General features: G+C 37.2%; 6 protein-coding genes across 7 annotated transcripts in view; 4 read left to right on the forward strand and 2 right to left on the reverse strand.

Annotated features, from left to right (window-relative positions):
- The first annotated feature begins 4,285 nt into the window (after window positions 1-4,285).
- On the forward strand, window positions 4,286-25,471 carry LOC126970420 (exportin-5). The gene is made up of 8 exons (XM_050816302.1): window positions 4,286-4,353; window positions 9,978-10,137; window positions 13,016-13,241; window positions 15,316-15,464; window positions 16,204-16,365; window positions 19,691-19,894; window positions 22,295-22,468; window positions 22,677-25,471. Exons 2-8 carry the CDS (start codon window positions 10,033-10,035, stop codon window positions 22,827-22,829), a joined length of 1,173 nt encoding a protein of 390 aa, XP_050672259.1. The 5' UTR covers window positions 4,286-4,353; window positions 9,978-10,032; the 3' UTR covers window positions 22,830-25,471.
- A 534-nt stretch (window positions 25,472-26,005) lies between these two features.
- Window positions 26,006-45,154, reverse strand: LOC126970405 (leucine--tRNA ligase, cytoplasmic). The gene is made up of 13 exons (XM_050816238.1): window positions 44,985-45,154; window positions 44,629-44,835; window positions 44,023-44,391; window positions 41,878-42,122; window positions 39,556-40,454; window positions 33,546-33,804; window positions 32,478-32,842; window positions 30,583-30,727; window positions 30,034-30,157; window positions 28,542-28,796; window positions 27,487-27,696; window positions 26,769-27,003; window positions 26,006-26,275 (listed from the first exon to the last, which is right to left on the reverse strand). Exons 1-13 carry the CDS (start codon window positions 44,985-44,987, stop codon window positions 26,073-26,075), a joined length of 3,519 nt encoding a protein of 1,172 aa, XP_050672195.1. The 5' UTR covers window positions 44,988-45,154; the 3' UTR covers window positions 26,006-26,072.
- Window positions 45,155-56,854: 11,700 nt separating this feature from the next.
- Window positions 56,855-58,343, forward strand: LOC126970426 (resistance to inhibitors of cholinesterase protein 3-like). The gene is made up of 3 exons (XM_050816311.1): window positions 56,855-57,061; window positions 57,450-57,993; window positions 58,082-58,343. Exons 1-3 carry the CDS (start codon window positions 57,041-57,043, stop codon window positions 58,258-58,260), a joined length of 744 nt encoding a protein of 247 aa, XP_050672268.1. The 5' UTR covers window positions 56,855-57,040; the 3' UTR covers window positions 58,261-58,343.
- A 15,366-nt stretch (window positions 58,344-73,709) lies between these two features.
- Window positions 73,710-84,610, reverse strand: LOC126970418 (histone PARylation factor 1). 2 transcript variants are annotated; one of them, XM_050816294.1, is made up of 5 exons: window positions 83,864-84,607; window positions 82,739-82,887; window positions 78,843-79,072; window positions 78,377-78,630; window positions 73,710-73,835 (listed from the first exon to the last, which is right to left on the reverse strand). In XM_050816294.1, the coding sequence occupies exons 1-5, from the start codon at window positions 84,452-84,454 to the stop codon at window positions 73,770-73,772; spliced, it is 1,290 nt and encodes a 429-aa protein (XP_050672251.1). In that variant the 5' UTR covers window positions 84,455-84,607; the 3' UTR covers window positions 73,710-73,769. The 2 variants fall into 2 exon arrangements, with proteins under 2 accessions (XP_050672251.1, XP_050672252.1); XM_050816295.1 differs by lacking the exons at window positions 73,710-73,835; window positions 78,843-79,072 and having other exon boundaries at window positions 78,426-78,630; window positions 83,864-84,610.
- A 2,695-nt stretch (window positions 84,611-87,305) lies between these two features.
- On the forward strand, window positions 87,306-102,374 carry LOC126970424 (uncharacterized). The gene is made up of 2 exons (XM_050816308.1): window positions 87,306-87,366; window positions 98,365-102,374. Exon 2 carries the CDS (start codon window positions 98,387-98,389, stop codon window positions 99,269-99,271), a length of 885 nt encoding a protein of 294 aa, XP_050672265.1. The 5' UTR covers window positions 87,306-87,366; window positions 98,365-98,386; the 3' UTR covers window positions 99,272-102,374.
- Window positions 102,375-119,913: 17,539 nt separating this feature from the next.
- LOC126970717 (rab proteins geranylgeranyltransferase component A 1) overlaps window positions 119,914-144,179 on the forward strand; it is a 28,299-nt gene continuing 4,033 nt past the window's right edge. The window contains exons 1-5 of the mRNA XM_050816810.1: window positions 119,914-119,968; window positions 121,995-122,217; window positions 124,357-124,703; window positions 127,554-127,672; window positions 128,796-128,918. Of these exons, the coding sequence (XP_050672767.1) occupies window positions 119,914-119,968; window positions 121,995-122,217; window positions 124,357-124,703; window positions 127,554-127,672; window positions 128,796-128,918 (867 nt within the window). The remainder of the gene's footprint in view (window positions 119,969-121,994; window positions 122,218-124,356; window positions 124,704-127,553; window positions 127,673-128,795; window positions 128,919-144,179) is intronic.

A 144,179-nucleotide genomic window follows, 5' to 3' on the forward strand; every position in this document is an offset into this window, starting at 1 on the left:
TGGACACCGCCAACATGCATTGCTATGCAGACGACAGCACTGGTGATGCCGTATACACGGGCCATGCAGGTCTCTCTCGGGAAAACGTAAACTTGTGTCTTCTATCGAGTCCTCTCTCGAGAAGGTCGCGGAATGGGGTAAGTTGAACCTTGTCCAATTTAACCCCCAGAAGACTCAAGTTTGCGCGTTTACCACTAAAAAAACCCTATTTGCCGTATCACCGCTCTTCGAGAACACTTCCCTTAAAGCCTCGCCTAGTATCGGAATACTGGGTCTCGAAATCTCGAGCAATTGCCAATTCCGTGGCCATCTGGAGGGCAAAGCCAAACTGGCTTCAAAGAAACTGGGCGTCATAAATAGAGCACGGCAATAATTCAAGCCGGCCCACATTCTAGCGCTCTACAAAGCGCAGGTCCGGCCTCACATGGAGTATTGCTGTCATCTCTGGTCTGGCGCACCCCAGTATCAGCTCGATCCATTTGACCGCGTGCAACGCAGAGCAGCTCGAATTGGACCCAGTACTCTGTGAACGGCTGGATCACTTGGCGTTGCGTAGAGACGTCGCTTCATTGTGTGTCTTCTACCGCATTTATCACGGGGAGTGTTCCGAAGAGCTGTTCAACCTGATTCCTGCCGCCGAATTTTACCTTCGCACGACACGCCACAAGTTACGATATCATCCCCACCATCTGGATGTGTGGCGGTCCTCCACAGTGCGGTTTTCAAGGAGCTTTCTTCCTCGTACCACGAAGCTGTGGAATGAGCTTCCTTGTGCAGTGTTTCCGGGACGATACGACATGGGTACCTTCAAGAAAAGCGCGTACACCTTCCTTAAAGGACGGCAACGCTCTTGTGATTCCTCTGGTGTTGCAGGAGAGTGTGGGCGGCGGTGATCACTTAACACCAGGTGACCCGTACGCTCGTTTGTCCTCCTATTCCATAAAAAAAAAGGCAGTCTATGCATATTAGCATATACGGAATGCACGCCCCTGGTGATACTTATATAAAATTAGATAGAAATATCTATCTATTTAATTCTATATCACATCTAAAAAGATGAAATTATTCTAGTCAAGAAAATGTACGTAGGAAATTATTTTCTAATATTTAATTTAAACATTATTACCTTCTTTTCTAACACGTGTTGTATAAGAAAATGTCAATTGCTTGCCATTGAGATGAAGTCAATGATTAAGCTGTAGTTTCTATATTTATGACGCTAGAAACGAATGCTGCAAAATGAACTAAATTTGTTTATTTTGTAATTTATGAAAAGTAGTATTACATTAGCTTAGTTGTTAATTGTAACGCAGGTGTGGTCAAGCGCACGTGCGTGCCCGCTGACCCGGAGAAAGCCGCGCGCGGCGGCTTCGGCGCGGGCGTGACGTCTGCCGGACACCCCGTGTGGCGCAACCCGGCCGCCGAGCACGTGCTGCCGCTGTTCCCGCACGCGCTGGCTCTGGGCCGCGTGTTGCACGAGCTGCACGCGCCGTACGCCGCCGCGCTGAGGTACCACCTGACACAGGCACTACCTCTGATGATGACGTCGGCCGGGCACCCCGCGTGGTCAACCCGGCCGCCGAGCACGTGCTGCCGCTGTTCCCGCACGCGCTGGCTCTGGGCCGCGTGTTGCACGAGCTGCACGCGCCGTACGCCGCCGCGCTGAGGTACCACCTGACACAGGCACTACCTCTGATGCTGACGTCGGCCGGGCACCCCGCGTGGTCAACCCGGCCGCCGAGCACGTGCTGCCGCTGTTCCCGCACGCGCTGGCTCTGGGCCGCGTGTTGCACGAGCTGCACGCGCCGTACGCCGCCGCGCTGAGGTACCACCTGACACAGGCACTACCTCTGATGATGACGTCGGCCGGGCACCCCGCGTGGTCAACCCGGCCGCCGAGCACGTGCTGCCGCTGTTCCCGCACGCGCTGGCTCTGGGCCGCGTGTTGCACGAGCTGCACGCGCCGTACGCCGCCGCGCTGAGGTACCACCTGACACAGGCACTACCTCTGATGATGACGTCGGCCGGGCACCCCGCGTGGTCAACCCGGCCGCCGAGCACGTGCTGCCGCTGTTCCCGCACGCGCTGGCTCTGGGCCGCGTGTTGCACGAGCTGCACGCGCCGTACGCCGCCGCGCTGAGGTACCACCTGACACAGGCACTACCTCTGATGATGACGTCGGCCGGGCACCCCGCGTGGTCAACCCGGCCGCCGAGCACGTGCTGCCGCTGTTCCCGCACGCGCTGGCTCTGGGCCGCGTGTTGCACGAGCTGCACGCGCCGTACGCCGCCGCGCTGAGGTACCACCTGACACAGGCACTACCTCTGATGATGACGTCGGCCGGGCACCCCGCGTGGTCAACCCGGCCGCCGAGCACGTGCTGCCGCTGTTCCCGCACGCGCTGGCTCTGGGCCGCGTGTTGCACGAGCTGCACGCGCCGTACGCCGCCGCGCTGAGGTACCACCTGACACAGGCACTACCTCTGATGATGACGTCGGCCGGGCACCCCGCGTGGTCAACCCGGCCGCCGAGCACGTGCTGCCGCTGTTCCCGCACGCGCTGGCTCTGGGCCGCGTGTTGCACGAGCTGCACGCGCCGTACGCCGCCGCGCTGAGGTACCACCTGACACAGGCACTACCTCTGATGATGACGTCGGCCGGGCACCCCGCGTGGTCAACCCGGCCGCCGAGCACGTGCTGCCGCTGTTCCCGCACGCGCTGGCTCTGGGCCGCGTGTTGCACGAGCTGCACGCGCCGTACGCCGCCGCGCTGAGGTACCACCTGACACAGGCACTACCTCTGATGATGACGTCGGCCGGGCACCCCGCGTGGTCAACCCGGCCGCCGAGCACGTGCTGCCGCTGTTCCCGCACGCGCTGGCTCTGGGCCGCGTGTTGCACGAGCTGCACGCGCCGTACGCCGCCGCGCTGAGGTACCACCTGACACAGGCACTACCTCTGATGATGACGTCGGCCGGGCACCCCGCGTGGTCAACCCGGCCGCCGAGCACGTGCTGCCGCTGTTCCCGCACGCGCTGGCTCTGGGCCGCGTGTTGCACGAGCTGCACGCGCCGTACGCCGCCGCGCTGAGGTACCACCTGACACAGGCACTACCTCTGATGATGACGTCGGCCGGGCACCCCGCGTGGTCAACCCGGCCGCCGAGCACGTGCTGCCGCTGTTCCCGCACGCGCTGGCTCTGGGCCGCGTGTTGCACGAGCTGCACGCGCCGTACGCCGCCGCGCTGAGGTACCACCTGACACAGGCACTACCTCTGATGATGACGTCGGCCGGGCACCCCGCGTGGTCAACCCGGCCGCCGAGCACGTGCTGCCGCTGTTCCCGCACGCGCTGGCTCTGGGCCGCGTGTTGCACGAGCTGCACGCGCCGTACGCCGCCGCGCTGAGGTACCACCTGACACAGGCACTACCTCTGATGATGACGTCGGCCGGGCACCCCGCGTGGTCAACCCGGCCGCCGAGCACGTGCTGCCGCTGTTCCCGCACGCGCTGGCTCTGGGCCGCGTGTTGCACGAGCTGCACGCGCCGTACGCCGCCGCGCTGAGGTACCACCTGACACAGGCACTACCTCTGATGATGACGTCGGCCGGGCACCCCGCGTGGTCAACCCGGCCGCCGAGCACGTGCTGCCGCTGTTCCCGCACGCGCTGGCTCTGGGCCGCGTGTTGCACGAGCTGCACGCGCCGTACGCCGCCGCGCTGAGGTACCACCTGACACAGGCACTACCTCTGATGATGACGTCGGCCGGGCACCCCGCGTGGTCAACCCGGCCGCCGAGCACGTGCTGCCGCTGTTCCCGCACGCGCTGGCTCTGGGCCGCGTGTTGCACGAGCTGCACGCGCCGTACGCCGCCGCGCTGAGGTACCACCTGACACAGGCACTACCTCTGATGATGACGTCGGCCGGGCACCCCGCGTGGTCAACCCGGCCGCCGAGCACGTGCTGCCGCTGTTCCCGCACGCGCTGGCTCTGGGCCGCGTGTTGCACGAGCTGCACGCGCCGTACGCCGCCGCGCTGAGGTACCACCTGACACAGGCACTACCTCTGATGATGACGTCGGCCGGGCACCCCGCGTGGTCAACCCGGCCGCCGAGCACGTGCTGCCGCTGTTCCCGCACGCGCTGGCTCTGGGCCGCGTGTTGCACGAGCTGCACGCGCCGTACGCCGCCGCGCTGAGGTACCACCTGACACAGGCACTACCTCTGATGATGACGTCGGCCGGGCACCCCGCGTGGTCAACCCGGCCGCCGAGCACGTGCTGCCGCTGTTCCCGCACGCGCTGGCTCTGGGCCGCGTGTTGCACGAGCTGCACGCGCCGTACGCCGCCGCGCTGAGGTACCACCTGACACAGGCACTACCTCTGATGATGACGTCGGCCGGGCACCCCGCGTGGTCAACCCGGCCGCCGAGCACGATTTTATTTCATTCCGAGCATTTTCCTATTTATTCATATTTAAACCTTCTCTGGACTTTCACAAATAATTTAAGACCTAAATTAGCCAAATCGGTCCAACCGTTGTGGAGTTTTAGCGAGACTAACGAACAGCATTTCATTTTCTTTAACCGACTTCAAAATGGAGGAGGTTATCAATTCGATCGGTATTTTTTTTATGTAAGTACACCGATTACTCTGAGACTTATGATCTGATTTACGTAGTTTTATTGTTTAGTTCGATGCAGAATAGATGCCATTTGGTCCCATAAAAATTTTACATAGTTTGACCCAGTAGTTTTTATTTTATGAACATTTTTGTTTACCTCGATGATATAATTGTTTTTTTTGTACGGCTTTTTTAGGAGTTATCATTCAGGTTGATGATATATTATAATTATTAACTGAAACTAAAAAGTAAAAAATAAAAAAAATACGTTTAAAAAACCGACTTCAAAAACTGAAAAGTATCAAATAACTAAAAATTTAATTTAATACACCTTTACCTTTAATATTAATAAAATACTATTAATATTTATATTTGCTATATATTGATGGCTTTGAAGTTGGTGCCAAGCCAAATATAATAGCAAGTACCTACACTCGCCACGCGTGACTTTGATCAGGATAGCTTCGTCTAGAACATAAAAAAAAGTACGTTTAAATGTAACACATACAAATAATAGTACAGGTTGGCGCAATAGAACGTGCATATTTAAATATTGATTAAAAAATAAATACAAAAAGTATAGTTAAAATAAAACTGAGGTATTATTAAGAAGTAACTGAAGTTTATTTTTTAAAAATTACATCGTCTAAATGATGACCCTCTCTACGACGACACTCCTCTAATCGCAAACGGAAGTTATTGAAAACTTTCTTCAGTAATGCTGGTGTAATTGCTGCCATTTCACCACGGATATTCTCCTTGAGCTGATCGATGTTTTTCGGATTATTGCTGTAGACTTTGTTCTTGAGGTATCCCCACAAAAAAAAGTCAGGAGGCGTCACGTCTGGACTACGTGGGGGCCATGGGATATCACCTCTTTTCGAAATCAGTCTGCCAGGGAACATCTGTTTCACAACCGCCATGGAGTCATTTGATGTGTGACAGGTCAAACCAAGTCCTAGAATTCACTATTCTTAAATTTTCAAGCTCTGGAGCCAAAAAACCTTCCAACATCGCAACATAGCGTTCGGTATTAACAGTGACGTTTTGCCCCCGCGCATTTTCAAAGAAAAACGGTCCAATTATTCCTCTACCAGAGATTGCTGCCCATACTGTCACTTTAGGACTATGCAGTGGTTTCTGGTGCTTGAGTTTGGGATTCTCACTGTTCCAGTAACGACAATTTTGACGGTTTACGAACCCATTGATATGGAAGTGGGCCGCATCTGAGAAAAGGATATTGTCAAAATTGGAAAATCGATTAAGCATTTCATTAGCAAATGCGAGCCTTGCTCCGAAGTCAGACTCTTTCAATTCTTGTGTTAACTGCAGCTTGTAAGGATGCAGTTTAAGATCCAAGTTTAAAATTCGTTGCAAACTTCTTCTCGATAAGTGTAAGACAGACGATCTCTTGCGAGTAGACATTTGTGGATCAACTCGTATAGACTGCATAACTCTCTCAATATTGTCGTCGGTCCTAGATGTTCTTGGACGACCTTTTGCTTGTGGTTTAAACGTTGAACCAGTCTCTTCAAAACGCTGTACCCATATTTTAATTAAATTAGCACTCGGAGTTTTACTAATTTGCCGTAGTCCATATTCAGAACAATATAAAGGCCTAGTAACGATGTATGAACGAGAGTTCTCGTAAAATGCGCGACGCTTCCCGTCGAAGTGACTCATAGTGACTAAAACTCCATGAGCCCGCCTTTTTTTTTTTATGGAATAGGAGGACAAACGAGCGTACGGGTCACCTGGTGTTAAGTGATCACCGCCGCCAACACTCTCCTGCAACACCAGAGGAATCACAAGAGCGTTGCCGGCCTTTAAGGAAGGTGTACGCGCTTTTCTTGAAGGTACCCATGTCGTATCGTCCCGGAAACACCGCACAAGGAAGCTCATTCCATAGCTTCGTGGTACGAGGAAGAAAGCTCCTTGAAAACCGCACTGTGGAGGACCGCCACACATCCAGATGGTGGGGATGATATCGTAACTTGTGGCGTGTCGTGCGAAGGTGAAATTCGGCGGCAGGAATCAGGTTGAACAGCTCTTCGGAACACTCCCCGTGATAAATGCGGTAGAAGACACACAATGAAGCGACGTCTCTACGCAACGCCAAGTGATCCAGCCGTTCACAGAGTACTGGGTCCCCGACAATTCGCGCTGCTCTGCGTTGCACGCGGTCAAATGGATCGAGCTGATACTGGGGTGCGCCAGACCAGAGATGACAGCAATACTCCATGTGAGGCCGGACCTGCGCTTTGTATAGCGCTAGAATGTGGGCCGGCTTGAAGTATTGCCGTGCTCTATTTATGACGCCCAGTTTCTTTGAAGCCAGTTTGGCTTTGCCCTCCAGATGGCCACGGAATTGGCAATTGCTCGAGATTTCGAGACCCAGTATTCCGATACTAGGCGAGGCTTTAAGGGAAGTGTTCTCGAAGAGCGGTGATACGGCAAATGGGGTTTTTTTAGTGGTAAACGCGCAAACTTGAGTCTTCTGGGGGTTAAATTGGACAAGGTTCAACTTACCCCATTCCGCGACCTTCTCGAGAGAGGACTCGATAGAAGACACAAGTTTCACCCGGCACTGGTCGACGTTTTCCCGAGAGAGACCTGCATGGCCCGTGTATACGGCATCACCAGTGTTGTCGTCTGCATAGCAATGCATGTTGGCGGTGTCCAACATATCATTGATATGCAGAAGAAACAGCGTGGGAGATAGCACACAGCCTTGGGGCACTCCAGCGTTCACGGGCTTGGGATTCGAGCAATAACCGTCGATAACGACCTGTATGCTGCGCCCAGTGAGGAAGCTGGAGGTCCACTTGCATAAGCTCTCGGGAAGCCCAAATGATGGAAGTTTTGCGAGGAGCGCCTTGTGCCATACACGATCAAAGGCCTTCGCTATATCCAGACCAACTGCCAGGCCTTCCCCCTTGCTTTCAATAGCCGCCGCCCATCTGTGTGTTAGGTATACCAGAAGATCGCCAGTCGACCGACCATGGCGAAAGCCGTACTGCCGGTCGTTGATCAACTGGTGACCCTCAAGGTATACCAAGAGCTGGCGGTTAATTATGCTCTCCATAATTTTGGAGAGTAGGGAGGTAATAGCAATAGGCCTGTAGTTTGCCGGATCCGAACTGTCTCCTTTTTTTGGGATCGGATGGACAAGGGCTGACTTCCATGAATCAGGGACTACGCCTTTTGAATAAGAGTGCCGGAATAAACGCGTTAGCACCGGCGTCAACTCAGGGGCACACGTTCTAAGCACGATTGGAGAAATGCCATCCGGCCCGCTCGACTTCCTGACGTCCAACGAAAACAGAGCTCGCCTAACAGTTTTCTGTCGGAACTGTACTTCAGGCATGGAGCTCTGACACCGCGGGATGGTCGGCGGTGTTTTTCCGTTGTCGTCAAGAGTCGAGTTGGAGGAAAAAAGAGTGCACAGGAGATCGGCTTTCTCTTTTGCCGTATGGGCCAGGGTGTCATTCCTCATGTGCAACGGCGGCATGGACGGCTGGTTGAAGTTACCGAGAGCAGCTTTCGACAACGACCAGAACTTGCGTGTTCCGGTCGGGTAACTGGAAAGCTGCTCGCCAATTTTGACGACGTGCTTCGATTTCGCACGGGCGATTTGCCGCTTAAAAAATCTGGAGGCACGGTTATATTTCCTCTTCAGAACTTTGCAGTTCGGATCCTTTGAGCCCAGCGCCGCAACCCAAGTTCGATACGCCTGTTTTTTGCAGTCAGATGCTGCTTTAACTGACGCATCGAACCAGGGCTGTGATCTGCCACCGATCGGTACTACAGAGCTTGGTATAAAAATATCCATGCCCTGCAGTATCACATCGGCTACTGCAACGGCGCAGGCACTAGGATCATCTGAAAGGAAACAAACCCTGCCCCAAGGGTAGGATGCAAAAAAGGAACGCATCCTATCCCAATCTGCTGACTTGTAGTGCCAAACGCGGCGGGTCGCTGGTGGTCTGCGACGTTGGCGTCGGATAGGCACTACACTCCTGACCAGGCAATGGTCGGACGTTCCGAGAGGGGCGTCGACAGAGACCTGGTAACCATCGGGATGTGTAGTCAGCAGAAGATCTAATAAGGACGGCATGTGGCTATCCACATCCGGGAGCCGCGTCGGGGACCAACCAATTGGGACAGACCATACGCCAATGCAAAATTATGCACAGATCGCCCTGCGTAGTCTGTGGTACGTGATCCAAGCCATTCGGCATTGTGCCCATTGAAATCACCCAAGACTACGATCAGCGGAGGGGATCTGAGCAAGCACGTCATCAAATGCCGCTTGAACGCAGCCCATGAGGTGATCCGTTTCTGCGTTACCACTATGGGACCTGTAGACACACGCATAGATGCGGACGCGGTCCTCTAAATCTACGCGGAGCCAGAGAGTAGACAGGCCCCTACCCTCAAAATTGCCGAGACGGCGACAGCAGATATCCTCCCTAACGTACACACATACCCCGGCATGAGGCATGAAATTATGCTCAATTTTGTACCCGGGGTACGTTAAATATGACGTATCGCTAGGTCGAGATATCTGCGTCTCCGTAAGGAAACACAAGGCCGGCTGCGCCGTCTCAAGGTGGTGGTGGACGGCGTTTAAGTTGGAGTGAATTCCCCGGATGTTACAAAAGTCCACATTAATCGTGGAGCGGGGTGCCGTGGTGTTGCTGCCCTGTTTGTCCTGTGACATACGCGGTACTGTGCCCTCCCCAGAATACAAGGGGCAGCCCGAGCGCGAATGCTCGGGGAGGGATTCTCCGGCTCTACAAGAGCCGGTACCCTCCTGGGGTAATTTATTTTTTAGGACCGCTCTCATATTTTGTTGGGGGGGGGGGGGGGGAAGGACGGGGGGGAATGGCCTCCGGTCCTCGACACTAACCTATGCGAAACATAGCGGCACTAGGCCGCTACTTCACGCCGGTATTCTGTGCGAGTGTGGTAAGTAGCCCGGACGAGTCTGGCCCGATTGTGCTGACGTCATAAGACAGCAGCGTGACTCTCCCACTTTCAAAAAGCCCGTAGTCGCCTCTTACGACACCCTTGGACCTGGGACTACCCTATTCTTTTTACGCCCCGAGGCAGCACAGGGCAAAACCTACCCACGGCCTACCCAACGATGCAGACTCCCCCCGCCCGGGCACTTTCTACCCCGCGAAAAAAGTAGATGCAATATGCACGTTCTATTGCGCCACCCTGTATTTTATTAATATTAAAAGTAAAGGTGTATTAAATTAAATTTTTAGTTATGTGATACTTTTCAGTTTTTGATGTCGGTTTTTTAAACGTAGTTTTTTTTATATATTAAATAGTATTATGTTCCCTTAGACACCCCGCACACGCGCGCGTGCTCCTGCCGAGCGCGTGCGAGCGTCGCAACCTGATGGGTGTGCGAGATACCGACTCGCCGCTGGCTCCGCCCGCCCCGCCCGGCCCGCCCGCGCCGCAGGAGCGCATGCAGAACTTCCTGCACACGCTGCATGAAAATGTGCGTATGTCACTCAAAACCACAATCTACCCATCGTCGATAACTTTAGAAAAGCTTATTAATTAAATTTTTAACCAAAATTTATGAACGATGCGGGACTCGAACCTGAGACCGTCCGAGCGACTCTTCTAACTGAGCCAACTCCTTATCGTACTAAATAGTTTTACCAAAAAAATCATGGGAAAGCATGCACATGGTTTGGTCTTAAATTCTGTGAGGCTCAAAACTGAAACATTTTGAACTCGATATTATTTCGAGTAAAAGAAGTAAAAATCGACATAAATTCTTTTTTTAAGCGATGAAAATAATACACAATGACGATGTGCAATGTCACAAGGTTAACGTAGTCAAAAAAAAGACGCGTCAACCCTAAAAGTCGTGTCCCAAGCTACCAACTTGATGGCTTCGTTGTGTTGGTAGCATTGCTAATTATATATTATGTTTGAAACCGAAAGTGCCATTACTTACTCTATGTTCTTATTTGTTTTATTATTGGTTAGGTATATACTGCTACTATTAACTACAACTTATTCGAGCGGCAACGGCGTATGCAGGTCCGGCTCACCCCTCACACCCCCAACTGTCGAAAATCTAGACGTTTCGACGGATGACTGTTTGTTGATTTATAGACTTACCCCCTTATTCATAATAATCTGCTAACTTAAAGCATTGCTAATTCGCACTAAGTCTTCTTCTATTGACCTAAGTCAGAATGAGAAAAGACACTCCTTAGAGGCTGTTTAGAGTTAGCGAACCATTATGAATAAGGAGGTTATAGTATTACTTAGCAGTTTAGTCGTAAGTGTAGTTCCCGTTCACGGTGGTATTCGCAAAGAGCGCGCACAAAACACATATTCGAATTCAAATATTTTTATTCAAAATCACTTGCTGAACGTCAAAAACTACCACTCATTCAAAATAGCCTGTCTCAGATTCGATCGGTTCGTTATGCATCTCCTATAAACGCACGGAATTTATATTTGCTTTTCTAATTTATACATCTATTATTATGATAATATCTCCAGTTTTTATTTCGATTTGGCAACCATAATTATTTTTATTTACAATATTTGTTTTGTATGGACATATTTTGTATGAGATAATTTATTGACGCACGGTTTGACAGTTCCACTGTGAAACAACTTCATTATAACAACAGAGAGCATTTTTTACGAAATAATTCTTGATATTTTGAAAATTTTTTGGCAAATTCCTATAAAACAGTATTTTTTTATTATCTGAAGAACACCATCTCTCGGGTCAGCTAGTTTATACAGTATGGAAACAGCTTATATGAAATAAATGTAGGTACATATTAGCTGACGATATACCAAAAATTAACTAAATCCGTGCAGTGGTTTTAGTCAAAAAGTAGGCTTTTCATTTTGAACAAATTTAAACGTCCTGTAAGATTTGTGTTACTGGGTCAATGATTCAATGAACTTGAATATTTCAATATAGGCGGCGTCAAAGAGATACACGTGCCGGCGGTGTCTCTTTGACTGCGGCGCTATTCAAAGGCAAGGTCAACGTCGTCCGGCGTAGGGAAGGACATCTTCTATTGATAATTAGCTTTCTTTAAAGGGAGTTGTAATCGATAAATAATAAGCTGTTTAAGAATTTTTTAAATTGTTCTGTAATGATTATTGTAAAAATACTACACCTACACAGTATTTAAAACTACGCAGCTTCAGAATTTTTATTTTTACAAATTATGAAGTAGTTTAGAGATAATGATTGTGAATAAGGAAGAACTAAACAATAACATTTATTACTTGTTTGTAATTTGAAAGCAACCTATCAAAAATCGTACCAACTTACTTTTTTTATGAAAATAAGGGAGGAGACGAGCAGGACGCACAGCTGATGGTAATGGATACGCCACGCCCTGCCCATTACAATGCAGTGCCGCTTAGGATTCTTGAAAAACTCCAAAAATTCTGCACTATATTCGGCACTACAACTGTGTTAGTCACCTTGAGACATAAGATGTTAGGTCTCATTTTCCTAGTAATTTCACTAGCTACAACGCCCTTCAGACCGAAACACAGTAATGCTAACACATTACTGCTTCACGGCAGAAATAGGCGCCGGTGTGGTATTCATAATCTAGCCGGCATCATGTGCAAAGGAGCTCACTTGTTCGCTGCTCAGGAAATCACTAAGAAAACAGTGGTTTCGTAAGTATTGAATTTACAAAAATAAACTATGTTTTTACAAAGCTTATCCATTCATTAATGTATTAATTGTTAAAAATATTAAAACATTCGAATAACACAAAAGTACTAGTTTTTAATGCTTTGTTTTGATTGTTGGTTAGTAATTGTAAATAAAGTATCGATAAACTAGAATTGTGGGGTATGCTCTATTTACGCCTTTATTTATTTTCGCCAATTTTTATTTAAGTATTTGTAATTTGTTATTCAGTTTAACGCGAGCTTTCGGAATGTGTGTCCGATGTCTGGAGTGTCCAAGCGAGTGCTTTATGCAGCCCGCGAGTGTATCAAGTTTTTGTTGAAAAAGTTAAAGTTGTATTTATTAATTTAACTTTCTTAAAGTTTAAGTGAAATGTTTCAATCAATTTTCATTTCTTCGCTAATAATTATGTTATTGTTAAGAGCTCGTTTACGGGAAGAGAAGTAACAGCCAATTCGCCGCCGTGAGCTACGTTGTCGCTCCTCGGGGTCAAAGTACGTAGTCTAAACAGACTGTTTTCTTTTGTCTAATTCAATTTTGATACTTAGTTTCTTTGAAAATTTATTTTTTATAATTTAGGGATTTTAATTTAATTATTAATTTTACTATACTTGTGTGGAGCAGGATGACTTGTATTTTCATTTATTTTCCATACTGTATGTCCAACATCGTTCGTCCGCAGGTGTGCCAGCTGGTGGGCGCGGCGGCCGCGTCGCTCGGTCGCGAGCTGTACGGCGCGCAGGGCCTGGCGCGGGCCGTGTGCGACGCGCTGCTGGCGGCGCCGCGCCTGCCCGACCACTGGCTGCGCCGCGTGCTGCGCTCGGCGCTGCGCCCGCTGCTGCTGCACTGTCCGCCCGCGACCTACCGCGACGTGGCGCTGCCGCTGCTGCGGCACGCCGCACCGCTCAGTCAGTACCCCCAGTCGCCAGGATGCCGGCTACATTATTGCTTACTACTTGTGTCAGCATTACTGTGTTTTGGTCTGAAATTAGTACTAGGGAAATTACTTACTGGGCAAATGAGACTTAACATCTTAAGTCTCTAGGTGGCAAGCGCAGTTGTAGCGCTGCTCAGAAATTTTGGGGTTCCGAAAATCCTGAACGGCACTGCATTGTTATGGGCAGAGCCTCTCAATTAAGAGGGCCTTTCCGTTAAACAGTTAGCTGATAACTTTGCGAATGGATTTGAAAAATCAGTAAAATATAATTCCAAATTGCAAACTAAAACTTGCTGATGCAAGTACGTATCGCAAGCCCTTAAATACTACAATGTTATTCCAAAAGGTCTCCAAAGACGATGTTAGTAAAGTAATTAAAAAATTACACTCAAATAAGGCACCCGGACTAGATGGTCACAAAGTAAGTGAACTTACACTAGCTAACCAATATCTGGCCTTACCAATTGCAAATTTAATAAACTGTAACGTCGAAACAGGCGATTTTCCTAATGACCTCAAAATAGGTTGTGTAAGACCAGTATACAAAAAGAGTCATCACGAAAATTATACGAACTACAGGCCAATTACTTTACTTTCTGCAATTCACAAAATTATAGAAACAATCCTGTGTGATCAGGTTCATCAATTCTATCAAAAGAAAGAGGTAATTAGTAGCAATCAATTTGGGTTTCAAGCGGGTAAAAGTGCAACAGACCTCATATATTCTTTCACTGACGAGGTAAATGCTCACTTAAACAACAAAAAAATTGTACTGGCCCTATTTATTGACTTTTCGCGGGCATTTGAAACATTGCAGCATGAACAACTAATCCAAAATCTAGATGATTGTGGAATCAGGGGTCCGTTACTAAAGTGGTTCAAAAATTATCTCACAAATCGTACATTTACTGTTAAAGTACAAAATACATACAGTGACCCCAAAATGGTGACTGAGGGAACGGCTCAAGGATCAGTCCTGGGTCCCCTACACTTTTTATCGTATGTGAACGATTTGGGAAACTGCCTAAAATACAGCACGTGTTACCGATTTGCAGATGACACTTGCCTTATTGTGTCAAGTAAAGATATCAATAGAGCATGTGAATATCTTCAGTCTGACTTGGAGACGATAACTAAATGGTGTCATGATGCTGGTTTAGTACTAAACATTAGTGAAACTAAGCTCATGATTATCAAATCACCCTACATCAAGCACCCTACACCAAAATCTATAATTTCACACAATCATATTTGTCTGCATGGGCTAGGAACCTGTAGGTGTCCTGCAATTGATATAGTGGATACACATAAATACCTTGGTCTAATAATTGATTCAAAATTCAACTGGAGCTACCACCATTTTCATTAAAAAAATACACCAAACTCAACATAAGCGTGCACTGGTTGACCTGGCCTTACTATTTTTATATGAATCGACTAGAGATACAGCGAGACGGAGTGCGACGGTTTGCTTGCTATGCTATTATTTCAGTCGCTGCGATACGACAGGCCCCACCCGGTCCGCATTCTGTGTACGCAATGTAACGCTTCAAAATTCTTAATTTATAAGAGTGACTGAGGAATAAATATAAGGGATCTTGCACATGTCGTGCGATACACACAATATGTTTTCCGTATATAATTTTCTTCTTTGGAACGTAGAAGATTAAATTATCACAGCTGTGTTGCTTTTCAAAATAAGTGTATGCGGTACGTCACCCATCCCGCGCAAATACTCGAAAAACCGGCACGTACCGTGACGGCGCATTGACTGTGCGGCACGAAACAAGTTTTCGAAAAATATATAAATAACATATGTTGTGTTGTAGCTGTCGCGCTCCTGTTTTGAGCACAATTTCTCGCATCCACCCTGCTGATTGCGTATATTATGTGAGAGTATACGTCTATATTGTCCTAAAATGTTACGCGACCATATTGACTGGAGGCTCACAGTGGCTGCCGTCCGGCCATTTATATCTATCGCTCATACTCAAAGCTCCTTAGTGTATATAATATTTACGCTTACATTACGCTTTATTTTTCAGTGGTTGTGCACTTATCGCAGCGATGGGAGTATGTGACGTCACTTTACGAGTCCGGCAAGCTGGAGGAGGAGAGCGGCAGTGAGTCTCAGGAGGTACTTGAGGACATGTTGGTGAGGCACCTCACGCGGGAACACCTGGAGGTACTCAAGGTAATGCGAACCTCTGTACATGGTTCAGAATGTACACGGAATAAATACATCATGACAATATTGTTATATGACTTAACAGTGGACAATATGACTGCTGAGACACTAACGATATTTAAGGAGATTGCTTGGTATTCGCATCTCCCTCTAATAATGTAATAAAATTAGGTAAGTACTTACTTTATTTAAAAAAAAAAATCTCAATTATGTAAATGTATTGTTGAAACATGCACGTGACAAGCGCAAGCGCCGACGGGTCTGTGTGTCCGCCTTCCCGCTATCTTTATCCGCACGCCGCGATTAGCACACAATACAGTCTGTGCGATCTTGCGCTGAACATGCTTTGCGTAATTAATTACTTAATTTTCGGCTTTGTTTACTAAGTTGTCAAATAATCTTTATTTTAAATTTCATTTTCGCCAAATATCACGTCCTCAAGTATCTTTAGTGTCTCACCAGTTATGCTGCTTATTACATGTATAGGCGAAATACAAGACATGTACAACTGTCTGACTAAATGGGTCTTGGTCGTTAGGTGGTCCTAACGAAAACTGCGATGCGCAAGTGACTATTTAATCTATAATCTAATCTTTCAAATCAGAAGATATACGTCAATTCTGAAGTGTCAATGATTTTTAAACAAAGAGGAAGGTATATTGATAATAATGTAGGAAGTGGAGTCAATGGAAGATGTCATTTCCAAAAGTCAGTGCAAGTAGCATATGTATTATATTGCGTACAGGTGTCGCTCGTGGAAGGCACAGTGAGCACTGAATATAGCAATGTGGAGATGGAAGAGGACATATGCGGCGGCGGTGGGGGGAGTCGTGCGCCCGACCACGTGTCTGAGTTGGGCGCCATGGTGCTCGCAGACCCCGTAGCGGGCCCGGCCGTGCTACACACAGTATGTTGATACGATTAAATTAACTAATTAGTTAAAAATTATTTTTAATTAGTTGATTGCTCTAAAGGAAACATACGTCAAAAGGCATAAAAAGGCTTTTATTTTCTCAAAATTGATTCCTTAAGAATTCTTTTTGGTGTCATTTCTAACATAAACATAACGGAAACAAATGGCACTCCGATAGCGAAGAAGCGGAGCAAGAAATTCTCCCAGCATTCTGTTCTTTTTTGCGCTCTTTTAGTGAAATAAACAATATAGTACTGTCATTGCTATTGCTATAAAATAATCATAATCTAGTCCCAGGCAGTCGAGTCACTTAGATATTCTGCTGTGGAGTAGTAGGATTTACAAAAGAGCCATTTTTTAATCAAACAGTTAAATTTATTTATATATAATGACTGAACAGTGGCTGAGACTTTATTATAAAAGTGTATACCCTTAAAGCTATTATGTATCAAATGAAGCCTACTAGAATTAGTTACAAGCAATCCCATATTTCTAGTGTTATAATAATGAAAATCACTATTAAGAGCAAAAAGATGACGATTTTTGTGAACGTATATTAAATTTTTATAGATGTACTGACAATGAACAGTCATAATATTTATTTCTTTAAAGTTTTCTTTTCGTTCTTCAAATACTTTCTTGTATTATAATTCTACAAGATAACTCAATTACTAGCAGCTATCTTTCTCAGAAGCGGGCAAAGTGAGAGTATTTTACCTTTTATTATTATTTATTTAGAGGTAATTTGTGATATTCTATGGAGATGCTATGTTCAACAAGACCCTTATTATTTACATTACGGTTGTAATAATTAGCCAACTTAAAAAGCAATCGATAACGAGTAGTGTTGTGTTGTGCTTGTTATTCTTAGCGATAAGCTATACTGTTGAATATTTTTTGTATCACATAACTATATTCGTTATAACTATGGGTTTGTTTCACATTACGTAGGAACAGGAGCGTGCATTCCATATATGCCAATAGGCATAGCCTACCTACCATATATAGATTCTAAATAATATACCTACACTAGATTCCAAGGTTATTCAGATACATATAGTTCTTTTATTCTAAAACGAAACTTCTATTAAACACCCAACCAGTACGCTTTTCGCTACACGATATACTAAATACGTTCCGATAAGATAGTAGGCAGTTCCGATAATGCTTACTCAAACCTAGTAGAATACGTTCAATTTCTATAACAAAATTTATTTGTCGAGGTTATACGACCACAGCAAAAAATATACAATGACTATGTAAATCGTTCTTAAATATGACTATTGCAATTTGACTTCTTTGGCATTTCTCGGGTAGGCATGCTTATGACAGTTAGAACTGACAACTATAGCTGTCACGGATTAAACTCACGAAAGAAATTATTGTGCTCCCATAAGAGTTTCGACATCGCACATGACGTGATTCATGATTGTGAGATATAAAATATAACATTTCCGGAAATAAAAATATATTGTTTAGTAATCAACAATAACAGCGCCATTTTTGCAGTTTTTGTGTTTTCGTGTACTTTATATCACGAGCGTGAATTATTAAGCTAATTACATTAGTTATTTGGTTTGTGTTGATTTGTTTATTGTTAATTATATTTAGTGTTTGTATTGAGAAAAAAAGAAGTTTCTGTGTGTTTTGTGTGTAAAATTGGTAACAAGAAAGGAATTAAAATATAATGGAGAAATTCCAGTGTCGCGATTGTGGCGAAAATACGATTTGTTTACAGAAATTAGGTACCTACGTATCCTTTTGCACAATTTTCGTCCGTAGATAAAATAAAACTTGTTTCTCTTAATGTACCAATACCAAATATTAGTTTAACTCAACAAAAAGGTAAAACTATGAGATATTTCAATACCAAGTATTACGAAAAATACACTTTGCTATTTGGATGCCGCCATTCCAATTTATTGTTCTACTTGACCTGCTGTTTATTTTTTACAATGAAGACTGTGTGGAATGATATTGGTTACGGTGACTTGAATAATTTGACAAATCTTGTTAAAAAACACGATCAATCTGACAGAACGGCAGAAAAATGTTGGTAAGTGAACTTATATTTATCCTTATAACAGGAACTAAATTCTTAAACATTAATCGCAACTACCACTAGTTAGGCTTACAGTGCCTACCGCGCTGGAAAACCAATGAACGCCCCTACGTAGGAAAATAGTTACGAATAAGCTTCTTGCGATCTATGTATCTATTAAATACACAGCATGCGTTTGACATTGCATCTATAGTCCCACTCAGCATATAAAACCCCTATTAAATTATAGGAAGGATCAAGCAATTATTAGTCTAAAATATTTATATAGGCATTTGACAAATGTGGATTGATGTAGAGTTAAGCAATGAGTATTAAATGATTAATAATATTTCATTTGAGATTGGTTCCTTGTTATTATTAACGTATGTCATTTGATAACGTGGTAAGGGTATTTAAGTATAACCTGTATCCTCCACGCTGATGCATTTGTCTCTGTCTTTAGGCTTTTTTTTTCTCCTTCTGCTGCTAGGACATCGTCCTGTATTTTTTTTTCCGTTTGGCTCTTTTCAAATTGTCGCTTCTCTTTCTCTCTTTTTGTGTATATAGTGTAATAAATGAATATTGTATTTAACCACATAAATGTTAGAAATTTTATTCTGATCGCAATCTGTGTGAAATTATTCCCAAATTAAAAAAAGTGCAACGTTAATGTTCATGTTTTCACTTTTGACGGCATTCCCGAATTGCAACTCGTTATTTTTATTTTTTCAAAGTGATATAACAGTGAACAAGACATATCATGATTTACGAACCGTGCGTTACTCGAACATTGGCTCAGTCGGTAAGAGCGGTCGGACGAACCGGTTGCGGTTTCGAGTCTCGCATCATTCACAAATTAGTTTACAACTTTAATTAGGGTTTGCAATATTATTAATCAACAATCACTCACTGGACAGGCAATTCCATTTGTTTGACAGCAAATTTTTTGTGTCTATTTGAAGCGCCACTGGCGAGCGTCCACAGAACTAATTTGACGTATAATACAAATGGCTGGGAAGAAACGTTACAATACTCTGAAGTATTTTTGCATTTTGAATTAATCTCGTTCTTTTTCCGTATTATTTATACTTCAAGAATTAATTTTTGATTTATCGATGTTTGCTGAGGTTCAGTTTTAGTACCGCATACTCTCGCTACACGGCAAACGGCGCCAAAATGGCGAATATCAAACGGGCACAAAAGCACTTTGACAGCCGCCAGGCCAGTCGTATACAGTAGAGGTCAGGGTCAATGCGAGTACACGTTACGCTATCGCAGATACTCCGCGCGCTGACCTGGAACGACTCGACGTCGTCGCTGCGAGCGTGCGCGCTGGCGATGCCGGCGCTGCGGTCGGCGCTGGCCAGCGGCGCGGTGGGCGCGGCCGACGCCGACGGCGCGCTGGCGGCGGCGCTGCACGCGCTGCGGCTGCACGGACAGCACGACGCCAACCAGGCCGCGCTGCTGGCGCTGGCGCTGCAGGTCACACGGTGTTCTGTAGATGATAACAAAAATACTGTTTTATAGGGATTGCCGATAATATTTCAAAACATCAAGAATTAATTCCTAAAAATGTTGTTATAATGAAATTATTTCACAGTGGAACTAGCAAACCGTCCGCCGCTAAATTCTCTCATAGAAAATATGTCCATACAAAACAAATATTGAAAATATAAATAATTATGGATCCCAAATCGAAATAAAAACTATCCTATCTCTTATGTTGGGCCAAACTGCACTCCATGAAGTTATTTTCATTAAAATCCGTTCATTAGTTGAGTCCATTGCGGACAAAAACGTGACACGTAATTTATATATATACAGGGTGGACCAAAAACCCGTTTACATTTGAATCAGTTGCCACGTCTAGCAACGGCGGCGGAGGGGGGTGGAGGGGTTACGCATTGCAAGAGCGGCCAATGGGAATTTAGTACCAAGGCGTCGTTTAGCGGTAGTCAACGTGCATTTTGTGTACGCGAGTACTATCGAAACAACGATTCTGCGACCTTAGCTCAACGAAAGTTTTGCAATCATTACAAGATACGACACAAAAATCAAGCTCCATCAGGTGTGTTAATTAAATAATGGGTACTCAAGTTTGAAAAGACGGGTTCAACAATGGATTTACCTCGATCTGGCCGGCCTAGAACGTCGAGGGACCCCGAAAACGTGGAGCGAGTAAAATCGTCTGTTCGTGACCAACCTGGACTATCAACTCGAAAGCGGTTTGCTGTCCTTAACGTGCCAAGATAATGATGTATTAAACCGCATTCTCAAGAAAGATTTAAGTCTACATTCCTATAAAATCCAAATGGTGCAGGAATTAAGGCCGCAGGACCATGCAACTAGGTTGCAGTTTACGAACGAAATGGTAGAGCGATTCACCAGTTTTACAAACAATTTTTTCTCAACTAGGCACACTTCCACCTAAATGGGTATGTTAATAGACAAAATTGTCGTTATTGGAGTGACACTATGTCATGGTGATCAAAAACCCCTACGTTCCAGCTAACCAACCCAGTAACTCTTGACGAATTAAAGGATCGTATTCGCACAGACATCTAAACAGAAACATGTAAAGCTGTCATCGAAAATTTCCGCTCTAGATTGCAGCAATGCCAGAATAATGAAGAATTGCATATGGATGATGTGATTTTTAAGAAATAGATTCCCTTTTTGTTTACTATCGAAAACAATAAACAGTTTTGATCTACTGTAATTACTTTTTTTTTAATCATCATTCCAATTATAAACGGACTTTTGGTCCACCCTGTATATAATATATAAGATATAATTTGAGTCTCGGAAACGGCTCCAACGATTTTCATAAAATTTAGTATAAAGGGGATTTCGGGGGCAATAAATCGATCTAGCTAGGTTTAAATTTTTTAAAAAATTATAGTTTTATCCGTGTTTTAATGAGAAACAGCTACAATAACAATAGAATACAAAGGTAAATTACGCACAACTATATTTTTTGTTGAAGTTTTGTACATTCTGAAAAATCCGATCGGTTGCGATCGATCCAGATATTACTACGTAATGAAAGGCGGGACTACCTGAATACAAATTGAATTTTAGTTTAGTATGAAACGTGCAGTGATTTGACATAATAATAGTAAATACTTTTAATACTACTACATCGATAGTGTGGCTTGATATTCAAATTAAAACTCCTAAACAAGCTTTCTTAGAGGGCCTTTGGCTTAAAAGCTCCAACTGGAATAGGAAGGCGTCTCATAATATCTCATATAGGCAGCGAGGACGGTTTTGTAGGTGGATCATTATTAATGTTGGAATCTAAAAAAAACACTGAAAATTCGCTAATTATGAAAAGTGGTGGTCAAAGGGCATACTGCCAATGTTAAAAATTAATTCGGTATTTGATTTAATGTACCATTTACCATTCCGGAAGGTTAGAATCGAACGCAAATTATTGAAGGGCTTATTATCCAAAAATATAAATTTTGAAGAATATATGATAAAAGCTCAGTTACTAGAAATCGTAAAAAGACAAAAATAAAATTATCAAACTTTTGCTGGGGATAAGTTGGCTGCGCAAAATAAAACTTATAATAAGAGTAACCAATTCCGATAAACCGATATCAAGCTATTCAGAACCCTAATCAGAGAGCGAATATAAATATGGAAATTATTTATTTTATGTTTGGTAACCATTATCAAATAAAGACATTTGTAAATATTTTATATAAATTTATGTTTTATTTATTAGGAATAAGTATGAGTTTATAATTAAACTACCTAGAAAAATGTTGATAATCTCTGAATTGTCAATTTGACAGTGACAAGTTGATTTTTTTTGTTTACATTTTTGATCTCGAATTACATTTCCGACTATAAGTGTTCGGTTCCGATGGACAGGCGTACGAGGCGCTGCGGCCCGTGTTCCCGGGCGTGAGCTGCGTGCTGGCCGCCATCCCCGACGTGGACGCGGCCGACCTGCGGCGTCTGGACGACAAACTGGCCGCCGCCAACACACGCCCGGCCAAGCTCGACAAGAGCAAACGAGACCTCTTCAAGAAGATCACTTCTAAGGTATTCTGATTAATCTTTTCATTATTCCGTCTAACTTGAATTTCGATAAGTAAATCATGTTTTATAATAATTTGAAAACCAATTTCTATTTGCCATGGCAAAATTCATAATACTGTTTTTATTCGTGGTTTACAATTTCATATTTATTGTCAATTTTGTAATTTTGTTGTCTTGGAAATAAAGTGATGTATCAATATTATTTTTACAGTTGATCGGCAGAAACGTCGGGCAGCTTTTTAAGAAAGAAGTATTTATATTAGACTTGCCCACAATGCACGTGCCCAAAGATAAACCGCGCAACGCTGTGGATGCGCCGGAGGGGGCGGGGATTGACAATCTGTTCGCGAACGCGCCCACCTAGCGCCTGCGCGCAGTTTGTGTTTCGCGACGCGCAACCAATTAGGTGGAGCGGTTCGGTCGCATGTATTTCGAGCACCCCGATTGGTCCATCTCCTTCCGTTTCAGAGCGCGTCATTATAACGGCTAATGCGAACGTGAAATATACATATTTTTTAATTGTGAGTACGACTAATCATTGCGCCTAGGGTATTTAACATTAATTCATTACGCGACCTGTGATAATAAATAGCATTTTGTATATGATGTTTGCTTCAAGCGCTTCAATTGATTAATTATTAATATAATTCTGTAATGAAATTCGCGTTATTAAATTGGTGTTTATATTGTATATTTTTTTTTAATGATTAATTGATTTTAATTTTATGTGTCGGTCGATATTGTAGCAGATTGGATGTTCCTATGTGAGGTTGTAATGATGACAGTTGCACTTCAGAGTCAGAATAATTGAACTCGTTACAATAGTGAATAAGTTATTAATAGAGAGTCTCATTTTACTGCAATATTGTTTAGGGTCTTCATGCTGTGTGAACATTTGCATTTGTTTTGTTACGTTACGTATTATTTTATTGTCTTAACATCAAGCAAAAATGCGTAATGGAATAACCTGTTATCTATTCGCCAAATAGATCACAAAGCCCCAAACAGCACTTTGTACATATATATACTTTTACTTTGTACATACACAAACAGAAATAAGTTGTTGGGAATCAAGATTTGTAGGATGTACGAAGGTTAAATTTTGTATTGATTGTTGATATACAAATTCGCAAGTTTAATTTTTACTTTGTATATTATTATTAGAAACAAATAGTAAATTGTCTCTTGTAACGTGAGAAAAACAAAGACTGAAAAACGACCTAATGTACTAATTCGACGCAGTTCCTCCTGCTTTGTAATATTTTTCAAATTTTGTTAATTAAATAATACTTTGAAATTTTCTGAAGCTTTTCAGTTATATTGAAATCGTTTGGTGTATATTTTTATATTAGTTTAGCACCACATCATAAAGATTCATACAGTACATAGTAATAAACCCAAGATAGGGGTGTCGTTCGGGCAATTCGTGCGACATTGTTGTGTGTGTGTGTGATACTAGTTGTTTGAGTTTAAATCAGTGAACAATTGCGGGCGTTACTTTTTTTGTTAGTCTTTGCTGTTAGTTATCTTATTGTCTACTGCTTTATGTGTCTTAGTTAGCCAACTTGCACAGTGAATATTTTGTGACAAAGTAAATAAAGTCCTCGTACAATTTGTGAGTCCAATTCCGTCGCTCGATTGACGATGGAGATCAAAACTTTAATATTCGTTATCGCATGGAGATGGTATGGGTAAAAGGAATTTAAGTCGTGTGGCATGGATATATATCTATAAACAATGATATCGTGAATTCCGCAATAGTGCATATGCCCAAAAATTTAATGTTGTAATCTACGTTGAGGCAAGGAAAAAAGTATTTTCAATAATAGATAGAATAGATAAAATATATCAACCCGTTCTCTTTTATGCATCATTTTACAGGCTTAAAGCATTGATAGTATTAAACGAGCTGGCTAATTTTGCAGTAGCATTTCATAGAACACATAAAACCAGCACCAAGCCTAGATTTTATAGCACTTTAGAGCCCTAAAGTGCATAATAATCGTAATAAACTTTGGATGATAATAATTTACCTGCATGTTATAATGATAGGGTCAGGTTCGTCTATTAGCACCACTTTGTTCTCTCAATCACTCTTTGAACACTATTTTAGCAAGTTAAAACGGTTCATTGTAACGTCTGTGAAAGTGAATATTCCAATATAGGTAAATAACTTTAACTAAAAATAAAAAATGTGAGCCGTCACGGGACGCCTGGCAGATGTGAAACATCGACATTATTTTGTAAAAGTGATATGCAGAAAAGAACATATTGTGATAGGAACTAAATATGTCATAATGATAAAATAAAATATTACGATTTTTTTCCAGATAACGATGACTATTTATTGAATAAACATTTATTTTCATTAAATACAAAAATTTACGAATTTATTTCAAATCGTGACTACTTAATTCGTTTAATCAGTGACTTAGTAGTTATATTCGATGTTGATGACAAGGCGACGGGACGCCACGGCATGCGTCGCCACGCCAGAAATTTACGTGCGGCTATAGATGTTTCACATCAAAAAGCTTTAAATGACAGAGTTGCCAGTTGTCAGTCAGTTCTGTGGCTATTAAACAAAAACAACATGGCGTGTAACAGAAAATATAAAAAACAAACGTCAATAAAGGATTTTCACGCCAAAAACAACAGGTCTTTACCTAAACAAAGTCTTATTATTACTAAAAACCCGATCAAAATATGCGATTATGACATTAACTACTTCTGGACCTGGATTAAGTTAGAAGGTAGGGTTTGTATTAGTATTTTATTCTATTGTAATAATAATTGTCCTCCGATTATGTGTTCCGGGTGCTGTATGAATCTTCACTTAGCGCACAGTAGTCACATGCTCGTGAATGTAAATATTGTTCGGTGAAATCGTGTCGCGTTCGCATCGAGCCCTATACAATGTTAGCTAGCCATATCGTACTCGTACTGTAAACTGTTCGTATGTGAATTATATAATATTATTATTTAAAAAATATACTGTTAAGCAGCTATTTGAGTTTTATTTCCACCTTTTTTTTTATAATATGATATACATAATAGCTACACTCGACCGCTAATAAATTTTTTCTTGTTCAATGTATTTGATGTAACTTATGAATGAATATTTGTATAAAAATAGTTAATTAACGTGAACCAACTATATTATAAACTATATCTAATATAAACGTCACACATTGTTCGAGACTGGCTCGAGTAAGCCCTCTTGGGCTAGTATTAGTTGCCGCACTTTGTGACTACGCCTGCGGTATCTAGTTGGAGCGCAAGGAGACCATCCTTAATCTAAGTGAGCTAATGTTATTTGTGTTGCTATGACATAAAAACCAACAAATCGACATAAGACCACTTATGCTTTATAGTCCTTCTCAAGGTACGATGAGTGTTTTAAACAGTAATCGTTAAACGACAACCACATCAATAAATAATTTAGTTTGAAGCCCCCTGTAGCACTAAACACGCAGTCGATAGCGTGATTGAGAAAAAAATTATGTTATAACTATCTGGGGATACAAATACAAAAACAAATTAATAAATAAGTAATATTTTATTTATAAATAATAAAGAGATTTATTATTATTATATTACAAAATATTTATTTATAAGTGTATAGGAACTGGAGTCCGATATCCACGTTAGTTCCGGAGACGAGCAGTCCTACCCTGGCGGGATCCACGTTCACTGTAAGTACGGCACTATCGTCCAGGGCCACACACTTGGTGTCGAAGTCTCCCGCTGGGATCCGACGGGGCCCCAGCACGGGGTCTGAATACCGCCATAACTTTAACAGGCTTAAATCTGAAATTATTATTTCAGTAGGATTTTTTTTTTATTGTTCAAAATATATAAGAAACAAACTATAAAACAATTTAAGCTATCCTCATGAAACTTAAGTGTTTATGTGAGGAATAGCGAGTTCACTTATTCTAAGCTTAAAATATTTTAATATTAAATAATTATTATCCTAAAAATATCCAATTAAAGTCAAATAAAATTAGATATAATGAGATGACTGAATAACGATATGATGCGATCATTACCTGACCAATAACGACATGTTGCGATTATTACCCGACCAATTACATTATGTTGTGATCATAACCTGCACATTCATTTAGTATCCCACGTCTATTCACTTCAGTTGGCTAACTGAATCGTTTGCATTGCGAGTATTAGCGAGCATTAGGAGCCCAATGGTTTACAAGGACGGCATACAATTTCATACAATAGTATGTGACGTACACTATATTTACTCAATAGAGTAAATATTTTTTTCTGGATTGCTAATTACCTTGGATTGCTTTCACTTCTCTTGCTATTTTGGCCTTTACTTTATAAACGGTGTCCCCATTCAACACCGTGACGGCGGTGGTGAAGAGACCGCTGGAAGGTTGAGGGTTGACGAAGGACAGGAGGAGGCCAGGGTCGGAGATGAAGTTGACGTGTGGCTGTCCGGGAGCGCAGTCCTCGCGAGTCTTCTCTGGAGTTTCGGGATCGTCCGTGTACTTCACCTCGAGTGAGTCCAACTGTCAACCAATAATTTGTATGTGGATTTAAGTGAAAATACGTGACTGTGAAAAACAAATACACTTGGCATTTTGTATCCCGAGCGGCACTGCGTATTGTAATGGGCAGTGCGTATCAATTACTATCAACTTTATTTAATTTAATTAATTATATCACTGTCCTTTTGTCTTTCTTTTTTTTGTTTTCGAATAGTTTTAGGTTACCTATAGTAACTTATTATTTTATATTATGTTTAAGGCGACGTTACCAAATGGTTCAACGGAAGACTAGCAGTGGTTGTCAAACCAGCAAACATGCTGAGTTGGGACCACTTTGAGACATACAGAAAATAGTATTCCATAATTTTGTTTACGAAAGTTACAACTAAATTTTTTTTAAGTTTTTGTATTTAGTTATACTTCACAAATAAAAAATTTCTTTTTCTTACAACTGAACGTCATGCCCGTCTTGTCCCCTAATCATATAAACAAACAGATAATGACCTGCAGCGTGTCGCACAGGTAGCGCGCGTTGTCCCGCAGCAGCGCGGCCTCGTCGAAGGGCAGCGACAGCGAGAGCGCGTCAACTCCGAGCCGCTGCAGGTTGTCTCTGGCCAGTTGTACGAACGGCATCACTCGCTTGTTGTACTTCTTCAGCTCGCTCACCGCAGACAACTTCACGGAGATGCTCTTGTTGTCGGGCAATCCGTCTGCCTTCAATTATTATACTAATTATTATTAATTTCTGAAATATCAACAGCAATATACACGTATAAAATATAATAAATAAATATAATAAAATAGGTATATCATATTTTAATATAATTATACATAGAATGTCCTCTATTTGAAAGATGAAGTTCATATATACATGACTAGGTAATTTTAAATAAAACTAAAATTAAACAAACACTAGTTTTCGAGTTGCCGCTTAAATGGGCGGGAAATGTATTGTATACATAGTTATCTATGGTGTGTGGTTTATGGCAAAGGTACACCCATACAGCCAATGCGGGAATATTGAAAATTACTTAACATACCTAGCAGCATCTTGACAAATAATAATAATAATATATATTTGTTTCAGAATCAAAATCATTATTATGTCCTTAATAAATAATGCAAGTTTATAATTAAACAGACTCATGAAGCCGCATAAATGCCTTTATAATCTGCGCTAATTGGATGGCATGGAAGCCGTCCACGATGCCATCCGCGAACATTGCCGAAGCACAGAAAAAGCGGGGCATCAACCTAAAAACCCATTGTTGTACTGAACGTGCAAGGCAGTAAGTGTTCTTTGAGTATATCTGACCCACAGGCTGCTCGTATAGAAGGTTTGAAAAAAAGGCTTTGAAAAGCGTTATCTTAAACTCATTATATTAACAAGTTTTTTCTTAAGTTGACATTAAAATGTTTAGTCTAATGATTTAAACATAGCATATAGATTTAGTTGTCTGTGGCACCAAAACAACTGTCCTTTTTTGGCGACATTATAGTACAGTAAATAATGTAATGTAAACAAAAATGTGGTAAATAAACTTTATACACGAGCTCACCCCGTTCAAGTCACTGAGGGTGCTCAGTATGATGTGCTGCCAGCGAGGGTATTGCTTGGCCACCCACAGAACTGCGCGGTTCGGTCTGAGCTGCTCCGGTCTGCTCTCGCCCTTCTTGCTCTTCCTGGCGGCGCAGTGGTTCTTCAGGTAGATGCGGAACGAGTGCGCCGCCTCCATCAGATAGTCGCTGGCCTTCACGGCCGTGAGGTCCACCTCACCGGCGACAGGCCATCTAGCTCGCACTATGCTGTCTTTCTGAAACATTGATCAATATAATTTTTATACGATGTATTTGCCTCTACTGTAAGGTATTATAATAAGATATAAAATTCTAGAAGATAATATCGATACCTCAGTTCCAAAGAAAAACAATTCAAAAAGGGGTTCGAAAAGAAAATAACTCGAGATGTTACTATTTAAAACGAAAATATTCAAGACGTCTGAAGAAATGTTGGAAGTAACAACTAAACTTCATTCACTTAACGACTTATTTCTCTGTGGTTATGGTGGATTGCCGTTTAATAATAAAAAATATGAGAAACGGTTCCGTCTCAAACTTACTGAATTTCGAACTTGTTACACTTTGGAACTCAGGTATCGATATAATATATTTTCACGTATGTATGTGCTCGCAAATCTCGATAACTTCAAATGTGAATATGACATGATATAATCAAAGCCAACCTAACATGCAAACAAAGCAGTTCCTTAATCATTTTATAATTACAATGAAGACTGTGACTGAAAATATATTTTAGGAAATGTAAAAAACTCGTATAAAGATATGATACGCGGAACGTAACGTAGCACGGAGAGAGAGGAGAGATTATTATTTTTTATTATAACAAATATATTATAATAAAAACAGCGTTTATCATTACCATCAGAATAGCTTGGAATAACTTAAAAAAAGAATTTTGACAGACTGGTGGACAATGGAGTGATGTGTCACCCTTATTTCCGATTTTTTTTCTGACGTAAGGCCACCACTATTACAAAAGCAGTATTTTTTTTTATTTGATGAGGAAGAAATACAGTCTATAGTACCAGTGGGAAGCTTTTTTGCACAGGATGCCGGCTAGATTATGGGTATGAAGCATTATTGTGTTTCGGTCTGAAGGACACCGTAGCTAGTGAAGTTACTGGGCAAATGAGACTTAACATCTTATGTCTCAAGGAGACGAGCGCAATTGTAGTGCCGCTCAGAGTAATTGGGTTTTGCAAGAATCCATAGGCGGCACTGCATTGTTATGGGCAGGGCGTATCAATTACCATCAGCTGAACGTCCTGCTCGTCTCGTCCACATCTCCTACTCTGTACCGCCACTCGGATCAATCTCAGCGAGGCACACAAATTCGCGGGGACGAGTTGTGTGGAAAACGAAGGTAGATTTAAACCTTCCCTCATCTCTGCTCTAGTCTTCCCCTGGCTAACAACATGCTATGTGCACTGTTTGTCTATCCTTGCCAAATAGGTTGATTTAGTTACTTACGTGGCCCAACATCGTCCACACATGTTCTGCGACGTGGGGACAGATGGGCGACAGGAGCACCGCCTGGGTCTCTATGTATCGAGTCACAATGTCTATGTGCAAGCCGCTTTCTGAACACAGTTCCCTGTTGACAACCAAACAAACTCTTTATAGTATTACTGGATTAGAATTAGTTAAGTTAATACCAGCAGCTGAATTTCACCAGGTATTTTTCTATAGTATCTCAGTGTCATCTGTGGTTTATATATCACTTTCGAGTTGAAATTAAAGGAGATAGACAAAATGTGCCCCAAAATGTACAAAAAGAAATTAAAAGAAGTTAAGAAATTTATTTTTTCACAATAGCTAATGCTTAAAAAAATTCTTAATAAAAAAAAATTCTTAAGTTTTTTTTTAGCACAAAGAGTCATACAAATCAACGAGTGTTTGACGTAGCTTGTACCACACACTCGTAAACTAATATTCCCGGCCTATGTTTACCGGTTGTCTAACAGCAAGAGACTAAATCTAAGGTGTTGTCTATCAAACACATTATTATGAACATAATACCTGTATTTATCTCTCGCCGCTTGAAGTTCAAAGAAACCACTTTTTAGGGCTTCTTTGAACAGCACTTTGTTATAATTTTCATCTGTTTGTCGAATCTTCATGTTCATCTCACTTATGAACACCTTGTCATGGAAGTTGTAAGCACCTGAGAACACCAACATAAACATTACGTAGGTACTTATTTGGTATTTTAACTAAAAAATAATCGAAACTACAAAGGTGTCTCTTATTATAATTAAAATATTAAGAGTCTAGCTGGCTTTTGAATTGCCAAATCAGGGAAAATCTAAACCTTGTTTGGGTTTATAAAGAAATATATAAACACAAATAAAACTGAAAACAAAAGTTTATGTACGACGCGGGACTCGAACCCGGGATCTCTCGCGTTCCGTGCGAACGCTCTTTCCAACTGAGCCAACTGTTCGAGTGACGTATCGTTGATAAAATCTTATATGCCTTGTTCAACTTTCAGGTTGTGGCTTCATGTACAGGATCTACTTTACAGTTGATGACCTGTTCAGCTCCAATATTTGCATATTTGAATTTGGGTTCAAGTTCCGCATCGTTTATAAAACTTTTGATTTCAGTTTTATTTGTGTATTTAATCCCAGAAGTGAGGGTTATCACTTTAAAACATAAAAAATTGTTAAAAACTATATATTCCGGATGTAGAGTTCAATTTCATAATATTATATGCTGAACTCAAATGGTAAATAATCGAATCAATGAAAAAACATAAATAATGTATGTATTTTTATTATATTTACATTTATTGAAGTTCTATTTCTTTAGGCGCGTTATAAAAAAATGATGAGAGTGAAATTTTAAGATGCGCGCGCATCACTGTAACACAAAAGTATCAGGGTGAAGTTGGTTCCTAAAATTTTCTGACGTTTGCGACATTTAGTTTCGGTTTCTTCGTCCATTACTAGGCAAAAGGTTCTAGCCTGTACAACCGTATTCGTTATTTAATAATTAATTGTCAGCTATCGTTGCAAGATTTTTACAATATTGTTATTTCTACAAACGTAGAAAGCACAAGGAATAAATAATTTTAATTTAATAATTTTAATCTAATTTTTGCTTTGTTAGGCCAAAAAAGTATAACTTCTTGTGTGCATACATAAGTACTTTTATATAGTATTTTTATGACTATTCGGTAAAGTACACATCAAACATTATTCATACATCGTTATTATTTAGGTACACCACTGCCAAAGTTAAAATAATTATCACTTCACCTTAGAGGAATAAACTCCACAATAATAATATTAATTAACGATATTTATTTCAAAAATTCAATTAAATCAACACTTTTTTCACTTTATGTTCAAAGTGAAAGATGCGCAGAATAGGTGTCAAATGTGTGGTGTAAACCTTATTGATTTTTCTAAAAATAAAAATGACTTTTATTTTTAGAAAATTTTATGTTTGTTGCTAAAATCAAATAGTTTCTGCTATAGTGACGTCACAAAATGGTGGCCGGCGTTTTCGGTCACGTGACATACAGATAATAAACCTATGAGTTTCATTTTGAAAATATAATAATTCTCAAGTTTTTATAATAAATTAGTATTGAATTCTTATTTCTTATGGCAAAAACACTAGAAGTAACATAGGTACTTTCATAATTAAATTTTGGATAAATGAAACTGACCTATGTGAGTTCATTCAATATATCAACTAGACTCACGTGTTCTGCTAAATACAATGGTGACCACTGTTATTCTGGTTATTGATATTAGAGACAAATATGATTTGTCTTATTGTAGATATTATGTTGATGTCTAAGAGCGTGACGAAGCCTTCACCTTTCACCTCACCTACGAAAACTGTATGTGGAGTGCGCCAAAAGAAGTTTTCACTTCAAAAAACCAAAAATAAATGAGACAAACCATTGCGTAACGTAGTTCTAGTGTTGATAATTTCTTTAACCCACTCTAGAAAAGTGTAGAGCCTCAAGATGGCCGCGTCAGCCGTGCTCTCGACAAAGTTGGCATCTTCTATCGAATCCCCGGCATCAGCCAGGGTCAGCCTCATACCGTCCGCGCTGAATTTGTCCAAGGACTCAGACAGGGTTAAGAAGTTCCCTTCGGACTTGGACATCTTGGCAGAGTTCAGCATAAGATGCCCGTTGGCCCGGATACCTTTGGGCCATTTGTTCTCTTCATTCGGCCAGATTGCACAGTGATTGAATATGTAGTATGAAAGATGGTTTTGAATGAGATCCTTCCCAGAGGTCCGCATATCAACAGGGTACCTAAAATAATAATTATAATGTATATACAGCGTGCCGCTAAAATGGCGACATTAATTGGACCATCCTGTAAGTAATCTAGTAGTCGCAGCTAGCTAGCTAACGTAGGCACTGACACCTACTTATACCACGCCACATCGTCACATCACAGCCGTCAGAACTTGTAGGTGAATAGCCTATAATACAATTAACTTACAATATAATACAATTTTTGTTTTTGAAATGTATAATTTGATTGAAAATTTCAAAATATCAATTATTTTATTTAAAATTTATTTTTTGTGATTATGGATAATTAACTCTAGCTCTCAGACTTGTAAAGAGATGATAATTAACTATTTTCATAGCTCCAATTTCTGCATATAAATTTATTCTTTTATTTCCTTCTTAGATGTCTCCAGGGTGATGTTATTGTTTAAATAAAATCAATTTGTTCTTTAGGAATACCTTTGTATCGATTTTACCGTCGTGATCAGACGATATTCAGACAAAAAGTTTTTATGCTTACTAACTCTTCCATTAAATTTCCATGGCAAAAATAATTAAATCTACTCAGTGACTACTTTTAAAAGGATTAAAACGCGTGTAATAGAAGCTGTATTTTTAGATTATGTTTTTATTTGTAAAATTCATCGCCATGTATTGAATAAATAAAAGTGTATAGACATGAAATAGGCTTCAGTTGACAACATCCTCTTTAACTTACCAATAATTAAATGATTTCTTCATGAGATCCAGTGAACCTTTTGCAATTTTCGAGTCTTTAGGGAATGGTGCATCTTTGAAAAAAATATAGTCCCAGACATCTATAGTCATCTGTTCTGGCTTTATTTTGAGAGAATTCTCAACGTTTCCTCTAAACGTGTTTCCTTGCAGGAAATGAGAGACTGTGTAGTAGGCGTTGTATATTGTAGAGTCTGAGAGAGATTCAATCAACCACTGCGTGTCCCATGGAAGCCTGGTACCTGAAACGATCGTTATTTATTTAAAACTAGCTGACCCGACAGACGTTGTTCTGTATATAATAAATAAAATAATGTTTCTATATGAATTTGTCAATCCCTGTTGTCGTAATGAAATTCACAGCAGAATTGTCAAACCGTGCGTCAATAAATTGTCTCGTAGAAATTATGTATGGACACATCAAAGGAAAAAAAAATTGTTGTTTTTATTTAATTTAGCAGCATTTTCCTATTTATTCACCTTTTAAACCTCCTCTAGACTTCCACAAATAATTCAAGACCAATATAAGCCAAATCGGTCCAGCCGTTCTCGAGATTTAGCGAGACTAACGAACAGCAATTCATTTTTATATATATAGATATATGATATAATACATTATGGTACATATTAAAATGATATGTATTAACTTTTAACCATTAATATATTTTTTTAAATTTTAATTAAATTATTTGATTTAACTTATTATTGTGTATATGCAAAAGACCTTCTTAACACGCATCGAAATTGGTAGGGCAGTAGGTATTAGTTACGTATAGTATTTAAATGTCAAAAGAATTTTTTTTGGCCACTGCGAGGCTCGTTTGCACAGCATTTTTAGAAGTGGGAGAGTCACGCTGCCGTCTTTTGACGTCAGCACAATCGGGCCAGACTCGTCCGGGTTAATATGTTTCGCATAGGTTAGTGTCGAGGACCGGTGGCCATTCCCCCCCCCCCTCCACCTGAATATGACAGCGGTACTAAAAAAGATTTTACCCCAGGAGGGTACCGGCTCTACCAGAGTTGGAGAATCCCTCCCCGGGCACTCTAGCCCGGGCTGCCCTTCGTATTCTGGGGAGGGCACAGAACCGCGCATGACCAAGGACAAACGAGGCAGTATCACCACGGCACCCCGCTCCACACTCAACGTGGACTTTTGCAATATCAGGGGAATTCATTCCAATTTAAACGCCGTCCACCACCACCTTGAGACGGCGCAGCCGGCCTTGTGTATCCTTACTGAGACGCAGATATCTCGACCTAGCGATACGTCATATTTAACGTACCTTGGGTACAAAATTGAGCACAATTTTTTGCCTCATGCCGGGGTATGTGTGTACGTTAGGGAGGATATCTGCTGTCGCCGTCTCGGCAATTTTGAGGGTAGGGACCTGTCCACTCTCTGGCTCCGCGTAGATTTAGAGGACCGCGTCCGCATCTATGCGTGTGTCTACAGGTCCCATAGTGGTAACGCAGAAACCGATCATCTCATGGGCTGCGTTCAAGCGGCAATTGACGACGTACTTGCACAGATCCCCTCCGCTGAAATCGTAGTCTTGGGTGATTTCAACGGGCACAATGCCGAATGGCTTGGATCACGTACCACAGACTACGCAGGGCGATCTGTGCATAATTTTGCATTGGCGTATGGTCTGTCCCAATTGGTTGTGTCGCCAACGCGGCTCCCGGATGTGGATAGCCACATGCCGTCCTTATTCGATCTTCTGCTAACTACACATCCCGATGGTTACCAGGTCTTTGTCGACGCCCCTCTCGGAACGTCCGACCATTGCCTGGTCAGGAGTGTAGTGCCTATCCGACGCCAACGTCGCAGACCACCAGCGACCCGCCGCGTTTGGCACTACAAGTCAGCAGATTGGGATAGGATGCGTTCCTTTTTTGCATCCTACCCTTGGGGCAGGGTTTGTTTCCCTTCGGATGATCCTAGTGCCTGCGCCGTTGCAGTAGCCAATGTGATACTACAGGGTATGGATATTTTTATACCAAACTCTGTAGCACCCATCGGTGGCAGATCACAGCCCTGGTTCGATGCGTCTGTTAAAGCAGCATCTGACTGCAAAAAACAGGCGTAACGAACTTGGGTTGCGGCGCTGGGCACAAAGGATCCGAACTGCACAGTTCTTAAGAGGAAATACAACCGTGCCTCCAGATTTTTTAAGCGGCAAATCGCCCGTGCAAAGTCAAAACACGTCGTCAAAATCGGCGAGCAGCTTTCCAGTTACCCGACCGGAACACGCAAGTTCTGGTCGTTGTTGAAAGCTGCTCTTGGTAACTTCAGCCAGCCGTCCATGCCGCCGTTGCACATGAGGAATGACACCCTGGCCCATACGGCAAAAGAGAAAGCCGATCTCTAGTGCACTCTTTTCGCCTCCAACTCGACTCTTCACCACAACGGAAAAACACCGCCGACCATCCCGCGGTGTCAGAGCTCTATGCCTGAAGTACAGTTCAGACAGAAAACTGTTAGGCGAGCTCTGTTTTCGTTGGACGTCAGGAAGTCGAGCGGGCTGGATGGCATTTCTCCAATCGTGCTTAGAACGTGTGCCCCTGAGTTGACGCCGGTGCTAACGCGTTTATTCCGGCACTCTTATTCTAAAGGCGTAGTCCCTGACTCATGGAAGTCAGCCCTTGTCCATCCGATCCAAAAAAAAAGGAGACAGTTCGGATCCGGCAAACTACAGGCCTATTGCTATTACCTCCCTGCTCTCCAAAATCATGGAGAGCATAATTAGCCGTCAGCTCTTGGTATATCTAGAGGGTCACCAGTTGATCAACGACCGACAATACGGGTTTCGCCATGGTCGGTCGGCAGGTGATCTTCTGGTATACCTAGCACATAGATGGGCAGCGGCTATTGAAAGCAAGGGGGAAGGCCTGACAGTTAGCCTGGATATAGCGAAGGCCTTTGATCGTGAATGGCACAAGGCGCTCCTCTCCAAACTTCCATCATTTGGGCTTCCCGAGAGCTTGTGCAAGTGGACCTCCAGCTTCCTCACTTGGCGTAGCATACAGGTCGTTGTCGACGGATATTGCTCGAACCCGAAGCCCGTGAATGCTGGAGTGCCCCAAGGCTGTGTGCTGTCTCCCACGCTGTTTCTTCTGCATATCAATGATATGTTGGACACCTCCAACATTCATTGCTATGCGATAGCACTGGTGATGCCGTATACACTGGCCATGCAGGTCTCTCTCGGGAAATCGTCGACCAATGCCGGGAGAAACTTGTGTCTTCTATCGAGTCTTCTCTTGAGAAGGTCGCGGAATGGGGAAAATTGAACCTTGTCCAATTTAACCCCCAGAAGACTCAAGTTTGTGCGTTTACCACAAAAAAAACCCCATTTGTCGTATCACCGCTCTTCGAGAACACTTCTCTTAAAGCCGCGCCTAGTATCGGAATACTGGGTCTCGAAATCTCGAGCGGTTGCCAATTTCGTGGTCATCTGGAAGGCAAAGCCAAATTGGCTTCAAAGAAACTGGGCGTCATTAATAGAGCACGGCAATACTTAAAGCCGGCCCACATACTAGCGCTCTACAAAGCGCAGGTCCGGCCACACATGGAGTATTGCTGTCATCTATGGTCTGGCGCACCCCAGTATCAGTTCGATCCATTTGACGGCGTGCAACGCAGAGCAGCTCGAATTGTTGGGGACCCAGTGCTCTGTGAACGGCTGGATCACTTGGCGTTGCGTAGAGACGTCGCTTCATTGTGTGTCTTCTACCGCATTTATCACGGGGAGTGTTCCGAAGAGCTGTTTAACCTGATTCCTGCCGCCGAATTCCACCTTCGCACGACACGCCACAAGTTAGGATATCATCCTCACCATCTGGATGTGTGGCGGTCCTCCACAGTGCGGTTTTCTAGGAGCTTTCTTCCACGTACTACAAAGCTGTGGAATGAGCTTCCTTGTGCGGTGTTTCAGGGACGATACGACATGGGTACCTTCAAAAAAAGAGCGTACACCTTCCTTAAAGGCCGGCAACGCTCCTGTGATTCCTCTGGTGTTGCAAGAGATTGTGGGCGGCGGTGATCACTTAACAACAGGTGACCCGTACGCTAGTTTGTCCTCCTATTCCATAAAAAAAAAATGTTGGCTAGATTATGGGTATCACAACGGCGCTTATTTCTGCCGTGAAGCAGTAATGTTTAAGCCATCAGCTGAACTTACTGCTCGTCTCGTCCCTTACTGTCATAAAAACAATTCTATAACATTGTCATCAGAGTAGGACAGCTGGGCGCCACGTTCTGACCGATTATAACTACAAAAAAAATAACCTAATCACTATATGTACCTCTAAAAAGAAATCGTTAAAACAAGTAGCAGCAGAACTGTCTGTGTAGTGTTCATCCGAGGAAGAACTTCTAAGCACAGTAATTTTTGCCGCAAAACATCGTTAAGCCTCACAACTTTACTATAGTGTTACGATTTGAAAAATGCTATGGGCAACTACGTGAGCAATTTCATTACAGTATGACGAACGTAAAGCGATGTAATCAGTTGTGTAAAGTACGACTCAAGTTAAATGCTTACTGCGGCAAATATAATAAATAAGGCCATCATCTCATTAATTCAGTTATTTTTATAACCATTTAAATGTTACTGGGCCTTAAGTTGAGCCAGTAATAATTTGTTGAACAGCTGTACAAATATACTCGATTTAAAAACTGAGCAAATAATTGAACAAAAGCAAATAATATATATTTTACAATTGACTAACAAAGGAGTGTCTTCTCCTTAGACGAAAAAAACCACTCAAGTAGAACTGTGTGCAACATTTATTACACTTTTGCGCACACAATAGGCAGGGAGAGCATCACAAGCAGTGAAGGTAAATGCTGATGACAAACAATGAATTCAAGCTGTAAAGGTTAATGTATCTAATATACGATAATTTATATTTATACATTACTCTTTTCATACATGCTCGCCGGTTGCGGGTGCTTCGGACCTCTCCTTTTCTCAAAACGTCCCCAATTTGGTCGACGAATGTTCTACGAGGTCTCCCGAGACCGACTTGCCACACACACTTGCCATATATATATATTTGATGCGTCATTCTTTCTTCACTCATTCGCTCCACGTGTCCAAACCATTTCAGCATTCCCCACACAGCACATCTAATTTTCTTTCATTCATTAACTCGTAAACTACAACCAGTTTCTCATTCATTCCTCCTCTAACATTCTAAAGATGTTATTTCAAACATGAAAAGAGTAATGAATGTAGAGGAAGCGCGTGAGGTTTGTAAGGATAGAAGCAAATGGCATTCTATTGTCTCTGCCTACTCCGACGGGAACAAGGCGTGAGTGTGTTTGTATATTTATACAGTTTACTAGTTATAACTTTTTATTAAATAATTTATATTAATTAAACACTATTCATATATCTGATGCAGCACCTTACAAACTAATTTGTTTTGTATATTACAGCCATTTTTAAAGTATTCTATTTGATTGAAAAGTGTGGCTGTTGAGTTTCTTGTATTCTTCTCACAAGCTCAACTTTTTCCGAACATATGGTAAATTCAGTTATTTAAAAGAAATATTTCTATTGAGGCTTCAAAAGCGATACTTGTAGTCTAATTGAATAAAGTTCATTTGATATTGACTTTGATGGAGGGGTGGGGAACTATTTTACAAATATAGAAAACATAAACTAACCCCCAAGTCATAAGTCTAAGGGTGTGGTTGGTTGCCGTGCCAAGTAAGCCTACTTGATAGAGTTGACTCCACCAACACTCAAATCTATGGAATGCCAAGAAATTTGTCTCCCCGCTCTCGATTAAATTTTCTCTTAATGTGCATATTTTACAGTTATATCATTAAAGCTTACTGAATCATTTCTTTCTGTTCATTATTACCTACTAATTAAGGGATACAGGAACACAATATTTGATCATAGAAAAGTTTTGAATGTGGGATTATTATTAAGTCTGAAAATTACTGCAAACTTATAAAAATTATTGAATTAACTCACCAAGCCCATATGTCCTGGAGCATGCATACTCATGCAGCCACTTAATAGTCCCAGAGAGATTCTTTCGCACCTCATCATGGAATGTATTCATTGCAGCTAATGCTTTCTCTGCCTGGACTTTCCATTCTGCATTACCATAATCGATATACCATTGGTTACAAAGTGCAACTACACACTCATCACCAGATCTTGAAATAATAGTCTTTTCAGGCTCATAGTAGATTACAGCACAATTTTCTGCCACCAACTGATTTTGAATATTTTTCTTAACATCCTGAATTTTTTTTCCTTTATAATCTCCCACCAATAATACTCCATCATAAAAACCTTTCAAATAAACCATATCTTTGGCTTGGTTCAACTTTTCTCTATCATTTTGACTCTGGATTTTTAATTTCTCATAAACATGAACGGCTGACATGTTACCATACTCGGGAATCTCTAGAACTGGAATAGGTTTAAATGGGAGAACCATTTCATCCTTAATTCCATACTTTTCTCTGAAAGGAGCCTTCTTTTGCAGGTCTACCAGAGCTGCATAATCATCAGGCGAATCAGATGGAACACTTGATACTATACCAGTACCTTTATCTTCTTTTATAGTAAGCATTGGAAGAGCATAAATTTTTGAATAGCTCGTAAATGGTGCTTTTAAAGCAACACCTAACAAGTCTTGCCCTACTATTTCTTTGAGGATTTTAAATTCACCATCATTTTCAGTAAATCCCTGGTAGGACATATTTCTTGCTGCTCTCTTTGTACATATAAATATACCATTTTTGAGAGTTTCAAAAGCAATGTATTTGATATCTGGGTGGACCCAACAGTTGGTTTGGCCATACATTGTCTCTGGCCGTAGAGTTGCAGTTACATAGCTGACTTTCTTTGTGCTAAAACATCTGTAATGAATAACAGTATTTTATGAAACAGTTGTATAATGAGGGTCAAAAACACGAGTGGCGTGGGTACTACAACTACAATAAATATGCTTAAATTTTGAAATAAGAAACTTCAAATATTATTAAGTATGTCTTTTATTCATTTTGTTTAACGATTTGTGTGGCAAATTGAATATTATTTGTATCATGAGTTTAACAATGTCAATAAGAAAGTTATGGACTACGATTGGGCTGTAACGAGGGTAAGTCGCAAAAGCGGCGCGGCCTTACGTGGAGAATGTTTCCACTATGGGCGGGCGCTCCCCAGTACAAGCTCTTTCCATTTGAAAGCATAAAACGTAGAATGGCTTAAATCATTAACGATCAAGTTTGAACTAAAAAAAATATGCTGTTATCCCTGAGGTAATTTTTTCTTATAATCATAAATTATGGATCATAATTTCATTCCGAGCGGCTTACCACTTGTTTTGGAAAAAGTTTGGGAATAACGTCCCCGCACACCGCCACCGACTATTTAGCGACTTTACACGTGGAATTATGATGGCGGGTGATTCTACCCGCCGTATAACCCCAACCTCGCACCTCGCGATTTTTATTTATTCCCAAAATAAAGGATATGGACGCCGAGGCACCAGTGGCTGCATTGACGTGAATGGACACGGATTTCAAAAGATATAATAAAACTAGTAGCTTGCTAGTTTAGTTAGTCAGTATAATTCCAAAGAACTTTCAGTTTGACAGCCCTAGTATTTTAAAGTTTTTTTTAATGAAAATAAGGGACGAGACAAGCAGGACGTTCAGCTGATGCTAATTGATGCGCCCTGCCCATTACAATGAGGTGCCGCTCAGGATTCTTGAAAGACCCAAAAATTCCAAGCAGCACTACAACTGCGCTCCTCATCTTGAGACATAAGATGTTAAGTCTCATTTGCCCAGTAATTTCACTAGCTACGGCGCCCTTCAGACCGAAATACAGTAATGCTTACACATTACTGCTTCACGGCAGAAATAGGCGCCGTTGTGGTTTCCAAAATCTAGCCGGCATTCTGTGCCTCCCACTGGAAAAATTTGTAGGCATGTCTATGTTCATGAAAAAGCTATATGTAATTGAAAAAGACAGCTTGCATGAATGGATTGGTGAAAGTAAAAGAGGTCAGAACAGTTCAATGGATTTTTTTTTTTATACTTTGAGTTCAAAATATATTACAATAAACTATCAGGAATATAAAAATAACTTTTAACATATAAATTTCATAAATTGAACTAAGACAGCATTAAGGATTACAGTCACATAATTTTTAAAAGTAAATTGTGACAAGCCATTATTGCATCAAAATTGATTGAATATTTTAATTAATAAAAAAAAATAATAACGTTTGAAATGGGTTTTCTACCTGACTGAACAATAAACCTCCCAACTTACTTAAGTGGTTCTGGTAGGGGTTCCAAAACTTGCATCATAATAAGTGTGTACTCTTGAGGTCCAGCCCCTTCACCGCTGCTTCTGTCATGGTCCATGCATGGCTGTTTATCTAATGGAGAGTAGATAGTGTAGCGTTTGCCATACATAATTTTATTACGATTCTTGAGATGATTAAATTGCCATCTTACAAATGAATCGTAGAACGGATTGACATCTGTTGTAATGAATTTTCGTCTCCAGTCCACCTGTGAATTATCAATAAATCATAATAGTTTTTTTATTTTTTATTTATGGAGTAGGAGGACAAACGAGCGTACGGGTCACCTGTTGTTAAATGATTACCGCCGCCCACAATCTCTTGCAACACCAGAGGAATCACAGGAGCGTTGCCGGCCTTTAAGGAAGGTGTACGCGCTTTTTTTGAAGGTACCCATGTCGTATCCCGGAAACACCGCACAAGGAGGCTCATTCCACAGCTTTTAGTACATGGAAGAAAGCTACTTGAAAACCGCACTGTGGAGGACCACCGTAACACATCAAGATGGTGAGGATGATATCCTAACTTGTGGCGTGTCGTGTGAAGGTGGAATTCGTTGTTGTTTGTTGTTCATTTGTTGACAATATGTTCAGCTTTGCCATAATTTGAGTGCAGTGGAGCAATCAATGTTATGTTACAATGTGGCAATCAGATATTAGACCATCCATAGGGTCTGCAACTCAATCTTAAGACCCGGTATAGGTATGAACTTTTCTTATGTGTATAAGTAAGAATTTAATTACTAATAAATTCTACCCCCAATACAATATCAATTCTATTTACCATTACTATTTTAACAAACAAAACTAGTTATAAAATGAATATTCGTAGCTTTGCTAATGTATGTTGCATGTTTAACTAGGGCTTAAAAATTCCAATGTTTTTATTATAAATCTAAGATAATGTAGATAGAACCTCTTGCTGCTAGACAACCGAAGAAATAGGCCAGGATCTAACACTCGCAATTTGTAGGTCACTTTATGTTTGGTGTGTGTGCATTGCTCAAAATAGAGGTTAACTGTCAATACATATATACAGACATATGAATGACATAAAAAAAACATCATCAAAAAGTAATGATTGTTGAACTTATTACAAAAAATTGATAAATCAAATAAGTGCTATGTTAACATAAAAAATTTGTCAATAAACACAATCACTTCTGAAAATATAAATTTTATAACTCAATCTATTTTTTAATATCTTCATTAATTATGTTGGAAGCTATGGCGTGTAAAAAAAATTGTTAATTTTTGTTTTGTTTAGTTATAATTAATTTTATTTTGGCTGGGACATACCAAAAACTTCCGTCTCTTCTTATTTTATTTGTAAATCTTCATCGTCTTCGTTTTATTTTATTTGTAAATAGACCTTAAAGACAACTATACTATCTACTATCATACTATGCTAAATTGGGCCTGGTAACCACCGGTCAGTAACCACTGGCCGTAGGCCTGTATTCCCTATTGTTTCTTTTGATAATTAACTTCAATTGCATGAGATTGTTAAATTAATATACAAATAAATAATATTTGTGGATTTTTAAAAATAAATTATGAATAGTTCGTTTTTTATAATTTCTGTTTGCATGTTTTTTTTTTTCAATGAATAGAACAGTTGGGAGGGTTATATTAGTATATTAGTACAAATAAAACTTATAAAGTATGCTATGGTAGCATGACACTTGAAAGTTTCTTTGTCGTTCTTGTAACAAAATTAAAACTTTACAAAAAAATTTTACAAGTATTATATGGTGATGTGTTCACATTAGCAATTTTTATTATTAATAATTTTCTAAATATGAGTACATGCAGTCATTTGACCCACCAACTTCGTATGTAGTTAAATTTTGCCATCTTTCTAGTTTTAAAGCATGCACATTTGGATTTACCCAATCTTTATTATTTAAAGAATGAATGTTTTCTGCATTCAAGATTATCTGTAAGCATTTATCTCGATAAAAAGTTACTTTCAATATAAATTAAATATACAATTTTTACAATTTTATTTTTTATTTTCCGTTTACATTCATAATATTCTACACTAATCTTAGTCATAACAGAAATGAAGAAGTAATATATTATTAATAATAATGAATGAATACATACATGAATTCCCATCCTCTTTAAGTCGGCAACAGCTCTAGGTGGAAAGTAGTCAAGCCAGTACACTTCATCTGCAAACTTCTTTATTTCATCTTCTGGGATGCCAAGAGCTTGCATGATTTGCCATTGATACTTTGCAGTGCCAGTCTTAGCTACAGCTTTGCTTTTTTTTCCCTTGCTCTTATCTTTGGGGACTGTATCTTCCTCTTTAACGAACTCTTCCTCATGATCAGGAAAGACAGGGGGACATCCATACAAAGCCATTTCTCTTTTTAATTTATCTGCACATGCTTTTATTGGCATGCCAGTGCAATGGAAACCAAATGGAAAGAGTACTGCTTTGCCTTTTAAGCGGTTGTACCTTGCAGCAAACTGTTGTAATATTAAACATTCAGATTAAATATCTAATAGATTTGATATTTTGTGTATTTTCTGATCAGGCAAAACAATTACTTAAGGAATATTTTATGCAAACTAATATATATTTATAAGAAACAGAAAAATATCCCTTCACTGGAATGGACATTTTTCCAAGAAGTAATGTTTTATTTTTAGCATCATATTATGTACTTTTTTGTGAGTTACTAAAAATGAAGACAAATATTATACCTCACATTTGGACAGCGAGAATGTATGCCCAAGATGTAGTCGTCCATTCATGTATGGATATGGGAATGTACATAGAAATTTTTCTTGATTTACATCATCGGGTATATCTGCTTCAAATATATTTTCTTTTTCCCATCGCTCCTGGACTTTTTTCTCAATTTCTTGTAAATATTCCACCTTAAACGTGCCCTTCCGGTCTAACGTCGTCTAAAATGTTCAACCTAATTAATTAATATGCCTTGCTTGCTTTAATTAGAGAAAAAAATGCTACCTACTGGCCAGATATTATTTATATTATTTTATTAATAATTAAATTATATTATAACCTATAAACAAAACCTTTCTCCGGATCTTACCATATTTATGAGGACTTTTAATTAAAATAAATTGTGATTGTGAATCCAGTTACTAAACTTTAATTATATATGTTTAATGTTAAATAGATACCATTGAACATTCATAAATATACAAGTCTATACTAAGTACTGTGACTCCACGCTTTACTTTGCGTTTGCAAAATACAATTGTTGCTGATCGCAATTCGCAGCTGATGGTGAGCTGTCAGCTGATCACAGAACACTATAACTGATGTCAATTGTCAAATTCAAAAGACAAAAATACCGTGGACTGATTATTAATAGACAACTGACTGCCGTGCCGCATGTGAGATAGCATGATTTTTTTTAATTTATTTAGTGGCACGGGATGCAAGTCCATAGGCCAAACTTATTACTAAGATAACAAAGTTAAATTTTTCCTATAGTATTTACAATAAATTTGTACAATGGCTTGTATAACGATAAATTACACAAAATGTCTTCTAAAGTGGAAGGTGTCGTTTGCATTTTCTTCTTATCATCCAATGTTATATTTTGAATGTCTGCTGCTAAAATTAAACGATGAAAGTTATACTGTTGACAATTCATGACCATATGTTCTAAATCAGCTGTGTTATCTGTTGTACAGTGTTTACATTTATTCTCTGATTCTGGTATTATCTTCAGTTTTGCTAGGTGTGCCGGGGTTCTACAATGACCAAATCTCAATCGGTTTATAGTGGTAATAAAATTTCTATTATTGACATCCTTGTGTTTGTGATACCATGCTAAAAGCGGCGGGGTCTCTTGTATTTTAGTGTACCATTTTCCTTTTTCTCTGCTAATAAGTGTCCAATAACTGTGCCACAACTCTCTCAACTTTGTTTGTAATGTTACATGGTAGTCTGTATAAGGAACTCTTAATACTTTGCTGTGATCTTCATCGAATTCACCTCGGGTTGCTTTATCCACCACTTCATTACCAGAAATACCACTGTGGGAAGGTACCCACTTAAATGTAACAGATTTGCCACTATTCTTTAACTCTAATATAATTTTAGTAATATCAAATAAAATATAATTACAACATTGCTTACTTGACATATTGTCCAGAGCTGTAATACAGCTTAAGCTATCAGAAACAATTAAAAAGTTTCTACTATATACATCCTTTATGTACAATAAAGCTTTATAAATTGCATAGCACTCAGCCGTAAATATGCTGCATGTGGGATCAATCTTATAACATTTTGTTTTATTTATTTGAGAGTCATAATAAGCTGAGCTGACATTTCCTGCAACCTTTGAACCATCTGTATATAATTTGTAAAAAAGTTGTTGTCTATTTACAAAGCTTAAGAGTTCTGACTGATTTCTAACTATTTCAGTGTCTATTTCAAAAAGATCATTACTCATACATCTAAAATCAATATTAAACAAAGGTTTCATGTTACATGAATATACATTTATACATAAAGATTTTAAATTTAATATTAAGTTCATTATGTCTGGGATATGATCAGATATCAATTGAGTAGCATTAATGGAAAGATTAGACAGCAAACTCTGAGGAAAATCCTCTTTGGGTAGAATTCTATCTAAAACAAATTTATTGTTATTAGCTAATAACTTAAGGCCAAACTTATTGGCAATTTGTAACCTTCTCAATTTTAGAGGAAAAATGCCAGATTCTGCCTCCATTGCATTTATTGGAGTGGAGCACATAGCTCCTGTTATAATCCTGAGAGCCTTATTCTGGATAGAATCTAACTTCCTGAGGTAAGTAATATTCGTATTCATGTATGCTAAGGTACTGTAGTCAAAGTGGCTTCTAACAATGCTTTTGTACAGCATGGACAATATTTTAGGGTCAGAACCCCAGTGTACACCTGCCAAAGAACGCATAATGTTAAGCCCTTTAGAAGATTTTTTAATGATATTATTAATATGAGACTCAAACTTCAGTTTGGTATCCAACCATATTCCCAAAAACTTCTTTTCATTCAACCAAACCAATGGATTACCATTAAAATATATTAGAGGAGTATCTTGTATATTACCCATTTTTTTACTGAAAACCATTGCACCACTTTTATTTACATTAATATCTAGTTTTAAGTCACTATAAAATCTATGGATTTGGTCAAGTGAATTATTCAAGCATTGTACCGCACTATTTACATTCTTACTAACACTATACACAACTATGTCATCAGCAAACAAGAGACACTTAGCAGATGAATTTGTTAAATATCTGTTAATTTGAGATGTATACAAGTTGTACAATAAGGGTGAGATAGTAGATCCCTGCATTATTCCTTTATAAATAAGCCTAGGTCCATGTAAAACATTATTGAATTTAATGAACATTGTACGCTCATACAGAAATCTGAATAACCATTTACAAACTTTGCCAGGTATTCCAATGGCTGTGAGAATCTCAATTAACACTAAAGGGTTAACATTATCAAATGCTCCATTAACATCAAGAAAGGCGCAAACTGTATGGGAATGGTTATGAAATGAGTTTTTGATGTCTGAAATTAAGGATGTAAAGCTTTCTGTGGCACTTCTACCTCTACGAAAAGCAAACTGCTCTTTAGGTATGATGTTATTTCTTTCACTATAATGTTCTAGTCTAAACTTTAACATGCATTCAAATAATTTTCCTATACATGACGATAATGAAATAGGCCTGTATGAGTTGCAATCATTTGCTGGTTTATCAGGTTTAATTATAGGGATAACACACTGTGTTTTCCATGAATCGGGGATAATTTCTGACAGCCATAAGTGGTTATATATTTTTAATAAGATAGTTAAAGTGTTAGGGTGAAGGTTCTTTATTAATTTGTATGTTATGCCATCAAGACCTGGTGTGGTGTCTTTCCTAGATTTGAGAGCAGTTTTTTCAGTAAGAAAGTAGCTATGAAGGTTACCAGTTGATTGAAACAGTTGATTGAACTTTTCTGTGTTTATATCTTTTTCAGGTGGAGAGATAGGTGCTAGCTTATCTAAAAAAGAAGGTATCCACTCATCATTTATTGGAGCTTTCCTGTGTGAGATTCTTTTAAACCTCCGAATGTAATTCCAAATCTTGCTAACTGGTGTATACCTATTAAATGAGTCACATAATGAAGTCCAGCCTGCCTTCTTTTTCTCGGATATTAACCTTTTTTTTTTGTGCATCAGCTTTTTTGTATTCAATATAATTATCTATTGTTGGAAAATGTCTATAAAAGGCTAATGCATTTTTACTTTTAAATACTGCCTCAGAACACTCATTATCCCACCATGGAACCGGTTTTCTAATTTTATAAGATTTATATATATATAATTTCGTTTTTTAAGTTGAGGAATACAGTCTTGTTTAATGTTGTTTAAAATGTCACAAAATTTATTGTAAAGATAAATTGAATCTTGTGATTCTAAGTTTATTTTATTGAATGCTTTTTCACTTAAAGTGTGATATTTGCACCAATCTGCCTTACTATCAATTGATGTTTGAATATCTGTTATTGTAGGATAATGGTAGCTACCCATTGGGTCATTATGTACTTTCCATTCACATAAAGGGGCTATATCAGGACTTACACATGTTATATCTATTGCAGATGGATTAAGACTTATGGTACCTACTGTGGTTGGAGAACCTGTGTTAAGAATACAAAGATTGGACTCATCTAATAAATTGAAAATATCATTTCCCCTGGAGTTTGAAGAATTACAACCAAAGGCAACATGATGTCCATTAAGATCACCTGATAACATTAAGGGTTTGGGCAAGTTATCTATAATTTGCTTTAATTTCTTGCATTTAAAACGACCCCCTCTTGGAGGACTATATGCACACAGCATGGATATTTGGCCAATGTTGAGTTTTCAAATAATTGCAACTGTTTGTAAATGGTCATAGTATGGTGTTTGAATAACTTTATATTTATATGAACTCTTTATCAAAATAGCTACACCTCCATGACCATTAGGTCCGTTTTGAAGTATTATATTATAGTCTGGTATATTAAAGCAACTGTTTTCTTTCAACCATGTTTCATTTAACATACAAATGTCTATATCCTGTTCAAAAAGGAATTGTAGTAATAAAGGTTTTTTGTTTTTAACAGTTTGAATATTAAACTGTGCTACTGTAATGTAATTCTTTATATTTTGATTATTTTTATTAGAGCTATGATCCATATTACAATAAATTTTTCAAGAAAATATCTCTTATTCTATTTGTTGTGAGAGCTTCATTACTAGGGGAGTTGGCTAAAGAAACTAATGATTTCACAATGGCATTGAGAATAATTTCATTGTTTGCTATTTTTTCTAATTCTGTTTTATTATTTACTGCTATAGTCTCTTTTATTTGATGAGTTAGTATTTACAATAGACTTAGGGTTATTTACATTTTTTTCAATGGATTTAGATTTAAGTGCTGGAAAATTCTTATCATCTAAAGTATTGCTACTTATAATAGATGCAAATGTACGGTTCTGGTTTAATATAAGTGTACGTTTTTCTTCTAATTTCTTTAATTTTATTGGACAGTCCCTTGAAATTGCTAGGTGAGCCCCTCCGCAGTTGATGCAACACATGGTATCCATTGTACATTCTTTGTATAAATGACTGCCCGCACAAGAGGAGCACATTTGTGTGCCTCGGCACACTTTGGCTGAATAAACTTAAAACACTTGAAGCATTGAATTATTGGTGGAATATATGTAAAAACTTGGTATCGAAATAGATTTAAAAATACATATTTTGGCAAAGTTGTTGAGGAAAAAGTTATAGCTATTGTGGTCATTGGTGTTAACTTTTTATTGTCATCTTTCTTCATGAATCTTTTAACTGATATTATGTCTGCATCTGAAGTGATATTTTGATATATATATTCATTGGACATATCAGTTGGCACAAATTTGATTAAACCCACCTTCTCAACCAGGTGGGCAGGTATGAAGGCTCTATATTTATATTTTGTTAGAAAACTGACGTATTTTAAAAAGCTGTTTGCTGCAGCAGCTTTTTGAAATGTTACAGCAATTTTATGTGAATTTATTCTGAATACGCTCGTTATGCCTTTCACATTTTCTGTAAAGAGTTGGGTAAGTTTTATAGGGTTTTTATTACCCAACTTTTCATCGTCCGTTGATGTAACATACACGGTATAGTCACTGTATGTGACATTTTCTAGAAATAATCTAGTATAATTTCTTTTAAAATAAATTTTATACTTATCGTTATTTCTCTCATCTCTCTCCGAAATCCGCGCGTATTTTCTTTTTTTGTCCGAAGACTCCCCATCGCCATCTCCATCACTTTGAGACCCCATTCGTAGATTGGGATAATTAATTTACCAAGAAATATGAATTTTATTTATTAAGAAATTTTAAAATGACCGCCTTGTTTGACTTCCCGCCAAAAAGTCAGATAGCATGTTTTTTTTTTTAATTTATTTAGTGGCACGGCAGATAGCATGATAGGTGGGTGGTGTTGCCATATCAAAGCTTCAACCTGATTTTTATCAATTCCGCATTGGCTGGAAGTCCAATAATCTGTAACTAACTAGAAGCTCTGCGAGGTTACATTCGTTTGCTTGGAATCAAATATATATAATAATATGGCGTGATGTGACTATTTTCATATATGCGCATTAAGAATTTATGAAAAAATAAAACAACATTTCAAGCTAAGCGGCATTTTTTAAAACAGTAACATACTAATGCTTATACTAACATATATCAAATACTTAATACATAGCGGCCAACTTGACATATTTCGGATGTAATTTCATGCCTTTGCTAGTCCGTGAAAATGCGTTGTAACAAAGTTTTTATACATAATCTGAACAAATTTGTATACTTTTAACAAAAACTCAAAACTTTCGACTGGCCGATTTTGATAATTATTTTTTTATTTGAAAGCTGGTGTTTCCCATGTGGTCAATCTTCCCATTGCATTTTGGTCCAGATCTGACAGTGGGATCCATGAGAAACTATAAATGTCTTGAATTTGCTATAAGTATATGCGCGACTAATTAACAAATAACTCTATATCGCGCCAACTGATTTCGAAAGTTCTTTTTTTATTGGATAGGATATACTTCAAAAGTAGTTTGGTTAGGTTCTGACTATGGGATCCATGACAAAGTAACGGAACTCTTCAATTCTTAGAAGCAAATTAACGATACTCGGCCGAACCTTTTTTATGCTATCCGGACATTTGAGTCACCTATCGTATGGTCGCCGTTATGGTCAAGTTATTGACGTAGTCAAATATGATGATCAATGCAACTCCTTAACGACTTACAGTAATGGCACGATCTGTGCCAGAATTTGTAATCAAATTGCATGAGCATTAAGTGTCAGTAGAGAAAGCTATAGCCCTTTCATTATTTTCCCTTAAATAGTACGAATTTAGTGTCAATATTTCTGATTTTATCTTATATACGGATTTCCAAATAGCGAGCCAAAACGGCTTTCATCAACAAGATTCGGTGATTACCAATTAGTGGCTGCCTATTAAAATGATCCTCAGTGAATAAAGATTGGCGACTTTTCTAAGTCGATGATGTACGTCGTGGTATTATATTATTTTCTCCAAGGAATGATGTCCCTCTATGCATTTTTTTTAAATATTCTTTTTGCCAGCGTACAAATTTTTGGCACGTCTCGAGAGGGATAAATTATGCCCACTTTATCTTCCTGTAATATAAGCCCTGCGTGCTTTTCACTAACCAGAGGCAAAAGAAAACCTTGCATTTTAGTGATTTATTTAATCTTCTCACCACAAACCCACCAATATATGGAATTATTTTCTCAGTATATACTGGCAACCTAGAAGGGTCTGGCAAATAATCGTGATCACTGTCAATTATAAGGTTAACATCTTCTAGATCATTATTTTAGATTTCAGTTGTGCCATTGGTTTAAGCGTTAAGTGTTTTTCGTAGCGTACTTCAGTATGCGTAAGAATTTTAATCTCTTCTAAAGGGATACAATTGCCAAAATTTATACTTTTTATTTCTCCATGTACTACAAAGTTTTTATATGCGCTTCGAAACTGGAATGCTGTAGGGTTATTATTAAAACCACCTTTGATTTTATGGAACTAAAAATCATTCACGGTCCTGGCTAAGCTTATAAAACGATAGGAATTTCAGTTTCCCAGTTAAAATGGTCTGTGAAGTGCTTCAAGACATAAAGAAGTTATACCACGTATGATATAATAACAATTAAATATTTTGTATATATAATTGAATTCACTCTTGGTACAAGTAAAAGAAAAATATTATTTTAATGAGGCAAAAATAATGTGCTTTGGGGAAAAATAATTTCAAAAGCACAAATTATAAATATATTGACTAGTTGAATTTAACTTTTTTTTGCATAAAACGAACAAAGTTCAATTCTTAGTTGGTTTGTATATTGTGATTGAGTAAAAAAGAATAATTTTGAAGCTACTTACAATCCAAAATACTATACTTAAGTGTGAAAAGACAAATCGGAATGCTTTCGTTCACTGTCACTCTTGCAACCTATTACACTACATCGACCCATTGTTTCAATGAATTTCGGATAGAAAAATTATTATTCGTAGCTAAGAAGTAATTCAATGTGTATGTCCGTGCTTACAACGGATATTAATTTTATATTTTCGACACAAAGCGTTGCAACTATAACGAGCTGTCAATGTTTATTTCGCGCAGTGCTGCGCTGACCTTGAAAAACCCGGCACGCTATATGAAACAGAAAATAATATGATGTTATCTCATTTCCTTACATGACTAATGTATATGCTGTTCTCTTTCTTGTGTGATTGAGATGCAAGCTATCTAGTAGTCTATTGTATACTCAGTCTACGAAAAATACACATTTCAACTTTTTCTTGGTTTATTGGCTTCGACTTCCGAGCGCTGAGCGTGAGCCTTGGCAATTTTTTTAACGAGGTAGCGTACTTACAGAAATCAAAATTTTGAAGATATCGCAATTTTGGTTGGAACTAGGAAAGGAATGGAAATTGTAGTATATATACTACATATTTACAGCATATGCCATAGGATAAATGAGGAGATCTTGAGCAGTCTATGCAGTTATTTATAAAAATTATAAATTGTGTTCAACTAATTAATGATATTAAAGTCAAGACCATTAGTTAATAAATTGAAAACAACCTTTTACGGCGCTTCGGACATTAAGTTTCTGGTGCAGTGTGAACAACGTGGTAAGTTGTGGTAACTTACCACCCACTCCACCTATGCTAAACAAGTTTTGTTGAACGGTGAGTAAACTACGACTAGAAACATGGACAACAAAGATGTACAGTAGTCAACTATCACAAAACTCCAAACTCGAAACAAACGTGAGCTTCCGGACAGTATTAAACCTGAACTCTCTGAGCATGGTACGCAAACATGAGGCTAATAAATTCAAAAGTGAGAGAGGGGTAAAGCAAGAAGAACCCATGTCCCCAAACTGTTCAACTTATATAATTAACGCTTGATAATAAATGAGAAATCCTAGGTATAAAGATCAATAGCTAAGAAATTTAAGGTTTGTAGACGATGTGGTACAATTTCCAAATACAATCCAGAACATATAAGCAATGATTCAGGATTTGCAGCAAGAAATAAAAAAAATGTGTGTGTCAGCTCCGACGCATCAATGGAGTTTACTCCTCAAGAACGATTTTCTTTGAACAGGTACTAAAAAAATATAGATTTTAAAACTTACAACAACTTTTAACAAAATTTTTAACGTCCGTGGTAATGGTGGGTGCTAAAAGTTATAACAATTAATATAAACTGTTAACCAGAAAATAACATTAACAATGCTATTAATAAATGCTCTAAATAATATATTTAACTTCATAGTTAATAGTGATTTTTCTCATGGTCAGGTACCTAATTATTAAAATCTGTGATCAGCGTCATCTATCGAAAACGGACGTTGTAAGTAATTTAGTAATTTAGCTGAAAGCTTCCTTCCGGAGACCCGGTGCGGGTTCAGACCTAAAAGAGGTACGGTAGGAGCAAAACGAAAAATAGACTCTGTTTCAGTAATGGATGTTCTGTATGCCGTCGATGTCTGTCCTTATGGCTGACAGTTTGGACGACCTACATAGATTTTTGTACAAATTAGATGAGTCCTTTCGTAAATTCGGCTTAGTAATCAGTGCTTCTAAGACCCAGATTCTAAAACCACCTTCGAAATGTAAATCTGCGGACGATGGTGTTGTTTACCTACGAGGAAAACCACTGCCAGAAGTAGGTACCTTCCGGTACTTTGGAACTATTTTGCGCAGTGATAATCGTCTCGAGTCTGAGATCTCTGCGCGAGTCGCCAAAGCAGCTGCAGCTTTCGGTGGTCTTAACCGACGAGTTTGGAAATCACATAACCTGAAACTCCACACAAAACTCGCTGTCTACAGGGCCATAATCTTACCATTGTTGCTCTATGCCTCGGAAACCTGGTGTCTTTACAAGGGAAATATCAGACGCCTTGATACCTTCTACATGAAGTCTTCGGGCGATTGTTCGGGTGAGATGGCAGGATCGCGTGCCAAACTCGGAGGTTCTACGTCGAGCTAAGCTCGCTGGAATGGAGTGTATGCTAATGAAAGGCCAACTACGCTGGTGTGGAGTCTTCCAGATTACCAAAAAAGGTATTTTATTCTGAGCTTAGCTCAGGTAAACGAAAGCCTGGAGGACAGTTTCTGCATTACAGGCATGTCTTAAAACGCCACTTGACTGCAATTGGCATGTCTAGTGAGTCATGAGAGGAGCTTGCAACGCAGAGGTCGGAGTGGCGAACTGCTGTCAACACGGGTATAGAAAACTTTGAGCGTTCCCGTCTTGAAGAACATGACACCAAACGCCTGATCCGAAAAACTCGACCCAAGCCCTCCTACAACTATACTCGCAATTCAAGTGGGTCTCTTTACTGCGCTTCTTGCAATAGGTCCTTCAAAACAAAATTTGGTTTTGCGAGTCATGCTCGCGCTCATGCAAGAGCCCAAGCGAAGATGAGCTAAGGGTGTCGCCGTCGACGGATATGTCTGGGAGGACATCATCATCATCATCATCAGATGACGTTTAATCTAGTATTATTTGTTTCTAATTTGAACTTAGATGGGGTGTCTGTGGTTCAACGCCATCTAAATAATGTTTGGGAAACTAACGTACATTACCCACAACACTACTTATTGCAAAATAAAATAATTTTAAAAAGTAACGCTAGGTGGCTGACAGGAAAATACAATGTTAATTGTTGTCTTATTTGTAAGTAGAAAAAGTCTGTTTTTATTTAAATGAGAAACACGTTACTATCCGATTTGATGAGTAGATTTTACTGTCCATATTCTGGAACGAAGTTCCTTATCGCGCGTTGTGAAACGGGTCTAGACGGAAAAAATTCTTACGAAAAGTTGTCACGACACTTTTTGCTATAGTAAGCTATTGTAAGCTGTGCGGCGTGCGCATGTTTCTGTCTGTCTGTTATAAATGGATATTAAATAATAATAATGTTTTTTATTATTATATTAATAATAATAATATTATTAATTTATTTAATATTAAATTAATAATTTAATTATTAATATATATATTAATTATTATAAGAAATGTTATAAAATAATATTATAAGTATTATATAATATTAATAATATTCATAATTTTCTTATAATAATTAATATAAATAATATATATATATATATAATATAAATAATTATAATTTAATAATTTAAAATTAAAATTTCATTTAATTTATTAATAATTAATTATATTATTAAAAAATAAAATTTAAAATTAATATATATCAAATTTTATCACAATTCCTTCACTAATTAATCGAAAGGAACTTCGTTCCATTCGGGTGTCCCTTGACACCTCTCAACTTTTCTTTTTTCTCATACCGTGCGCGTTATATGAAAATCGATTCATAAGGAGTAAACTCCAAAAGGAGGACTGTCGATGAACATGAACAAGACAAGTTAACGGGATGTACTGAGCAACCTACTACTACTATAAACAATTGCAGACTAGAAGTTGTAGACAGTTAGTTATATGTACATATTATCCAGGTGAAACAATATCATTTAATAATTGGCAATATATAGAAATTGAAAAACGAATTCAACAAAGTTGTAATAATTATTGGTATAGTCTAAAGTTCATTTTTAAAAACAGAGGTATATATTATATAAGATTAAAAACTTCAATAGCTGTATAATTCCGCTGCTAACGTATCGCTGTCAGACGTGGGCATTGAATAGGAGTCAGCTTAGGAAAGTCGAAACAGGACAGCGAAGCATGGAAATATTTTTTTAAAGATAAGGTTAATAGACAAGATACCAAATAAAAACAAAAAAGTATTTAAGTATTACAAGATGTGTCAGATTCAGATAAGTAACGAAATAAATGCAATGGAACAGGACAGGTACTGAGCAGGACATATAACTTGGAGATCTAACAATAGTAGGGCTAGCTGGAGTGATATGATCATGGTATCCGAGGGATGAAAAACGAAAAACGGGTAGACCTACCATGAGGTAGATCGACGAATTAATTGCTTTGAAGGAGTACCCGGAGTACTGGTCCCGATTAACAGCTGAAGAAATATTGTGGAATAAATTAGTTGAGGCCTTCGCCCAGCAGTGGGATGGAACATCTGTAATATAACTAGAACTTAAATTAGACTAACAGTTTTATACAATTAAAAGTAGTTTAAAGCCAAAATAAATGAGTAAATAAAATGTAGTAAGAAAAAAAAAACAATATTTTTGGGACTAAATCATTGCATGGCTGAATAACATTGCGCATGCAGTGCAGTGCCAAAGAATAAAAAAACATCGTCAAGTCACAAATGTCAATTTATTATAGAGTTCGTTGCAATTTGCCAATTTATCGCTCATTTGTCAGTTTGTCATCTTGTCGCGAAAGGCAAAATTTATGCAGCAGCAGTCAGCTGCAGCTTTATTCTCACTTGTCGGGACTCGCGGTAGCCGGCATCTTTAGAAAGGCAGTGAGTCTTTGTGTACGAGAAAACGCGCGAGCCGGTAAATTTAGAACTACTGCGTATTGTGATTTTAATACAATGGCACCGAGAACAGTGAAGGTAATTTCTTATTCCTCAATACATCAAAACTGTCGTCAATAAATTCCAAATTCTTGGGACCAATATGATAAGTTAACATGTTTATGTCGTTAAAGAGGGATTGGTGTATTTCCATATTATAAGGATGTGACCTTGCAACTGAACTTAAGTAAACTAACAACGCATTACCATTAACAAAACCGCGTGTTTTGTATTAAACTAGTTGCTTGAGGAAATGTCAATGAGAAGGAATGAGGTTTTGTCTGTTACTGCATTTTCCCGCGCATATAGTGTTTTAATGAACCCAAAATAATAATTTTTATGTTTTTGTTTTACTGTTGCTGCTAAATAATTGCTAGCTCTATTTATAATAATAATAAAATCCTAAATTTCAATAATCATTTTACAGAAAACAGCAGTTGCGAAAGAGGTTGATGAAGATAAACCTAAAGAGACGAGACCTAAGAGAAATAAGCCAAGTAACCTAATTAATAAGGAGACTGAAAATGATCCAATCGAAAAAAATATTGAAGTAAAGCCTAAGGGCCGTGGTAGGGGTCGCAAAGCTCAACTTAAACCTAATGAAGAAATAAGTGATCCTTTGGAGGATGTCAAAATGGAGCCTATTGAACCACCAGTTTCAAGTAAAAGAAAGGCTGTAAAAACAGTAAAAGATGATAAAGAAAAGCCTTCTAAGAAGAAGGCAAAGGCTTCAAATAAAGCAGTTAAGAATGCTGACATAGAACCAAATGAAGAAGCAGAAGATGTTGAAGAAAAACATGCCCCTGGAAAGGAGAATGATGACACTGAAGAGAATCAAAACTCAATTGAAAAAGTTCCTGTGCCTAATAAGAAAAATACTGAAAATGTTACTAAAAAGGCCAGGAAGGGTGGAAAGAAAGCTCAAGCCAAAGTAGAAAATAATGGAGATGTTGAGGATGAAAATGCTAAAGGTAATAATGATAGTCTTTTTGATTGACAATATTTGAAACATAATTTTTTACCTCTCTGTAATACAATAATTAAATTATTTCTTTTTAGGAGACACTAAAGTTGAAGAAGAAATGGAGGAAGAAGTAGAAGAAGCTAAGCCAGTAAAATCCAAGAGAGGACAAAAGAAAGTAGTTGAAAAGCCTTCACAGCCTCAAGAAGAAGTCACTGATACAGTTATCCCATCAGGCAAGCGCAGGCGTAAGGTTGCTGATGATAATGGTAAATAAATAATAGAAATGGAATTCATTCATATTGATTTATATTATTTTGTGTTCATCTATTAATATTAATAAAGTTTTCCAATATTTTATTATTTTATTTATAATCTCAACCTTACCTATATATATTGCTTCATATCTAATACTCTGATAATCTTGGTTAAATAATAGAGTATATTTGCATTGGCATATTAAAAAGGATTTGGTATTAAATATTTTGTAACTCAAAAATAACAAACATAATAGATGGGTTTGAAGTATAAGTGAAGCATGGATAAACTAACAAAATTGGATAACAATAATATTAATGTAAAAAGACCTTCCCTATATGCTATCAATATAAATGAGTATATTATTGTTGTTTCCATAACAAATTATAAGAGAGTAAGAGTAAATTTTGCAAAGTTATATTGCATGATTAAGTGTTTTTTTTTTTTTAATAATATTTTGCCTGTCTGTATGGGAATGGAATTGGGTTGTGATATTATTAATTCAAAGAATGTTACTGATATGATGAAACCATTGTAAAATACAAAGTGCATAGCCTTTTTATAATCAATTGTATTGTATATGTTTAATTCATTGACTTTTTAGCCAAAGAACCAAAAAAGCTTACAAATAAAACATCTACCTCCTATGAGTCAATGGATTTTTCAAACACTTCCAAGAATAAAGAGAATAAGGAGTGGAATTTTAAGATATCTAGTTGGAATGTCGATGGAATAAGGGCATGGTTAAATAAGGGGGGGCTGGAATTTATTAAATTTGAAAAACCAGATATTCTATGTTTGCAAGAAGTGAAATGTTCAAGAGAAAAATTGCCAGAAGAAATTGCTAGTATACCTGGTTATCACACTTACTGGTTAAGTGGAGTTAAAGAGGGATATGCAGGTGTTTGCATCTACACAACAAAGTTGGCAATAAATGTACAGTATGGCTTGCAGAATGAAGAGTTTGATGATGAAGGAAGAATTATAACAGCTGAGTATGAACAGTTTTATTTAGTTTGCACTTATGTACCGAATTCTGGTAGAAAACTAGTTACACTACCTAAAAGACTGAAATGGAATGAAGAATTTAGGAAGCATGTAAAGGCATTGGATGAAAAGAAACCAGTTGTGATCTGTGGTGATATGAATGTATCCCATACTGAAATAGGTAAGAAATTTTTGGTTGTCAGAGCTACTCATATCTTAGATTCACAAAATTTCAATGACTTATAAGTTTTCTGTTTTAATGGCCAAAGGAACTGATCAAAGAAAGCCTAGTTATAATAAACATTTAGGTGATCTGTCAAAAATGTTGAATCTTTCATGTGAGTCAGTGAATACATGATAAGCAAACTTTACTTTCTATTATTTTGAGTTTTGAGTCCTAAACTAACTGTCCTATTATATCGACATCAACAATGTTATTTTAGATTTGGCGAATCCAAAAACAAACAAAAGGAATGCTGGCTTCACCCAGGAAGAAAGGGATGGCATGAGTGATTTGCTTGGAGATGGTTTTGTCGATACATTCAGACATCTGTATCCAGACAAAACTGGTGCTTACACATTCTGGACCTACATGTCCAACTGTCGCTCTAAAAATGTTGGCTGGTAAGTAAAATTTATCTTTAATATATTATTTATTACCTTAGATAATTTATATATCTAGATAGTCTCTTGCTGTTGAGAAACCAGTGAAAACAGCCGAGTTTAATACTTTAGTGTGTGTGACAAGCTATGTCTTACACTCGCGATTTGTATGTCATTTTGTGTTAGTGTGTGTACTTTGCTCAAAATATAGGCTAATTCTAAACTCAATTTTTTTCGATGTTATCATAGCTGTATATATACATATTCTATCTCGGCGTATTCATGATCAAGGTCATGAGTTAAGCTTGTAGTAAATAAAAGAAGAAGTGTGTCAGAAGTAATAACTTCAAGGCATGCTTAACACAATTTTTTTTTTATGATAATAAGGGACGAGACGAGCAGGACGTTCAGCTGATGGTAATTGATACGCCCTGCCCATTACAATGCAGTACCGCTCAGGATTCTTGAAAAACTCAAAAATTCTGGGCGGCACCACAATTGCGCTCGTCACCTTGAGACTAAGATGTTAAGTCTCATTTGCCCAGTAATTTCACTAGCTACGGCGCCCTTCAGACCGAAACACAGTACTGCTTACACATTACTGCTTCACGGCAGAAATAGGCGCCGTTGTGGTACCTATAATCTAGCCGGCATCCGGTGCAAAGGAGCCTCCCACTGGTAAGTTTGTTGTTAGTAAGTATATTCGTAAAGTAAATACATCTACAAAACCTATAATTGTTTTTTAAATAATTACTCTGTTAATTTTGCTCTCACTTATCTCTGTTCATTAATCAAACTCACTTTATCTAAATTATTGTTATTTAGACTCAACATAGGGTACTGGTAGTGTCACAATATAAAACTGAGCAGACAACCTTTTGTTTCAAAGTTTATTTATGTGTATAATTATTATTTTTGTGTTTGCAAATATGTTTTTGAACCAATAAATATATTATCTTTTCTTTCTTAAACAGTTGAGTCTCTGTATACCCACAAAATAAAGCCCTCATTGCGCCTAAAATAGTATTTACTTACTTCAAAATGCAATATAAAGTTTTTTGTGATGTTAAAAAATTAAGTTATTGTTTGGAAAAGATAGTATATAATATTAAGTAGTTATGTACTTTTAAGATTCTATAGGTTACTTGAACAAAGGTTAGGCATCTTAGGAAAAGGCCACACACAAATAATTATTTATTTTGGCTTATCGCCAAAGGCCAAATTGAAAAATAATATTTTTGTAAAAAAAAAACACTATCAAGTTATAATTAAATTCGATTATTATCATCGTCACATGGAGGAATGTTATGTATGTATGTAGGTATCTATACTATTAATCAATAGATATTATTATTGGCATCTCAAAATTACCCAGTACTGACCTATTGAATTAACTATGTATAATAAAAAAAGAAGAAATTAAAAGGATTGTCGAAGCTTGTTTACAAACTTTCTATATAAGAACATGGCTCTAGTGAAGATATCAATTTTAATTGAACTTATTCTAGACTAAAATATGCACATCATTATTTAAACAATAGTAGTAGGTATATTTAACCGACTTCAAAAAAGGAGGTTCTCAATTCGTCGGTATTTTTTTTTGTTTGTTGCCTCAAAACTTTCGACTGGGTGAACCGATTTTGATAATTCTTTTTTTATTTGAAAGCTGGTGCTTCTCGAGTGGTCCCATTGTAATTTGGTCCAGATCTGACAGTGGACTCCATGAGAAAACCATAAAAGTCTTAAATTTTGCTATACATTTACGTATAGCAAAGTGGATGATAAATTTACGAATAACTCAATATCGCGCCAACCGATTTCGATGATTCTTTTTTCATTGGAAAGAATATACTTCAAAGATAGTTTGGTGAGAGTTTGGTAAGGTTCTGATTACGGAATCCATGACAAAGTAACGGAACACTGTCTGTAATCAAATTGCAAAGTACTTACGTTCATTGCTGCATTGAAAATTTTTGTATATTGTTAGTTAGTGTACTTTAAATTCACTTAAAATCATACAATAAAAAAAAATACCCAAAAAACTACCACCTTCAAAAACACTATTCCAAAACAATAGATATAATGTGCACTAAAAAGTATAAAAATATTTTGCGTATTTTTTTTCAACCTAATTACTTAATTAATCTTATTCTAGTTACGATTATTGTAATTTTTGGAGTGGGTGTCATGCAAGATAGGTTTCTACATACATAGTTATAGGTGAGATGTGCTTGAGTCGTGAGGAGGCGAGAGCAGGTTGCGGCGGAAGGACACTTATTCCAAAAATAACGGAATAGTGTTTTTGAAGGCGGTAGTTTTTTGTTAAAATTTTTTAACCATTTCGCTTTTTCAATTATAGGTATTATAACTATTTTAATTACAACTGATAATACGATTACAATAGAGTAATTAGTAATATTATATCTATTTAAAAAAATGGTGTTCGTCCCGGATTTTTAAACTTGCTCCTGTGAAAGTGATAATCATATCCGTGGACCAACTAACCGCTGATACACTTTCTGAAATTGGGCAAGGAAAGGGCAATGCAAGTCGGTCGGATTATGTTTGTACTTTTGACAATTGAAGAGCGAAGAGATTAAAACGAATTTTGCACACAATCCAATAGATTTTATTGTACCAATCAATAATTCAAATTATTGTATAATAATAGTAACCTGATTTACTCTTTGTAAAATGAGCAGTCTGTCAGTACAAATCCCGTCCAACGACTGGAGGCGATATGCCGGAAAAAATTGATAGACTTTTTTTTTATGAAAAGGGACAAGACGTGCAGGACGTTAAGCTGATGGTGATTGATACGCTCTGCCCATTACAATGCAGTGCCGCTCAGGATTCTTGAAAAACCCCAAAAATTCTGAATGACATGAAATGTTAAGACCGAAACACAGTAATGTTTGCACATTACTGCTTCACGGCAGAAATAGGCGCCGTTGTGGTACCCATAATCTAGCCAGCATCCTGTGCAAAGGAGCCTCCCACTGGTAAGTTATTACGTTTACGGGGCGGTTGTACTGTAGTAGATTAGTCACTACTACTAGTAGTATTGTAGAAGATAATGCATATGAGATCATTATGCTGTGTAGGTATCTATTCTATAAATAATAATTTAGTAGTTCTCGAGAATTCCATAGGTTCTTATCAGTGTAGATTGTAAAGGAACCTTGGACTTGGAGTTTGTTTACAAACACTTGTTCCTACCAACTGCACTGTTACAAATCATTCTAGAATTATCCTAATCTGCACACTAGCTGACCAGACAGACGTTGTGCTTTCTTGATAATGAAAATTAATTTCGCATGAGTATAATAAATGAAATAATTTTTGGGGTTTTCAAGAATCCTGAGCGGCACTGCATTGTAATTCGTCTCGTCAAAAATGTACTCAAAAACACAGTTTTTACTCTTCTAATGCTATAAGATACACCATTCTTCGATTTTTTTTCTGGCGTGTATGTACAATTGGACGTAGTTCCTGAAAAAAGTTCCAAGCCACAAACATCACATCTCAAGGAATTCGTGTTTAAAGTTAAATGAATATTAGTGTATTCCATACATGTGGATTGGGCTACTATGTCATGATTTCATTTAAAGAGTGACAGAAGGGGTGCCATTTTTTGTCAGTCCGTTAGTACGAATCACGTTACCAGTTTTGTGTTCTTTACTCAATTTCGACATGATTGTGGTTTGGAATGTTTTTCTGGTCACGTGATTCATATTAACGGACTGACAAAAAATGGGACCCCTTCTGTCACTCTTTAAATGACATCCTGACTTAGTAGTCCAGCCCACATGTAATGAATACACTAATATTTATTTATAAAACTTTAAACACGAATTCCTTAAAATGTGATGTTTTTGGCTTGGAACTGTGTCCAATAGTGGTGTCGATGACGTTGTTTACGATCTGATATTTAATTGAAAATTATGAGGTGGTAAACCAGAATTTAGTTGAATAGTTGACAACACCACCTTGTTTAGGCAGTGCCGGTTTCAATCGATCTGTACCTATGTCGTATTTTTTTTTTATGAAAATAAGGGACGAGACGAGCAGGACGTTCAGCTGATGGTAATTGATGCGCCCTGCCCATTACAATGCAGTGCCGCTCAGGGTTCTTGAAAAACCCTAAAGATTCTGAGCGGCACTACAACTGCGCTCGTCACCTTGAGACATAAGATGTTAAGTCTCAGTGCCCAGTAATTTCACTAGCTACGGCGCCCTTCAGACCGAAACACAGTAATGCTTACAAATTACTGCTTCACGGCAGAAATAGGCGCCGTTGTGGTACCTATAATCTAGCCGGCATCCTGTGCAAAGGAGCCTCCCACTGGTTCCTGTGCAAAGGAGACTCCCACTGATAGTGGGATATACGGTAGCTATCTTATTTGGAAATTCATTTCGTCAACGTTTTTCTTGGCGAAAATCACCTGCCTATAATTAATCACCAAACGGGTATTGGTTATTAATTCGTAGATCATGCAACGTATGCACTAATTCTTCGAAGGATTGTTTGGGTGTCGTTGTGTAGGTACTCATCCTGGGTTATTAAAATAATTTGCTATAAGACTCCGGGGATTGCAGAATTTCTCGATAGGTTGCAAGTTGAAAGGCAATTATTTGAATGTTCAAAGACAACTTGAGTGCGGAATGAGCTATTCGACCCCTTCAAACAATTTTGCTGCAATACCTGACGATGCAAGTGCAAATGCGATACCATTTTGCGGTCTAATCGTTGTTAAAAGCAATGATATCAAATACGTTTTCCTAGTTCTACCGGAAGCATCCAAGAAAAAAATTCGTTCCTTCGTCCAGATGTTGGGCAACGAACATTGAGTAATAGTAAACGCCAATTAATATATAAATGACAACAAAGTAATACCTGCCATTAGTTTCCCAAGCGGTGGTAGTGTTTTTTAATTTACATAAAAAAAAATTTTTCAAGGAATTTGTTTTGTGAAATTAAATGACTTGATGTGTTTTAATATTCACTAGCTGTACTTCATTTTCAGGCGCCTGGATTATTTCATAGTGTCGGAACGGTTCCTGGGTGCTGTATGCGATAGTATTATAAGGGACCAGGTGTTTGGCAGTGACCATTGTCCAATTACACTACATCTTCATCTCAGCACTGCCGATAAGCCTAAAGAATAAACACTGCATTTCTGATTTTATGTTAGATAAGGCTGATAAACATTGAAAGTTATCTAATGATTAGTTCAAGATGGCGGCGTTGAAGGGAAGCAGTGTCGATAATCACTTACTAATCCAAAACATGTTGTATGAAATAATCTAATACCTTTGATAGTGCTCATATTATCAATTTCTTGATGGTAAGGTACTAAGTATATTTTCTATTTTCTTTCATTATCTTTGTTGTTAAAATTTTAATGGAGCTGGTAACACTTGTGTTATTCCGCGGTGATTAGGCTCAAAAAGTTAAACAAGGTACCGTTAAATAAGTCAGATGAAAAAAAAAATACTTTGGTATTACCTTAGTGTTGTAATAATTTCATCTTCGATTGTTGATAATTGACATCAGGTTATTTACTCTTTTGTAACAAAAAAAGGAATAAGCATAACCCTTTAAATGGTTTTTTTAAAATTTTTGATTATTATTTTTTAATTGTTATTGTTTTCGTGTATGTGTTTTCGTGTATCTATATATGTACGTCCCCGTCATGAGAAGCTATAGATTTTTGTAAATAAAGAACTAGTAATAAACGTAGCAATAAATCAATAAATAACAAATTAATCCTTATTCAATCAAACAAAAGTAACATTCAGTCCGTTCAAATTTATTTTGACTCGCTGTAAAGTTAGCGAGCCTAAGTGTTGTATTGCTATATTTGCTTTCGTACCATTCTTCCTTGTTAATCACTTGAAATATCAAATAAAATACTTATTACCACGGACGAGTAAATAAAGGACTCCACGCCGTGATATTAGCAAGTGAAGCACCGTTATGCTAGTGTGTGTGCGGTTACGGGGGATACTAGTTACACAATTTTCTCCCTGAAATAAACATATATGGCTACAAATACTTATGTAGTATCGTTTTTACACTTTTTCACTACGCACAATGGCATCTATCACAGACGATCACAATTCTCATAATGGCCGCCTATCGGCCTGTAGTAGTGAAAGTGTGTGCGTGGTATGGCTATGTATTTACACGTTAATCAGCTTGTTTTGGTGCTACACTGTTATGTAAGGTGACACGGAGTCCTTATTTTTTTACTAGTCCGTGATTTATTAAATTTATTGTTCTGCTCTACACAGCGAAGACTTCTTTAATAATAATTATATCGATAAGGTCAATTTACTTTCGCTTTAAATATGACGTTGTAACAACAGGTATTTGAAAACTTGTAAAAAAATCTTGTTTATTGAACCATATCGTAGTTTTCGACGTTCAAGAAGTGATTTTTAATCCTATTTTGAATAAAAATATTTGAAGTTGAATCAAGATCAGATAGTCATTTAAAAGGTTGCTTACTTCTTTAAAGTATTTCCTAACAGTGTAGATAAAGTGTATTTTATTTCGGTTTCCACAAAGATCGATATGATTAAAAGACTTTTGGTTGCTTGTATTTCACCGTTGGTTGCTGCAAATCAAATCGCTTTATTCAAATCGGAAATGACACTTATGAACGTCAAAAGTTTTCATTTTACATAAATGAAAACCGCTACCTCGGAAAAGCTTGAACTTTAACGAGTAGAACTGGCAATTTACTGCCACTCTGTTAAATCAACATTCACAGCACCATCGATGCTGATGCAACAAAAATACTCAAACGTCATATACTCAATGCCAAAGTAAATGCAAATTAATACGTAAAAAGAAGAGTTATTAAGTACAGTAGATGCAACAATCCACACACACCGTAAATGAATAAAGGTAATTTGCGAGAATATTTTTTCAACTTCGATCATTAGTGAATTTAGGTACTTACAGTTCTTGTAGATATAGCTGAAATAATAGAATTAAATGATGATTCTAATAAATTATAGAAAAAAGCTTATAAAATAAAAGAAAAAAATAAAAAAAATAATGGCAGATCTGGGTGGTATGACGTCGATGTCGGAGTACGAACACAAATTTGCCTACGACTGCCTGATACGGGGAAAAATTAGTAATGGTTAACCCTATCTACGTACCTTGCAATTTTAGCCTTTCGCAAATATAATGGCTACTAAATTAAAAAAAAATGTGGTGTCGTGGGACACCAGGTAGGAACGAAGTTCCTTCGGCTAATGCAGAATCGACACAATTTGTAAAAGAAAAATCGTGTTCAATTTTATGTAGGTTTCTTGATTTTTCTCTTAAATTTTGCAGATTAGTTTTTATTTAAGTACAGGACAGTATTTAGGAAATAATAAATTATGTAAAATAAAAAAAATCGTAATCCAAATTATCAATTAAAATAACAAAATATGTCTCTTTATTTTTGTTTGACAACATAAAATTACATAGAATTACAAAAAATACACTACTCGCTTGTGTATGCGACTGTCGCGCCTGCGCACGTCTCATTTAACGGTTTTATTCCACGGACTTTTTCTTACGGTTTTACTATCACATTTTTTTCAGTTCGGTTCCGCAGCAAAATCCCTATCTCCTCCAAGCCTGCCGTAAGGAACTTCGTTCCAAAAAAGCAAATATATTGGAAAAAAAAAAAGAGAGTAGGTACTGAGTACCATTTTTGTGCCGCTGCTTCGATAAGTAATTATTACTCGAGTTTCGAATGCGCCTCAGTTTGTTTGTGTTGCTATCGCGGAATCAAAAGGTTGCGAACCCTTGAAATTATTTATAGCTTCTCCTGACCTTGAGTCTTATACAAAGTAGTTACTTTAGTAAACACGCAGTTAAGAAACATTCCATCTTAATATCAATGTTTTTTATGTTTGTGAATACTTGTTTACGATTATATTTTTCAATGATGAAAAACTTGTTTTAATTTTTTTAATATGTTCCTTCTAGCGTTAATATCTAGATCTTTTCAACCAAAATTTACCACCTATAGTACGCAATATTCCTAAAAAGGCGTATTAAGTACGGTCTACGAGTTGTTATTACTGGTAGACGTAATACTTTGATAGTACCTAATTAACATGTACTGTAGTAGGTACCTTTTTAACCGACTTTAAAAAGAAGGAGGTTATCAATTCGTTCGGTATTTTTTTTAATGTATGTACACCGATTACTCTGAGATTTATGATCCGATTTACGTTATTTTTAGTTCGATACAGAATAGATGCCATTTGGTCCCATAAAAATTTTACATAGTTTGGCCCAGTAGTTTTCATTTTATGAAAATTTTTGTTTACCTAGATGATATAATTGTTTTTTGTGTACGCCTGTTTTAGGAGTTTTCATTCAGGTTGATTATATTTTATAATTATTAACTGACACTAAAAATAAAAAACTAGGTTTAAAAATACCGACTTCAAAAACTGAAAAGTATCAAATAACAAAAAATTTAATTTTATACACCTTTATCTTTAATATTAATAAAATACTATTATTTGTATGTGCTACACATAACATATTGATAGCTTTGAAGTCGGTGCCAAGCCAAATGTAATAGTAAGTACCTACACTCTCCAAGCGTGACTTTGAGCGGGATAGCTTCGTATAGAACAAAACAACCCAAGCGGACAGACACGCGTGGCCAGACAGCCTTAATAATTTCAGTAAGTAAGCTGTTTATAATATTAAGTTTTATTTTGTTTAGGGCTTGGCACCGACTTAAAACCTATCAATAGGTAGCACATATAAATAATACCATTTTATTATTAATAAGGTACCTTTACCTTTGTATTCAATTAAAGTTTTAGTTATTTGATACTTTTCAGTTTTTGAAGTCGGTTTTTTTAAACGTATTTTTTTTTTGTTGGTCAGCACGACCATTAATTTAAAATATATTAGTGTATAGGCGACCAGACAACCCTATATTATACGACCAATTTTGATTTGTCAATATCAAATAGGTGCGTTAGCTATGTGGGTTTATTGAGCGAAGGGAAACGAAGCTGAGCGGAGCTCCCACCGGGTGACTCCAATTGATTTCTGTGTTAAATTATTTCTCGGCCATATTATCTGGACCGATTTTAAAATTATTTGAACTCATAGAAAGCTTTCGAAATTATCAAAGAATAGATTTGCTTTCCCTTTCTATCTCCGTTTGAGATATTCTTGGGTTGTATCATATTAGCTTTTATAGTTAAGGTTCAAGTCAAATTTAACGTTAACACTCAACAGTAACGCTGACTATAGACTGCTGAAAGTGTTGCGCCATCGTATTCGTTGGCAGCATAATTAATTTTATTATATAAATTGCAAATTGGTAGATATGTTTTTTTTAATAAATTTAACATAATTTTACAGGAAATTAATATGTATACAGAATAAGAATATGTATATATAATATGTAAACAGGTATAGGTATTATTGTTGATTTTTAACAGTCCCCTGTTGAAGTCAAACTTCTTTAGAATCGTGTGATTTCAAACCGGATGCTACGGAAAAAACGACAGGTAAGAGACACAAATAAAAAATGATGAAGCCGGCAAAGAATGAGACAGAAATATGCATACTATTGAAGTGAAACCTCTTTATCATCGTTGTGATTTGAAAGTCGATGATGGAAAAAGCGACAGTAAAAAGAGCAGTCACATCAATTCATAATATTTATAACATGGGAGATAATGAGATAGGAAGCATAATACAATGTTTGGTACCAGGCGATCATAGTTAAAGAAGAGATTGTCTTAAGTATGGCTCGAGTATACCTTAATATATTCTGACTCCAAGCGCACGACATATTACTACATAGACACCAGGAGAACGTATTATTATATATATTAGTGGTGGTAGGAATGTCTTTCATAGCGGTTGAAATCATGTGTCATCCTAGCAACACGTACCAGGAATTCATATGCAGTTGAGAGGTATATGCATCATGCAGGTTTCACTTCTGACATGTGGACTTTGTACGCACGCAATGTTTTTTTTTATTTTTACAAAATTAAAATATTATATTTACCATTTACGATAAGCTATGGCTGCCAGTAAAAAATGGTCAATTATAATTAATTTATTAAAAAAACCCATAACTACCTACCTACCTGCAGGATCCAGACGTGGTATCTTAGGCTATCAAGTCAATATAGTATTTATTTTAAACATTTGACAGGTCGCTAAGTTCAGATGTTAAGTAACATTAACAATAGCTTTAACCGGCGAATATTGGATGGCTACGGTTAACAGTTAAAGTTATGATGTAATGTAAAGATTGTCAAATGGTGCAATACATTTTTTGCTTCAGAGGTACTTTAACATGTTTGTCCATTGCTAAAGTTAGTTGATGCAACTCAGCCTAAGTATATGAGCACGACTGTCTCCATCTATTTCAGTTCTTAATTTCAGCAAATAATGCTAATTTACTGAACTCTATTGTTAAATATTTACTCATTGCTTACTCAAGCCACAACATGAGAGTTGAACGAGACGTAACTCGGGTAGTTGGCTCAGTGCAAGAGCGCTCGCACGGAACGCGAGCGGTTGCGAGTTCGATTCCCGCATACAAATTAAATTGTGTAATTCATCACAGAAGTGAGGGTTATAACAACAGAACAGTTTAAAGAGATTAGAATGGCCGTGTGGGTGGGGCAGACGCGCCGCCTATATGAGCGACAGAGCATATTTCAACGAAATTTGCTTGACCGGCTGACATTCGCGCTTTTATTGTGATAACGTATGAAACTCCACGAAAATGATGAATTTTGCCGCCTTGCACTATGATAACGCGTCGAAAAAGAAGCCTGGTATGTAGTGTAGCCCGAGAAGGAAGTTTCTTTTCATCGGAAAGCCCAAAAATCTTTAAATACAAGAGATATTTGTAATTATTAAGTATATCAAAGTTTGAATCCATGCCTATCGATAGGGTTGTACCTTATTGTAAACAATGTCGATATTAAGTATGTGTATACATTTGTACATACACAGAATAGGTCAAAAAGGCTGTAAGGGTAGTGTAGGCGTTAAAGCCGCGCCGTCATTCACTATGATTAAACAATCATACTTATACCATTCAATGCGTTCACCGCTGCTAGTTTTTTTGACAGCTTGTAGATTAGATCTTCATGTTTAGAGTGCGTCAGGAAAGTAACTACGATGAATAGTGTTATAATGCTGTGTTTTGTGTAGTATTCATATGTATACTACTTTGGTCTGTTCTGTATATACTAATTTGTTCAGTAATCATATGTATATACTAAAAAGATTCTGAGTCTTTGTACATTAAATATATTTGGAAAATGTTACTGTAATTTACGAATTCAGTATGTCAAAAAGGTTGTTACACATTATACTCATCAGTTACACTTTAACCTATCAAAATATATAACAACAAATGCTATACATTGACATAAAAATTACGTTTAACTTCTTTTAAATGTATTTATAATGTTACCTGTTATTCAAGTTACAGTATTCTTATGTATTTACAAATATTATATAAGTTATAAAAAACTATGTGGTGTCGTGGGACACCGGATAGGAACGAATTTCCTTATTATAATAATATTAATTTTACCGATTTACAATAAAAAAATGGGCAGTTTCCACTGTCTAAAATAAAAAAAAGTGTGTGTAAGCACGGAATAAGTTATACTTCTTTGGCGTAACAAAACAAATCCTTAAAATTAATTATAACTATTGGAAAAATCGTGAAATAAATTATTGAATATTAACGAAAATGGCTGTATTGGCTCGAACCTTTTCCCTGTCCTAATAATGGACGAAGAAACCAAAAAAATTAATTAATATCGCAAAATTCAGAAAATTTCTGAAAACTTATTTTTAGATGTCCTTATGCGCGCGCAACGTATAATAGTCTATCTTCAATAAGAATAAGAAGTTTATCTTCAGTGACATCAAAAAGGTACTGTAAACGTCATTATGTTTTGCTTTTAAGTCAATGTAATTTTGCAGTTATAAACCTATTTAAATATGATTTAAATATTCGTTTCGTGTATTTTGGTTTGATTTGCCCTTGTTACCAATGCTTTAAATAAATAAAATAAACAATCAATGTAATTTGTCAGAAGGGTGCCAAAAGTAATAATTGTTACTTGTCAATTATTTATATATAAATAAAAATCAGCAAAATATAATATCCCTTAAGGAACTTCGTTCCAATACATTGATATAAATTATCGAAAAAAATATCGATAGAATTTTTTCATTTGTCAACCTCTATGGTCTGAGAAATATAGTTTGATACCTTTGACAATTCACTAGGTATGGGGGTAGTGTTTACTCGTTGAATCTATTCGATTATTTTTCTCATAGAACTTACAATCCATAGTCGCATGTTTTATAGTGTATGGATTTTTTAATTTTAAACAATTTCTTATATGTCGAAATAATAATAAATTATTAATACTTTTATAACAATTCCGCCTCGTGCATATTTTTCGATCAGTAGGACTATTTAGTCAATCCGTGTTAGTCGTATAAAAATTGTGAATGGGCGCTTAAGGTGCAATAAAGAATTAGAACTTTAAATTATTTATTATACTATATAGGAGTAAAAACTAAATTTAATGCAATATTAATATAATCATCATTATTGTTCATCAATCACTAGGTACCAACTACTGGTATTGTATCTAATGTTGATAATTTTGATGTTTGATAATTGATAAATAATAGAATAATTCTTATTCAAAACTCTGTCGAAGAGGATATCTCGTTCCTAGTCTTCTAATTTATATTTATTGTGTTCGTCGACTTTACCTACTCCAGTCATCTGTAGTAACCTTAATACTGGCACTTTGCAATAAGGTAAGGTTGGCACACGTGTGGAGTATTGACCTTTCTGATGTAATTATCGCCAATTACCACTACCTACTTTCTCATCGATGCATGTAGCAGCAAGCTGTTGTAACAATAACTTGGCAATACTTTAAAAAAAAACAAGACACTGATTCCAAGCCAGGGTAGGTACCTAATTGTTTCTAAACTTGGCAAGAATTGCTTCCTTGATCCGTCCAAATAAGATTAGTTTCACAAAACGCAAATTGAAATTAGCAAGAGTAAAACTTTTCTCCTAAATTTTAGAAAGATAGAATGTTTGATTTTGCATTTCAATGTAAATCGCAGTTGCTGGAGGTGGATTTTTCAGACAATCCATTTTTTAGTTTCGATGTAATTCAGTACAAAAGGCTTCTGGTCAAGATCGCCGGAAAACGTTGGATGAGGGCAGCGCAGGACCGATCGTCATGGCGACCTCTCATGGCGATTTTACGAGATCGTTCGTCGAATTTGGCATTTTTACATTGACACTTAAAAACACTAAATATTCAAATGAAATAGCTTTATTCATGTATGTTTTCACTATTTAAAAAAAATAATAATAAAACTCTTCACTTCCCGCTATGAAAGTAGAAATTTTTTTTTGAATCGCACACTTTGACACGTTGATAAGATACCCAATTTAGGTTGAAATGATACCTCATGGTACGAATGAATGAACGAACTAAAACAGTTTGCGATTCAATTGCCGACTTGATTTGCCGTCAACTTAAATTCGATAGCTCAAATTATGATGAACAAAGCAGTTCATTTTAGGTCGTCAATTGAATCGATTTAACAGTTCATAGTAGGCCCACAGGTCCTGAGAATTCTACAGAAGATGAAATAAATACATTTTACCTTACAAAAAATATTTGAAGTTTTCAGTACAAAACGGCAATTTCATACTTTAATCCCCATATTATGTAGTTAATTTTAGTGTAAAGAAGGTGTGCTACCAAGAAATATAAAATGATTATTCTTATTAATCAATAAAGCTATTTAAAAAGCGTTAAAAATATTTTATTATAACTTTAAAACAAATATAATGTAAGTAGTATCTAAAAGCATTTTTTCTCCTTCCACGTTGCCATATTGGTACCCTTACGACGGTATTTTAAATGACTCTGAAAATAAAAGAAAAATTCATGTTAGTACTCAAATTTTAGGCTACCTGTCCACTAGTGCGGAGAGGAGAGCAGCAGAGGTAATATTAACCGATGAGTGTGCTTAAAATGTCCGCTCCGTATAGGGAATCACAAACTAGTTTTAAGTCCGCACATTTTAAATGTTAATCGCGTAATTGGAGCCGACTCTTGAGTACGGAAACGGAGCAGACACTGGCACAGTCCCTTCCGCTCTTCATTTCAATTCAATTCTTCTCTTCTTTTTTCATTCTCAGTGTGTCACTGCGTAACAATAGACAAACACAGTGCCTACTATAGACTTACAACAAACTAGCGTATATACGACCTGACAGCACTATAATACGTGACCAATTTTGACTTGTCAATGTGTTTGGTTGGCTAGTGTAATATGCAAAATATTAATTGGCCGACTGTTTCCGACTTGTTAATCAAACTCGGTTACAGTAAAAATAGATGTGCTTTCCATTACAATCTTCATGTATCTCCAGGTCAGATATTCTTCTCTCTCGCACGCTGTGTTTGTCTATAATCTATAGACTATACGCTTAGCGTATACGCTAATCTATATATATAAAAATGAATTGCTGTTCGTTAACTCGAGAACGGCTGGACCGATTTGGCAAATTTAGGTCTTGAATTGTTTGTGGAAGTCCAGAGAAAGTTTAAAAGAAAAATCCTGAAAAGAAATGAAAAAATAGGAAAATACTGCTAAATTAAATAAAAACAACAAATTTGTTTTTCCTTTGATGTGTTCATTCATAATTTCTATGAAAAAATTTATTGACGCATGGTTTGACAGTTCTGCTGTGAAACAATTTCATTACGACAGCAGGGTGCATATTTTACGAAGTAATTTTTGATGTTATGATATATTATTGACAAATTCATATAAAAACTATTTTATTTATTATATACAGAACAACGTCTGTCGGGTCAGCTAGTATATTATAAATGTATGGTACATACTGAACTTTGCCCCGCATTACCTACCTGATAGTGCATTACAATGCAGTGTTCCTAAGGCTTTGTTAAAAATCAAACATTTGATCGGCGTCACAATTATTTGCTCGTCACTTTGATACATAAGCTTAAATGAAGCTATGTCTAAGCCTAAAAATAGGATTAGCTGCTGCGCCCCTCAAAACGAAACATGCTTGCACATTACTCCTTGATCTTTTTTTTATGTAAGAGGGGGCAAACGGGCAAGAGGCTCACGCGATGCGGAGAGGTGAGGCAACCGCCCATGGACATTCGCAACATCAGGTGTCAAGAGTAGGTAGGTTTAAAAGAGGAGTATGCTCTTTTCTTGAAGGTCCCTAAGTCGTATTGGTTCGGGAAAACCGCAGCCGGTAATTGATTCCACAAAGTGGCTGTACGAGGCAAGAAATTTCAGCAAAACGCGCGATTGTGGAATGCCAGACGTCAACGTGATGCGGGTGGTACCTTGCTACCTTCCGGTGGTGGAATTCGGCCGTTGGAAGCAACCCGAACAGCTCCTCTGAGCACTCCCCGTGAAAAATGCGGTAGAAGAGCCACACCTCTACGCAACGCTAAAGAATCAAGGCGATCGGATATTATTTAACCGTCGATGATTCGATCCGCTCTTCATTGTATGCGGTCAAATGGAAGAAGCTGGTACTTGGGAGCACCCGCCCTGAGGTGAGAACAGTACTCCATGTGAGGCCAAATTTGCGCCTTATGTAGTTGCAGGCGGTGGCCTTTAATGAAGTACTGTCAGTCGGCCAGTTTGGCCTTCACTTCCAAGTGACCACGGAAGTGACCAATACATACTGTGGCAGTTAGAGGAGTGATCTCGAATCGAGGGGATACGACGACTTTTTAGCGGTGAACGCACAAACTTGTGTCTTCTTGGAGTTGAATTGGACTAAATTTTGTCGGCCCCATTCCGAGACTTTGCAAAGCCTAGTCTCGATTCCAGACACAAGTTTGTTGCGGTTCTCGTCGACGCTTTCCCGGGACATGTTGGCACGGCCGGTGTACTGCTGCTGATTTGCAGCATATCATTGATGCAGAAGAAACAGTGTAGGGGATAGCACGCAGCCGTGCGGGACACCAGCGTTTATAGGTTGTAAGTCGGAGCATGCACCGTTGATAACAACCTTGATGCTCCGATCGTCCTAAAAGCTAGTGACCCATTTGCACAACTACTCGAAAAGCCCATAGGATGGCAGTTTCGCTATCAGCACTTTATGCCGCACCCGATCGAAGGCTTTGGCTATGTCCAGACTCACCGCCAACGTCACTCACTTCGACTCAACCGCTTGCGCCCATTTATGGGTGAGGTATGCAAGAAGATCACCAGCTCAGCGACACTGACGGAAACCGTACTGGAAGTCGCTGATCAGCTGAAGCTCCTCTAGGTAGCCCAAGATCTGGCGGATGAAGATCGACTCTATTTCTTTGGAGAAAATAGAGGTAGTGGCAATGAGGCGGTAGTTGGACGGATCTGAGCATACACCTTTGATAGGGATCGGGTGCACTAAAGCCACCTTCCATGAATTCGGGACTACGTCTGATGAGTAGGAGAGCCGGAAAAGACGGGTAAAGACCGGCGCCAGTTTCGGAGCACATGTCCGCAGCATTATCGGGGGAATACCATCGGGCCCGCTCGATTTATAAATGGCCAAGCTGAGAAGAGCCTTAAACACGGCGCCATGCCGGATTTTTACCTCCAACAATTATGACTCGCACCACGGAATATGCGGTGGTGGTGCACCTTGGTCATCCAGAGTCGAGTTGGACGCGAAGAGTGAGCCCAGAAGATCAGCTTTCTCTTTCGCGTCATGGGCCAGCGAGCCATCGTCCCCATGCAACAGCCTTGGCGAACAGAATGAACGAGATCCCGAGGGAAGGCGTGCTACTCTCTCGCCAATTCTGGCAATGTGCTTTGAATTCGCGTCAGCAATGACTCTATGAGGATACCTGGAAGCATGATTGTCGTTTTTTTAAGTTCGGTGGAATTCACATCCTTAGATACCACCTGTATCTGACTTGGGATTGACATGGGCCTCATAGCACTCCTGCTTTCGGCGGGAGGCCATTTTGCAGGAGCGGTCAAACCATGCCACCGATATGCACCGAGCAGGATGTAATGAAGAGGTCCATACCTTGCAGTACCACATCAGCAACAGCGTCATCAGCGGCATCTGGATCACACAGCGAAAAACAGATTTGCCTCTATGGGTAGTATGCAAAAAAAGTACCGCATCTCATCCCACTCTGCTCAGGTCAGCGACCTATAGTGCCACACACGGCGACAGCCTAAGGAGCGGGGCCGTGCTAGGCGTGTGATCGGCACGGTGCTCCGGATCAGGCAGTGGTCCGACGATCCCAAAGGAGGGTCAACGGAAACTAGGTAGCCGTTCGGATGTGAAGACAACAGATGGTCCAACAGTGAAGGAGTATGATCTTCCACATCTGGGATTCGCGTTGGCGCAATAACCAGTTGCGTCAGACCATATGCTAAGGCGAAGTCGTGAACAGAATCCTCCCCTCCCTGCATAATTGGTGGTACGTGAGCCTAGCCATTCGACGGGGTGGGCGTAAAAACTACACGCAGCCAGAAGATGGATAGGTCCTGTCCTTCAAGAAAACCCAGGCGTCGAGAACAGACATCCTCCCTGGCGTAAGCGCACACGCCAGCCCGCGGTATAAAGGAGAGTTCCAAATTATACTCCGGGTATGAAAGGTAAGATGTATCAACCAGAGAGGATATCTATGTCTCGGTTAAAAAGAGCAGGGCCGGCTTCGCCGTCTCCAGGTGAAAGTGGACGGCATTTAAATTTGAGCAAAGCCCCCTGATGCTGCAAAAGTCCACAGCTAATGTGGAGGAGGGTTCGAGCCTCCTGCTCTGTTTGCTTCGAGTCAGCACAGGTTTGCCCCCTCCAGAATACGCGGGGCAGCCTGGGCATCCACTATTAGGGTACAGGTCGTAATTGTGGACGCCTAGGGACCGATTCTCCAGAACTAAATAGCCTGGTACCGTCCTGGAGTAGTATATTTTTAATCCGAGCTGCCATTTGTGTTTTTAGACCTCCGGATACCACACTCACCAGACGAAACACAGCGGCATAGCCGCTATTTCAAGCCGGTTTCTAGTGGGGGAGTGGTATTTCTCTGGGCGTGTCAGCCAAATTCAGTTGTGTCTGTTGGACCCAACATGGCGCTACCACTCACATTTACACAAAAAGGCTGTGGTTTCCATCTAGCTCTCACCATGTGTGAAGAAGTCTCGCTCTGGCATAAACATGCATAGTTATTTTGGCAGTAGCAGTTAGCAGCCTAGCTTAGGACCAAATCGAAATTGATTTGTTTATATGTGAGGGGGCAAAGAGGCTCACTCACATAATGGATGGACAGGGGTGAGGCAAACACCAATGGACATCCACAAGACTGAGTCAAGAGACGTGTTACCAGCCGAATTCTGATATGAATAATATAAAATAGGTGATAATCAATTTGTGTGTTGGTTTGAAATTATGTGGAGCATATGTTTGTACCTCAATAATTTTGCCAAATTCTTCTCGTTGTAGCAATGAATATGCCGAAGTCAAAAGACTGAGTACACTAGAATGGAGCTCCTTCAATCCTGAACAAAACAATGCAATCCCAGCTTCCAAGCCTGTCCCAAAATCACATTCATCCATTGCAATGCTTGAATATGTTATAACGGGCTGCAAATCTGACAATATCTTGTCTTTTTCACTGTCTGATGTGGCTTCGGCTAGTTTTTTGAATAGTTTCTTCAAGTTTGCTGAAATGGGAAAAATTGACAGTTTTACAGACTCTCAAAACGTGTTTCTATGCTAATCTAAAGGTTTTTGATATTTTATTTTTTGTGGTGTCTCCACATTCAACATCATATCCGTGTCAATTATCATACCGGGTTTTTTTTTAACATAGTGTATAATATGGGGCCCTAATACCAAACAAGGAAAAACAAGTTTCAAAATTTTTAGAACTTACAATCACTTTCCACTAATTTCCTATATCCTAATTGAGTTTTCTTATTATAAGGCACCACAATACCAGCTCCATGAAATGTTTTACAAACAATTTGTTGCAATCTTTTCTTTTTGTCAAACTCCTGTACAGAATAGTTATTTTCCTCAGCCCATTTTTTTACCTTGTCAGATAATTTTTGACAAACCATAGACATAAATGGTGATGAATTCTTCTCATTTTGTAAAAACCAGCTAAAAATTAAATGAATATCTTGTATTAATTTTTATGTTCTTAATTGTTAATAATCATTGAAAAATAAGTACATCAGAAGCCAGCAGGTCAACTTTCCTGAAGCTAAGAATTTTCTCCAATTTCCTAGATTTTAGTAAACATAAGAGGTTCGAAACAAGTTTATTAAAACAAAAGATTTTTGTAACAATAATAAGGCAACATACAATTAAAGGGTCGAGCCTTAAAATTGCTAAACAATAATAACTAAGTAACTATGACAAAGTACAGAAAAACTTACACTAAACACTAAAGTTATTCCTTATTTAACACAGTATGTAAACTAACATGAAATATTGGAAGTGTTTCAAATCCAATTTTAAAATCCAAGATACATACATACTCTTAAGGTAGCATTCGGTTCCCAGAGACCGCGACGCGCGACCGCGACCGAGTCGCGAGATCCACTGCTCGTTATGAATTTATATGGAGCACTAAACAAATCCTGCGACCGCGACCGGTGGGCGTGGCCAGAGAGCAGCGTGGCGACCGCGACGCTTTCGCGCCGGAGGCAGTACCGCCACGCGACTCGGGCGAAAAGGTTGTCAAAATGGCGGCGTTTTCTTCACACGAGGACGAAATTTTGATAGAATTAGTGCATAAAAACCCACCTTTATATGATGGAAGGCTCCAATCTTATAAAGACAACATTGTGAGGGACAATATTTGGGAAGATATTGGCAAGACATTGAATAAAACAAGTAAGTACTTATTTCTACTGTTTATTCGACTCTAATAACATTTTTTAGAGCACTGCTTTGAAATTACTTTACTGGAACACTAATTTCTTCTATTTATACGATTTTCCTGCCATGAGACTCGGCCAGTTGGACTCGAAAAGAATGATGTTAATGAATTCTGAATTTCAAATGCCGCCAGACTTGCAAAACCACCAACCCTAGTCAATGGTATCATATTCTCTCTAGGTCTGGGGATTTTTGGATCATATTTATAATATGGAAGGCTATTTATTTCTAAGTAAGCATCCCGTAGTAAATTATGTAGACAACAAGCTGTTAAAATCAAGTCATCACTAACCTCCGGTCTGATTGATATAGGTGTATAGAATATTCTAAATACCTGTGACAATAGTGCAAATGCATTTTCTATCACTCTTCTAGCACGGCAAAGTCTGTAGTTAAGGACAGCTTTATCGCGATTCACTCTTGTTGTTTCTACAGTATGGCTTCATCATATATGTGTCAAGGGCAAATGCTTCATCACCGATTAAAAAGTGAGGAAGCACAATATCTGTTTCTGGCAAATTTGTGGGTTTTGAAGCATTAAATTGATTAAGAGCAATTTGTTTTGCCTATACACGACTTTTGAAAAATACCACTATCTCCTTCTTTCCCATAAGAACCTACGTCAACAGCAATAAATTTGTAATTGGCATCTACTAACGCCAGAAGTACTAGCGAATAATATTCCTTGTAATTAAAAAAAATTGAACCAATAAAAAAAAGTTAGTTGGAGATTTAATTCGCACGTGTTTGCCATCAATGGCTCCAAAACAATTGGGAAAATTCCAACGATTCCAAAAGTCTCTCGTAACGTGCTTCAGCTGATTTTCTGTAGGTAATGGCAATAAGATTGGTACTAAATTCCTCCGCAGGCTTTCAAGCACATCTTTAACTATTCTGCTAATATAAGATGCTGATATACAATAGTTGTATTCTAGAGGTGCATATGATTCTCCAGTAGCTATAAATCTAAAACAAAAATGTTTATTACAGGTAATGAATGCAAGAAACAATGGAAATATATAAGGGATTCCTATAATAGATGCAAACGTAAGAATAAATTGCCCACTGGGTCATCGGCATCTTCTAAAACAACAAAATGGATGCTGTTTGAGAGGCTGCATTTTCTGGATAACATTCCTACAGAAAGACCAAGTATTTCTACTGTTCAAGATGAGAATGTTGAAGATGAAACCAATGAAGAGACAAGCACAGCAGGGACAGAAGGGTCGAGAAGGTGTAGTGAAAGAGGAACGATTAACGATGGGACAAGAGAAGCAGGAATAGACACGGCTGATACAAGTGAACTAAGGAATAGTAAAGAGAGAAGTGCAGTAGAGATGACCAATGAAGGGACAAGTGAAGCATGATTAGACACCGCTGGAACAAGAGAAGTAAGAAAAAATTATAGAAAACGTAAACCGGAAAACAATATTCATACATCATTAGTAGAATACTGGAAACAGAGGGACAAACAAAGACAAGAAGAAATAAAAGCCCTGAAAGTACAGGAGTCAGTTGCTGATATAGATGGCATTGATTCTTTTTGTTCACATATGGGATCAGTTTTGAAACAATTACCACCAGGTTTAAGAGTGGAGGCTAAAACAAAACTTTTTAATATGCTGGCAGAGTTTGAATTAAAAAGTCTTAATCAAAGTTCACAATGCACCCTTTCCTTCAGTCCACATACCAATCAAAGCTATCCAATTTCAAATAGTTCAGAATCAAACCTGACCCCATATTCTCCAAACAGTGTTGCCTCCCCACCTGCCGAAGCAACTGACTTAAGTACCCGTTCTGTATACGAAGAGTACGATAACAATTATTTTTATAACTTGTAAAAATAATAATTAAAAATAAATAATTCTTACCTCAATGTAAGAAAAAAATTTTCAGCGCTTGTGATTATTGATGTGCCTTTTCTTTTTGGTTTGATGTCTTGATTTATTAAACTGAGTACAAAATCAAATTGTTAATGATTTAACCTACAATATTTTCTGAACTTTTCTTCTTTATAATTTAAATGTCGTTTTATAAGTATTTGAAAGCAATCCTCTTCTTCTCGCGACGTGAAAATTGAGTCGATCTTCATCCTTTTTTCCGGAGGCATAGATAATAACATAAGAATATCATCATCTTCATCCCCCAATAGTTGCCAAATAACACTTTTCCTAGCTGCAGATAAATTGTCCGACATATTGTACTAAAATGAACACAACCGTCGCCCATGAAAACTGCAGGACGAGTGGCGATGTCGCGGTCGCTGTCGCTGACATAGGTTCAGCTAGGGGTCGCCCCACGACAGGCGACCATGGTCGCGTAGTCAAATGGGCGCGGTCGCTAAAAACCGAGTGCTACATTTAAGGCTTACTAATAAACTTGGTATAAATGCAAAATGTTAACTACAGTTATTTCAGATATTGGTAGGCATTTTCTAGGCATTTGGAGATCAGTCACTTTGGTTGTGTAGGTACATAATATAATGTCTTTAATTAAAAGCATAAATATAGGCAGTGAGTGGCCCAGCTCTAATTATTATTTTAAGCACTAAAGTGTGTTTTATGTATGACCTTTCATATTTCAATTGCCAGATATAAAATAATGCTGTAATTAATCCGCAGCAGAAATCCTACCAGATCAAAAATGTTCACAAACCTAGCTGTGAAGTGAAAGTGAGTAATTGAATACCCTCATTAAATTTAATCGTCATTTGGTACTCCTAGAGAACAAAACAAATTCAGAAAAAACAATCTATTTAAAAAAATATATATATTAACATATTTAAGTATTACTTATAGTATCTAAGAATTGTTCATATGTATTTTTTATTTATTTGCTGAAATATTAGTATTGCAATGATAATATAGTGTAATGAATACATACTACACAGCTCCAAAAATATTTTCAGCAATTGGTGTTATCTGGTGGTCTTTAGAACTGTCATTGACAGCTAGAAATGCTGGCGTGCTATTTGGATCATCCCTGTAGTATCCAATGTGAACCTCACTGTTTCCCCTTTTTTTAAGAACTGTCTAAAACATAATAAAATACTAAATTACTGTACTAATATTTAAATTATTTTTAAAATAAAACTGAGTTGGGAAAGTTTATAATGGCTATAGTAAGGTTGATTATATTCAATATGAAAAGAAATGTGATAACCTTCTAATAGTAACTATTAATTAAGTATCCATTGATAAAAAAATGATAATAATCTTGAGATTTTGCCAAGATTTAATTTGAAACTAGTAAAATGTTTAATTAAATACTTTAATTTGGTACATTATCCTGAATCAAATTTGGATTTTATTGTCGTTAATATTACTGTACAGCCGTTTTCAATAATGTATCTTTAGTTACGGATACATTGCTGTAACCATTTACGGCCATTTGCAATAAGCTATCTATCTTATCTTAGTTTAACTTACTAGAGATAGACAAATCTATCCTTTTATGCTTACTTACATTTCAATATTGTCTAACATCTAGCCTATATTGAACATAACTATGGATAGATAAGATTTGTCATTAAATGGTGACACCAATTTATCTGTAACTAGAGATATGTTATTGAAAATGGCTGTTAATGACAAGATCTTATCTATCCATAGCCCAATATAGTTATAGTCCAATGCTTTACCTACCAATATTTTTAGGCAAGAGATAATAAAATTATTATTACTATTATTGTCATAGGTCAGCAGGGTTGACTAAAATTATAAGTTGGACATAATATTTCTTAACCTGAGTACAAAATATCATAGTCAAACTTGTATAGAGACTAAAAATTTATTGAATAATGAAACTTTAAAAATTCATATCTTAAAAAGTAGATGTTTCTATGGAAAAATAAAAGCATCATTGAATTCCAGATTTTTTATGATATAGTAGCATCCTTTTTTTCTAAAAATTTGTGCCACTGGAACATGAATCACAGCACTCATCAGCCACTTTCAACTATGTTAATCTAACTCATATTATAGAAACAGAAAATCTAATAAGACCTACCTGAAATTCTGGTGGGTCATAAAAAAATCTCCAATGACTCAAATATAGTTTTGTATCTTCTAATTTTGGTAACTTTCCCGATACTAAATCAAATGGCCCAACTAATTCTAAATTCACACTTGCCATTAAGCTTTCAACTGATGATGATTCTTTACACAAGCACTCATAGAACTTGAAAAAGTCATTAGGCATTTCAACCAAGAAACATTCTTTAAATATTCTATTATCAGTTTCATTTCCGTATAAAGTAGTATCACCATCTACTTCAACGATACTCAATAGACTATCTTCATTAATATCTAAGGTCGAATTTTTTAAATGTTGAGTCGATTCCTTACAATCCCAACGTTCTGAGCTTTCAATATTTTCGGTAGTCGCAGCAGTGTTTCTTTCATCAGGTTTTCTATTAGTGTTATAGGGCGTAAACCGTTTTTTAGCGGGTGTGTTCTTGGCTTTTAAATTAGGCGGGTGTTTATAAGTTTTATGGTGTTCGGGATTCTTTTGATAACACTTTGCACCATATTTACATATCGTACGAGTATCACTCACATAAGCTTTCCAATCATCCGACATTGTTCGTTTGGTTTCCATTTCCAATAGAAATATTTGTTGAGCTTGAGCTCGTTAGAGTAAATTATTCTTTGAGTCTGCAGTCTGCAAAATAAAATTTATAATTTTATAAATACAAAAAACAAATTACTATAGTTTAAATTTAGTATTTACTAAAATGCGGGAAAAAATTAAGTCACTGTCAATTAGTAACATTCGTCAACTTCATTTATTTCTTTCCTATCCTAATCAACAAGTTTATGGCTCGCACATATCGTGCATCTGCTGTCATGTCCCTTCCGCTCATTAAAAATAGGTACGTACAATAATTAGAATAAACAATTTGTAAACTACTTTGAAAGAAATAGGTACTGAAAACTGAAAATTCTGTTAATAAATTTCTTACCATCTATCCCCGTGTTTTCTTGAATTTTCCTCCATGCCACCTCTTTCTTGTACGTATTTTTGTAATCAGCGTGTCCAACTACATATAATTCAGGATAATTTCGAATGCAATTCAAAATTATTTCAATATTTTCGGCGTCCATTGTGCGAAATTCTGTCCTTGAAAAACGACCATTTCGCAGTACCTTGCGAAACAATAGCGAGAAGGATGCAACTATTTCATCTAGCTATACAAAAGAGCGAGACACAACATGTGCGAAACGTTGCCATTCAACTTACAGTTTTTTTTTGTTTCGCTGCCGCACACGAATGCGTAGGTGTGCTAAAGGCGTAAGACAATAGAAATAGTAGTAATCTAGTCGATCATCAACCGCCAGCTCTTGGGATACCTAGAGGAGCACCAGCTGATCAGTGACTGCCGGTACGGTTTCTGACAAGGTCGCTCAGCTGGGGATCTTGCAAACCTCATCTATAAATGGGCGCAAGTGATTGACTTGAAGGGAGAGGCGTTGGCGGTGAGTTTTTACATAATGAAAGCCTTCGATTGGGTGTGGCATAAAGCGCTCATAGCGAAACTGCCATTTTTGTCCGATCGGAGCATCAAGGTTGTTATCAACGGTGCATGCTCTGAGTTAAAACCCCAAAAACGCTGGTGTCCCGCAAGGCTGCGTGCTATCCCCTACATTGATTCTTCTGCATATCAATGATATGCTGCAAATTAGCAATATTCATTACTATGCATACGACAGCACTGGGTATGCTTCCTACACCGGCCGTGCCAACAAGTCCCGGGAAAGCGTCGACGAGAACCGGACTAAACTTTTGTCTGAAGTCGCGACTATGCTTTGAAAAGTCTTGGAATGGGGCTGACAAAATAAAGTCCAATTCAATCCCAAGAATGCACAAGTTTGTGCGTTCACCGCTACATATTTTGAACACCACACCCCTCTAGAGTTTCCGTGCTTTAGATCTGCTTGCTGTTGGTTTTGGGATCGCATCAATAGAGCTTGTAGTGTTATAGGTGTCTCCAGGTGCCAAATATTTAAAGTTATTGTTAATTTGATTTACAAGTATAAACTAGTCTGTCTAGAATCTAGATGCTGCAGGCTATTCAAGATGGATGTGCAGCCGCGCGCGCCAATTGAGTTCTACTTATATTTATATCAACATATTGGCTCTCGCGACAAATGAAGATCAAGCCGGATCGATCATGGGCATGCGCGGCAGCGACCTCGTGTAATTTGTAGGCACGCTTACAGTGTCTAACTTTTTCATTATTGACGAGTCCATACTGTCTTACAAATAAAATAATTTCTTGGTGTAGATCGTAGGGACTAAGAAATAAAAATCACGTAAGATACCTTCTTCAACTGAACATACTTCTAAGATGAAAGGTTTTTCTAAATATCGATCTTTTAACCTATTTCTTCTTCCAACTGAAATGAGAGCATTAATGCCACTCTTTAAAATAATAACATTAAATTAAAACAAATTTTTATAAATTTTCTACTATTGCTCAATGGAAGGCTTTCTTCCCATGTTCAACAACATGGAAGGAAGTAAATGCATCACCTGCAAATAAAAATTGTTATATAATTATAATCTAAGTTAAATATTCCAGAAATGTAATTGCGTAAGAAGAAGTGAGGAGTATTATCATAAAATATAAAAAGGTCATTTATTATTTTTCTCCATTGGTTTCTCGATCTACGCGCTATTATTGAAATATAAATAAATATCTTGAAGGTTATGGGTCAACTTTTCATGTATTTATTTAAGTCCAAATGTATGGGGGGAAAAGTTATGTGTTTCAACTTGATATTGTTGAATAAATAAAATCTGAAAAAAGTGTTTTCTTCTCACTCTCTTTAAATAATGTAGTTAAATAACCATTCACGTTTGTTCAAGGGCTAGTATTTGAATAAATGGGTGTTTGCAATGATGCGGGAGAAATTGCGGGGAACACTATAGAAAAGAGTATGTGTAACATGAGTGAAAGAGAAGGGATACAATCGTTTGTCGTTGTTAAAGTGGACAAGCCCTTTAGAATTCTGGCAATAGCTGAAGAGTTATCAAAATTATATGTCATCATAGGGTCCATTTGTCAAACGTCAAAGTGAACAATTATCAAGAAATTTGATTAATACAAGGTTGAAGGTGGCCGTGAATCTGTATCACAAATTTGTATTGGTGTGTTGAGTAATACGTGATGGTTAATAAATATCTTTTTTAATTTTGTAAGAATACGGCTACGAGTGTTGTTTATATTTGTATCTAAAGTATCAAATACTCAGTTCCCCCAGAAAAAGTGGGTTGAATGGTCAAGTGTGTTCTTTTTAGCAGATTTTATTTTTACCCTGACGATCTCCTGAAATTAACACCAAAAATATTTAGCCCTGCAGAATTGTGTGAATGTGACTATGTGTAGTGAATTATGTTTTCAAACTTTTTCGCTTCTAAAATACAATATTAAAACACCAAGGACATGAACAATAAAAGCTCGAAGTATTTGACAGTCGTGGGGATCTACGGATATTGTTGTTCAAGTGGTAAATAAATATTTTATAAGTATGATATTTAATAGTTATTTTTTTATTAAATTTAAAGTAATAAATTCTAATTAAAAACTGTGACTTTTCTAATTAAAGACTGCTTGAATTTGTAATTTAGCTTTATTTATTTTATTAAATTGTTACTCTTTGAAATAAAATTTTAAAATATAATTTCTAAATTGACTCTAATTATGCACTTAATTTTGAATAAAACATAGTATTGTAGTGGCAGAATTTGAAAAGTTATTTTTATTTAATCTTTTGTAGTAGGATTATTGTATTACAAAGTCTTTGTATTTGGTAATAGTTTTAACCTCAGCTTGTGAATAATTTCATGCTTTATGTTATAAATTTAAATAATTTCTTATGTGGTATTAACATTATAAGTTAGGGTTGTCACCTATTTCTAATTGCATTATTTATTAAATTTATAGAAGACAACAAGCTTTTGAGAGTAATACACTATAGTTTAAAACCTATATTTTCATAAACCTATCACCATATAATTAATATATATATATTTATCCTGCATAATTGCAAGATGATGACACATTCTTCTTCTATATTCAATAATGTCAAACTATACACAAAAAATAGCCTTATTTCACAGACACATTACCAGATGGTCAAAGAACAGATTTCAAAATTTAATTATCCAGGATCTTCAACATTATTATTACAAGTACCCTCAATATAATAATATATATTTGAAGCCAATATTTTGATCCATTTTCAGAACAATTATTGAATATAGTGGGTATACCTGTAATTATAAGAAGATGCATGGCCATGATAGGCACAGGCATCGGCTAGACAGTGCCATTGGTGACCATCTTGGGTGCACCTCCTCCATGCCTTATCATGGTTGTCCTCCCATCTTCCTAAGGGTCAAAATTGATTACTTCCATAATCCACTTTTGGGTGTAAGGTGTAATAATTGATTCAAATATCCATCAGTAAGTAAGTAATAAAAATATTTAAAAAATTGTGTGATTCTCATAAACAAAATTCTTATATTGGTCCTACATATTTATTTTATAATTTCGCTATTGAACCTTTTTATATACCTATTAAATAATATTTAACCCTATTAATTATTTGCGTTCTCAAAACAGGGAGGTAATGAATCACACCACTACACTGACACAGCTCAAACACATACACATACTTAAAGTTAATTACAGGAATAAAATGAATTTGATACTTTAGCAAGTTTGAATTTTTTTCACAGATAACTTTCATGTTTTTTTTAATACCTATGTATTTTTGATAGTTGGTTGATGTATTCGTTTAGTAGTTAAATATTAACATTATAGATATCGTATCCGAGGTTCTCGAGGGTGCAGAAAACGAATTTGGGATATATTTCAAATCCACGATGGCCGCCGCGCAAAATTATGATTTCAAAATGTGGATATCGAATCCGAGGTTCTCGAGAGTGCAGAGAACGAATTTGGGATCATTTTTTAAATCCAAATTGGCTGCCACGCAAAATTATGATTTCAACAATATGGATATCGAATCCGAGGTTCTCGAGGGCGCAGAGAACGAATTTGGAATACATTTCTAAATTCGAGATGGCCGCCGCGCAAAATTATGATTTCAACAATACGGATATCGAATCCGAGGTTCTCGTGGATGCAGAGATTGAATTTGGGATCATTTTTGAAATTCAAGATGGCCGCCGCGCAAAATTATGAGTTCTACATTATGGATATCGTATCCGAGGTTCTCGAGGGTGCAGAAAACGGATTTGGGATACATTTCGAAATCTAAGATGGCCGCCGCGCAAAATTATGATTTCAAAAATATGGATACCGAATCCGAGATTCTCGAGGGTACAGAGAACGAATTTGGGATCATTTTTCAAATCCAAGATGGCCGCCGCGCAAAATTATGATTTCAACATTCTGGAAATCGAATCCAAGGTTCTCGAGGGCGCAGAGAACGAATTTGGTAAGACGGGTAGAGCTTCTTGTGGTTAAAAAGGGGATGAAATTTAGACGCTGTAAATGACACCCATGAAGACAAGTTTGTAGATTTCATAGGCGCCATCATGGATTTCGATTTTGACCCGATATTCGTTATTGTTGATCCCAAAACCATGAAAATGACACCCATGATGAGAAATTGGTGAATTTCATAGGCGCCATCTTGGATTTCGATTTTGACCCGAAATGTAAAGTATCAAAGACAGTATTGTACAGCTTATAAAAAATATTCATGTTCGTACAGCGATCTTTACGAGCACGAGCTGCTGCTTACAACCGACACAGTGTCTATCCACGACGGCGGCCGACCGCGGACGGGCTTTGTTTCGATAGATCTTTCTGTGCAATGCGGAGTGTCAAAATAAAATAACCCTTAATACAACCCATTAAAGCTCATGCTTATCAGAAAAATATATGAATTTTAGACGATTCATTTTTTTTCTGAGATTATAACATATTCATTAATTTATTTCCCGTGTTTTTGAAAATATTATATCTGCTTTCCTTACGTATTTTTTTAGAGACAAAATTATGTAAGTAGTAGCAGAAAAATGATCCTGAATGAAGCCCCATTTCGTCAATTTTGTGTGAAGAGGTAACGGATAATCGTTTTTACGACATAAAATATCAAAATTACAAAGCAAAAATTTTCCGATAGTTGGAGATAAAGAAATAATCTATTTGAGGCAATTTTTAGTTTTGTTAGATTTAGTTTCATTTCATCACAAACTCTACCGAAAAATATCTTATTCTGTCGAATTCGCAAACGCGTCCTTAACCTGGTAAAAGTCAGAGTGTACCACTAGTCTTTCAAATGTTTTGAAATATATATATAGTACACAACTGTAAGCTTTAAGTATTACCTAATAAGTATTTTATGAAGTTAAAAGCTGGTTGAAAATTTAATATATAGGGATTAATATTATGATTAAAAAAAGTTAACAAAGTGCAACTTATCAGATTGTAATTCATCTTATCCATACAGTTTGTTCTTATATTTTTGTGGCATGAGCACAGATATTAATTCATAGTAGAAGTAATCTACAGGGGCGTTGCTACTACCGTATCTACCTTATCAATTATATGGGGCCTCCAAGCGACGGGCCCCCGATGTATGTAAGCAAAAATTAATAAAAACATGCTGCTTGCCGAAAAAAGGCAAGGAGAGTGTATACTTAATACTCAGAATTACTGAACAATATTCGTTGAAGATCATACAGGTTTATGCTCCGACTTTGACACACTCAGACAAGTAGGTTGAAGCCATGTATGAGGATATCTCAACAGCCATTCATACTCCGAAGACCCACTTCAACATTGTCATGGGAGACTTTAACACTAAACTGGGCAAACATAGCGACAATGAGTTGAGAGTGGGGGAAATTTGGTTATCGAAATCTGAACGCCCAAGGCCAGATGCTGGCTGACTTCATGGAAAAGGAGGATCTCTATATGATGAACTCCCTCATGAAACCAGAACAACGCAAATAGACTTGGATCAGCCCTGATGGTGCCAACAAAAATAGATCGACTTCATTAATTTTCATTCATTTAAAATTTTTAACTCGAATGGCAAAACTGCTTCGAATGCCTCGGTTACTGCCTAGACGTGGACGAGTATAATAACAGGTTCTTAGCTGCTGTTCAAAAGGCTGGGTCTAAGTTCTTCAAGGCGAGCTGTTCAAAAGAACCGGAAAAATCTGAGACTATAAGACCCTCCAGATGCTATTCTATTCCATCATCCTCAAGGGCAAAATGCCGCAAGCATGGCATTCTGTGTATAGTGTTGCTGTTCTTGAAAATTTTTTAACAAAAACACAACTGACGTCAAGAACACTATTCCAAAACAATTGATATAATATGCACTAAAAAGTATAAAAATAATTACGTATTTTAATACAATCTAATTAATTAATCTAATTCTAGTTACGATTATTGTTATTTTTGGAATCGGTGTCCTTCCGCCGCGTCCCGCTCTCGCCTCTCGCCTCCTCACGACTTAAGCACATCTCACCTATAACTATGTGTGTAAAACCTATCTTGGATGACACCTGTCTTTTTAGTGAATTTGAAGTACACTAACTAACAATTTGTCTAAATATGTGTAGATTTATTAAATTTTTCAATGCAGCAATAAACGTAAGCGCTTTGCATTTAGAAATTCTGCCACAGATCGCACCGTTACCGTAAGTCGTTAAGGAGTCCCATTGATCATCATATTCGACTACGACAATAACTTGACCATAACTATGTTATGGTAGATGACTTAAATATCCGGATAGCATAAAATAGATTCGACCGATAATCGTTAATTTGCTCCTGAGAATTGAAGTTCCGTTACTTTGTCATGGATTCCGTAATCAGAACCTAACCAAACTCTCGCCAAACTAACTTTGAAGTATATCCTTTCCAATAAAAAAAATATCAAAATCGGTTCACCCAGTTGTCGACGAGTACGTCTACCTCGGACAAACAATCCAGTTAGGCAGGTCCAATTTCGCGAAAGAGGTCACTCGTCGAATCCAACTCGGATGGGCAGCGTTCGGGAAGCTCCGTAAAATCTGCTCGTCACAAATACCACAGTGTCTGAGGACCAAGGCTTTCAACCAGTGTATGTTGCCAGTGATGACTTCCGGTACGCAGACGTGGTCGATAATTATGGCTCAGAGGGCAAGTTTAAAGCAGAAATGAGGAGATCCGTAGGAGAACCAAAGTCACTGACATGGCCCAAATGATTGCGAAACTGAAGTGGCAGTGGGCAGGGCACATACGGACTGATGGCCGTTGGGGCAGTAAAGTCCTCGAATGGCGACCACGTACCGGAAGACGCAGTGTTGATAAGCCCCTCACAAGATGGACCGACGATCTGCTAAAGATCGCCAAAATACGTTGGATGAGGGCAGCGCAGGACTGATCGTCGTGGAAATCTTTGGGGGAGGTCTTTGTCCAGGCAGTTGACGTCTTCCAGCTGATGATTTACCTCATACGTCTTGCTAAAAACAATTTGAAAGAATCTACATGAAGAGGTTTTCCTATTTAATTTCTTATCTGACTGCAGCAATGTATCAGATCCCCGAAACGGTTTGTTTTGATAGTGCCAAAGCTAAATATGGCCGGCTCATTTCGCAGATACATAACCAATTCCTATATTACTTGATCCTTTTTACTTTAGCGATGTTGCTTTTTTATAACATTGAGGTTATGAAACATTTCATGGCTTAATATGTATCTATAATAATTTGAAGCCATATTTTCATTGATTGCGTTAGCTTGCCTTAGTATTACCTAGTACTTTGAACTAAGACACAGATACAGCGTTAAAATAAGTAAATTCGGTTGTCTTACCGATTTTTGATTCTTTATATGTATTTATTTGAGCTCGTTGTTATAAAAATAATTCTCGTGCTCCGTTTCTATTGGAAAACATTTCATCGACTGCGTAATAAAAATCCCTTTGTCCACAAGATCCATTGAAAAAATCCATTGATGGATCTTTTTCCACTTTTATGTCCACTATGATCCATTAATCAAGACTGTTGTACATAGTTTTTTAGATTTTTTAGATTTTTAAGCACAAATGAGAGTAAAAAAATCCAAAGGGTAAGGGTGGTGATTACAAAACTCAAATAAACTATATTACTACAATCTATTAGAAACTTGCACCACCAGAAAAAAATCTAGCAAATTGCATTTTAGCGTTCTTATTGGTGATAATAGGAACATAAATACAAATTTTAATAGACGGTTTTAAGCGGTGGTTTCACATATAACAAGAATACGGCCTGGAAATACCATGCAGTTTTATAGCGTTAAGAACTCTAGGAGAAGACGTACAGCTCTAATCAAATTTATGCCTTTTTTCACCACTTAAACCGAAATTATAAACATAAATACATGTATTGGGCACTTGTTACAAAAATTTACGAAATACACTGGCGGAGACATGTATAAAATATGCAAATAACGGACACAAAACAAAATTAAATATTCTTAAAAAACGACCAGTGTTACATGAATATTTGTAATTCAATGTAATTTTTTATGTTTCCATAGGGTAGAACAACTTTTCGTGACGACAAGTTTCCTAATTCCTGCGACAACTTCATTGCGAAATCACTTTCTTCTCTCTAATACTATTATAAATATGCTCCACGAGGTGTGTGACATAACAGTTAGTGCATGAGCCATATGAAGAAGGCTAAAAGTGTGTTATACCACATCCATTTTTACAATCGAATCGTCCAAAATTGTCTACAGCTCAGAGACATGGTCACTTAAAATTGCTCGCTGCATGAAAACTTGGATTATTGGACTGAATAGAAATGAGCCTCCGTATCATTCCCTGATTAGTGTAGAAATTGTTGATATGATTCAGTTGGTCGCAGTCTAGTCCATCGTAGACGTAGTGATCACTTAGCTTTGATATTGCATTTAACTAAGGGTTCCTTTTTCATTCGGGTTCGTTTATATTTTCGGACAGCGCTTATTGTTTGTTTTGGATTGGATTGGATCTTTGCAATGGATCTTTTAAAATGGGATCAATTAAATAATTGAAAGGTACAATAAACAATTCTGATACGCGCCTCTCAGAAAACAGGACAATATGTATTCTGAGACGCGTATAGAGCTTAATTTATATATTTACATAATAGTTTACAAAGGAAAATACTTATAGCTAGCATAAGAAAATCAAACGGGTTTGTAATTAGGCGAGGATTTCGTTACCTATCTTGAATCTATTCGGTTATATTTCAGTATTAAACGCAACAATTCTGCGAAAAATCTTTTGTTCAAACTATTAATCCCAGTTTGCATTTCTCGGAAATTATTACATAATATTTCGTCCGTCTAGACTCTAGAGCAAAAATGGCGGTTCTCAATGATGCAAATTGTTCAGTGTCCGGATGAAAGCCATTAAACTAAGCTATTATTATGAGCTATATGGCATAGAATATAGGCTAAGATATAACTGTATCATGTGAATGTGATTCGAAAGTTAAGAAAGTAGTCATAAAACCAAGTGTGCCTTTCCAATTTTATTATATTCATTATTAGGTACCATAAGGGTTTAAATTTAAGATCACTCTAAATCACTTTACACCTTTTTACCAGTGGAAAGCTCCTATTTGCACAGGATGTCAGCTAGATTATCGGTACCACAACGGCGTCTCTTTTTGCCGTGAAGCAGTAATGTGTAAGCATTACTGTGTTTCTGTCTGAAGGGCACCGTAGCTAGTGAAATTTCTGGGCAAATGAGACTTAACATCTTTTTCAAGAATCCTGAGCGGCACTGAATTGTAATGGTCAGGGTATATCAATTACCATCAGCTGAACGTCCTGCTCGTCTCGTCCCTTAGTTTATAAAATATATATGTATATATTGAATACTGGATCTCGAATTTTTCTTGAATGATTGTGATTTCCATGGTCACTTGAAATTTAACGATTAATGGGTTTAGAAACTAAGGGTCAAAAGTAGAGCGAGACAATACCTCAAATTGGCCCACTTATTTGCCCCGTCTAGTGAAACATATGCAACAGATCAACACATCTAAGAATTTCGGCTCCTGTGATTCCTCTGGTTTTTCGAAGGAGCATAGGTAGGGGAGATTACTAACCATGGGATGATGAACCGTATCTTCGTTAATTCTAGTAATCCCATAAATACGAAAGAAACAAACTAAATGCTAATTCTATTACTCCAAAATTATATTGTAATTTTTAAACTTATTTTATTGAAATTTGAAATACCTTAATAACGAAGAAGTCAAAATAATATGATAGGTTTTACATAGGCTCTACAATTCCGCTGTTTTGTGTATAATTTTGTGTATAAGTCAAAGAAGTAACATAGGCTATTATTCAATTAAAAAATATTGTAGCATTATCATAATATACTTATTATTTAATCATAGAATCAAACTACAACGGTCCATCTATAGATGATTGGCAAATATTTTGATGTAACATACATTTTTTTTTATATGAGAGGGGGCAAACGGGCAAGAGGCTCACGGGATTGGGAGAGGTGAGGCAACCCCCATGGACATCCGCAACAACGGGTGTGTCAAGAAATGCGTTGCCGGCCTTTAAGGTGGTATGCTTTTTTCTTGAAGGTCCCTAAGTCGTATCTGTTCGAGAAGACCGCTGCCGGTAGTTGATTCCACAAAGTGGCTGTGCGAGGCAAGAAATTTCGAACAAAACGCGCGGTTGTGGAATGCCAGACGTCTACGTGATGCGGATGGTACTTTGCACGTAATGTCCGATGGTGGAATTCGGCCGCTGGAATCAACCCGAACAGCTCCTCTGAGCACTCCCCGTGATAACTGCGGTAGAAGATGCAGAGAGAACCCACATCTCTACGCAATGCTAGAGAATCAAGCCGATTATTGCTAGTGAATTAATAGATTACGCTTCTTGCGCATAGTCTGATTAATTATTTCTTATCGCACAACCCATTGTGGCCTTGGCTCTCTTGTTGTCACCTCTGGGTGGGCGTTCCTCAGTACCAGCTTCTTCAATTTGACCGCATACAACAAAGAGCGGCTTGAATCATCGAAGATAAAGTCATCTCTAATCGGCTATTCTTTATTGTTGCGTAGAGATGTGGGTTCTCTCTGCATATATCACTAGAAGTGCTCAGAGTAGTCGTTCGGGTTGATATTGCCGAATTCCACCACCGGACTTCATGTCAAAATGTGAAATTCCTTCCGCATCATGTTGGCCTCTGGCATGGCCTCGCACAGTCACTTTGTGAAATCAATTACTGACTGCAGTTCTCCCGAAACGATACGACTCAGGGACAGACCGGCAACTCATGTCTTGAACCCTTTTTTCGGTTTTGCGGATGTCCATGGGCGGTTGCCTCACTATTTCTCAACACGTGAATCTCATGATTATTTTATATTAAAAAAAGTTAACTTAAAAAATTTCTTTATTTATATAAAGTTATTACTGATTTGCACCAGTAACAAAAAAAAGAGTTGATTTTGGTATCATTAACTGCGCTTTGATAAAGTTTTCACCAAAAAAATATAGCCGGTGGCGTTTCTATTCGAGACAATTTAACTATGCCACGAAACCTTTACGTATCTATGCAGTTCCAGCGTTTCTGCGGTGAATCGCAGTTCGCAAATAAAAACCCGTCGAAACGTGGAAAGTAATTACATTGAGTGGAATTAACTATATGAATAGTAAGTCAAAGAGCTTTATAGATATTATTGTAGGCTATAGTTGTGGCCGCCTCTTGGATGTATTAGGAATTGACCATTAAATAGATCCCATTTTATTAGATTAACATTACAATAACAATTCAGTTTTCTAGAATAGCGACTCCATAAACTCTAAAACTTTTTAGATACTTGTCCTAATATCGATAATCAGAGATGGACTTTTGTTTCTGTTTAAAATCTCATTCAGTTCATCTCATCAGTGTACACTGTAAACTTTTAGAGCATAGCCGAGTTAAAATTTAATTAAATCCTCTCACGATTTTTATATTTGAAGAAGACAAATGTGTATAAGGTTCACCTGGTGGAAGATGAAAATGAGCTTAATTCTCGCTAACTTTTAAGACCCTTTCAAGTACGCGTTGAAATTGCAATGAAAAACTTGTATGGGGTTGAGTCAAGCCTCTTATGGCCGTTCCCAATATACTATCTACAGATAGAGGTAAATTACTACCTTCTACTGTCAGTAATTAGCTGCCAATAATCTGAAGCTGTCCCATAATACCCGATAAGTCATTCTTATCGCCAGTTCACTGTTGCAAATTCCATACAAACTTCTATCCCCGCTATACGTCGTTCCATTGACAGATAGCGTGTACGGATGAGTTACCGTCGATAAGTTTATTGTGACAGAAAAGTCAACGATAGTTACGATTTTTTATCTCAAGTAGGCCACAACCGGAGATAGACTGAATATTGGGAATGGCCCTTAATCTACCCAGTCCAAAGATATAGCCATTAAAGCCTAGTATTTTAACACAGATAAATCAAAACCTTCTACTTGACTTAAATATTGCTCAAATTGGGCCGAATTCAAGCACATGCAGGGAATAAATTGCCTTTTGTTTGGTAAATTTAAAGTTTCATACGGAATGCGTTTAGTAGAACGCGAATTAATACGCGAGTCAGACTTTCAATATCTGTCAGCTATTTCTGCATAGTCTGATATGTCCTTATTTTTTTTTATGTATATCGTTATATCATAATTTTCGTCCAATTGACATAATTATTTGCCATATTCATCAGGTAAATATAAAAATAACGTACGCATGAAATACCGCTCAGTTATATTTTGATTCTAATAATAAATTAATCGTATGAACTGAGCCAAAACGTTTCCATTTTACTTAGACAATAAACTGCCGTGTTTCGCCCTTGAGTCAAATATTATTTTCAAATTCAGTACATTTGTTGGACCGCTCTTGACTCCGGATGACTCTTGTCTCTTTAGCTATTTATAGAAGCAACGCAAGCTTAATGCTAATGTGTACTAGAATGCCATTTGAATGATACTCTATAATTCGTCTGTTAATTTATATTTAGACAGAAATTATTTAATATAATAGAGTTCTGTCGGTTTACTGTTTACGCGAATTAAATAATGTATGTATTATTGAATTCCATACTTGTCGTATATCGTATTACATACAATACAGTGATAAAATGTATTATTGTGTTTATATGTAATGCTTTGTGTCCCAGATATGTCGGGTGGAGCTGTACGATGCTAACTTGTAAACGGAAATCGTCTAGAGACAACATTGTAAAGCAGACTTACTGCCTGCGTTGTACAATCGTAGGAAATTTTTCAGCATGGAAGTATTTATTGATTATGACTATTGTTAATTTTTACAGCAAATCCACACCAAGCATTTAATATCCGTGTTTGACGCCCAAAAGCTATAAGCTCTTATCTTGATAAGCTATCGCGGTACTAAAATCTAGTTGATTGTAAAAGCACAATGTGAATTAAGCACGTATTTTGTTGTTTTCAGGCAATGAACACTTGAGCGCGCGATGGAGAAAAAAGATGGATTGGGCGACACAAAGACCGTTGCCACAGATAACTCCACAGACCGTGCTCAAGCTGAACGCGATAGAGTGCGGATCGAGTTCTACGCCACGTATGACGTCATGACGGGTGTGCGCATAGCCGCTACTCTAGGTGGCTTTTTTGCGCTCATGGTTTTTTTAATCGTCTACAAAAGTCGCAGCAAATCAGTGAAAGCGCTTAACGATCCAAAAATAGTCGAGCTGGCCGAAGCAGTAGTAGCTGAAGAGCAAGCTGTTGAGGAGGAGAGACAATTGACGGCGGCATTGCAAGAGGCTCTCGCCGAACGTCTCTCTCGTCGAAGCTCTCGGCCGTCGATCGGGGAAGAGCCCCCGTGGCCACGGACAGCGCGGTTTTCGTCGTACGGAGGTGGATATGGCAGCATGCTGGCACCTCCTCGCCGATTGTCCGGGCTCCGTGGGGACTCGTTGCCAGGCTCCGTTCTTAGATTTGGTGAGAGACGATTCTCAGGAGTGCCACGCGATCGGCGCCTCAGTTCAGCCACTTATTCTAGTTCTGGTAGTTCCTACTTAGAAAGACGCGGATCGTCAGTAGTGTGCGCGCTTCCCGAGCGGCGACTGTCGCCCTGTCCGAGCGTGAGACTGGCGCCGCTCGCTTCTGTTGGTAGTGTAGGACCCTCGTTTGCTGTAGATTGTGATCTCTTGTCTGTAGGCGCGGATTCTGTGTTCGCGGAGGACGATGCTGACTCGACTGATGATGAGATCGATCAGTTTTCAACCGACAGTGGCGGTGGAATTGAAGTCGGCGTGACTGACTGCACGGAACTTACCAGCAGGCCGAAATACACGCAAGTCAAGCATGATTCACACTCACGCGAAACGTTGTTCTAGTCCCTAGCGTGCCGTGCTAGATGTTGAATGTTTAGAAGTAAACTTTGAAATATCTTCATTTCAGACGTGAGTACTTTGTTAATTTGAAAAGCAGTTGCATATCAATTTTCCAACGACATATCATAGTGTCTTGACTTAATTGCCTACAATACTAATTTTACAAAGAATTTATTAATTTTCGTACACAGATTTTACTTAATAAACATTATTGAATGCTTTTTCTAAGTAACATTGGTAGTTATTATTTAGGCTTCTCTATTAATTTATAATAACAGCTTTACTGATTAAATACTAAATCTGAATTTAAGATATTTTAAGGTTTTCATTCATTTTAGTGAGTATATAGTTTGTTTATGTTGACGAATTGATGTTATATTATAGAGATGGAAAGGTATGGTGGTTTTCATATAAGTCTGCAAAATAATATTGGAATCAAACAACTTTATAATGTAATAAAGTGTGCAATTTCCAAACGATTAAAAATCTGTCACTTCCAGTATAATAAATATCCTTAAGTATCTGGCTTGTTCCTTGGTTATGTTTATAAGAAATGAAATAACATTGTTATTTAATTGTACGTTGTAAATCAATTTTATTGCATATTATTAAAACAATTTTAGTAATTACAATTATCATAGTGGTTTGCTGGAGAAATGTGAAGTAGTCCCGGACCGCTTGTTCGCTGTGTTCTTAATAAATTTGGAAATGAAGAATTTACCGAATTAATCTTTTTGTAGCGATCATGTACTAATGTAAATAGTTAAGATTTCTTTACATTTATACCTATGATTATTCTAACATTACACGCACAACCGACATCTAGTCATTTACATAATTGTTTAATATTACAATTTATGTTATTGTAAGTATACCCAGGGTTGCCATAATATTTTTCATTCTTCATTCCTTATACGGGACGTTTAGCACTTTTGATGTCCCAAAAAGCATTAACATATTTTACGCAGAAACGCAGCGTTTCTACAACAATCTAAATCAAAGCATGCATGTATACTAAAATTTCTAAGTGTAGTGAAGGATACCAAAGAATCAAAATTAAAGGTTTTATTTGAAGTAATTGCAGTACATTAAGAAAAATTAATAAATTTTTAAATTAATATCAGTTTATTATTGAATCCAGTCATATTTTGATGTTGATTTTACTTTAGAAATTGTTATTTGCACACGTTATTTTAAAATTATAGTGACAATTTAATATGGATCTAATGGTCCTACAGACAACCTGTTTGTTTCTTCTGTCCAATGAGCCGTCATCAATGAAAATATTCTTTCTACTTTTGCTTTGTGGGTGTATGAGTGCCCCCGCATTCTTCGCGACGTTGTCGAGCTGAATATTTATATATTGTGTGGAGATTGTGGCAAAACTTAAACTTAAACTTTTCCTTAAAGGCCGGCAACGCTCTTGTGATTCCTCTGGTGTTGCAAGAGAATGTGGGCGGCGGTGATCACTTAACACCAGGTGACCAGTACGCTCGTTTGTCCTCCTATTCCATAAAAAAAAAACGGGACAAATATGAGACATTTAACAATACGGAATGTTTCAATACGGTGACAGTCCCGTACATATGGGACGTATGGCAACTCTAGATATACCTAATGCATTGTGATGTGTAGTTTTGCAGAAAATTATGCTATACAATCGCCTCACTATTATACCAAAGATCTCCAATTATTTTAATGTGCCAAGAGTAAGATAGAGAGCCTATACTTAAGCAGTATTAAAAAACTTTACATGCGCTCTATCCCAATTAATGGAAGATTAAAGCAGGTAAATGCCTTGAAAGATATCCAGGGATACCAGGTTTAGTGGCTTTTAGTTTGTATAGATTTGCCTATAAATTTAATATAAAAAAAAAAATAATATTATAAAATTTTGTACTTGCTGGATGGTATATTAATAAATCGAAGTAGTGGCTTGACAAAATAATACAAAATGTCTTAACGGAAGAACAGTTAATTTCCAAGTAATATTACAAAAAAAAATACTAAAGTCTTAATGGAAAGTACCTATCCTTGCCGTAGATATTTGGTCATAAATGGACCTAAACTAACAATCGTGAACAAGATTGATTACTACGTTTGAAGATGCATGGGATGTTCTCTTTTGTTGGAATGGGGGTACGACAAGTGTGTTGTGATTTTAAGACAGCAGGGACTATGTTGATTGTTGGGTGGCAAGGATCAAGTCAAGAAGTTCTCTGGAACAAAAAGCACTTGACGTAACATTATAGAATTCTAACTACAACGTTTAACAACTGTTTCTCCAATAAGTACTTAAAAATTATAATATCGTCGCTTTTGCAAATGTGCTTACCCACATCATCATGTGTTACATACACTGTTGTTGTGTATCTAATGTTAACGAAGCTGAATTAGATCAAAACTAATTAACAATAAACCGAAAACATGGTGAAGGCAGGTTTGATTACAAACATATACCTAATATGTACCTATTCAAATATGCATTTCGCGTGCGTTTGTACCTAGTAAGATTTAGATAATCCTTTTATTTTATTTAAATCTAGCAATGTTGACTTGTTTGTTAAACCACGATTGGTAACTTGTTAGACAGGGCTTTACAGATAAATAAGGACGAAGAACCAAATTCAGGTTAGATTATGTTTGTAAGAGGATCGGCGTATGGGGTTTGTTTTCTGACCAGCCATTCTCAAAACCTATCTAAAGTTTACCAATTACGTTTTAGGTACAATTTAATCACGGTGTCTCTTTTACAAAGGTTTATTCATATAATAAATCATTGATTTCGTCTTTATGAAACAATAATAGGTACGGGTTAAAAGCGGTTTTAAGGCGGCTAATCCCGCTGCGTTTCCAGAAATACTGCCACTATTAATCATTTGCATTGAAATTTCGGACACAGAGTTTTATTGATTCAAGTGTACCAGTCCGGTTAGAGCGGATAAAACACGGTCACGCAATTAGAACACAGGTCGTTTTATTGCGACGTAGATTTATTTATTAGCGTATATGTAACTGTTCGTTGCTCGAATTAAAAAGAGCTCCACGTAGTCTGTAAACTGTTGAAATGTATGTAAAAATATTGTAAATATATAAAATGCCAGTCGTTTGTTGTTTCATTTCGACCGTCGCATTTTCGGTTTAGTTTGTAAACATCAACTGTTTCTGGTAAGCATAAAACTATAATAACGATAAATTTGTATGACTCGATAAAATAAACGCGGGTGAATTTGAACCGACGTGAATCATGTCCGTTGTGATGTGGTTTGTGGCTGTTTTATGATCGCGGAAACTGGCGGGTAATAATATTGTAATAAATCGGGGAAAAAGTATTTCCGCACATAGTACCTATGTAGGTATAGAAACTAGTAATAAAATCTAATTAGCTGTTGGTACTCTTTGTATCTGGCTGGTTTTGAACACACTAAAAAAGGTTACATTTCAAAAAATAAAGTTTCCAGCTATTTTTTTTGTTTTTTTCTGTCAAAATTGGTGCCGTGAAAAAGAATTGTGACATCATTAATGTAACAATAAGTCCATATAACCAAAAGAGTGACATTTTGGGTAGCAGAAAGTTCGTTTTCAATACGGCATTCGACAATTTTATTGTCAAAATTGTACCTCACTTGCATCGGTCGCCCCGTTACATTAAAATAACGCCATTTTTGTGGAACCGTATATATCAGTAGTTACGATAAAGCTGAAAAACTGGGAGTTGATCACAAAACTATTTTGAATTATTTGAAAAAAAAAATGGTAGGTACACAAATAAAACGATACTTGAATGGCACATGAGCTCGCTGAAAGAAACCTAATGAACCGTGTAGGTACCTACCTACTCATTTGCGATGCTTTATTGAGACGTAAGGAAACCGAACTGCTTTTGGAGAGAATTTTACTGGCGATATAAAGAGGACCACCAGTGTGTTTGATAATAACGTCTGAAAAAGGTCGTGGTCGATCATTACTGTCAACTGATGAGATTAAAGCAAGAATTGAGAAAAAGCATTAAACGAACAGAAGTAATGAATAGAAATGGTGTGGTCTTTTATGACGATAACCACACACAATTTAGCGAGTCAGAAAAATTTAAAGATTTTGGCTGGGAGGTTATAATACGTCCGATATATACCTAGCCAAGACCTTCAGATTTCCACCTGTTTGTCTCTTCAGAATTCTTTCGGCTTAGTTAACATAGAAAAAGTCTTCAGTTTCATATAAATTTGAATTGCTAAAGATAAGCTGCGCTCATTTAGTTAGTTGGTAGAAAGCAATTTTGTATTTTCTACGATTTGCTTACCAATCTAGGTTAGTTATTTGAAAAATGAGTACATATTTGTGATAATAATTAATTCCTAATTAAAGCGGGTTAAAGGCGACGCATAAAACAATATCGAGCCGCATGGTAGTATAGGTATATTTTGTGTGAGTGCCATCTCCACATCACCCGCGAGTGATCTGATGATCATGATTTTTTTTTTCGAGAGGAGGAAAATACATACACGTAATTGGGCCCCGAAACGGGGCCCATAAGTCGGACTCAAGTGTCCGCGCAAGCGGTCACCCCCTACCGACTAAAAACCTCCTCTATGCTGTTACCCCTGAAGGCTTTTATAGCGACAGGACGTGGGCCGTGGAGGCGGCAAAGGCTACGCAACAACAGTCGCGGGGCGTCTGCTAAGGAGACTGGAACCTCGGCTGTGTGCTTGTGGAAAGGAGAGAGAATGAAGATGAAAGATGAAAAAATTAGAAGAACACACTCGCCTGCGAGTGTAGTGATGTTTTGTGTTATGTATGTAAGTGTGTATGTATGTGTTTATGAATGTATGTTTGTATGTATGTAAGTAGTGTAAATATTTGTGTGAATGTATGTTTGTGTTTGCGTCTGTTTGTGATTGTGTAAGTGGTGTATGTCATTCCGTCTGTCTGTCCGTGTGTGTGAGTGGAGTGAAGCGATTACAGGACGAGGACTATTTATTATACTAGCGGCACGCTACGATGGCCGTTTTGATATATTATAATAGTGATGTGAAATGTCAATTTATTCTCGAAAAAAATATAATCAAATCTATTAGTTTTTGTTGCAAATAGTACCTGAATAAAAAGGTTTAATAAAACAAAAATATAAATGTTTACTTAATATATTTGAACAAACTGAATATTGGAATGAAAATGAATATACATGCACTTTATATTCACATAAGAAACATATGAATACAAAGAGAGACCAAAAAAAGGTGTAATAAAAGGCCAGATTTAATCAGATTTGTCCATAGTGCTATTTTCACTGTCGTCACTGCTATCATCACCTACATTAATTATAAGTTCGTTTTCTAAAATATTATCTATTTTCACATCTTTTTCATAATCTTCCCTTATTAATTTAACAGTTCTATTCACAACCTTTTCCCCGTCTCCTTTAGTCACAAGCTTCTTCTAATATTTTTAGAATTTTTGTTGTGGTAAATGGGGGTTCTGTATTGCGTCTTGCAGCATATCCCTTAATTTGAGCCCACATCATCCCAATTGCATTATATTTACAATGGTAAGGCGGTAACCGTATAACTCTGTGCCCATGTTCTAATGCTATTTCGTCGATAACGTATCGGATCTTGGTTGGTTTGTTTTCTTTTAAAAGACGTACTAATTCCGCTTATAACATATTTATATTTGCATCTACGCCATTCTTTTGAAGCCATGCGATGATGTCAGCTTTCTTTTGGGATTGGGCAGGTGGCTTGTCAATTTGCATCGAGTGGTATGGGGCATTGTCCATAATTATAATAGATGTTTCAGGGAGGCTACACAACATTGAGGTAAACCATTAAGTAAACTTTTCTCCATTCATTTATTCATGATAGTCTCCAGTGGTTTTTGATGCAAAAGCCACGAGAGAACCTTCGACACACTCGTAGATGGTTCCGGCGTGACAAATTATAAGTCGCGATCCTTTTCCAACAGGAACTTTGGTTGTAGATGCTGCAGTGTCATCGGTCCAAGAACGGTTCATAGTATGGTTAGCAATAAGCCATGTTTCATCCAAAAACAGAACATTTGGCAAATTTTCAATTTCTTTCACTTGCCGTAAAAAACTATATCTTGCCATCACGATATCAAATCTTTCCATCAATATTTTGCGTTTGTTTGTATCGAAATCCAGAGGTCATCAAAATCTTCGTTAGAAAACTTTCCCCGCCGAAGAATAATCCAGCTTCCTTCAGTGATTGCACTAACTTTTTTCTTGTCGGATACTCCTTCCGTAAATAGTAGCCGTACACATGTCTTCGGATGGCATCAAAGCTATCGATGCCTACGACTGGTTTTGCTCGTTTTCTCTTTTTTGGTATGTGAAGTTTATTTTCTTCTGTGCCAGTCTCGCCATAATTTTCTTTAGTTAGTCGTCTAACAGTTCGTTGTCCAATATTAAGCGCATCAGCTACGCATTCAACCACTGAAGTTATAGGTAAAATTGGCTCTCCATTTTGAGATTCACGATCGAAATAGTTACAGAGGCGTTTAACGAACTCTCGTGTCTGACTATTTAGTACAGTACAGTTCTCTGCGAACGTTCGGCCATATCGACGAAATCCACAACAAAAGGCGTACACAGAGTCCAATATCCGAAATCCAAAGCCAGGTCAAAACTATATTAAAACAATCGCAGTGCACTCGCAATTTGTACTTTTCGAAGCAACGTCAAGTCGAAACTGCTTTGTTTTGCATTGAATATTGACGCGAGTTGGCCGAAGGTTGTGCTCGCCAGCGATCCTATGTGACGATCGTATTAGATTTCATTTTTAAAAATGTTGAATTTCGAAAACAAATGCCATGTTTTGTGGTAAATAAGTACACCAATAATTTGAATCTTATAAAAATAAAAAATAAATGTTCGCGGGCCTATACATTTGAGGAAGAATTTTCCCAGCTTTCAACGCTATCTGCTAATTTATGACAAAAAGAGTCACCTCGCCAAAGTATGCCGTAGCAAGAAATATAGCATTTCTTCTGCTGTTTTAGAGGTAGGAGACAGAAACGACAATAGTACAGCCTGTGTTGTAGCAGCATCTCTAAATTCTATAAAGAAAGCTACTGTTACAGCATTTATTAAAGGAATTCATGCTCATTCTTGATTGATACCTGCAGCTCCATAGATGAAGATTTCAAATTTTTTATTTCAATTTTCAAATTGTGTCGTTTAAATAAAGTGTATTGCTGTCAAACTATTTCAATTGCGTCCTCATAACTTACACCATCGCCGCAGCTTCTGTACCTACCTGCTGTGCCGTTATTTTCAAAAGTCTCTCCTGATTGCAAACCCATTGCAATAAAGTATCGTCGATAAAAAATTTATAAAAGAAGAAATTGACAAACTTTTAATAGAAGGAATAATTTAATCGAAGAGAGTACTTCACCTTGGAGAGCTCAAGTTCTCATTTATAAAAAATATTTTTCATATATTTTGTTGATTACATTGATAAACAATAAATGAGAAATCAAACCTTTAATAATGGTTTTAATCAACAAAATACCTGATAAAGATTTTTGCTAAGACACTGATTGACGCTTGAAAATTTAGTTTAAAACATTTTGAAGCTTCGGATATACGGAGCTAACACTAGAAACCAACTCACCACCTGTTATTGGTTTGCTCGCTTCCGTTCTGGAAATTTTGACCTGAAAAATTAACCTCGTGGTCGTCCAAAGACTTTGGTCGAAAATGATGAATTAAAGGCGGTTGTGGAAGCTGATGATACACAATCTACGGCTGAATTAGCAGCAGCTTTTGACGTTAGCGTCAAAACAATATTGATCCATTTGCGTCAAATTGGCAAGGTAAAAAAGCTTGATAAATCGCCAGCGCGAAGTACGCGTCGAGACGTGCCTTGCACTGCTCAACAGACAAAAAAATTAAGGAATTATGAACCGCATTGTTACCTGCGATGAAAAACGGATTCTGTTTGATAACCGCAAGCGCTCAGCAAGTTGGTTGGATCCTGGTTCAGCACCTAAACAATGCCCTAAACGAAAACTTACCCCTAGAAAAATGATGGTCACTGTTTGGTGGTCTAGCGCCGGTGTGATTCATCACAGTTTCTTACCAAACGGGGTGAGCATTACTGCAGATGTGTACTGTGAAGAACTGAACACGATGATGGAGCAGCTGGCACATCTCCAACCAGCATTGGTCAATCGCTCGTCTCCGCTGCTCCTACACGACAACGCGCGACCTCATACTGCACAGCAGACGGTCTCCAAGTTCTAAGAACTGGGGTTGGAAGCTCTCCGTCATCCGCCCTACTCACCAGACCTTGCGCCTACAGACTACTACTTTTTCCTGAATTTGGATAACTTTTTGGCGGGAACAAATTCAATACCCGAGAGGCAGTACAAAATGCCTTTGAAGAATTTGTTGCCTCCCGTCCAGCTGATTTCTTTAAGAAGGGCATCAATAAACTGCCACTGCGTTGGCAAAGATACATTGATTGCATGGGTGATTACTTCGATTAATACAAATAAAAATACATGAAAAAATTCGATTTAATTTTATCATACAAAACGGGAATTTCATAGGTAAAGACCTAATAAGGTCAACCAGGGCTAAGTCGTCTACGGGGCTAAGGCATCTATTTTAATTATCATGCGAAACGCGTATATTACAACTTTTCACGCCATCTGTTTTATGTTTTTGGCACATAAAGTACTAAAAATCATTAATAGATGACGTGAAAGGACTGTTTTTCTTAAGATATCCGCCATCTTAAATCTGTCATTTCTTTTGGAACTTTTTGTGTGCCAACACGTGTACTTGAATCTTTTACAATCTTCGTTCCTTTAAGAGTATCGATCTTTCTTTAGAGTAAGTACTTCTATTGTTTATTGTAGTACATGTTATTTTAATTATTTTATCTATTAAGCTTAAGATTTGCAGTCAAAATGCAATTTAAAATAATCAGGTTATATTTTTGTTTTGGGGTTATTGCGTCCGTCCTGTAGGGGTGATGGCGTCTATTGTAACGCAATAGCCCCATAATCAGAGTTATTAAACCTTTTAAATTTAGAATATTATTGGTAAATCTATCTATACATAATAAAATGTATATTGCTAATAAAAATAGGCTGGTATACTACAGAACCCAAAACTTTCCGTGTGTTTTGTAGGTTTTATGCATTAGCCGCATGCTTAAACCAATAAACAGATTTCGATGAAACTTGATATCAACTATTGTTTGATATTAACTCCAGAAACCAATTTTGGATACTTCACATTAAATATGAAAAATTGTTAGATAGATAGATATATGTTTTTTCGTGGGGTTATATTCTTTATGCATGTATGGTATTTGATGGTATTTTTTGTTAATTCTCAATGTTTACTCTAGGTTTCTCAATATGGTACGGCACTTCAAAAGAAAAACAACAACTACATACAATCTTGAATCTTTAAAAGAAGCTGTAGAAGAAGTTAGAACTGATAAAATAAACTCAAATCAAGCTGCAAAAAAAATAGGGTATTCCTCGTACGTCTATATGTGATAGAGTAAATAACAGAAGAGGTGTAGTAAAGGAGAGTCGTGGACCACCTACTGTGATTGACAGAGAAAATGAGCACAAACTTGCGAATGGTATACGGACTATGGAAAAATACGGATTTGGACTTACTTCTAAAGAAACGCTGGATTTAGTTAGCATGCACGTAAGTCAAAATAATTACTCGACCCCATTTAAAAACAACAGGCCTGGATATGATTGGTTTGCGGCGTTCAAAAAAAGACACAATTTGTCATTAAAAAAGCCGCAATCGGTAGAGATGTCAAGGAAAGTGGCATGTGACCCCTTTATAGTAAATGAGTACTTTGATATCCTTGACAAGGTTCTGAATGAACTTGGCTTAAAAGGAAGACCAGAAAGATCTGGAATCTGGACGAATCAAGTTTTGGACATGACCCTGACAAAACAAAAGTTGTTGGCGCCCGTGGATTTGCCAGTACACGAACGATCGCATCATCTGGTAAAGATAATGTAACAATTTTGTTCACAGCAAGCACCGCTTGTGACAAATTGCCACCATTAATTATAAATCGAGGAAAAAATACTTGGGACCAATGGATGACAGACAAAGGTTACGAAAACACATCGTATGCTGCCCCAAAAAATAGTACTGATTAGTAGTAAAAGTAGTGATTTATATTGTAAAAAAAAGACTGATTTGTAGATCATTAACAATATAATTAATGTCATAAATAGATTATTATGTTACTTATATGATAAGGTTAAAGCTGAAACAAAGAGTATTAGTTCACATAAAGATCTAATTTTTTTTTATTAAATGAAAATTAATAATTATTCTATACTTTATGTTGTGGTTTGATTCCAGTCATAATAATTAAAGAATAATTATAAAACCCGAACCGAAGTTTGGTACACCTGGAATATAAAATAGGGTGAATGCGTCTACCAGAAAAACAGACAATTAGACGCCATAGCCCCGAACGGTTTTGTTCAACTATAAATACTAAACTAAGCCTCGAATTTGGCGTACAAGATAATCACAAGCTATATCACTGGTACTTTTATAAATTATCTTGATTAAAATAGTTATTAGCTCTTTAAATTTCGTAATACTAATCAAAGACGTGTTCGCCCCACTCAGGGCTATTGCGTCCAAAAATCCTATTTTTCATAGAAACATCATTTACACGTAGAAGTTATTTAAAATACCACTTATTGGTATCAAAATATGAAATAAGATGAAATGCCCTACGTTGAATCATATGTTATACCCTATAAAAATACAAAATATTTTTTTTATAATCGGATAATTAATATGCCATTCAAAGTATTGTAACGTATTAGCCCCGGTTGACCTTATATCAACAGTAATACAGTCCATTATTAAAAATAGATTTTACCTACACATCTGAAATCGTTAGGACATAGTGATTAAGTATAAAGTCTCAACTCCCAATTATGTATAGTACTCGTATAGTAGCCTAGAAAAGAAAGCTTATAATTTTTTAAATAAATCATAATAATTTAAAAATGGGCACTATGTAACAAGATACCTACTTTCAAATAAACTTTGATAAAACTCAATACATAGCATTTCATAAAACTAAAGCTTCAAGTCCACCGTCAAATAAACCTTTAATTCTTCACACTTGCCCATCACCTTCTATGCATCAATGTCATAACAACTGTAAAATTATAGACCAAATCAGCAATATAAAGTACCTTGGAATTATAATAGATGAACAACTGTCACAAAGTTTTCAAATAAATAATCTCTCAACACGGGTCCGAAAAATTATCATGATTATGAAAAAACTAAGATACTCTGCTGGGAAAGATACTTTAATTTTAGTTTACAAAACCTTGTGCCAAGTAATACTTACATACTGCATTACTGTTTGGGGAGGTGCCGCAAAAACTCTTTTCATCAATCTGGAAAGAGCACAACGTGCAGTTCTAAAGGTAATGTTACGTAAAAAATATAAATACAGTACCGACTTGTTATATAAAGAGAGTAACGTTCTCCGCGTACGTCAACTGTTCATTCTGAGAGCAACTATTACAACTGACAGCAGAGTTTTAGATTCTCCGCAATACAATGATCTAATCAAACAAAGAGTCTTTAAAATCCCTAACCCCCAGGTTAATAGCACCTTTATCAAAAGACTACCGTATTATCTTCTGCCACATATATACAATAAACTTTGCCGTATTTTAAACCTGACAAAACTTACTACCCGCGATTCAAAACGAAAAATTGAATTATACTTAATGAGTCTAGATTATCAAGAAACTGAAAATATCATACAGACAATTTTATAAAAAGGATTGAAACTCTCACACACAATCACTGACACTCACACACACACACTTGCACACGCACGCACACACACACGCACACACGCACTCGCACACACGCACACACACACACACACACACACGCACGCACTCGCACACACACACACACACGCACGCACTCGCACACTCACACACACACTTTATTGTTTCTTAAGAAGTTTTTATTTTTATTTTCATTAATTTTACTAATTTACTATTATTTTTCTACCATCTCCATGCTATGTTCCGCGAGTCAAATAGAAGTAACTTTCTTTAGTAACTGTGTTTCCCGGCTTCTGTGTCACAAGCACCTTGCTTAGTGCAGAGCCAACACTCAGTACATATAACGTACAAGGTACTCAAGTATTCATAATTATGTTAAAGTGTATTGTGTAAACTTTAATTTCTTTGTATGTATCTTAATTCTGGTAATAAATTTATTATTACTATTATTAATTAAGTTTATTATTACTATTATTAATTAAGTATGAGAGTGTCTGTCTTGTTAGAGTAAAAGTGTTCTGTGCTCTGGCACTGGCACCTTTGGAGGAATAGCTAGTGGATTCGATCCCCAGCTAGACCCAGCAGATCCAAGTACAACGCACCTTACATTATGTTTCTTGTAATGTTGGTTGAGTATCATCTAGTGGTTGCATTTACTAAAGGTGGACATCTTTATTATAGCCATTAGCATTAGCAGGTAAGCATTTTACTCAATCAATCACGTAAATATTATCATTCGCAAATGACCGTATTTTAGATGCTTAAGAACCTTTCCGCCAGCTGTTACCTATCAATGTCAATTATTCCATTATTGTCAGTGTCAGAAAATTCAGTTCTTTGCGTGCTATCGGAGGGGTATAATCAGACTTTTTAAAATAAATTATATATTTTATAAAATATTGTGTAAATAAATCTAGAAACACTAACAATGGATGACGATTTACCAACTGACTTCCAAGTTATCGTCGTGGGGACTGGTAAGTCTTTATATCTCTAAAGTTTGCGTGCCGGCTGTAATGGCGATAGCCTACTTTAGTATCGATCTTATTTTCTTCTTTTCCTTGCCGTACTTTCTTTTCGTTTATCAGTAAAAGTATATTTTCCGTCTTTAATAACTCTTGGAAGATACATTAGACCCAAGACACATTAGTAAAAGACTATTTGCATTGCGAATAATTCCGCCCCAATTTTCAAGTATTACTCACAATTTAAATGGGTTCATGTTGCTGTACTGAATCGGAGTCAATGTCCTCTCATGTCTATAAAAAGTTCTGTAAAAAACACTTGTGGACGTTTTTATCTAACAATCACTGGTTAAAATTACACTTCAGTACACTTTATGCTAGGTATATGTACTAGGTACATACAATATTTTCCATTAATTGCTGAGTGATTTATTATAGTATTTCTAGTCGTCACTTTACTTATTCTATTATAATTTTTATTTGATATCATAAGATAATAATGTTAATAGAATCTACTTTGGCATTAGTACCAAATTAAAACAGATTATTATATTTACAAAACTAAATATTTTTTAAATTGAAGTGCAGTAGCATCATCATATTTTGTCCCTAAATGAAATATGATCTTTACACTTGTAAAAGTTCAACACTATTTTATACTTAGTATTTGGTGGCACATATTCAGTTAAATATCAAGAGTAAGAATTCTTAATATTTAAATTTCAGAGCAAGAGCTCTAAGAAGGTTGTTCTTAAAAAAGAAAGAAAGAAAGAAAAATGTTTATTTCACAAAACACTCACAGGTTACACTTATATAATGAGATAAAAGTACAAAACAAACCAAACAAGAACATAATTAAATAGTAATTGATTTAATATTGGAGGGTTCCTGTGCAGTGCTGGAAATGGGTCAACAACTCACGAGCTATCTGTGACACAGCTGTGGCTATGAAACCACACTGATTTTCGTTTTGTAATTATGTAGGTATATAATGTAAAATGTAGCTCTCCTAAAAAACAAATCAGTGGAACTAAGTCTTTAGTTAGCGGTAAAAATATAAATTTTCAAATTATGACTACTAAGTAGTTCTAGAGATGACCACATCTTAACTGTGAGCACTCTACCACCATAACATATGAAACAACTACGAAATCCACATGACCTCATTCGATTTCTCACCTTATTTTGGTATTAGGAATTGCTTGAAAAACTATCGTATATATTTCAATAGTTATGTTTTCAAAATATAACATAGTTACAATTTATATCATACACAAGCAATCTCGCACTTCAAGATCATTCAAGCTCAACGGATTCTTCTTAGTCTTTCGGAACGAATATCTCAAATTATTACTATGAAAGCATGTACATTTTAGTTTTTTTATAGAAAGAACATATAAAGTTGATTATAAAACCATAAACACTAATAAATAAAACCAATTGTTCTCATTGAAAATACTCATTTATTCTAAAATATAACAGCTTTTTAGCTTTGTTTTATGTATGTAAAATAATATAAATCACAATGAATAATTCACATAGGTTTAGATTTTGCACGCATAAAATCACTCGGTAATCAACAGATTTCGAGCCTAAGCTTAATGCCTAAAAGGGATTGGATAGCAAAGGGTGAATAGCACACACATAAAACTCGCTTATAATATTGATATTGATGTGTCATGTGCAGGAATGGTGGAGTCAATTGTGGCAGCAGCATGCAGTAGAATAGGCAAGAATGTGCTCCACCTTGACTCCAGTGATCACTATGGAGGCTTGTGGGCTTCATATAATTTTGATGGGCTTCAGAAGTTTATCAAGGAAGTTAACTCTGATGCCAAAAGACAGGAACAAGTTTACAATTTAAAGGAGAAGTGGTACATTGAAAAGTAAGTTTAACTATTTTGCACTTATCTTTTCCCACATTTATAGTTGGTAAAGCCAATAAATTATTTTCTTTGATTTCTGCTTGATTGTGTGTAAAGTACACAATATTTTTTAAAAGGATTGATATGTGTTTAATCATTAGTTAATGTTAATAAATTATGTTAATTTTCCACAATAATTTATATAATAATAATTGCTATCATGTTATTTTACATTTATTACACTTGGTAACCCTTGAAAGTAAGTTAATTTTCATAATTATTTCTGAGCACTCACCTCATAAGCATTTCAGAATTCTAAAATGTATTTTTATTCAACCAAAAAAATAAAAAAGTAATAATAGGTAGTATGATTTACTGTAGTAACTTATTAGTAACCAGAACAAGGTTAGTAACCACAAATTAAAAACATATTTATTCACCATTGCTTAGAGAGGTGACATAACAATGACAATACATATATATAAAAAGTGAAAAAAACCAAATTAAAAGTTTTTAGCTGTAAAACAGCTGATTGGGAATTGTGAAAATAAAATATAGAAGTAGATATCTAACTCCTTTTTAATTTACTAATTGGAAAGCTAGATTGTATTTAATAAATAATTATGAATCCAAATATAAACAATTGTAGAGTAGAATATAAATAAAATACTGTACCTTATAAATCATAAACTTTTTGTTGCTTTAGCAATTGTTTATCAAGACACAAATGAGTAATACAGTGGACCCCCGGTAATCCGACCCCTGCCTAGTCTGGCATCGCCTGTATTCGGACATGGTCTATTATCTATTATGTATTGACAATCATCGCTAATGCATGATTGAACAAGTTATAACTTGTATACACCATTATTATTGTGAGAGACGCGTAGGCTATTGTTTTGATTCGGATTGCCTTACTTTGAATTTGAAGTTTGAAGAAGATAGTGCTGCGGTCTAGTGTGTGTTTATTTTTTACTGTTTAATCATTGTGTATCACATAGTTGTACCTAGTAATGACGTCACAAGCTCAGAAGCGAAATTAATCAGGATTAATGACATTAATTTTATAAATAGTAATATAATAAAATGTAGCTTACATTTTGTGTGTAATGTGTTGCACTCTAATGTGTTGTTTAATTTACTAAATTTGACATATACAGGGTGTCCCAAAGTTATGGGACATGAAGGGAAAGTACCTTAAATATCGTACATAGGGTATTTTACTGAAAGAAGACTTTATGTTATTTTTAAAAGTTAGTAATTCTGCATTCAAAGATTTTCTAAAAATTACTTACCTCGTCTGGGAGTCGAACCGACTTAAATGTGTAAAAAAACACCCCTACTTTTATGATATGAAGATATGAGAAAGTAGTCAATTAACTGGGTATTTTAGTGTAAACTAATTAATTAAATGCTCAAAATGTGGTCCCTCCTGTCTTACGCAAATCGAAGCAATGAGTCCGCTGCCTTTTGATTTTCTTATAATTTTATGGTGAATACTCGATGATATGGCACAATTCTGTTTGTGACTTGCCCACATACTCGTATCGCTTTTAAACTAAAAAAAAAAAACTATGCTATAAAGTATTTTGATTATGCTATCTATAGAATGATAATATCTCTACTATTCGAACATCGTCGTCGACCATAAAAAACTTTCTTGAAATTTGTCTCAAACATTTTACGTTGCTCCTTTCTTTTAAAATGCTATGTTACTTAAGAAGAGTTATTAGTTTTTGACATCATAAAAGTAGGGATGTTTTTTTGTACATTTAAATCGGTTCGAGTCCCAGCTGAGGCAAGTAATTTTTAGAAAGTCTTTGAATGCAGGATTACTAACTTTTAAAAATAACATAAAATCTTCTTTCAGTAAAATAGCCTATATATGATATTTAAGGTACTTGCCCTTCATGTCCCATAACTTTGGGACATCCTGTATAATAAAGTATGATTTGTACTTCAGAGTAAACATATAGAATCTTATCATTGGATCTGTAATTTGTCCTATTACAAGGTACTCTTTTGTAAACATTTCTGGACTATGGGGGTCTAAGTTAGTACTCTATAATCCGACAAATTCAATAGTCGGACACTGCTCTGCAAAATGTTTGTCGGATTACCAGGGGTCCACTGTTTCTAGTAAAAATGAACAGAAGTAGATAATTCTAGACAAGTAGGTAATTCTTTTCACAATATATTTATTGGAATGCTGGATTGTAAGCTGGATGGTGTTAAAGAAAAATATAATGTATATAATTAGTGAAAAAAAGTGTTGAAATATAACTAATTATAAAAATAAATAAATAAAATAATATTTTTATTTCGCTTTTTTTTTATTCAGAGCTCATTTATGGAGTACAATTTAATAAAATAAATTTTCGTAACAGCTAATATATAATTACTATTCTCAATTGAAATTCTTTGTTTAATTTACTTACTTGTAAATAAGAAAGAATGTTAGATGGTGTTAATTTCGTAATTAAGAAATGTTCATTGTAATTGCCCAAATAAAAATGTCAGGTCTCCAAGTACAAGACAAATTTTATGACACTTGAAAATGATTTAGTGGTTTAAGAAGATTCACAGTTTTTAATATGATTTTAAATTTTTATTTTAGTTTTCGTAATCCACACCATACAATAATAATTGAATGTGGTAGATATATTTGTGGCTTTACTATAGAATGATTAACTTAAGTCTATTATTGTAACAGAGATTCACCACCAGCAGAAGGAGAGGACACAAAGACTGATGACAAAGCTGATCCTCAGAAGAAGATATGGACACAGGCATCATTTGCAGCTGAATATAGAAAATTTAACATTGATATGACACCTAAGGTAAAATAATAACATTGACACACTTTTACATAAATTATCTTGCCCCAAAGTAGGCAAAGCCTGTACTATGGATAAGACAAATATATTAAATATATCAACCCTGAAAACCATAATGAAAGATGGATAGTGTTACCGTTGCACTGTTTACTAATTGGGAAGCTTCCTATAGAGCTTTGAGCTTAAAGACGGTCATATGATTTGTTAAAATGTTGCTCATTTGTAAAAAAAAATCTCATCCGTAAACAAAATTTTTCTGTGTCCTCCCTTTGCGTACCGCTTCAGTAGTTGTTTCGATTTTATCACCCTATTCTTTTTTAAATTATCAGTTAAGAAATGATCGGTACGTCTCTTAGAGGCTGCAAGCCCTAAGTCACCTTTAAAAAAATACGCAACATGGTTCTATCTTCATCTCCCGAGATAAAATGTTTTGCTTTCGGTTATGATTTCTTCGAATTATTTTCCTTAATCACACAAACAGGGGAGGTCTCATTGTACCTATTAATAGCCTGGTTTTTACTAATACCAAGCGTATGGAGTGAATTAAAAATTACATTTGGCTCCATACCTACTTTTTGTGATGCAATCACTGCGATTCGGTTCTCTTTATCACACCACTCCATTTTAATATCGTTAAATATTGTACAATGTATTTGCGCCAAAATGAACAATCATATAAAAATGACAGATTCCAAATTCAATCGTAAAATTTGGTTTATTTTAAATTGTAACAGTATTTATGGCCAGACTATGTATAAATTTGTTTAGTTTTCTTTAGATTTTCGATTTTTTTATGATATACATGTATAGGACCATAAGAGTTTCTCCAATGTTCCGGGACCCAGTAGGTACTCTGCGAACGGGCCGATCGTTTGGCGTTCGTAGAGATCTCGCTTCATTGTGTATTCTATAGCACTTATGACGGATTTCAAAGTGCAGACCTGATTCCTGCCGTCGAAAACTACTATCGCCCCACACGCCCCTAAAACAAAAACATTATAAACCATAATGTCTGCTACAGATGGATGGAAGTCTTCATCATAATCATCTTCCACGTACCTACATCACCTTCCTTACGCGGTGTTACTAGGTGCCTTCTAAAATAGCGTGTGCTGTTTTATGAACAACAACAGGCCAAACTTCTGTGACTCCTCTAGTGTCTATCACTTACAAACAGGACATCCGTACGGTCATTTATCCTCCTGTTTATTTATTTATTAAGGAAACAAACAGATACATCACTATAGTACAAAATTAAGTTAAATAAATATACAAATTACAATATTGGATATATCCTAGAATAGTTACACTGAGAACACAAAAGAATACAATTTTACAGACATGACAACAGAACGATAGGATAAGTAAACAATAGTATATTTAGGCGAATACACAGTATTATATAAATCAAGACACAGACAGGGATATAATAATGAATAAAGATACAAGGTTTAAGGTAAGGACAGTAATTGTTGTTTTAACATCTACTGCTACTTAAATGTCTTAAATGCAGCAGTAGAGGAGTGCGAAAACAGGTCGACATTAATGTGAGAATCCAATGATGAACACATTCTGTGAAGAGTGTGTGAGTTCTAGGAGTCGGTAGGTTGAAAGTTCTGTGCGTGCGTAAAGACCTGGCAGGAACATTGAATGGCAAAAGCTCGAGAAGTTCAGGACAAGCTAGTTCATTCCCATTCATGTTCCATAAAAAACATTAAAACCACGACCGTTATAAGAATGTTATCTTATGCCTTAGTTGCGTTCATGCTTTGATGGCTTTTGAAAGTGCGCTTGTTAATTATTTTATTAGTTTACACATTAATATAATTCAGCACCAATCTATTTATATTTATACCGAGATTTAATATCCCAGACGCCGCTGTTGTTTTTAAAAGCGGAATTTTAATGATGTGATGTTTTCAAGCCGCTTTCTCAATACTCTCGTTATTCAATAGGTACCTATCTTTGCGAATGGTTTTTTTTATGTGTCCAAGATAATAATAAATTCTAAGCCTTATTGAATATAAATTAATAAATCAAATGATCACGAATCATTATTATTGAAATAACATTTATGTTTTAATGAAATTTATTTATTCATCTAATTAACTATTTCACTTTTAATAATAATTAACTATTTCACTATTAATAATAATTAACTATTTAACTTTTAATAATTAATCATTTATCTTTTAGCTTGACCTGTATGTTTGTACTTCTGTGTGGTACCTGAGTAGTTTTTTTTTGTTTCTGACCGTAACCGTTGTTGGAAGGAAATAAACATTCAAAATGTATAATAAAAGATACTCTTTTTATTAATCTGTGCCTACCTACCTACTTACTGTTTCCGAAACGAGACACTACTTCATCCGAAAAAAGTTTTTACCACAATGGCGCTTATTTCTGCCGTGAAGCAGTAATGTGTATAAGCATTACTGTGTTTCGGTCTGAAGGGCGCCGTAGCTAGTGAAATTACTGGGCAAATGAGACTTAACATCTTATGTCTCAAGGTGACGAGCGCAATTGTTGTGCCGCTAAGAAATTTTGCTGAACGTCCTGCTCGTCTCGTTCCTTATTTTCATTAAAAAAAAAAAAACAGATTGCAAGTATGCAGTATTTTCAACTTGTAGCTGCTGTTCTCGCGAGGGCCCCTCGTGGAGCTCCTGATATCTTCGAACATCGCACGCTATGCAGAGTTCCGCTGCGTCACTCGCGTGCTGACGTGGCTCAACGACTGCCTGACGCCGGTGCCCTGCTCGCGCGCTGACGTGTTCGCCACCGAGGCTGTCACCATCCTCGAGAAGAGGATGCTCATGAATATGCTCACCGCCATTGTTGGCTATTCTGATGAGGAGATGGAAAATGAATTGAAAGGTAATATTGAATATAGAAATAGAAAAATTTTTTTTTTTGCAATAAAAAAACACTAAAACAAAAACAACAATTTACAATATTAATTAAAATGTTAAAATACTAAGTTAAATAAGGTAACAAATATTATAAAAATTAAAAATCAATAAATAAAAATAATTGTTTGCGCGTGATTCCCTGCTAAAAGGAGCTGACTCAGTCTATTGTTGGTCAGTGCAGAAGACACCAACCATTTTGTGTAAATTTGAGTCATGAATATGCTCACCGCCATTATTGGCTATTCTGATGATGAGATGGAAAATGAATTGAAAGGTAATATTGAATTTGTGTAACGCGATCTTCATTTTTAAGAAAATGAAAAATCCCTGGTGATCTGCGCATTTAGCGAAACGTATTCGTTAATAATTGAGATAATTATCTTATGAATCCAACGACTTTGTATAAACATTTATTCGCAGTCTGATAATTTAAAAAAAAGTCTGATAGTGGAACGGCAAAAGTGTGCTTTAAGACAATGTAAGCACACTTTTCTCTTTATTCGTGTGTCAACTGTCCTAATCGGGTTCTAAATTTAACATAGATAACCTGTACTGAATATATATTTTCCATTACTGCCTATTGACATTTTCTTAGGGGGGGTAATAACTTCAAGAAGTCGCCTTGTAACTGTAAGAGAGGGTTAAAGGAATATAATAATAACACTTTATTATTTGTAATAAATCTAACATTTTCCGCAAGATCCAACGATATTTACGAACCTAAAATTCAATTTTCTCTAGAATGGTCCAGAATAAACCTGTTTTATTTGATTTCCTGCACCAAAACAGATATTTCATAACGAGAACTAAGACAAATTTTATGACTAAAGAATTTTGTGAGAAAACGTTTTTGAGTCAAAAAAACTTGCTTCCGGTATACCAAGTTCTCTGAATTTTGGAAAATTAAATGCGCGGAATGGGAATGTCGGAATTCTCGTAACAGACTTGGAAGGATATTTAAATCTGATTTTCGATAAAATAGTTGAATTATGACTCTGGGAACTAACTACTACCGAAGATTTGATTTTGTTTTCTCTTTAAGATTCATCTATTCCATTGTTTTTGTCAAACTTCAAATTTTATTTGAAACCCGATTTTCGTTTTTGTTTCCTGATTTCTGGGGGGGGGGGGGGGTAGTTACCCCTATTACCCCCCCCGTAAATACGCCCTTGGACTCACCAAGAATATTTAAAACAACTGGCGGCAATGTGGCAATGTATAGATATTATGCTGTAATATGTGGCATGTTCCATATTTCGGCTTTGTTTTTATATGACATGATTTGTCTATATGTATAGAACGTCACGGTATAAATATTAAACAAACACCGAAGGAATATTGCCTAGGTAATCTTTGATCGCATTTGTAATTAATAAGATGGTCATGGGATGCCTGGGAAATGTTTGAAATATCTGTTTTTTGGTCACTTCGTGTTGAAATAAATAATATTAAGGTACATATTTTTGTAGGTATCAGTATATGTAAGTAATGTACTTGCAGCGGATTGTTACTTTCTATAGATATTAATAATTGTGTGTAGGTATACAATTTAATGTTAAGATTATATTTATTTTGTAAAAAACTAAAATAAGGCGTAATCTAAGATAGTGCATTGAGGTCAAACCTCTGTGGTTTTTACGATGTATCTGATTTGTTCAGATTTTGTAAAATATTTATTTCGATAAATAAATAAAAAAAAAAAGATGAAAAACTACGTGGAATTACACTCAGCGCAGTCCCTTGCACCTTGATTGGCTTAAGTTTCAAGTTAACGTGCACAAGCGCTATGTTGACTGGTGTAGAGTTCAACCCAATGCTTCCACCACCAATTGAGCCTGTCTGTGACACAATAGATGTTGGCATCAGATACCTACCTACAACTTGGAAGTTAAATTCAACTTTTCTCTCGGTTGCTTTATATTATTTTGCTCATCGCGCCATTATAAATTAAATTAAATAAAAAAAAATTGCAACTTGATAGAATATGGAAAATAGAATATGGAAAAACACGACGTAGTTCCTTAAAAACGTTCAAAACCATATACTTCAAATTCGTGTTTAAAGTTTAATAAATATTAGTGTATTCCATACATGTGGGTTGGGCTACTAAGTCATGATGTCATTTAAGGAGTGACAGTAGGGCTGCCATTTTTTGTCAGTCCGTTAAAATGAATCACGTGACCAATTTTGTGTTCCTAACTCAATTGTGGTTTGGAACGTTTGTCTGGAATTACGTCCAGAAAAAATATTTTGTGTAGATTTTGATGGTACCTAAGAAGATTTTTATTCCGGATTTATAGAGTTCCACGATAAAACACTGAAGGAGTATCTCACGCACAAGGAGCTCACTCCAAACCTGATCCACTACGTGCTGTTCGCGATCGCGGGTGGCACAGACAAGATGCCGTGTCGCGAGGGAGTGCGGGAGTCCAAGAAGTTCTTGAAGAGCCTGGGCCGTTACGGGAACACGCCCTTCCTGTGGCCCATGTACGGCAGTGGCGAGTTACCGCAGTGCTTCTGCAGGTAATATAATGGGCCAACTTTTTAAGGGCCACTCTTAATAGGTGCATTTTATTTTTGACTATTTCTCTCTGTGTAGTCTGCTGACAGTAATTTTTTTTCATTTAACCTGAATGCATGAAATGGTTGTTAGGAATTGTTTGTAAAAATATGTAAAACATCAAAAAAATCACATAAATTTTATTGTTTTTTGATGACAAAAAAGATAATATATGTTATATGTTTAGCAAAATGATTAAATACGTCAAGTTAGGGCTTAAGCACTTACCTGAAATACGACACTCCATCCTTTTTAAGTTTGGATATACTGCTATTTGGACAGTTTTTCACTGAATACTTTGTCATTGCGTGGCGTTGTATTCAAAGCGCGGTCGAAATACAACTGAACGAAATCTCTGCCTAATAGAAGCGTAGGCAAAGTTTTGCTTCAGACAATTTTAGAGTATGATCGTGAGTCTAGTTGTTTATTGTATCATCAGGGCACGAACTTGATCATTTTGTCGTTTTTCTCAGAAAAAAATCCAAGATACACTTATTTATAAAGTTTTCTTTTATGATAGTAAGAGGCGAGACGAGCAGGACGTTCAGTTGATGGTAATTGAGACGTCCTGTCCATTACAATGCAGTGCCACTCAGGATTCTTTAAAAACCTAAAGATTCTGAGCGGCACTACAACTGCGCTCGTCACCTTGAGACATAAGATGTTAAGTCTCATTTACCCAGTAATTTCACAAGCTACGGAGCCCTTCAGACCGAAACAGTAGTGCTTATACATTACCGCTTCACGGCAGAAATAGGCGCCGTTGTGGTACCCATAATCTAGCCGGCATCCTGTGCAAGGGTGCCTCCCACTGGTAAAGTATACAAAATAAGAGATTTATTATCAATGACCAGGTTTGGATGATATAAGAATTTGAATTCAGTGCGGCGAAACAAGTACTAAAGTCGAATAGTCGACATTTAGTGCAAAAACTGTTGTCCATCGGGTCATTGAACATGAAAGCATTTAAGTACTTTCATTAAAAACAGCGTCGTTGTCATTTGAAAATAAAATTTCGATTACAAATACAGCAAAAGCTTAAAGCTCTGTTCAAAGTGAGGCGAATAACGAGCAGGACGCGTTTTAGAGCGATTCGCTCGCTCGCTTATCCTCTCAAACTGACGCGACTTCCCGCGTGTCATTTATGGATCTAAAGTGGAGAAACATCATGCATTGTGAAATCAAACAATCCCGCCGGGCGTCTCGCTCTTGTTTCGCTTCAACTTGAGCGACTACTCGTGTCGATTTGAACACGTCCATACAAGTTAGCTGACACAATCGGCGCGAGCGACTTCCGTCCCGCGCGTTGTTCGCCTCAGTTTGAACAGAGCTTTATTCGCGGTGTAAGTATGTTCCATTATGCCGCGCATACAGAAACCGTAATTATAGAGGTTACGTCTCTAGGTGACAAATAACGAAATATTTATAAATAATTCGAAATATTTGTATTAAATAGGTTATATATATATATGATTTATAAATAATAATTATCTTTCGTCATCACAAGCTAGAAGTTTCATCATAATGCTTTTCCATACTCTTAATGGGAGGGATAGAATGATTTATTAAAATGATTTATTAAAATTTTTTTTTTAAGTATTAATGGAAAATGAGTTTGATCTTTCGGTTTCTGGTTTTGAAATTATCTATTCAATAAAATTCTTCTTCAATAGGATTATTAATAATATTATGTTAGCCACGGACGAGTAAAAAAAGGACTCCGCGCCGTGATATTAGCAAGTGAAGCACCGTTATGCTAATTACACAATATTTTCTCCCTTAAATAATCATATATAGCCACAAATACTTATATAGTATCGTTTTTACACTTTTTCACAACGCCGGCATTTTTAAAATATTGAGACGCAAACTGATCTGCCATAGACGATGACAATTCTCATAATGGCCGACTATCGGCCTGTAGTAGTGTAAGTGTGTGCGTGGGGCTATGTATTTACACGTTAATCGGCTTGTTTTGGTGCTACACTGTTATGTAAGGTGACACGGAGTCTTTATTTTTTTACTATTCCGTGTTGTTAACATCTTAAGTACATGTTTCTTGCAAATAAAATAAGTTCATTTCAATTTCATTTCCCTTACAGGCTATGCGCTGTGTTCGGCGGCGTGTACTGTCTGAACCGGCCCATAGACAAAGTGGAACACAAGATGGAGGAGGATGGGAAGTCCGTGGTTGTGATCGAGAGCAAGTCTAAGACGCTGAAGTGTGAGCACCTGGTGATCGGCATCAACGAGTGCCCGCAAGAGCTGGTGTCTCCCGAGCCGATGGAGAGGAACGACCTGTCCAAGGCCGTGTTCATTACCAACGGGACTATTATGGAGAGTGAAAAGGAGCCTCTATCTCTGCTCCGCTTCCCGCCGCTCGATGGAGACCACATTGTCTCTGTGCTGGAGGTTGGACCTGCTACTGGCTCTTGTCCTAAGGGACTGTGTGAGTTTTCCCTTTATTTCACTAGAAGACCTCATTATTGCTGGGGTTTATTTATGGGTCGCCTTGGGATGATTAGAGTTGAGTTTAATTTAACTTTAGAATACAACGTAAAATCACTCCCTCTTACTCGCATTAACCATTTGGTGCAAATTCTCTTATTTTTTATTCTTATGGGCCCGTGTCTGTAGAAAAGCTATCTGATCGCGACATTTGTATAAATTTTTGCAGTCATTTTATAATTTAACTTCGCGAGTTTCACCTAAATTTTTTTTTATTAGCTTTTATGAGCCCTTCTAGTATATATCCCTATGTGATCGTAAAATGTACGCCTAGTTGAACCTTACCCAACACTTGGATCTACATAAGATCTATAAATTTCTACAGTCATTCCACTAATTAACTCTTTCGTGCAAACTCTCTTATTCTCGGTTCTTACAGGCCCTTTTTCACTACATATCCTATCTGATCGTGAAATTATACATGTAATATAATATACCAATCCTTTCCCACTGAGAGTATAACATAATATGAGATTTATACCAAAACGTGCAGACTTCAGGGGCAATTAGCTGCGTTTATAAACTCTTTTATGACGTTGCCTCGATCCTATAAAAAGTAATTCCGTTTAACACTGGCTGTCAGTTGAGCTAAGCGTATTTACAATAGTATGACTCAGAAAAAATTACTTAAATGACTCATCGTTTACGTGTATTCTTCGTTTGATGTTTTTGTTATGTTTTTTACCGATGTCCGTGTTAATGCGATACAAATTGAATTTAGTGCATGTCGTTAAATTCGTGCGTTACTCATTAGAGGAACTACACATAATTATTCAATGGTTTTTGCGGGTGATGATTAGTAACTAATAATGGAGAATAGCCGTCGTGATTTTTTGAAGTGGAATCTTCTTTAGCGGCGTTGAGCACTTTTCTTGGGATGGGAATAAAATGTTACACTCGAGTCAGGACACGTGGCCTGATCGAAAATTCGGAAGACAGTCGTTGAAATTATGGATGAAAGATTTATACTTCAAACTAATTAAAGCTCGGTTTTTTCAACTCAATACGGTCATTGGAACAGTGGTTGAATAATTTTGATTGCGAAGCCGAAGCACCGCGAGGTCCAGGGTTCGAATCTCAGCAGTGAAATATTTTTGCAGTTTATGTTCAAGTTTTTGCACGACGTTAATGTTCAAGTTTTCACTTCTGCCGGCACTCCCGGAGTGCACGGTGAGTTTTTATGTTAGTAAACTGACCTCTTGAGAAGTCCCGGGCTCGAATCTCGAGAAGTTCAAACATAATATGTATATGGATCATTCATAATGGATGTTTGTTTCCGAACCATGGTTCTGTATATTATTTATTTGGGCGTGTTTAATTTCTATTAAATACACGGTTCTCCTAACATATAGAACAGCAGTTGTGTGTCGATAGTGAAAGATATTTAGACCAGTGCTGAAGCCCAAGGAAGAGAATATAATATAAATGAAAGGACAAATAAATTTCGGGCGATCTGAAGTCGGGAAGTAAAAAGGGGGGGGGGGGGGTGTTTTAAGGTAAGGAACGGCTTATCTCGATTTCCGGCGAAACTGCAAGTCCTGTGGAAAATAGTCAAATGGCAAAGTTTGTTTTTTTATTTAAAAAAAATAGACACTTAATTTGGTGAAAAGTTTTTTTTATAACCCTAACACACTGTTATTTAATTGAATTGAAATATGCATTTTTTCACCTTATTTTGACTCAAACCTTGAAAAAGAACCCGTATATTCAATCGAAAATTCACTCATCAACAAAAACTATCAACTTTTTGAAGAAAGTTAATAGTTTGACATTATATATACATAGATTTGATTAATTGTAATCCATATTTTTGCTGCTATGAAATAACAGGTATAAATTCTGTATGAAATGCCTTACGCCTGTAATTTATTTATCCTTTCATTTTTGTTATATTCTCTTCCATTTCCAGTGGGTTTCATCGTAATATTATCTTTTTAGGGTTCAAAAATTATCGACACCGGTCTAATTGTTCTATAGATATTTTAAATTAAATGCTGCATGTTACAAAGGGGAAGTAGTGGTACGAAATGTATATGGTCATTACATGTTAACATAAATACCTATTTTTAAGTTAAAAGCATGAAGAATGATCAAATTTTCACTGAGAATAACCAAACCTCATTATGAATGAAAAGTAAAAAAAAATCCCATCTATGGAAGTAAAAAAATACTTGATTGGAGAGTTTTCAATGTAAAATGACAAGGATCTAACTTGACATAGATTAATGCCAACTGCTCCTCGCCAAGTAACCTTTTTTTCATAATTTTTTTTTTTATGAAAATAAGGGACGAGACGAGCAGGACGTCCAGCTGATGGTTAGCCAATTGATACTCCCTGCCCATTACAGGGAGGTCCTTTGCGCATATATATGCCGGCTAGATTATGGGTACCCCAACGTCGCCTATTTCTGCCGTGAAACAGTAATGTGTAAACATTATTGTTTCGGTCTGAAGGGCGCCGTAGCTAGTGAAATTACTGGGCAAATCAGACTTAACATCTTATGTCTCAAGGTAACGAGCGCAATTGCAGTGCTTAAGAGTGCGTTTAAGATTTTTGAGGGTTTCGAGAATCCTGTGCGGCACTGCATTGTAATGGGCAGGGCTTATCAATCACCATCAGCTGAACGTCCTGCTTGTCTCGTCCCTTATTTTCATAAAAAAGTCAGCAAATTGGGATGCAATTCCTGTTTTGCTTCCTACCCTTTGGGCAGAGTTTGTTTCTCCTTTCATGATTTGCTTCTTCTTTTAATTAAAATTTAAAAAAAAATTGAAATTTTATTTTTTTCTTTAGTTGTGGTGTACTTCATAACAAACAAGGTGGTGGACGCGGAGACTGACCTGATGCCGTACGCGGAGAGGATTTTCGACATGAGCGGCGGAGACCAGACCCAGACCACCGGTAAACCCAAGGTAATTAAGGAAAATTAATTATCATTAATTTTATTGGGTTTGGCTCATGCCCAAGATCAACGCGTGTGCACATTGCATTACATTTTTAAAGGAACTATCGATCGCCGTCGATTCCCTTGCAAAGGTTTAGTTTACATGGCAATCCGACTATTGAATCAGATATTTACCACAATTTCATAGGATTTAATATTTGTTAATATCACATTTGAAGCCATTGAGGTAAAATCTTATTAATGCTTTTTGTTCAAATGATAATGAACATTGCAATATGATTTCCAATGACAAATGATTTGATTGTTTATTAGTTTCGAATTAACTCAAATTCTACTCAAACAATTCTAAAAAATATTTTATCAAGAGACAGCTTCGTTAACAGCTCGCTGTTACTCGTAACGGAAAAACGTCATTTCATATTTCATTTCATAAAAAAATGTGTTCGAAAAATATTCGCCCGATTGTAATGTAAGTTTTTGTACCACATCATTTTATTGAGGTTTCCATGCTACGTAATTTTAACTCGCAAAATTAATTGTCAAGAAACAAGAATATTTACATTGTTCAACCGAACAACGGTACTGAGATATTTAGGTGTACTGGTGCATTCAAACATTAATTTTTTCTCACGATGCATTTTGCTATAACTTACCACGAGATGGCGCTGCAATCTGAATACTTTTAATCAAACTACAAGAATGAGCCACATATAAGTGTGGTCGGATTGTGTAAATTATAATAGAGGTTTAAGAATGAATTTGCCGTTTAGGCGCCACTTGGCCATTTTGGATTAAAATAAACCAACCTGGGTGGAGATTTCTCAAAAGACAATTATTTAACATATCAACGATGCCCATATACGCCTTGTCATGTAAAATCCAGAGAAAATTAATACATGAAATTTAGTCAGTTTTTTTATTATTTTTCGCAGGTGACTTCCCCAGGCAAACAGTAATGTGTAAACACGTGTTTCACGGCAGAAATAGGCGCCGTTATGGTACCCATAATCTAGCCGGCTTCCTGTGCAAAGGAGCCTCCCCCTTTCCACGCTCTGGTGCCGGCTTACTGTTAATCTTTAGCTTTATGTAAACCTTCATTTGTGTTTTAACACCTCGCTTTGTGTCGCCAGTGTTTGTGGTCGCTGTTCTTCAACGTCAAGGATACGAGCACCCCAGTGAAGAGCACCGCGGACAATGTTCACATCTGCTGCGGACCAGACGCAGGTCTAGACTTCGATAGGGCTGTGGAACAGGTATAAATAATTAATTATACAGGTATAAAAAATAATAATTAGTATATAAATACTAATTTTTATTTGTACCACAATTATAATTGGACGATGCTGGTTTCGTACTCGCGCCTCAGGAGATTTGAACCTCCCACGCTCTTAAACTAACCTTAAGCCAATAAATCGATATCTACATCATTGATTCAAAAGAAAGTTGAATCAAATGTAATTAATTTTCTTCAATAATTCTATTTGTTGCATCCTACGTGAACGTTAAACTGATCGGTCATCGGTTGGCGGCGGACGTCCCCGAGTATAATGCAACTTACTGAAAACCAGTTGTTTCACCCGTGACCAAACGCAGGACGTTACAATGACTTTATCGACAAAAATTTCTCCTACGTTTACACGTCAAGTTGCGGAATAAACTTTCTTCTGAGGTGTTCTATGTCAATATGACATGAGTTAGTAAATGTATATAATTAAAAGCCGATACCGCTCTTTGTGTCTCATCTGGTGATCATATACAATCAGGTGACCCCTAGGTACTATTTCGGCAACTATTTATTATGATTGAAGTTCAATCCAGCAAGTGAGTACCTAATTGTACACTCAAAGTAAAGTTAAATAAAATGCACTTTAACTATCTGACATAATTATCGTTAATCGGAGAACTGCTGCAGATAACGCGCGAGTTGAATGCAGAGTTCAGGAATGCGATATTGCTGTGATCTTATTATAATTGATGACCATAATCATGAGTGTTTCGATAAATTTAAACAATTGTTGTAAAAACTCGTTTCTTTTGGAACGGAACCCGATGGATTCGGATCAGTCATAATTAAATCGAAATAATAACACGGAAACTTTAGTATTAAGATAGTAGATAGTGTAGTTCAACGATCGCATAGCACTACAATGTAGGCGCGCGAGTGACACGTCCGGTCAGCGGGGGAAAATGCTCCCGCTTTTTATCCCATTTCCCGACTGCATTCAACTCATTGTAAGTGGGATATTAATCAACCTATATCCAGGCTAACTGCCAGGCCTTCTCTCTTTCTTTCGATTGCCGTCTTTGTGTTAGGTATAACCACAAGATCGCCTGCCGACCAACCATGGCGAAAGCCGTGCTTGTCGGTCGTTAATCAACTGGTGACCTTCTAGGTATATCAAGAGCTGGCGGTTAATTATGCTCTCCATGATTTTGGAGAGCAGGGAGGTAATAGCAATAGGCCTGTAGTTTTCCGGATCCGATCTATTTCATTATTTTGGATCGGATGGACAAGGGCTGACTTCTATGAGTCAGGCATTACGCCTTTTGAATAAAAGTGCCGGAATAAACGCGTTAGCACCGGCGTCAACCCAGGGGCACACGTTCTAAGCACGATTGGAGAAATGCCATCCGGCCCGCTCGACTTCCTGACGTCCAACGAAAACAGAGCTCGCCGAACAGTTTTCTGTCTGAACTGTACTTCAGACATAGAGCTCTGCCACCGCGGGATGGTCGGCGGTGTATTTCCTTTGTCTTCAAGAGTCGAGTTCGAGGCAAAAAGAGCGAACCTAAGATTTCTGTTTTGCCGTATGGGCCGGGGTGTCATTTTTCATGTGCAACGGCGGAAGGGGCGGTTGGTTGAAGTTACCAGGACTTGCTTCCGACAACGACTAGAACTTACGTTTTCCAATCCCGTAACTGGAAAGCTGCTCGCCGATTTTGACAACGTGCTTCGATTTCGCACCGATGATTTGCCGCTTAAAGGATCTGGAGGCACGGTTATATTTCCTCTTTATAACTTTGCAGTGCGGATCCTTTGAGCCCAACACCGCAACCCACTTGCTGCTTTAACTGACGCCTCGAACCAGGGCTGTGATCTGTCACCGATCGGTACTACAGAGCTTGGTATACAAATATCCATGCCCTGAAGTATCACATCGGCTACTGCAACGACTTAGGCACTGGGATCATCCGAAGGGACACAAACCTTGCCCCAAGGGTAGGGTGCAAAGAAGGAACGCATCCTATCCCAATCTGCTGACTTGTAGTTCCGAACGCGTTCTATACGTTTCGGTTTTACAAAAAATACCCACTACACACACATCTTAAAACATGTTATTTTAAAATTGCAAACATATTATTCTGCAAAAGATTTGTTATTAATATACGCGAAGTAAAGTTATTCCAAATATTAAACTTTTTGTCTTTTTAAGATAGCTTTGTCACTACAGAATTACATGACAGGGATTTTAAACTAGGGGTAACTTGTCATTGCGTTTATTAATAAGAGAGTTAAAGATTTTTATTTTACTCATTTTAGTTCATAAATATGGGTCTCTCTCTCTCTCATCACTCATGATAATTCCGACGAGCCCAAACAAGTCTAGGGTATGTGAAGTAGTGACAGTGAGTCAACCTCTTTGCTCTGCCGCCTAATACCTACAACGTTGTCTCTATTCCTCGGCGTATAAAATATGACGTAAGGATTGTCACAAAAATATTCTATTTGATCTTAAAGCCAGCATTGCTTGACAGCAGCACGGTACGCATATTTTAAGTAAAAAAATACCAAGTAATTTACTGGTATTTTTTTGCTGGCTGGTGACAAACAATCATGTCATCTTCGTTTTTTATACGCTTTGAATAAGCTTCGCCTGTATGTAACGGAATCACTGAACGTAAGTTCACGGCTCGCCATCGGGCATCTGCTATTATTAGCCCTTAAAGGTAAGGTACGTCTTCGAGGAGGCCAAACATTTCATTCATCAAAAAATTTATGTAAACTGCAGCATTTAGAGTGTTCGGTTAAAAATGTGGTCCGATTGAATGTCATCAATTATCCCCATCTACATATTGACCGAAAAATGGCGTTGATCTCCTCGGGGAAAAACATGATATACCAGCAAGACGGATGTCCTACACATTTCGGTTATAATGTTAGGTGATGGCTCCTCATTTTCCGAATCATTGGAAAGGGCGAGTAGGACCCATTGCGTGGCCTGCGAGGGTTTTGCAATTTACGCCAGTTTATTTCTACAGTGGCGCAATAGAACGTGCATATTGCATCATCTTTTTTCGCGGGGTAGAAAGTGCGCGGGCGGGGGGAGTCTGCATCGTTGGGTAGGCGGGCTCATGGAGTTTTAGTCACTATGAGTCACTTCGACGGGAAGCGTCGCGCATTTTGCGTGCGCGCATTTTACGAGAACTCTCGTTCATACATCGTTACGAGGCGTTTATATTGTTCTGAATATGGACTACGGCAAATGAGTGAAGCTCCGAGTGCTAATTTAATTAAAATATGGGTACAGCGTTTTGAAGAGACTGGTTCAACGTTTAAACCACAAGCAAAAGGTCGTCCAAGAACATCTAGGACCGACGTCAATATTGAGAGCGTTATGCAGTCTGTACGAGGAGATCCACAAATGTCTACTCGCAAGAGATCGTCTGTCTTACACTTATCGAGACGAAGTTTGCAACGAATTTTAAACTTGGATCTTAAACTGCATCCTTACAAGCTGCAGTTAACACAAGAATTGAAAGAGTCTGACTTCGGAGCAAGGCTCGCATTTGCTAATGAAATGCTTAATCGATTTTCCAATTTTGACAATATCCTTTTCTCAGATGAGGCCCACTTCTATATCAATGGGTTCGTAAACCGTCAAAATTGTCTTTACTGGAACAGTGAGAATCCCAAACTCAAGCACCAGAAACCACTGCATAGTCCTAAAGTGACAGTATGGGCAGCAATCTCTGGTAGAGGAATAATTGGACCGTTTTTCTTTGTAATGCGCGGGGGCAAAACGTCACTGTTAATACCGAACGCTATGTTGCGATGTTGGAAGGTTTTTTGGCTCCAGAGCTCAAGCTTTTTCAAGAATTTTCAAAAATTCAAAAATAGTGAATTCTAAGACTTGGTTTCAACAAGACGGAGCTACCTGTCACACATCAAATGACTCCATGGCGGTTGTGAAACAGATGTTCCCTGGCAGACTGATTTCGAAAAGAGGTGATATGCCATGGCCCCCACCTAGTCCAAACGTGACGCCTCCTGACTTTTTTTTGTGGGGATACCTCAAGAACAAAGTCTACAGCAATAATCCGAAAAACATCGATCAGCTCAAGGAGAATATCCGTGGTGAAATAGCAGCAATTACACCAGCATTACTGAAGAAAGTTGTCAATAACTTCCGTTTGCGATTAGAGGAGTGTCGTCGTAGAGAGGGTCATCATTTAGACGATGTTATTTTTAAAAAATAAACTTCAGTTATTTCTTTATTTTAACTATACCTTTTGTATTTATTTTTTAATCAATATTTTAAATATGCACGTTCTATTGCGCCACCCTGTATGTCAGGGGTCACATGAAATCCCTTGTTTACGACGTATCACCTGAGTCATCCGCGGAAGAACTCAAAACAAGGATTATAAACGCAGCAAATGCGATGCGGAATAATCGTTCGAATACGAATTCCCGCCGGCTTCTTCTAATAAATCAGAAGAAAAATGCAATTTGTATTGATTTATTTTTTTAATAAACTTTAGATATTGCATTTTTCACTTATTTTGAAAAAAGCTAAAAAAAAAAAACGATAACTCAAAAATAGTTCAATTATGCATATGGGGGTTAAAATTATAGCAAATAGTCGCCCCTATTACCTCCTAACGGGAATACGTCGAATTACCAATAACTTTGTGTATAAGTTGCCAGTTGCCACCGCGAAGACATTCCGTCACCAGTTTAATCGACAAAATAAAATTATTTTTTTTCAAGCGTTTATTGCTGGTATTTTACAATAAATTTAATACATTTTTTTTTATATTTTAAATTAACAGCGTGTCCTGTGGCTCATTGGCCTCCTCCAGTTCCTTCCATATTTTGCTGTCGTTTGCTTTTCTAGTTCAAATAGCAGTTATTTTCATGATATAATCTCCCCGTCTCATTAATTGGCTGCCTTGTTTGCTTTTCTCTCTCTCGTGGTTGCCATTCTGTTACATTTTTTGTCTGCTGTCTCTCCTGTCTATGTCATATGTATTGTCTATTGCCACGTCTACTGTCTAATTCTATGTATTATGTGTTCCACTTTGGTTATAAGCCTTATTTCCCCTGTTCTTTTCCGGTCTTTCAGTGTTACTTCTATCATACTTCGTTCCATCGCCCTTTGGTATGTTCTTCTGTTTAAATAATGTTTTAATCAAAGCTCAGATTTGGCAGCCATAATGTTAGACATGGTAAGATATGTGGGTTAAACACTTCTCTTTTGCTGTTTGTGGAAAATGTTTGTCTTTAAATATTTACCTTGAGAGGTCAGTATATTTTCCAGGCATTGGAAACTCTTTTCTCAATTTCAAGAGTGGTTTGATCTTTAAAGGATATTATTTGTCCTAAGTATGCGTATTCTTTGACATATTTTATTTCTTCCTTATCTACTTTTATGGCTATCTCTCATAGCTTAGTTTTTGTATTATTCATAACGATTTAAATTAAGCTAGCTTTAGAAATAATATGTTGACCTTAAAAGGTCACTCCTTGACTTTTACTTGAGTTTTGAGAATTATTAAAACGGTATCTGATTACACGAAGGGCGCGTTCCCACTATGTCGTAACGACTAATTTATCGTTCGACGACTGTCGTCTCTACCTGTTCCCATTATAACGATTGTTTGTCGTCAACATTTTTTATCGTTTAGCGACTGTCGTATCTAGCTGTTCCCATTGGATCGCTCAGATCGCTCGCATCATCAGCAAGCTACAAATCTAGTCGCCTCTGCGTTCGCTTGGTGATTACTAGTGCGTTTACTCTCCTGAGTTCAATGGACGAAGATGAAATTTTAATAATGTATTTCTTTTTGAAAAGAAGGAAAATGAAGCAAGCAATGAAAAGAAAGTACTGGGTACATCCAATGTTAATGAAAAGAATTCCATTAGGATTATGTCAGAGTTATATAGAAGAATTAAAAAGTGATGATGGAAAGTTTTATGAGTATTTAAGAATGACTGTCACCACCTTTGATAGCCTACTGGTACGACTTGCAGACAATCTTAGAAGAGAAAACACACATTTCAGAAATTGTATAAGTGCCGAAGAAAGACTAGTGATAACTTTAAGGTAAGTAAATAAAATGAAAATTCTTTATTAATTTATACATTTATTTATTTAGAGATTTATTTTAGAGTTACACGTTTTATGAGTAAAGACATCTTTAAATTATATATTGTCAAAATTAAAAGAATCTTGTGTGCTATCAGACAAATTAGTATAGACTGAATTTGGTGATGAAGCCGGTTCCATAACTTGATTGCTAGTCGAAGTTGATGCACCTGGATCTTGTGTAAAATATCCTGTCGGTTGTGATAAATGGTTTTGATAGTCACCATAGTTTGCATAAGTATCATATAAATTATTACGAAGGCGTTTCTTTTTAATTTTTTCAATCAGTTGCATAATACCCGTTTGGAATTCAAAATTTTCATCATTGTCGAATGATGCCAAAGATGGTAAAATTCCTTTAATAAAGGACACACGTGGGTGTTCTTGATTATTTAATTTATAATCTAGAAATTGTGACATTTTATCATCTAATGTGTCAGTCTTAGTTTTCTTTTGAGTAGAAGGTGCTGCATCACTTAATGTATCAGATATAGAATTATTAGGCTCATTAGATGAATCAGAGGTCATACGGGGCTCAGTAACTTTTAATAAAAAAGACAGCTGATTCTTATAAACATACGGCCTAGTAGTTTTTGCGCCTGCACCAGATCGCTTTTTTTCTTTTTCATTTTTCAGGGATCTCATAAATGCATCTCGAATATGTGTCCACTTTGTAGATATCTGTGTAGCTGTAAAAGTAAAATAGACTTAAAATTAAAATTTGTTTGTGTATAGATTTAACATTATATGTATTAACATATAATCAGTCTAATACGTAGTCAAATTATTGTTCATGCAAACATCTGCACGTTTTTCAGAGTTTAAAAAACTATACTAAGATCGAGTTTTTCCACTAGTATCCCCGGATGTTTCCGTGAACAAGTAAGGGACTACGTATTAGACTGATTATATGTTTATACATAATTATAATGTTAGGGCATTGGTCCTCGAATATAAGCGTATTATAATAGCTGTTGTATTTATTTACAGATATTTGGCGTCGGGATGTTCGTTTAAACAACTGCATTATAATTTTAGAGTGGGAATGTCAACCATCAGCAAAATAATCAAAGAAACGTGTTCTGTTATTTGGAGCGTATTAAGTGCAGAATATTTAAAGTTGCCCAATACCGAAGAAGAATGGAAAGCGATCGCTGAAGCTTTTAAAACGAAAGCAAATTTTCCTCATTGCCTCGGTGCGCTGGACGGCAAGCACATAAGGATTACAAAGCCAATAAACAGTGGTTCTATGTTTTTTAACTATAAGGATTATTTTTCTTTTATTTTATTTGCAATTGTTGATTCAGAATACCGTTTCATTTACGTTAGTATTGGTTCATACGGAAAAGAGTGTGATTCATCTATCCTAAAACAATCCAATTTTTGGAAGAAACTAAATGATGGTACTTTAAATATACCAAGACCCACGCCATTACACGAAAATATGCAAGAAGAAATACCATATGTATTTGTTGGAGACGAAGCCTTTACATTGTCACAAAATTTATTGCGACCTTATGGCGGTACTCATTTAGACAATAAGAAAAAGACATTTAATTACCGTCTAAGCCGCGCGAGAAGATATGTTGAATGCACTTTTGGTATCTTATCCAATAAATGGAGGATCTTGCATAGACCATTGGATGTATGTGCAGAAACAGCTATTGAAGTTGTAAAGGCTTGTACGGTATTACATAATTTTTTAATAAAAAAAGACGCTATATACTTGGAGAATACCCCAACCGTTATGCCCCTGGTAAACATGCCTGCAACACAGCTGCGTCCAAACGAAGGTGGTGGAAACGCAGTGCGCTTACAATTTTCCGACTATTTTGTATCTGAAATAGGCTCCGTACCTTGGCAAAACATTACAGCACACGTATCATAATAAATAAAAAGTTTCAGAAACTTACCGAAATCTTTTCTTTCCTTTTCCTCCAACTTGTCAAAATTAGGTTCAAAAACGCAACAAATTTCTCTCCACGCGGCTAATTTCAAACCTTTGTCTTTATAAATGTCTAAAGTTTTGTCCCAAAGGACAGCCCTTTGTTCCACAAGTGGAATTAAAACTTCCGGTGCTATATTATTAGCCATTGTTATACGTCCACCATGCGCAGGAGTCTGACAAATTCTAACACGCACAAAGTAAACCAAGTACAGACGCGAGGGGCGCGCGGGTGCGAGAGGGAAGGGAAAACACGTGGTCTACATAGAGTTGCCGTCCACGATTTTTTTATCGTTTTACGACTGTCGTGCTTGCCGTTCCCACTGTCACGACAAAGTGTCGTCACTGCAAAAACTGTCGTAGACGACAGTAAATTGTGTCGTTCTAAATGTGAACACCTCCATTTAAACATATAAGCCACGACACTTAAAACTACACGATTATCTGTCGTCACGACACGGTGGGAACGCGCCCGAAGGCATATTATTTATACTTGTTAATCCAGCAATGAATTATTGCTACAAATGCTTAGCACAGACTAAGCGATTTGACTACAAATGGCTCGTGTTACAAACTGTCAACCTTCTCTAGTATGTAGTACATTTATTATAACCGGGATCACCAGGATAAAAAACACCCACATGCATATCGTAAGCAGAGATCGAGGCATTAATTTATAAGCTTTTATTCATTTTTTTTCTCTAATAATAATTAATAAATATGAAGAGTTCGTTCCATCGCGATATCAAGCTAACTGGTTTAATATTATTTTGAATAATTTTAAGGGTCTATAGAAGTTATATCTTTTTTAAGTCTGTAAACACAAACCGATCCTGGTAAATATTAAAGGCCAAAGTAATGAATGTATTCAAATTATTATATTTTTCTACTCAAAATATTGTATTGTCATCGATGCTTGCTGCGTGTAGAAATTTTACAATAAATCTGAAATTGAAAGATTCCGTCACATTCATAGATATAAACTATTTATTATAATCAATTCTAAGAAAATTGGGCTTTCTGAAAATTCTTTGCGGGTTCCTCTTTTCTTTAAGATATACGGAACCTCAAAAACGATATCTTTAAACGTGTTGTTTAGGTAAATAATGACCAATAACTATGACCAAATTAGCCTTGTTTGACTCACCAGCTATGAAAATAATTTGCAAGCAACACCGAACTATTCCGCTCTAGCCACGGAACTTGATATTAAATTCCCGATAGAAACCCACGCGGTATGCACTTCTACCCACAGTGGCAGAAAATATCGCTCATATTTGAATAGGTCTTTAACGAGGAAACAAACACAAGACTCTTCGCCGAACTAGACACACACCGTAATCCCTGGGCTGCTAAACTGATTGACTCCTCTCATGGCATAGTTAAAAGTAAGGAAATTTCATTAACCCACATAAGAGGCGTTGGCCTTAAAATCGACAACCGATATTCCTTACTAAACAACCCGCAACTGATTATAGTTACCGACTGGTGGCAGTTTTAATAGGTAAAGAAAAAATAAATAATAAATGAACTTTTTTATTTTCTCTTTAAAGCGGGTTTATTGTTCTCTGTGGTCATACAGCGAGTCATATAGATAGCAATAAACTCTGAGCGCGTTAGTAACTGCATAGTATCAAGTATGTGGTTCGTAGCTCTTTAGTTTATGATCAATATTATTACTGATTAATATTGATCATAAATTAAAGAGCCACGAGCGAATGGATACGCTTTCACCTTTGTTGAATGATTTTCAATCGATTAATAATTATTGTTAAATGTTTGCTTTTGTTTGTGTATGCCACTTTCTTCGCATCTTTATAATAAATTTTATGTAAGAAATCTCTGAGGATGGAAAATTTTGGAATACATTTTCATAATATAGGTATTATAAGTAAACCTTGATTACTTCGCTATTTGTTAAAGGATTGTCCCTAATTGGTATTATTTGCTTGGCTTAGTTATAGCTATTTCCAAGTAAACAATTTCCATGAAACGTCGAGCGTTCATCAATCTAATTAAGAACCCTGATGTACAGATTCAACGTTTCAGCCTCAGTTTATATTAATCATATATATTAATAGGTACTGGCGACACCACATGGTTTGCCAATTTTTTTAAAGTCAGCCAAGAGTGCTGGAAGAAATCTATATCTTCTGTCGGCTGATCTCTGAGGATATCATGGAATAGGGTAATATGAAACCAGTTCAGTGTTTTCTCCAAAAAAAACCAAGGGCTTAGCTAATACCCCTCTTCGTGTGCCAGTATCCGAATACTTAGTCTCGAAGCAAATACCATTGCCAGCTGATAGACAATTAGCTTTGTAATAAGGGAATAGCAAAAATACCATAAAAATTGATGTTATTAAGCAAGAAATACCTCAATCCTTTTTTTCTTTCTTCTTTTCTAGTCTGATGCACCCATGGCTTGATATTGCATAGACGTCTTTCAATTGTAAGTTTTTTGTCAAATATGTCTAACTCCCCGTGTTGCTTGCTGCTAAAGTTCAGTACCTAAACATCCACATAGGTGCAAATTGCGCCCTTTTATATCTCATTAGAGTCGTTTTCCGTTCTTTCACTGTTTCCAAGATTGAAAATCTTTTTTGTTAATCCACATTGATATTGTGTAAAACCGTCTCAGTACCATTATTCAGATGTCTCTAAGCAACGCTAACAGATCTAATCGTTCACATAGCACTGGGTCCCATTTCAACCGCGACATTTCATTCATTCATCACATTCAACAATTCGAGCAGGTAAGCGTTGTACGCGGTTAAATAGTTCGATCTGATACTGGGGTGCGCCAGACCAAAGATTTATTTATTGTCCAATTGGCACGGCACTGACACTTACACTAATTAGACGAAACACAAAAGGAGAAACTATAAACAAAAAAGGAATATTAAAGAATGATTGAATAAATACAATTTCAATGCTCTCCGCGTACCTTAGTATTTCAGAAACTAGGGAAGTCCACCCGTCATTGAATGGATCCCATTGAGAATCCTTATCCAAGAGCGCGTTGAAAGATGCCAATGAACGCGGTATAGGTGCCATGGCTCGGGCGATGGGACCACGAAAAGTTTATTTTTTCGTGGGCGAAGATTATTGAATTTAGGGGCATATATACGACACAATTGCTCAAAAATCTGGAGCATCAACGTCTCTTTCTAAAATTCGACACATAATTTTTAGCTGGTCGCAAGTCCGCCTGACCTTTAGAGAATTGATTCCTAAATAACCTAAAACCTAACCTAACCTAATAACCTAACGAAAAATTTGGTTGAATACATGAAAGGGTAATATCCATATCAACGAGATTACATCAATACTCCATATGAGGCGGCCGGACCTGTGCCTTTCAGATAATTTGAATAAATTTAAGTCGTGCGAATGTGGGATGAGGTCTAACAGCTTTGGAAGACCATTGTCGACCATAAAAACGCAAAATAAAATGTTTGCCATCCAAGGATATGAAAAAGGTGGAAAATTTCCAACTGATTTACAATGACCGGTCTATCCTAGATAAGGCTGTGGCGTACATAACATATGTGTAACGTGAGACAGGAAACCATAGTAGCAGTGTTGCGTTGCGTTAAGTAGATAAACCGGTAAGCCGCAAGAATCACTAGCGATTGCAAGATTGCATTCATTTATTGCATTATCGACATATGTAACATGACGGGAGTTTCATTTTATTTTGAAGTTTTTATTATTTGCTCCGCTGAGCAACTGCCCGGCAAGACCCTGCTCGTTGGAAGAGGGTCAGAACGTTGTCATATTCGTGTCATCAGGAACAACTAAAAATTTGATATTTTTTTTTATTAAGTATGACTAAAAATTAGGAAAATAGCATTATTTTGTTAAGTAATGATAAATATTAAAACTTTGATTAGTAGAATGATATCCTACATTTTTTTAAAGTTGTATAAGAACAAAAGCATTGTTGTTTAATTGTAATAATTTATAATTAATATTTCATCAACAAAAAAAGGCTTTTGTTGTTTGCCTGTATCTTGAATCATTTAGGTAGTTTACGTGTTTATTTATTGCTTCTATATCTACATTTACTTAGCTTTTCAATACGGCCTCATTTGTGTTCGTAGAACTAGGTAGATAAATAAATAAAATAAAAAAGCCTTTGTTGCTGTACTAATTTTTGATAATCAGCAAACGGTCGTTACTTTGTCTTCCGACAAATATCCATTCTGTCCTATCTTATGCTGTACGACTCCATAGTTGCCCCGCTATTTTCTTGATGTCGTCTTCCCATCTCATATGCTGTCTACCTGTCTTTATTTTGCTGTCTAGTGGTTGCCATTCAGTTATTAGTCTTGCCCATTCCTCTGTCTTTTCCACTTTAATTGGTGGAATGTTGTGTATGCATTCAAATTCAAATATTTTTATTCAAATAGGATTTAAAATCACTTATTGAACGTCAAAATCTACCACCTATTCAAAAGAGACTGCCTCAGACCTGAGAAGAATGGGCGCAAGAAACTCAGCGGGCTTTTTTTTTTTAATATAAAATATGGATTACAATGTAATATCGTACAATAAACATTTATAATTAAAGAGCCTGAGGGTGTTCGCTTTATTCCCAGTCCGTGGTGCCGATTTAAGAAAACCTTTTATGCTATAATAACCTTTCCCACACAAACGTTTTTTAACAATTCTTTTAAATTTCAAAAACACATTTGTTTTGTACATTTTCTGGAATCATATTGTAGAAGCATATACATCACCCAACAAAAGACTTACTAACTCGACCCAACCGAGTAGTAGGCATAACAAGTTTATGTTTGTTCCTCGTGTTAACATTATGAATGTCACAGTTTCTAGAAAATTCCTCAATGTGCTTATAAACATACAAAACATTATCAAAAATGTATTGAGAAGCAACAGTCAAAATGTTTATTTCTTTAAATTTTTCTCTTAATGATTCTTTAGGATCTAGGTTATAAATCGCGCGAAAAGCCCTCTTCTGCAGCACAAAGATAGTATTAATATCGGCCGCACTGCCCCATAACAATATACCATAGGACATAATACTATGAATATAACTAAAGTATACTAATCTCGCCGTATCTATGTCAGTTAACCGTCTAATTTTCTTAACCGCATATGCTGCAGAAGTAAGCCTATTCGCCAATCCTTCAATATATAATCTAATATTCTTAGAAGTAGGTAGATATACACCTAAATAAATACGCGTGCCTCTGATGTAGCAATAATAAAAATAGCTGTAACAATAAAAACATATTTTGTTATATTATAGGATATATATAAATAACTATCTTTTGGTGATTTATTGATGATATTCTGCCGAAATTAAAAAAGCCTCTATTGTACCATTGTCTACAAGAAACTCATTGGTCATGCGGTTCGACACCGATCATACTGTCACTGTTTATGGGAGAAGACCTGCATCCGCTTGTTGTCATTCAATTATTAAAATTGAATAAAGAACTACATTTGCACGACATACGCACTTGATATAAACCGTCGCTTGTGTAAAGCTAGACTTCTATGTCAAACTTGAGTCACTAAGAAAGCTGCTGACATCGAAGAAAATAAAGATTAATTTCACAAAAGAATATCGCAACAAACACATCATGATTTAAGATTATTCCGATAAGACCGTTTATCGATGCTATACGTTTTGTCAGCTTTGTGTTAGTGCATTAATAGGCTTTTGCTCAATAACAAATTGAACGATAGTTTTAAATAAAAAACAAAGACTAGCTGATAACAAATAGGAGACGACAGAGACACCTTGATTTTTACCTAGATCTTCTGCGTCAACATCTTTCTCTGTGCCTCTTTGGGGCAAAGAACGTCAGCATAAAATGTATCTTATTATCGGGATGAGCTGACGAGGTACTCAATGTGTTGAAGAAGAAAGGGTTACATGTATATAAACTTTGTATACAATATTGTATAAGTTGTACAGACAGATATTGGTTAAGTAGAATCGCAGTTTAAAGCAGATCGCTAACACAGATTTATTTGGCAAAAAAATAACGAAATGATGGGAAAGGTCGATCTAGGCATTTCTTTACTGGAACAAATCGAGGATGTACTGAAAAAATTGAGTGCGTACACATGTCAGATGTGAACCTGCATTGTGCATGAATCTCTAAGCTGCATAATTATGAAGTTCTGGTATATGTTGCTAGGATGACACATGATTTCAACCGCTTTGAAAGACATTACTATCACGGCTACCATATTTATGTTCTCCTGGTGTCTATGTAGTAATACGTCGTGCGCAAGACGTCAGAATATATTAAGGTATACTCGCATCATACATAAGACAATCTCTTCTTCAGCTATGATCGCCTGGTTCCAAAATATTGTATAATGCTTCCTATCTTATTTTCTCCCACGTTAAATATTATGAATTTATGTGTCTGTCTCTTTTTAGTGTTGCTTTTTCGTTTCATCGACTTTCAAATCACAACAACGCTAAAGAATTTTTCACTTAAAAAAAAGGCAAGTCCAGTACCAAGCATAAGATATTTTGTATTTTCGCCTTTTGGGGTTAGATGTGAGTAGAAGAAGCGTCCTCGTATACGAGGATTCCAACAAAGGTTTCGATTTATAAATCGAAACCTCTCTATGGGTACTCGGTTCTACATAGGGCCGCCGCAGCCTCTTAATTAAAAAAAAAACGACTTCTGATGTACTTTCGTATGTAGCCAGCTCCCACATGACATTTCCAATATCTTTACTTCGGGCTCGGGTTATAGACAGAATTTTCTATCAAATGTGTTCAACTAGTTTAGAATAGATAAACTTATTATCTATTATGCTTGAGAGAATAACCTTTGCCATTTTATCATATTACATAGTAACATTTACAGAATGCCGTACTGCTACAAGGGTAACTTAATCACGTGATGACTGTATGTATTCCGTTCTGTTATCTTCTTGAGCGATTGATTCTGTGATATTGTGAAACTTGTGATTTATCGAAGTAAACCGATGACCTGTAGCAATAACATCGGATATATTGTTGTCGTCATTGTTATCTCTCATAGAAAAGAATAATATGCGTTGTATTATTGGATCACAATTAAATTTTAATCGTATGACGCCGATAAATATTGTGTAATAGTGTGAAAAGTACCTAAAGTCAAAGTCAAATAAACTTTATTCAAATAGGCTTAAACTAAGCGCTTTGGAATCGTCACTACA

This window comes from Leptidea sinapis, chromosome 21 (genome assembly GCF_905404315.1).
Source record: "Leptidea sinapis chromosome 21, ilLepSina1.1, whole genome shotgun sequence".
NCBI classification, from domain to species: domain Eukaryota; kingdom Metazoa; phylum Arthropoda; class Insecta; order Lepidoptera; family Pieridae; genus Leptidea; species Leptidea sinapis.

Coding starts and splice junctions, on each gene's coding strand:
- LOC126970418 (XM_050816294.1), bottom strand. CDS start 84,454: ATGGAAACCAAACGAACAATGTCGGATGATTGGAAAGCTTATGTGAGT. Junction 79,073..82,738: donor AATATTTTTGGAGCTGTGTA/GTATGTATTCAT, acceptor TTTAATTTTTAG/CTGGTTTTTACAAAATGAGA. Junction 78,631..78,842: donor GAAATTAGTGGAAAGTGATT/GTAAGTTCTAAA, acceptor TTCCCATTTCAG/CAAACTTGAAGAAACTATTC.
- LOC126970424 (XM_050816308.1), top strand. CDS start 98,387: ATGGAGAAAAAAGATGGATTGGGCGACACAAAGACCGTTGCCACAGAT.
- LOC126970420 (XM_050816302.1), top strand. CDS start 10,033: ATGGGTGTGCGAGATACCGACTCGCCGCTGGCTCCGCCCGCCCCGCCC. Junction 19,895..22,294: donor TGCTGGCGCTGGCGCTGCAG/GTCACACGGTGT, acceptor TCCGATGGACAG/GCGTACGAGGCGCTGCGGCC. Junction 22,469..22,676: donor TCAAGAAGATCACTTCTAAG/GTATTCTGATTA, acceptor TTATTTTTACAG/TTGATCGGCAGAAACGTCGG.
- LOC126970405 (XM_050816238.1), bottom strand. Junction 44,392..44,628: donor TCTCGCTGTCCAAATGTGAG/GTATAATATTTG, acceptor ATATTACAACAG/TTTGCTGCAAGGTACAACCG. Junction 30,728..32,477: donor TAGAACTACGTTACGCAATG/GTTTGTCTCATT, acceptor TGGTGTTCTCAG/GTGCTTACAACTTCCATGAC.
- LOC126970426 (XM_050816311.1), top strand. CDS start 57,041: ATGGCACCGAGAACAGTGAAG. Junction 57,062..57,449: donor TGGCACCGAGAACAGTGAAG/GTAATTTCTTAT, acceptor ATCATTTTACAG/AAAACAGCAGTTGCGAAAGA. Junction 57,994..58,081: donor TGAGGATGAAAATGCTAAAG/GTAATAATGATA, acceptor ATTTCTTTTTAG/GAGACACTAAAGTTGAAGAA.